At 47.2% G+C, this 102,363-nt stretch overlaps 1 protein-coding gene and 1 non-coding gene across 3 annotated transcripts; both read left to right on the top strand.

Moving 5' to 3' along the window:
- The first annotated feature begins 24,279 nt into the window (after positions 1-24,279).
- On the top strand, positions 24,280-96,041 carry LOC119968899 (suppressor of tumorigenicity 14 protein homolog). 2 transcript variants are annotated; one of them, XM_038801869.1, is made up of 12 exons: positions 24,280-24,830; positions 25,356-25,500; positions 26,526-26,692; positions 30,275-30,345; positions 46,814-46,989; positions 48,641-48,676; positions 49,789-50,014; positions 58,798-58,931; positions 65,966-66,063; positions 73,153-73,262; positions 87,230-87,348; positions 94,653-96,041. In XM_038801869.1, exons 1-12 carry the CDS (start codon positions 24,738-24,740, stop codon positions 94,676-94,678), a joined length of 1,401 nt encoding a protein of 466 aa, XP_038657797.1. In that variant the 5' UTR covers positions 24,280-24,737; the 3' UTR covers positions 94,679-96,041. The 2 variants fall into 2 exon arrangements, with proteins under 2 accessions (XP_038657797.1, XP_038657796.1); XM_038801868.1 differs by having other exon boundaries at positions 24,281-24,866.
- trnay-gua lies at positions 29,334-29,421 on the top strand. Its single transcript is given in 2 exon segments — positions 29,334-29,370; positions 29,386-29,421. It is a non-coding gene; the product is annotated as a tRNA-Tyr (tRNA).
- Positions 96,042-102,363: the final 6,322 nt, after the last annotated feature.

Raw genomic sequence — 102,363 nt, 5'->3', positions numbered from 1 at the left:
CAGGACTGAAAAACTGGCGTCACACCTGGACCAATTCAGCTAGCACCAGCGCCATGTGGAACACAATCAATTCCAATAAGAAACAGCATGGGATTCGCTGGGTCCATGATTCACACTCATGAGGCTGACAAGCTGCAGCCACATATACACACTGCACTCCCCGCACACACTCATCCCAGCCAACAAGATGGCACTGGTTGCACTGGAGCACGCCCACCCCGCTGATGGGTCAGCTGGGGCCAGACGGCACCCAGGGGGGTGTCATGGAGAGACACACGTACGACCTGTGGCCTTAAGGACACAGTGAGCAGTCAGCGGCGTGCACAGTCGCATGGTTACCTTTTAGGCTGCAGTAATGGACCACCGTGCCCGTCCACCCCGACCCCACAGCCCACCTCCTGGCCGGCCCCCGCCATGGCAGAAGCCCCCTGCCAGCGGCTTTACTGTCAGCAAACTATGATGTTGTTGGACACTTTCCGTACCCCCTTGCCCCCCCGCAGCCACGCCGCTGGTTTCACAAGTGAACCTAGCCGTTAGGATTTCACCCCAGTAGAGGCGGAGAATCGCGGAGGCCCCAGAGAATACTCTGTCAGGCCCGCTAATGATATACCAACGTCGTTTACTACATGCACAGAGTGGAATGCATTGATGCCGCTGTCAAGGCACCGGAGAATTACAATTTGTCTTGCAACCAGCGTCAAAACCGATTCTCCGCCCAATCGCGTTTCCCGATTCCGGTGCCAGAGAACCCGCCCCTTGGTTGAGCCCAAACAACTACAGTCACACAGGTTTGTAACTTTAAAACACAAGTAACCTTTTAATATGTGCATTATTATAATTAAAAGAATGTAAAATGTAACTGACTGCTACCCCTTTCCCACCCCTTCCCCTTGTAACTCATTCTACACTCTCTCTCTCTGTATATATATGAATAATATATATACACAGACAGAGAAACATCACAGAGGGGAAAGTGTGGTGGAAAGGGAAAGAAAATAATCACAGAAATAAAAGGAAAAGGATCTTTTTAAAATTCTCTTTATTCTCATTTTCAACATTTTCATCAAATAAACAAAAGAAAAAATAAACAAAAAACAAATACAGTAGCAATCCCCCAAACAAAAACAGCACCCCACTCAATATACAGACCTCCACCCCAACAGGACCTGCCTCCGGGCAATCAACGAGGCGAAGGCTAAAATATCTGCCCCCGAACCCGCCTGCAGTCCTGGCTGATCCGACACCCCGAAAATGGCTTCTAGGGGCCCTGGTTCCAAGTTCACATGCACTCCCCCAGATGACACTGAAAACCTCCCTCCAATACGTCTCCAGCTCAGACAGGACCAAAACAAATGTACAAGGTTTGTGGGGCCCTTCCCACAACGTTCACATACGTCCTCCACTCGCTCAAAGAGTCGGCTCATCCTCGCCCTTATGAAGTGCGCCCTATACACGACCTTCAGCTGTATCAGCTCCAACCTCGCGCATGATGTTCACCCTCCGGAGCACCTCACACCACAAACTGTCTTCCATAACCTCCAGCGACTCTTCCTCCCACTTGATTTTGATCCGCTCCATAGACTTTCCATCCTCCCCCAAAATCCTCCCATAGATCACCAACAACACTGGCTTCTCCATTCCCCCTGCCGTCAATACCTCTTCCAACAACGAGGGGGTCGGCGCTTTAGGGAAGCTCTGAACCTCCTTCCTTGCAAAGTCTCGGAGCTGCAGGTACCTAAACGTTTCCCCTTGCTCCAGTCTGTATTTCTCCCCCAACTCTTCCAATCTCGCAAAATGTCCCCCCAGGAACAGGTCTTTTAATTCCCTGACCCTCCCTCTCCTCCCATCTTCGAAACCTTCCGTCCAGCTTCCCTGGCTCAAACTATGATTCCACCTAATCGGTATCTACCCTGACCCACCCCCCAATTAAACTGCTGCCTCAACGGCCTCCAAATCCTCAGTGTCGCCACCACCACCGGTCTCCCAGAGTACTTACCTGGAGCCACCTGGAGCGGTGCCATTGCCAGCGACCTCAACCCCGACCGCCTACACAGACCATTCTAACCCACCGGGACTCCCCCCCATCCCACCTCCAACCCAACTCCTCACCTTTTTGCTATTCGCCACCCAATAGTAATATAATAAATTTGTGAGTACCAACCTCCCCCACCCCCCGCCTGCTGCCCTCTCTGCATGACCACCTTCCTGGCTACCTTCCACCCCAGATGAATGAAATGACAGACTCGTCCACTTCCTTAAAGAACGCCTTCGGCAAAAAGACCGGCAGGCACTGAAATAAAAACATAAATCGCGGCAGCACATTCATTTTAATCGCCTGCAGCCGACCTGCCAGTGACAGAGGGAGACACTGCCATCTTGCCAAATCCACTTTCACCCTCCCCACCAACTAGTAGAATTGGAGCACCCCGCAGTCCCGCGACACCTGCACCCCCAAATACCTGAAGTGGGTTGCTGCCCAGTGAAATGTCAGCCCCCCACTCCTGCCCCCACTCCCAGCCGGGTCACCACAAAATATTCACTCGTTTCCAGGTTCAATTTATATCTGAGGAAGACCCAAATGTTCAAAGACGTTCCATTATGTTCCCCACCGACGTACTCGGCTCTGATATATATAACAATAAATCGTCTGCGTACAGAGATACCCTATGTTCCCTCTCAAGTACTGCCATCGAATACCCCCATTTTACTCGATCAGATGCCTTTTCCATGTCCAGCGCAACCACCACCTCCGTCTCCTTTCCCTCAGCCGGCATCATTATTATATTTAGTAACCTCGTAATATTTGAAAATAGCTGCCTTCCTTTCACGAACCCTGCCTGGTCCGCCCCATCACCTTCGGGAGGCACCCCTCCACCCTAGCCACCAGTACCTTCGCCAGTATCTTGGCGTCAACATTCAGTAACGATATAGGCCTGTACGACCCACACTCCTTTGCTTCCTTATCTTTCTTTAACAGCAGGGAGATTGTGGCCTGCCTCAGTGTTTCTGGGAGCAGCCCATTCGCTATCGCCTCCTCAAACATCCCCACCATCAGCGTCACAAATTTGTCTTTAAATTTATTGTAATACTCCACTGGGAACCCATCTGGCCCTGCCCCCAACCCCGTTTGCTTCCTCCCAATTGCCTCCTTCACCTCCTGTTCCTTCACTGACCTCTCCAGTATGGCCCTGTCTTCTTCCTCCAGCCTTGAGTACTCCAATCCATCCAGGAATTCTCGCATCCCCTGATCCTCCCCCGGCAGCTCCGACCTGTACAAATTTCATAGAACTCCTCAAGCACCTTATTAATCTGGTTCGGGGCCACCACCAATTTCCCCGTCCTATCCCGCAACTGAACTATTTCCCTCGCCGCCGCCTCCCTCCAAAGTTGGTCTGCCAGCATGCGCCTTCTCCCCATATTCGTAAATCGCTCCCCTCACCCGCCTCGGTTGGTGTACCCCCTTCCCCATGGACAACTGATTAAAGTTAGCCTGTAGCTCCCGCCTTCTGTCCAAATGTACTGGATCTGCATCCCCCACGTACCTCCTGTCCACCTCCAACATCTCATCTATCAGCCTTTGATGCTCTTCCCTCTCCTCTTTATCCATGTTGGCTTTAAATGATATCACCTCCCCCCTCACTTCTGCCTTCAGTGCCTCCCATACCACCACTTACGTTACTTCCCCCCTGCAGTTAAAGCCCACGTACTGCTCAATCACCTTCCCAATCATCTCACAGAAACTTTGGTCTGCCAGTAACCCCAAGTCCATTCTCCATCCCAATCTCTGCACAGTCCCTTTCTCCAGGAGCATGTCCACTCAATGCGGCGCGCAATCTGAGATCGCAATCGCCGAATACTCTGATCCCCTAACCCCGCCAGCAATGCCTTCCCTGCTACAAAGAGGTCTATCCTCAAATAAACCTTGTCAACCGAAGAGATAAACGAACACTCCCACTCCCTCGGTTGCAAGAACCTCCACAGGTACACCCCTCCCATCTCCCTCATATCCCAGTCAGTGCCTCCCCCCCCCCCCCCCCCCCCCCCCCCCCCCATTCCTCCCCCTCCCCCAACTGGGCAAGCGAGCGCGACTGTGACCTATTCATCCTTGGCTGTTGCACCAGATTTCAATCCCCACCCCCACTATTAGCTCACGCAAACCCAAGTCCAGGGTTTTTTCAATATATAAAAGGTAAGAGAGAGGCAAAAATAGACATTGGACCACTGGAAAATGGGGCTGGAGAAGTAATAATAGGAAACAAAGAAATGGCAGAGGAACTGAATAGTTACTTTTGGGCCTAGTTTAGTACAGTGGGCTAAACAGCTGGCTTGTAATGCAGAACAATGCCAGCAGCTTGGGTTCAATTCCCGTACCAGCCTCTCCGAACAGGCGCCGGAATGTGGCGACTAGGGGCTTTTCACTGTAACTTCATTTGAAGCCTACTTGTGACAATAACCGGTTTTCATTTCATTTCACTTTACATCAGTCTTCACGGTGGAAAACACCAGTGGGATGGCAGAACTCCAGGAAAATCAGGGGCAGAGGTGAGTGTAGTGGCCATCACTAAGGAGAAGGTTCTGGGGAAACTGAAAGGTATAAAGGTGGATAAATCTCCTGGACTTGATGGACTATACCCTAGGGTTCTAAAAGAGATAGCTGAGGAGATTGTGGAGGCATTGGTGAATATCTTTCAGGAATCACTGGAGGCTCAGAAGACTGGAAAGTGGCTGATATAACACTGCTGTTTAAGAAGGGAGGGAGGCAGAAAGTGGGAAATTATAGACCGGTTAGCCTGACTTCGGTCATTGGTAAGATTTTAGAGTCCATTATTAAAAGATGAGATTGCGGAGTACTTGGAAGTGCATGATAAAATAGGACTGAGTCAGCACGGCTTCGTCAAGGGGAAGTCATGTCTGACAAATCAGCTAGAGTTCTTTGAGGAGGTAACAAGGAAGTTAGACAAAGGGGAACCAGTGGATGTGACTTATTTAGATTTCCAGAAGGCCTTTGACAGGGTGCTGCATAGGAGACTGTTAAATAAGTTAAGAGCTCACGGTGTTGAGGGTATGATCCTGGCATGGATAGAGGATTGGCTGACTGGCAGAAGGCAGAGAGTGGGGATAAAGGGGTCTTTTTCAGGATGGCAGCCGGTCACTAATGGTGTGCCTCAAGGGCTCTGTGCTGGGACCACAACTTTCCACAATATACATTAATGATCTGGAAGAAGGAACTGAAGGCACTGTTGCTAAGTTTGCAGATTCAAACATCTGTAGAGGGGTAGGTGGTATTGAGGAAGCAGGGGGGCTGCAGAAGGACTTGGACAGGCTAGGAGAGTGGGCAAAGAAGTGGCAGATGGAATACAATGTGGGAAAGTGTGAGGTTATGCATTTTGGAAGGAGACATGAAGGCATAGACTATTTTCTAAATGGGGAAATGCTTAGGAAATCTGAAGCACAAAGGGACTAGGGAGTCCTTGTTCACGATTCTCTTAAGGTTAATCTGCAGGTTCAGTCGGCAGTTAAGAAGGCAAATGCAATGTTAGCATTCGTGTCGAGAGGACTAGAATACAAGACCAGGGATGTACTTCTGAGGCTCTGTAAGGCTCTGGTCAGACCCCATTAGGAGTATTGTGAGCAGTTTTGGGCCCCGTATCTAAGGAAGGATGTGCTGGCCTTGGAAAGGGTCCAGAGGAGGTTCACAAGAATGATCTCTGGAATGAAGAACTTGTTGTATGAGGAATGTTTGAGGACTCTGGGTCTGTACTCGTTGGAGTTGAGAAGGATGAGGAGTGATCTTATTGAAACTTACAGGATACTGCGAGGCCTGGATAGAGTGGATGTGGAGAGGATGTTTCCACTTGTAGGAAAAACTAGAACCACAGGACACAATCTCAGACTAAAGGGACGATCCTTTAAAAGCAGAGATGAGGAGGAATTTCTTCAGCCAGAGGGTGGTAAATCTGTGGATCGCTTTGCCGCAGAAGGCTGTGGAGGCCAAATCACTGAGTGTCTTTAAGACAGAGATAGATAAGTTTTTGATTGATAAGGGAATCAGGGGTCATGGAGAGAAGGCAAGAGAATGGGGATGAGAAAAATATCAGCCATGATTGAATGGGGGAGCAGACACGATGGGCCGAGTGGCCTAATTCTGCTCCTATGTCTTATGGTCTTAATAGGAACGCAGTTACAGGAATAGGCTATTCAGCCCCTTGAACATGCTCCACCACCATTCAATGAGATCATGGCTGATCTGTGGCCTAACTCCATATGCCTGCCTTTGGCCATTATCCCTTAATATCTTTTCTTAACAAAAATCTATCTATGTCAGATTTATAATTAACAACTGATCAAGCATCAATTGCCGTTTGTTGGGGAATTCCAAACCTCTATCATATTTTGTGTGTGGAAGTGCTTCCTAACATATCTCCTGAATGGTCTGGCCCTGATTTTTAGACTATGCCTCCTAATTCTAGAGTTTCTAACCAGTGGAAATAGTTTTTCTTTATCTACCCTGTTTTTTCCTGTTAATATCTTGAAGACTTTGATCAGATCACCCCTTAACAGACAAAATTCCAGAGAAAACAGTCCTAATTGGTGTAATCTTTCCTCATAACTTAACCCCTAAAATCCATCTATCATTCTGGTGAACCTAAGAGAATCAGGGGTTATGGGGAGAAGGCAGGAGAATAGGGATGAGAAAAATATCAGCCATGATTGAATGGCAGAGCAGACTCGATGGTCCGAGTGGCCTAATTCTGCTCCTATGACTTATGGTCTTATGGTTTTATGGAATGGCCCCAAGCACCTTCTTCACAAAGCCTGCATCATCCCAGTTAGGGTCATACATACTTGCCAAAGGCACCAACCTCTCTTACAATGCCCCTGTTACCATCACGTAACTATCCCCCTGGTCCGCCACCACCTTCCCCATCGGGAACCTCACTCTCCTCCACACCAAAACCGCTACTCCCCATGCCCCACTTTCGACCTCCGAATGAAATACCTGGCTCACCCCCCCTCCTCCTCCCCCCCCCCCCCTCCTCCTCCCCCCCCCCCCCCCCCCCCCCCCCCCCCCCGGCCCTTCGTATCTGCTGCTTTTAAGTTGCCACGAATGGTGTTTTCTGCTCAGACAGTGAATTTTGGACTAAACAAGTGACTCATAACAGACTGTCAAAACAACTGTGAAAGGTCCCGGGTTAAAATCTAGGACTGGCAACTCATAACCTTATGACGCTATGTAATCACACGCTCAACATATTGATTGGATGAATGTAACATACTGTGTAAAGAATTGAATAACTATATATGGAATGAACTGCGATACTAAGAGAATTGATTGGCTGTATGTAAATGAGAATGCGAACTAATTCTGCTTTTGAAAGTGTATATGAACCCAGTATAAGCCACAGTTCAGTGGGAAAGTGTGCCGACAATACCGTGGGGTCTAGGATCTTTCTCCCAGAGCTCTGCAAAAATTAATTGCTTTTTTTGCTCACGTTAAGGTCTACTTGTGAATATTTTCACCCATCCCCACTCCCCCTCAGTCCAAGACCAGTCCTCAGTCCCATTTCTCACTTCTGCCCCAGTCTTTCTGCCTTCACAAATGCCTCTGCCGCATCCACCATCTCAAAGCAAAAGTCTTTGGAGTTGTAAGTCACCCTCAACTTAGCTGGATACACTATGCCGAACCGCACACCACTATTATGCAGTGCCGTCTTCCCTTGGCCGAAGGCTGCCTGCGACCTTACTAACTTCGCAGTTAAGCCCTGGTAACTACGTATACCAGCTCCGGTAGCTTTTGCTTCGCTCAACTTAGGACATTCTCCTTTACATGGTACCAATGGAAATAAATAATCACTGCTCTTGGCTGCTCACTCTCCTTTGGTTTAGGCCTCAACGACCAAAGAGCCCGATCCAGTTCATACCGGGAGGGATCTTCCCCCTCCACCAACAACTCTGCCAAAATCTTGGCAAAGTACTCAGTCAGCCTCAAGCCCTCCACCCCTTCGGGCAGGAGCACGGTCCTCAGATTTTGCCACCTAGATCTGTTTTCCAGATCCTCCACCTTTGCTCGCAGATCTGTTGGCCTCCACCACCCTCTGAAGTTCCTCACCCATTGAGGTGAGCTGATCGCTGTGTTGCGACAAGGCTTCCTCTACCCCTTTCAGTGTCTCACCCTGCTCCCACCCCTCGACTGATGTCTTCGATACCGCCGCCTTCACCGGGGCAATCGCTTCCTCCATCAGCACCTTCATTGCCACCATAATCTCCTTCCTTATCACCTCCATTTGCTTTGCAAACTGCTTTTCAAACTCCACAACTATCACCTCGGGCATCTTTTCTACCGTGAGCAGTACAGTCCCACCCAGCGACCCAGCCTCCGCCATCTTTCCAGTTGCTGAGCTGATCCTTTCGCTCGACGGCGAACCTTCACTCGCCTCCTTCTTCACGGTGGTTTTCTTTCAGTTTTTGGACACCCCCCTCCTTCCTTATGTCTTCCTGCACTTATTGCCCCTGGGACCGGGCATTCAATTCTAAAACATCAAGCCTCAAGCAGGAGCTACCTTCTACATGCTGTCTAGGAAGTCTAAGAAAAGGATCCTTTTTTTAAAATTTAGAATACCCAAATAATTTTTCCAATTAAGGGACAATTTATCCTGGCCAATCCACCTACCCTGCACATCTTTGGGTTGTGGGGGCAAAACCCACGCAAACACAGGAGAATGTGCAAACTCCACACGGACTGTGACCCAGAGTCAGGATCGAACCTGAGACCTTGACACTGTGAGGCAGCAGGGCTAACCCACTGCGCCATCGTGCAGCCCTGGAAGAAAAGGATCTTTGATGAACTGGGATGACTTTCAGTCAGTGCCTTTCTGAAGTTCAGACTTTCGTTTTGGTACTTCTTCCTTCTAACCTTCAGCTGGTTTTCTCTGGCAAGGTCATCTACTTTCTCTTCGGTCTCAGCATCGTTTCAGGTTTACAGCAAAGGATGGGCTGGGCACTCACTACTTTCAGAGCAACAGAGCAGTACTTTCTCTTCAGCAAGCAGGAGACAGAGTGTTCCTTTCACTTCCTAGGTCTAAACACTTCTGCTAATTTCTCTCAGAAAGCATCACACAGGAACCAATCACTGACTGTTGTCAGGCACAACATTATCCCTGGCCAACCCACCGATTGCCGGTTAACCAATTGAACCAACTCCCTCCAAACCTGGTTCCTAAGATTCACTTGGTGCCGAAGAGTCTGGCTTCTCCTTTCCAAAATACAAGACTGCGAACACAATGTCCTGGCAAGCAGGCTGTATCAGCTTTCAATCTTGTGCTTAAAGACACATCTGATTATTGGGTCCACAAACCAAAATAATAAAAAGAAAAGAAATGGGAACAAATGAAATAAGCATGAAGGACTACTCTGACAGTATAAATTGCAGAAAGATCTGGAGAACCTTAGCAACAAAGCAGATGAAACAAAGATGATATTTAATATTGCACACATTACTGGGCAGCACGGTAGTATTGTGGATAGCACAAATGCTTCACAGCTCCAGGATTCCAGGTTCGATTCCGGCTTGGGTCACTGTCTGTGTGGAGTCTGCACATCCTCCCCGTGTGTGCGTGGGTTTCCTCCGGGTGCTCCGGTTTCCTCCCACAGTCCAAAGATGTGCAGGTTAGGTGGATTGGCCATGATAAATTGCCCTTAGTATCCAAAATTGCCCTTAGTGTTGGGTGGGGTTACTGGGTTATGGGGATAGGATGGAGGTGTTGACCTTGGGTAGGGCGCTCTTTCCAAGAGCCGGTGCAGACTCGATGGGCTGAATGGCCTCCTTCTGCACTGTAAATTCTATAATTACACACGCAGCTTTCTTTCACAAAAGGATCCTGTAACTGAAGCAGGTTTTGGTGTTCAATTGCTGAAATGTTTCACATGGCCTGACAATCTGCAGCTTCTGCTAGACTGTTCCCTTTGGTTTAAATATGCACAACTCGGGGTCAGCGGAGATTTATTGCTAAAGAAGCATTTTGGGTCTGGAATGCGCTGCCTAAGAGTGTGGTAGAGGCAGGTTCGGTCAGGTCATTCAAAATTATTGGCCGGGATTCTCCAAAATTGCGGCAAAGTGTTGACGCCGATGTAAACACCGGAGTGTTTCATGCCAGCGTCAATGGGCCTCTTAGCCCAGCGATTCTGCAACCCACAGGGGGCCAGGACGGCGCTGGAGTGCTTCACGCAGCTCTGGCTGCCAATACAGGGGGCCAGCACCTCCGGACACGGGTCCACGCATGCGGAAGGAGATAGACTGCCCCCCCCCCCCCCAGATCGTGCGCGCCCGCTGAACGGTGGCCCCCCGATCGCAGGCCTGCCCGTCATGGAGGCCCCCCCAGGAGGCTGATCCCCCTGTCCCCCACCAGGACGGCCACCGCAGCCGTGACACCGAGTGCTCACGCCGGGTGAAACCATGTTGGAACCACGCCGGTGGAACTCGGCGGGAACTCGGCCACTCGACCGCAGAGAATCACCATGGAGGACTGTTTCAACGGCCCCCGACTGCTGCCATGTTGACTGCATGCGCGGGACTGGCGCCGATTCTCCGGCCGCCAGAGATTCACGGCTCGACGTCGGACTCGATCGCGGGTATTTTCCACCCCCGTCCATTATTTGAAAATGAGAAACATGGAGGGCTACTTGGGAAAAGTTGGGGGAGTGGGACTGCAATTGCTGCCGCATGGGGCCAACACAAACATGATGGGCTGAGTGGCCTCCTTGTGTGCTGGAAGCATTCTATGATTCTAGAATGCTTTAGCAGATTGGCAACCGTTTATGAGATTTTGACTTTTTACAAGACGGAATCCAAATTATCAAGGTCTTAAAAATGGCCAGGAAGCAATTAACTTTCTTTTTTAGCATCTTTGGTATGTGATACCAATACTGGGAACAAGATATTTATTTGTCTAAAAAGATTATATCTAGGTTATATCTAGATACAGCATTGGTTAATCATTGATCACCAGTGTATAGCAGCTGTTTCAAAAGCAAATTTGGGTAGAAGGTCAAACACAGAAAACAGACCTCAGACAATAATCGAGATACATTGTGAAGCATTAGTGAACAAATGCATGTGGCGATGTTGGCTTTGTGTGCTTACAACCAAATAGGTCCATTGCATTCTGCAAAATATTGGAGCAATAAAGATGCAGTGAATAATATGCTTTTATTAATTGCTCACACCACTGAGTTAGCACTGCTGCTGCAAAGCGCCAGGGTCACGGATTCAATTCCCACTTGGGTCACTGTCTGTGCGGAGTCTGCATGTTCTCCCCATGTCTGCGCGGGTTTCCTCCGAGCACTCCAGTTTCCTCCCACAAGTCCCAAAAGACATGCTTTTAGGTGAACTGGACATTCTGAATTCTCCCTCAGTGTACCCGAACAGGCGTCTGAGCGTGGCGACTCGGGGATTTTCACAGTAAATTCATTGCAGTGTTCTTGTAAACCTAGAGTCATAGATGTTTACAGCATGGAAACAGGCCCTTCGGCCCAGCTTGTCCATGCCGCCCAGTTTCTATCACTAAGCTAGTCCATCTTGCCCGCATTTGGCCCATATCCTTCCATACTCACCCTGCCCATTTAACGGTCTAACTGCTTTTTAAAGGACACTGCCGCTGGCAACCCTTTCCAGATGCTCACCACCCTCCGTGTGAAGAGATTTCCCCTCTGGTCTCTTTTGTATCTCTCCCCTCTGGTCTCTTTTACATCTCTCCCCTCTCACCTTAAACCTTGGCCCTCTGGTCTCTTTTGTATCTCTCCCCTCTCACCTTAAACCTTGGCCCTCTGGTCTCTTTTGTATCTCTCCCCTCTCACCTTAAACCTTGGCCCTCTGGTCTCTTTTGTATCTCTTCCCTCTCACCTTAAACCTTGGCCCTTTAGTTCTAGATTCCTCTACCTTTGGGAAAAGATGTCGACTATCTATCTTATCTATGCTCCTTAAAATCAAGTTGGCTCTGCCTGATTTCCTTGAACTTACCCAAGTACTCTGCTTTAACTTGAATAATAGCTTCCAAAATGTTCCCTACGGCAAATGTTAAGCTAATTGGCTTAATGTCGCCACTTTCTGTCTCCCTCCCTTTTTGAATAAAGGAGTTACATTTGCTATCTTCCAATCTAATGGGACCTTCCCCGAATCTAGGGAGTGTTGGAAAATTAAAAACAATGCATCAAATATCTCACTAGCCACTTCTTTTAAGGCCTTAGGATGAAGTTTATTGGGACCCAATAACTTGTCAGCCTGCAACTCCAACAATTTATTCAGTACCACGTCTCTAGATTGTAATTTTCCTCAGTTCCTCCCTCTCTTCTATGTCCTGATTTCGAACTATTTCACAGATGTTACTTATATTCCCTCCAGTGAAGGCTGATGAAAACTGTCTGTTCAGTTAATCTGCCATCTCTTTGCTTTCAATTATCAATTCTTCAGACTTGCTTTCTATAGGACCAAGGCTCACTTTGTTAACTTGTTTCTTTTTAAAGTATTTATAGAAACTCTTACTGTCTGTTTTGATATTTCTGGCAGGCATTTTCCCATACTCTGGGTGCGATCGAATGGCCTCGCCCGACTCGGTGACACGACAAGACCGTTAAGTCTCGCGAGAGGCCTCTCAATGGTTAGGATCCAGATTTACATATTTAAATGAGCAGTTAGGCTCACTTAAATATGTTGGCACCCGATGCTCCCGAGGCCTGGGAATGAACACCAATGCCTGGGTAGCGCGTCCTGGTGCTGTATAGCACTGCTCCACACAAATGTGGACCAGGCATAATGGCATGTGGGAGGGGTCTCCCAGGCTATCGGAGGCCCCCCGGTGGTCGGGCTCTGGTAGGGTGGTACGCTGGCACTCCTGCTACCACCTGGGCACATTGGCACTGCCATCTAGACACCCTGGCACTGTCATGGTGTCCAGATGGCACTTCCAGGCATTGTCTGGGTGCCAGACTGGCAGTGACAAGATGCCTGGGTGCCAAGTTGCCCATGGGATTGGGCCCAGGGATGCCATGCCCTTACGAGGTGGGGTGAGGGGGATCTCGGGACAACCCTAACAGGTAGGCTGGGGCTTGGGTGGTCTGGAGGCGACGGTGGGGGTCGAGAGGTCAGGGCGGTATTTCAAAATGAGCTCATCAGTGCAGGAAGTGAGATAAGTGCAGCCTTGGTGGGGCATCCCTCGACGAGGCCAAAGTAAATTAGTCCCGTTTGATATGGGGTCATTATCTGGGCTGCAGACGGTGAGAAACACCCGGCTATTTGCACGTAGGTCGTCGGATGGTCGGGCCCCTGGGGCTTTTTCTTACTTGTTGGAATGTATCTATTCTGTGCATTCTGAAATAATCTCTTAAGTGTTTGCCACTGCATCTCTATTGAACTATCCCTCAGCTTATTTCGCCAACTCAGCCTTCATGCCCTCATGATTGCCATTAAGTTTGAAAACATATGGCCTGAATTCTCCACCATTGGGATTCTCTTTTCCTGCTGGCAGCGCACCCCAACCTGGGGGTTTCCCGACGGCATGGAATTACTTCAATAAGACATCCCACTGACAAGCAGCAGGAAGAGAGAATCCCGCCGCCAGCGAACGGCGCACTGCCGAGAAACCCGTGGCTGGGGGACCAGAGAATCCTGCCCATATTCCCAGAATAACTCCTCTCTCCCTAAAACGCAATGTAAAATTCAATCATATTATGGTCACAGCTACATAAGGATGCCTTCACTACGAGATTATTAATTAATCACATCCCGTTGCACAATACTAGGTCTAGTATAGCTGGCCCCCTGGTTGACTCCAGAACATTCTGTTCCAAGAGGCTATCTCAAAGACATTCTTAAACTCCTCCGATGGAATTCTCCTTTCCTGAGATAAATGTTGGCGTCGGGACAGGATTTGTGAACTTCTACGACAACAAAACTCGACCAATTCAATGACCGTTAAGGGGCTAGCTCCGGCACCATGTTCAGGATTGACACACAGGAGGCTGACAAGCTGCAGTCGCATATACACACTCAGTGGCGGACTGGCCAGCGTGTCAGCTTGCCCGATGGCAAGTGGGCCCCTGATGAAGTGGGCCCCCTATATCAAATAAAAATGCAATAAAGAAACAAACACAGACAACTGTTTTAGTAATAAAAAGGAATAAGAACAAAAAGAGAACAGGACACAAATAAGCAGTGCATGAGAAGGAACGAAGCAGGGGAGATAGTGGAAGGATGTGGAATAGGGGGGCCCGGGTCCGGCATAATTAAGGAAATTCCATGTTTTCAGCAAGAGTGTGTGAATTTAAAGATAAGGTTACAATTCGTGATTTGAGATGGTCGGCAACTTCAAAGGATATCAAGCAGTAGTCTTGGTTCAGCCGGTACATCGGTCCGGGGCCCGGAGAGCCAAGAAGGGGCCCGTGAATCTCTGAAGGGCCCTTAAAATTATAATTAATTAGATAAATAAATCTCCAACTTCTTTCCTGAGATTTGTATTCTAACTTAATAAAATATAATTGTTTTAAAAAAGAGCAATACCAAATAAAAATGCAATAAAGAAACAAACAAGTAATCACTCAGTATATGAAGGAACAATGCAGTGTTAAACGGATGTGAAAAGGAGTGGGGGGGGGGGGGGGGGGGGGGGGGGAGGGCGGGGGCTGGTTCACCCGGGTCAGACATAGTTGGAAATCCACGTTTTCAGCAAGAGTGTGTGAATTTAAAGATAAAGTTACAGTTCGTGATTTGAGATGGTCGGCAACTTGAAAGGATATCAAGCAGTACATAGGGTCGTGAGGTCACCGAAAAGGAGAAGCGGTACCTTTGACCGTGAATCATGAGGCCAAAGATATTGAAGTGATAAGCCATGATCGGTAAACTCAAAGGTTTGCGACTTGTAACACTACACTGGTATCAAACTGGACATGTTAACTTTGGTCGTGGGACCATTCTTAATGTCTTACTATAGTTTCAACAGTTGTCTCAGTTGCTTGCTGGTGTGAACACAGGACAGTGGATTGTCTCCTCTTCTGAAGCTGCATAGGCCACAGTAGTATTGACTAATGAACATAGCCTATTGAAGTGTTAGTAAGTTATTTTATATTTTTTATCAAGTAGGGGTTTATCTGGCGTTCCTTCAAGTTATTCTTGCAATCATCAATATTCATTTTTCCCAATGTGGGCTATTTTTTATTACGTTTTTATTTCAGGAATATTACCCCTACCAGCATGGAAAAGAAAAAGCATAAATCTGGGTCACTAAAATGCAAAGAACAAAAAGAAGCAGAAAGGAAGGAATCAGCCAAACGATGCAGGCCTATTACAGAGTTTATAATACCACAAGCACAATCCACATCAATATCCAGTTCTGCAACAAATAATCAAGAAGCAAGAAACAATGGTCATGGTGATGATGCAATGACATGCCAGTTACAAGAACAGAGAAGAGCTACTTTGAATGTAGAGACAAATACAAGTGCATCCATTACTAATCAACCCAGGCCCAATATTTCTTCTGGCTTCCTTGTTCCGGTATCTGTACTGCCTGTAGTTGCAACATCTGAACACATAGCTTCAACTAGTGACAGGGAATCAGATATTTCTTCAAGCATAAATGACTTGGTTTCTGAAGCACATCCTGTAAATGAACCTACGCAAGAAAATGAAAGATAAATTACTGGAATCTTCCAATATCCATCACGAGCAAAGCTAAAACAGTTTTTTGCTGAACATCCACTTCAGCCACTTGATGATCTGCCATTTGATGCTCGTTTGTATGAGAGGAAAATTATCAATGACTCAGTTCCAAGAAAATGGCTAACATATAACAAAGAAAATAGATGCCTGTATTGTTCATACTGCTTAGCCTTTGAGTTTCCCAACACTTGTAATCCATCACCCTTTGTACGTGGCTTTAGTGACTACAGGCGTATTAGCCAGAGCTTGACTTTACATGAATCGACAACAATACATGTCAGAAATGCTCAGCAATATATCAGTGTGGTTAATGATGGCACCTTAGATAAATTTTTTGCAGCATCACTAATTAAAAGAAAAGAAGAAGTATTGAAGCAGAGAGGTATTGTCATGAGGATTATAGACATCATAAAGATGTTAGGCAAGCAAGCACTTCCTTTTCGAGGTCACAGAAATGAATCGGCCTACACTCTAGATAATGAGGTTCTGAATCATGGCAATTTTTTAGCTACAGTGCAGTTGAGGGCAAAATATGACCCCAATCACCCCATTATGGCTGCTCATGTTTCTGCAGTGCAAAACAAGTCTAAACAAAGAATCAAACGATTAGAGCAACAAGGAAAGGCTCAAAGTAAAGGCCGTGGTGGACTTGTTACATACCTGAGTAAAACAACTATAAACATGTTAATCAAAATTATGAAGAATATGATACAAGAAAGAACTAGTCATGAAGTTTCTCAAGCAAAATATTATTCTATTCAGGTTGATTCAACACAAGATAATTCATCCATCGACCAGTTTAGCATTATTATTCGGTATGTGCTTAAAGGTATTATCTGTGAGCGACTACTTTCAGTTGTGCCAAGTAATGATGGTACAGGACAGGGATTTTTTGATCTATTGATTGAAACATTACAGCATCTTAAAATTGACCCCCAAAAATGTTTATCTGATAGCACAGATGGCGCTGCAAGCTACCATGGCCAGTATAATGGTTTACAAAGTAAAATTGCTGATGTGGATGATCAACATGTTCATATATGGTGCTATGCCCATGTCTTGAATTTGGTGATAACTGAAACAACAAAATGTTGTGTGCCTGCAGTTTCTTTTTTCAATTTGCTCCAGAATATAGCAACTTTTGTGAAAGCATCATACAAGAAAATGGCTGTATGGATAGAAGTTGTTGGAAAACATCTAGGACAAGAAAAAATGAAACGATTAAAGCTAATTGGTGAGACCAGATGGTCAGGAAAATCCAATGCAGCAACAACTATATTTGGATGTTTTGATGATGCCGCTGCCAGTACTTTTGTAAATCTATTGACATGCTTATCAATGATACAAGATTCAGAAAAGTTTGATGCAAAAACAAAACATGAAGCAAATGTTTTACTTCAAAGTCTTCTAAAGTTTGAAACCATATTGACAGCATTTACTTACTTGTATATATTTGAAACGACAACCCCGTTATCAAGTTATCTACAGACAAGTGGTTTAGATATGTTTACTGCATGGAGTTTGGTAGATTCAGCTACAACAAAGTTGAAGGAACAGACAAGAACATTTGATAACGTTCACAGCAAGGCCTTGGAATTTGTAAATAAATGTAATGACAGGATTTCACAGATGAATATGAATGAAAATCAAACATTGGAAATTGATGCGTTGGAAACAGCATTGCGAGTTACGAGGCAGAGGAAGACGAAAAGAATGGCAGATGAGCTTCTTGATGATGAAAGAAATTCCTCAGATTCTCTAGCTGATTTTCGAGTAAATGTGTTTAACCTAATAATGGATCGCATTGTCCAGTCACTAGAATCACACTTTGTACAACACAAACAGTTGTATAAAGATTTGTCCTGCTCGGACCCAGCAAAGTTTAAAACTATTGCAGAGAAGGGCCTTGAAGATGAAGCATTGGAAGGTATTATTAAGCTGTTTCCACAAATCAGCAAAGATCAAGTAATATTGGAATTGTTTTCTTTTGCTTCAAACTTTGATGTATTAAAGCTTTGCTTAATGATGGTGAGAATATGGATTCCAGTTGCAACAATTGTAAAATTTGCAGCACTTGTCCATCGTGTGTACTAAAAATTCTGGCATCCAACAGACTTCATGACAAGCCATATGATAACCTTTATGAACTTTATAAAGTCATCTGCACACTATCAGTTACTCAAGTCCAATATGAGAGGACATTTTCAAAGCTAAAGATCATAAAGACAAGGTTAAGAAATTCGCTGTCTGAGGAGAATTTGGAATCATACATGTTGCTATCCATTGAAAAGGAATTGTTAGATTAATTGGATGCAGAAGCAATTATTGGCAGATTTGCACAATCATCTAGCGAACACAAATGATTGCTCTTAATATAGTGGACTGCATGCAATGCTCTATTGTGCTTTTGAACTATCTGTTAATGTGTAAATTGTGCAGTAAACTATTTAAAAATATCAACCAATTACTTAAAATTAAAAATAAATAAATTAAAAATTCAATTATAACATTCTGTATTTACATTTGGTATCTACTGCCAGTAATATGTGCAGTACATGTACACTGTAATTACTAAGAAATACACATTTTTTCCACAAAATTTTAATTGTACCCTTTTATCCATATGTATTTTTTGAAAATTTTATTTATTCGTTATGAAAATTAAATGATAGCATTGTAGTTGTGAGTGGGCCCCCTTTGTCTCCTGGCAACCAATATTTTTATACCCAGTCCGCCACTGTACACACTGCACACCCCACACACACCATCCCAGCAACAAGATAGCATCGAGGAGAGCGGCACCCCATTTACAGACGCTGAGCTCGAGACCATGTTGGACGCCATGGAGGAGAGACGGGTGACTCAGTACCCCGACCCGGGAAGGAGGCTGCCTGCCATTTGCCGTATCTGGGCGCAGCTGCCAGAGGCAGTCAGCCCCGTTCAGCAACACCGTTCAGACCGGCCGGCAGTGCCGTAAAAAACAGCACAACCTCCTCAGGGCGACCAGGGTGAGCAGGCAGAACTGTGCCCTTGGCACCAATCCCTGTCCTACACACCCGTAACTCACCCCAACCTCCTCCAAGCCCCAGAAAGGTGACTGAACCCCCACACTGCACCACATGTCAGCACCAATACTGGCCTTCTGGGCAGGGTGCCCTGGCTACTGAAGCCATCAGCTACCTACCCCCTTGGCTGCGTGCGTTGGACTGTCTCATACTGTGCGTTTTCCGTTTCTCTCTCCCCCCCCCCCCCCCCCCCCCCCAGGAGAAGGCCACCCATAACTGCCGGGAGCGGGAGACGACTGGTGGGGGACCGCCGGACCTGCGACCCCTCACCCGGGCAGTGCAGAGGGCCCTGGACGTGGTTGGAAGGCCCGAGGAAAGGGCAGTCACCGGGATGGAGGTTGGCATTGGGCAAGGAAGTGAGACGCTGTTGAGTTGCAGTTCCCCGTGGTACGTGTGTCCCCCCCCATATCACCCTCACCCCCAAACCACCCCCACATAACATTCACTCCCACACCACCCCTGCTCCACCACCATCCCTACTCCCCCTCACAAACACAACCCCCTCCCCAACACACACACACACACCCAGCCCCCGGCCTGCAATGCAATCATGTTGGGGGGGGGGGGCGGTCAGGTCCCATTGGGGGGTAAGACTTCAAGGTTGACATTGATGGAGGTAGTTAGGTGTCTGGTGTCAGGTTTCAAAGGGGTTGAGTCGGGCCTTGGGCAGGACAGGTATCAGAAATATGTTCAGGTTGTGGGGTGGGCAAGTCGGATCGGGTTGGTTCTTTGTGGGAGGGCAGAGGGCAGGTGTTCGAGGCAGGTCGGGTGAGGTCAGGCTTCTGCGGCATGAGGCTGAGTGTCGGGCTGGGGGGGGGGGGGTCGGCATGGTGCTGTTCTGTGGTGGGATTATCAAGGGAGAACCCTGGGGTATCAAGGGGTGGGGGTGTCCCATGGAGGGGTTGCAGAGTGTACACTGGGGATTTGTAGGGATGGGGAAGTCCTGGGGCGGGGTACAGACAATGTGGGTCTGTGCATTGGTTACCCAGAAGTTAAAAGAAGTTTTAATTTTTCTAATTTTTTCTGGGTAAATATTGGTACAATCCAATCAGAACCACCTGAAGTTAGCAATTTAAATTGCATTTCGGGTAGTTCCCAGTACAGGTCAGTTGCCCGGGGAAGTTTGTACTTTTGGGCAATTGCCATGCAAATCTTACTGAGAATGTCTGGAAGGGATTCCCTAGTCCAACTTTGGGGTACCCTCCCCAACACGATGCTGGTGAGCTCAGAGGTTGCGGATTATCATTCAAGCTATAGATGACTGGAAGCATACAATTACTGTTTCACAGGAAATAAGAGAATGAATGGTCTGTGATAGGGTTGAGGCCAGAAGAGATTCCACAACAATACGGGTGGGATTTACTGGCTGTTCATACTGACGGGAAATTCCGGTCCCATGCACATCCTCCATAACTGGGTCCCTCCATATCCATGGAGGCGATGAGAGGAGCAGTCACAAGGAAATCCCGTTGACAACAGCAGGGTCGGTAGATCCCACTAGCGGGCCGCCTCTGCTGCCAAATACACACGGCGGAGCGGTCGGTAAATCCCACCCAGGTTTCAAACTACAAAATTCAAAGTGGACAGTAATGGATATATTAAAGGGTCGGTGCAAACTCAATGGGCCGAATGGCCTCCTTCTGCACTGTAGGAATTCTGTGGATTCTATGGAAATGAAGGGTCATCGGCTTGATACAAAATATTGGTCCATAACTTGCTTGGAATGACAATTAACCCCAAATTGCCACTTCAGACTGACTTGAGCTTAAATTGTTAAGCGCCTGTCTTGTCCCAGCTTCCTGACTCAGGCTAGGTGAGCATGACCTGGCTCCAATGGTGAAGTGCAGAAGGAGTAGAGTGGAGGTGGGCAAGCCACCCCCCCCCCCCCCCCCATTCCTACGGCTGCCGCAATACAGGTGAGTTTAACAGTCGTATTGAGAGGAAGAAGGTGAGTTTCTAAGGTAAGCAAATGGGACTTGGATGGGGGACACAGATATGGAGGGTGGGGTGGGGGGGGGGGGGAGATCCCAGTCATGGGGGGGAGTTGGAGTTGGACATAGATATGTTCATAGATTGGTTCAGCTATCAGGGTGGTGGGGGAATTTTACACCGGGGGGTTGGGGATTTGAACATTGGTTGGTGGGAGGTTTCAAACTTTTGGAGGATGGAGAGATGGACACCGATGGGAGTGAGTGCTGTTGGGGTCAGGTTGAGGGGTGTTGTTCGGGTTGGGTTGAGGGGTGTTGTTGGGGTCGGGTTGAGGGGTGTTGTTGGGGTCGGGTTGAGGGGTGTTGTTGGGGTCGGGTTGAGAGGTGTTGTTGGGGTCGGGTTGAAGGGTGTTGTTCGGGTCGGGTTGAGGGGTGTTGTTGGGGGTCGGGTTGAGGGGTGTTGTTGGGGTCGGGTTGAGGGGTGCTGTTGGGGTCGGGTTGAGGGGTGTTGTTGGGGTCGGGTTGAGGGGTGTTGTTGGGGTCGGTTTGAGGGGTGTTGTTGGGGTCGGGTTGAGGGGTGTTGTTGGGGTCTGGTTGAGGGGTGCTGTTGGGGTCGGGTTGAGGGGTGTTGTTGGGGTCATGTTGAGGGGTGTTGTTGGGGTCGGATTGAGGGGTGTTGTTGGAGTCGCGTTGAGGGGTGTTGTTGGGGTCGGGTTGAGGGGTGTTGTTGGAGTCGGGTTGAAGGGTGTTGTTCGGGTTGGGTTAAGGGGTGTTGTTGGGGTCAGGTTGAGGGGTGTTGTTGGGGTCGGGTTGAGGGGTGTTGTTGGGATCAGATTGAGGGGTGTTGTTGGGGTCGGGTTGAGGGGTGTTGGGGTCGGGTTGAGGGGTGTTGTTGGGGTCGCGTTGAGTGGTGTTGTTAGGGTCAGGTTGAGGGGTGTTGTTGGGGTCGGGTTGAGGGGTGTTGTTAGGTCGGATTGAGGTGTGTTGTTGGGGTCGGGTTGAGGGGTGTTGTTGGGGTCGGGTTGAGGGGTGTTGTTGGGGTCGCGTTGAGGGGTGTTGTTGGGGCCGGGTTGAGGGTGTTGTTCCGGTCGGGTTGAGGGGTGTTGTTGGGGTCGGGTTGAGGGGTGTTGTTGGGGTCGGGTTGAGGGGTGTTGTTGGGGTCGGGTTGAGGGGTGTTGTTGGGGTCGGGTTGAGGGGTGTTGTTGGGGTCGCGTTGAGGGGTGTTGTTAGGGTCAGGTTGAGGGGTGTTGTTGGGGTCGGGTTGAGGGGTGTTGTTGGGGTCAGATTGAGGGGTGTTGATGGGGTCGGGTTGAGGGGTGTTGTTGGGGTCGGGTTGAGGGGTGTTGTTGGGGTCGGGTTGAGGGGTGTTGTTGGGGTCGCGTTGAGGGGTGTTGTTGGGGCCGGGTTGAGGGTGTTGTTCCGGTCGGGTTGAGGGGTGTTGTTGGGGTCGGGTTGAGGGGTGCTGTTGGGGTCGGGTTGAGGGGTGTTGTTGGGGTCGGGTTGAGGGGTGTTGTTGGGGTCGGGTTGAGGGGTGTTGTTGGGGTCGCGTTGAGGGGTGTTGTTAGGGTCAGGTTGAGGGGTGTTGTTGGGGTCGGGTTGAGGGGTGTTGTTGGGGTCAGATTGAGGGGTGTTGATGGGGTCGGGTTGAGGGGTGTTGTTGGGGTCGGGTTGAGGGGTGTTGTTGGGGGTCGGGTTGAGGGGTGTTGTTGGGGTCGGGTTGAGGGGTGTTGTTGGGGTCGGGTTGAGGGGTGTTGTTGGGGTCGCGTTGAGGGGTGTTGTTAGGGTCAGGTTGAGGGGTGTTGTTGGGGTCGGGTTGAGGGGTGTTGTTGGGGTCAGATTGAGGGGTGTTGATGGGGTCGGGTTGAGGGGTGTTGTTGGGGTCGGGTTGAGGGGTGCTGTTGGGGTCGGGTTGAGGGGTGTTGTTGGGGTCGGGTTGAGGGGTGTTGTTGGGGTCGGGTTGAGGGGTGTTGTTGGGGTCGCGTTGAGGGGTGTTGTTGGGGTTGTGTTGAGGGGTGTTGTTCAGGTCAGATGGGGTGGTTTGGTTGGGGGGTGCAGTCAGGCCGGTGTGGAGTTGGGGCCGGTTGTGTGGGGGTCAGGCCAGGGGAGGGGGAGTGGGATACTCCTTTGCAGATGGGGAATGCCGCTGTGGGGTGAGGTGTTTAGTGGGGGTGGTGCAGTAGCTTCGGGGGGTGTAGAGGTATCCGTGCAGGGCTGGATCTGGGTGTGTAAATAGTTACTCTGAAGGGAGAAGTTCGGTTTTTCCTTCTTACCCTTTCGGAGTAACTATCAGAGTCAAACTGTCAGAACCATCCAAAGTTCACAATTTCAATCGCTTCTGTCGGATGGTTCCCAGTCCGGCGCAATTGTCCAGAGGAAGTTAGCACTTCTGGGCAATTGCTGGGTAAACGCTTCGGTGGGAACGTCCGAGAGGGATTCCCCAGGGTACCCCGAGATGCAACTCTGGGAAAGCTGGAAATTATGGGCCAATGCTGAGTGTTTCCTACATTTTCAGTTTTTATGTTACTTATCCAGGGCCAGGGTTTCAATCTTACACTGCTGGGAAATTTAAATTGAATTAATTAAATCTCAAATAAAAAGCTAGTATCAGTAATGGTTACTGTGAAACCATGTACTGTTGTAAAAATTATTTTGGCTTGTCTATGTCCTCCTGTTCCTATCTGGTCGAGTCTCCATGTGGCTTCAATCTCACAATAATGTTCCTGATTCTTAAATGTCTTCTTAAATGGTCCAGACAGGCATTCAGTTCAATTCAAGAAGGTGGCTCCTTACCATCTTTTCAAGGACAATTAGGGATGTGCAATGAATGCTGGCCTTCCCAACGAAGTCTACATCCAGTGAATGAATAAATAAAATATCAGTTTTATACTGTGGTGAAATTTGAAATGAAGGCGGTTACTGTAATTTTGAAACATTAACTCAGTTTCTATCTCTAAAATGCTATCTGATCCACTGAGCATTTTCTGTACTTAGATTTTAGATCTCCAATATCCGCGGTGTTTTGCATTATGTTCTTGTAATTACAGCCAGCAATTACATTGTCAATTGTATGATCCTTGTCTTTGTAGAAGTTGTAAAATAAAATAGCTGTTATCAAGTTGTCTTGTCCAGTCCTTTATATATCCGGACGGCAAAGAGTTGTAAGCTTTTTCTCTTGTACATTTTAAAGTAAGAATCGATCAAGACTCCATAATTGGTTTAGAAGCTCAGCGGGTCTGGCAGCATCAGCTAAACTCGAAAACCCTGGTATCCCAAAACCGACTATTCAACTGCTGAAGTCAGCACCGCTGGAATCACAAATCGCAATGGCAACCCTTCACAATCCACTCTTCACAGAGAGGTGAAATATTGATCTGTACATATTTTTCAACTTACTTTTGGACTCAATCATTTCTAACCTGTGTAAATGTACGTGCGTGTATTTGATTATTTTTCTTGTGATTCGTAAATAGTAAAGTCACTCTATAACTAAAGAAAGCCTGGTTAAATTGGCTCCCTTTTTAAAACATCAATCTGCACCCGGGAGTAGAACAAGTTGGAGATTGCCGAGGGATCTCATCCAGGGTAACAGATTTGGAGACCCTCGCCTGTTGTAACAGAATATGATTTCAATTCACCCAGCCTCTGGATTGCCCCCCTTCCAGTGAGTAAACGGGCAAGTTCCAGTTGATCTCCGCCAAGAGGTGTGACTCGCATCAACTCATTCCTGGAAACCACCTCACCCAGGAATCGGAGGGGGAGAGAGCAAGACCCACCCTTCCTACAACACGGAGCAATTCAAGGGCGATTATCTGGGTGCTAATCATTCTTTGCTCATCAGAACTCGCTTTAACTTCTGTGTTTTCCGTTGGGGGTGTTGTTGCGAAACTTTTTTTCTCCAAGTTTTAGGCTGGACTTCACCTGAAGCCCGGACTTCCGGGTTTTTGAAGTCAGCCAACAAACGCTCTGGGAAACTTTAATATTGAAAAGTGAAACCAAGTGGCGCTTCGTCTTTCCTACCAAGGAGAAGGTTGGAAGATGGCAGATTCGGAATCGATACCCATGAACGAGCGTCGGGGCAGCTCAGATCAAACACAGGGGCACAGCCTGCTTTCGGAGTCGTGCTGCCCGGTGAGCTGGGGACACTTTGGGAACTCTTCCAGAGAGGTAACACTCCCGCTCACTCACTCGTCTCACATCGGGGGGCGGTTTCCCGTGGAGGTTTTATTCTGGCCGAAACATCTCCTTTCTCTTCTCTCCTGGTGTCACTAGCGAAGTGAACTGGATACTCTCATGGTCCTGCACTGGGGCAGCCAGTGGCCGGTTAGGACTGTGTTAAATTGGTGTAAATCTGAAAGGAACTCCTCAAGTCCCCAAACAACTTCTCAACCAGGAATGATCCTGTGTGTGTGTGTGGGGAGGGGTTGTCGTTATACAGGCTGATCCGTGAGCTCGAAATGCGCACAGCAAGGTCACAAATGGTAATGAGGGGTGGTGGGGGGTTAGACAGAGGACCAGGGAGAGGTCTTTAGAGCAGGAAGTAGAAGGGTCAATCGCGTAGGGGCTCAGATATGTATTACTTGTGGTTGGGGGGGGGGGGGGGGTGATCTAGAAATTGTTTAATCATCTGGTTTCCTATTGTAATTCTTTCTGCAGATTGTAAGGAACAGTCGACATTCCAGATATACGCAGATTCAGAATTTCTGCAATAAAGTACTCTGCTGGAGGTTTAAAGTGTGGATGCTTATTCTACTGCCTATTGTAATATTAATAACCATAATCATTGTAATTTTTGGCATAAGTAAGTGGAATCTTTGTATCATTATTAAATTAAACTTGCATCTTTTTATTGTATAAATTTCATTACTGATGCTGCAATTCACTGATGCTTGAAAATTTGTCCTTGATTATTTTTTGTTGGTCGGATTTGCCCCTCACACTTTGTCTTTACTTCTATTAAAATTGCACTTAAAGCCACGATTATTTTGAGGATGTTATAAAGGGACTGACAGTCTGCTCTCCTGAGGATTTTAGTCAACCTTTTGTTTTTTTCCCTCCTCACCCAGCTGAGGGCATTCCCAGGGGGGCCGGCCAACTCAGTTTTATCCCTATTCCACCACAGGCATCTAAATCTCAGAGAACACGCCTCCTGATTTTGAAACGGTCAGAAACAGAGACCCTGGCCAATCTTGTCTTTGTTACCCACAATGAGATGCACCAACGGATGACATTTCCAGGCACAGGTTTAGATAGATCTGCCGGTGGAAGTGTGCAGAATCAAAATACCTGTTTTATAAACTAATTAAAGTCTGCTCTGCCTTTGGCCTCAGATCTGGCATGTCTCTCTTGTGGGGACCATGAATTGGAATCAATTTGAATTTGAGTTGGTTTTTGGAGCAGGCAAGGAGCTGGATGAGGGGTTTGCCCCTGTCCACACTCTGAGCCCTGGATTTGTAACTCAAAAAAAGGTAAAGTCTGCAATTTTCATTCTTACATCTCCAAGAACTTACAATGATCCAAGGAACATGGATGGGACACGTAATAACTTTCTAGTGAAAGTCTTTGCACTTTAAAAGAAAATGGAGAGGAAAAAGAGCCATACAGCTGGTTGTCATTTGGTAATCATGTTATTGCACACAAATGACTCCAGTATTGTTGCCAGGCAGCATCAGATTTGTTGTAGCATGCACCACTGAACAAGCATTTGGTAACTGATTGCTTTTTGGGTTTATAACTTGTCGCTTTAATCTTCGACACGAGTAAACCTCTTAAATGCACATTCTGGGCTGATATTTGATAACATGTTTTCCTCCTGTTTTTTTTAAGGAGCTACTCCATTTGATGATGACTTTATTGATCCAAAGCTCAAAATTTATGGAATTCCTCGATATTATGTTGGAAGTATGAAAATATCCAAACATTCATTTACACCTGAACTAATGATACCTCAGTCTAAAAACTATTTATACTTATCAAAAGTGTTGAAGATGATGGTAAGTAATTCAGAAATACGAAAGCTATATAATCTAGATTTTTGATTACAATTTGAATATTTAATTTAGCAAAACTGCAGATTATCTTTAATAATCTGAAATGCTTTGTTATAATAATTTTAAAAGAAATTAATTATTTGTTGTGTTAAAAACCATTATTGCTCTCTCCACTGTTTAATCCCATTAAATTTACCTAACTCGTTCAGAACCTTTCTGCAAACTGGCCCAACTGATCAATTAAAATGCCATACATAAACCCTTTCTGTAATACTTTCCTTGCTGTCCGATGTGTAGTGCTGTCAAGTGGTGTAAAATGCTGTAGCTCACACCAGATCAGCTACTTTGAACACAGCTGAAATGAAACAATTCTGCTGGTCCACTCAACCCCAGACTGCCTAACATTTTCCTTCCCTCAATGCTTGCCAGTATTGACAATAGCTCACTTTACACACATACCATTCTGCTTTCCTTCAAACCTATAAACATGACTTCCAGTGGCAGCCATGAGCAGATCGGTTGCACACAAGGTGGCTCCTGCTTGGAGAGTTTGGCCCTTTCTAACCGGTTAATGGCCGCTTTGCTTGTAAAAAGTGAGAAATAAGTGGAGGGAGTTGATTTCTCCCCCAAAAGTGGAATGTCGGCAGGCTACAACATTTGGCAAAAGTCGAGTAAAGTCTTGGTTCAAGAGGTGGAGGATCCGCGTGGCGCAGCAACTGAAAGATGGCGCAGTTGGTGCATCGTCATCGCCTACCCCACTGCCTGGAGAGCAGTTGATAAATTTTATCAAGGGACATTTTCGGCATTATTGGAAAGAGATGCAAAGAATCGGTCCAGGTGACAGAATCAAAGAATTGTAGGGCTGGCGAAGGGGTGAGGGATTGAGTGCCATGGACTACATCTTCAGGATGTTCGCGAAGCTAGTCGAGAAGGGGGTCTTCGATAAGGCCCCGGAGGTGGATCGTGCCCACTGGTCACTACAACAGAGGCCGAGAGCTGGTGAGCCACCCCGGGTGGTAATCATCTGGATGCATACGTTTCAGGAAAAGGAGAGGATTCTGAGATGAGCAAAGTCGACATGAGACTGTAGCTGGGAGGGGAGTCTTATTCGGATTTACCAGGACATGGGGCCGGCCTGGTCAAACAGCGGATGGATTTTATCAAGGCCAAGGCAGCATCTTTCGGAGTAAGGTCCAGTTTAGGGTGTGGTACCCAGCCAAACTCTGGGTGACTTTTAAGGACAAGGAACATTACGATGCCGGAGAAGGCAAATGACTTTGTAAAGGAACATGGTTTGGGGAAGAGCTAATGGTGAGAACTTTTCTTGTTTCTATCTCGATATGTTTTGTAATTGTTATGATATCTTTTTGCACATGCTGGTCTTGCTTTTGTTTGGTCGATGGGGGGATGGCTCCGAGTTTCGGGGATCTTTCTCCTGCTGGGGAGTGCAGAGGCTTTCCAAAGGATGAAAGTGGGTGAAGCAGAGTGGGGAGGGATAGTTTGGGCGGTTTGGGTGGGGTTATTTGTGTAGATCTCTAAGTGCAAGTTGCCATGCTGGCAGAAGATGCTAGTAAATGAAAGCAGTGTGGGAGAGGGAGCTTCGGGGTGTAGCCAGAGATGGGGTGGAGTAGTTAGGTGCGAGGGGAGAGTTGGGAGTGGGTTTGAGGGGTGGTGTTAAAGGGGAGAGGAGGAGGGGTTTGGGGGGATGGGATGGGGAAGGGGAATGTGCTGGTGATGATAGGGACTTTGTGGTTGGATGCAGAAGAGGATGAAGGGGACGGATATTTTGGGTGGGCCCGGACTTGAGGGGAGCTTGGAGGCAGGGAGAGTTTTGATTTAGGTGAAGCTGTTGGCTGAGGTGCTAGCGAGGCGGCTGAAGGTGTGTGTGCCAGAGGTGGTTTCTGAGGATCAGACAGGTTTCGTTAAGGGGTGGCAGTTATTGTGCAAATTCAGGAGACTGCCGAATGTGGTAATGACTCCGTTTGGGATAAAGTGCTGGAAGTTATTATATTAATGGACATGGAGAAGGCTTTTGACCAAGTAGAGTGAAGGTATTGTTTGAGATTCTGGGGCGGTTTGGGTTTGGGCCAACCTTTATTTCGTAGGTGCGCTGGCTGTATGCTGCCCCCACGGTAAGCATGAGGATGAACACGAGGAGGTTGGGATATTTTAGATTGCACAGGGGCATGAGACAGGGATGCCCACTGTCCCCAGTGTTGCTTGCATTGGTTATTGAACCTTTGGATATTGCACTCTGGGCAACAAGAGAGTGAAAGGGCATTGAAAGGGAAGGTAGGGAGCATAGGTAGCACAAGTGGCTAGCACTGTGGCTTCACGGCGCCAGAGTCCCAGGTTCGATTCCCCGTTGGGTCAATGTCTGTGCGGAGTCTGCACGTTCTTCGTGTCTGCGTGGGTTTCTTCCGGGTGCTCCGGTTTCCTCCCACAGTCTGAAGACGTGCAGGTTAGGTGGATTGGCCATGGTAAATTGCCTCTTAGTGTACAAAAAGGTTAGGAGGGGTTATTGGGTTGCGGGTATAGGGTGGAAGTGAGGGCTTAAGTGGGTCGGTGCAGACGCCATGGGCAGAACTGGGTATTCAGGTGGCCCATGAGTGGGCCACAATGCATAAGTGGAATTTGGGTCTCTCCTTCGATAGCTCAGCTGGTAGAGTGGAGGACTGTAGATGATTAAACCTGACATCCTTAGGTCGCTGGTTCAATTCCAGCTCGAAGGAAGCCCCCCTTATAAGTGGAATTTCGCCAGTTTGGTAGAGAGGGTAAAAGAGAATTTAAAGAGATGGGATGCCCTTGGTGGTGAGGGTCTAGACTATCAAAATTAACATTTTGCCAAGATTTTTATTTATTTTCCAGTCCCTTCCGATATTCCTTCCAAAGACGTTTTTTCAGAGGAGAGGGGGGGAGGAATGGTTGCAGGTGTGAGAGGCCTCCTGTGTGGGGGTGCGCTTAAGGACCTTGGCAACGGCACCCTCTCCTGTTCTCCCCAGTTAGGTATACCAACAGCCCCATGGTGGTGTCGGCCCTTAATAATAATAATAATAATAATATTTATTGTCACAAGTAGTCTTACATTAACACTGCAATGAAGTTACTGTGAAAAGCCCCTGGTCACCACATTCCGGCGCCTGTTTGGGTACACGGAGGGAGAATTCAGAATGTCCAAATTACCTAACAGCATGTCGGGAGGTAAACCTTTTAGCACTGAGGTGAGGAGAAATTTCTTCATCCAGAGAGTCGTGAATCTATGGAATTCACCACCACAGAAAGTAGTTGAGGCCAAATGTGTAATTTCAAGAAGAACTTAGATATAGCTCTTGGGCTGTTAAAGGGATCGAGGGATTATAGGGGAGGAAGGCTGGATCATGGTGTTGAACTTGACGATCAGCCATGATCATAATGAATGGAGCAGGCTTGAAGGGCCGAATGGTCTCCTCCTGCTTTTATTTTCTATGTGTGTTTCTATGTATGATTCCTTTATCTTGTAGTATTGTAAAAACTGCATTCTTAAGTTTTGCTATTTCCATTTGGATTTGTGACTGGCAATGCTCAATAACAATTTTCTTCTTCCAGCTGTGCCAACTATATAACAAATCACCAGCTCTTGGATATTATTTTGTGGATAGTGACGTATTCTCATTTAGGTAAGGCAGAATATTTAACATTAATGGCTTGTAGTCGGTGATGTTTCCTAATTGCCTGCAAATATATGTGTGCATAATCCTGGAAACTAGAAGTAGACAACCAGCTATCCATTTTTGTATCCGTATTTGTGTGATTATAACATTGTAATGTTTTCAATGAGGTAATGGTCAGTCCTGATTTACTTCTGATGATGACAGTGAAAAGGACAACTGGCATAAGCATTCCTAAAAAGCCTTGTGTGTGTGGATGACGGAGTGTTTTAGGCTGGAGCATGTTACGATGTTTCCTTGATAGTGAGGGAGATTGGAATCCTAACCAATTTTGGTAAACTGAGATATTGGTAAATCTATGAATATTGCACAGGTCTATTTCAAGGACTGCGGCTTCACAAGTGGTACCAGCCGCCAATACCTTAGGGCAATGGCTATTTATCAGCGATGAACCTGGAAACTCACTGTCAGTGAGCCATACAATATATGGGACAGCAAACCAGAATCAAATCCTGCCTACCCAACCAACCACGTACATAAAAAGAATTCCCAAATACATGCTTTCAACAGGGTCACTGCCTGGCAATCAGAGGCAGAAACCTTTGCTTTTTATTATGATTAGAGCTTCTGAGAATACGACATCATAAGAACTCCAAATCATTCTGATTAAGAGTGGCTGGCTCAGCACTACTCACTATTGTAGAAAGCAACATACTATGTTTGCTGGAAATCTAAGTTAAAAACAAAAAATTCTGGAAATATGCAGCAGATCAGGTAGCATCTGTGGAGGGTGAAAGAGAGTAAATGTTTCAGGTCGGTGACCTTTCATCGGAACTGACAAACTGGTTCTGCCGAAAATTCATCAACCCAAAAAGTTAATGCTCTCTCTACAGGTGCAGCCTGACTGCTGCAGATTTTCACCAATTTTAATTTTGATTTCAGCACAGACAACTGCTGGAACTTGTGACACTTTTGGCCCCAGTGGATGGAATTCTCCCATTCCCCCACCGGTAAGTTTGAAGTTTGATGGCAGGTGTGGTGGTGGTGGGGGGGGGGGGGGGGGGGGGGGTGGAATTATGGCAGGAAACCCAAACATTCATTTTATGCGGCATTAATTTCACCCCCCCCCCCCCAGTGCCAGACATGGCAGGTCGCTGGTAGCTGGCATAAAACTGATTTGCATCCTGCTGGTGGGATGCAGATGAAGGTCCAAGTAGAATCTTGCCCCTACGCCTCATTCTCATGATGCCAGCAGGAAAACACACCTGTCCAGAACATGTCTGGAACAATGTGGCTTGCATACCTTGAGATTTACTTGAAGATTGCCTGGGACTGCCTCCGGAGTTCGGGATGAAGACCAGTGACCCAGGACCCTGGAACGCCACAGCAGTGGGTGGGGCAACATCAATCAGGTGGATCTTTCAGCTTCAATGTCATCAAGGAGTTCCATCTTCCAGCCTCAGAGAGTTCCTGGGGATCCACCGTCTTTCTTCAGGAAGTCCACTTTCTTTCTTCACTGGTGCGTCAGTGATGTTGGGCACCTTTTGAATATGGTACCCAGATATGATGGAGGAACACAGACAATCAAGCCCGCCCCACCACAGAATATGGCGTTAAACCCATAGACGCATAATTAATTAGGTTGATGTTGGAACATATGGCATGTTTTCCCCATCAGCCTTCCTAGCGGGAAACACTCCCTATCTCCAATCCTGCCTCCGCCATGGGACTTAGCCCCAGATGGGAGTATCCCAACCTATAGGTGGAATTTAACAGCGATCCCACCGACAGCGCACGGGTTTCCCAGCGACGAGGGGTGCAGTCAACGGGAAATCCCCTCGACAATGGCGGGATCAGAAAATCCCACTGGTGGGCTGCTTCTGCTGCTGAAAACACATGGCGGATTGGTTGGTAAATTCCGCCCTATGTCTGTGCACCTTCCTATTCTCTGCATTCAGGCGAACGGGAAATCTGAGAACATGCTTCGCAATGGTAAAAGGAAGTTAAATTCTTGTAAGCTGATGAGTATGCTGTTCAAGAAAAAGGGAAAATCTTTTTGACTGCTACGTATTCAGGCTTACGAGACAGTATTTAAGCAGAGTCAGCAAACTTTCATTTAAATTTTTTGTTCTCAGTCAACCAGAAAACAATCATTCTAAAAATATTTCAATGCAGAACTATTGAAAGTTAAATACTGTAAAGTCATCTAGCCACAAAATGTGACTGTCTTAAAAATATGTAACCATCTCCCAAACTTTGTCAGAACATAAAAGGCATACAAATTAGTTGTATTAAAAAAGCATTATTCAGGTTTATATTGAAAATGATGGAGCCATCCTTTCTAATGCTGATGCTAGGCTTTCAATAGGAAAAATACAGTTTGGGCCAGTATTTTGATATCCCAGTTTTACTCTTTGTTACTTCTGGCAGCAAAACAGGCATTTTTCAGTGATGATTCTGGAGACAATGACAGAGGGGGTTTGTGTGTGTGTGTGTAGGGGGTTGGGGGGGGGGGGGGCTGCTGCTGCCATCTTTACTGGGTACCAGTGAATCATCAGTACTCAGCAAATACTGGGCTAAAAAAACAATTTTACACTAGCTCGTTTGCATAAATCTTCCACAGCTGGCAAGCCGAGAAAAGTTTGTGGTTGTAACTCTCAAACTGTTGTTTATGCCATAGTTTCTCTGTTGGTGCAACTGTGCAGAATCCAACCCACAGCTTCAAAGAATTGAGTTTCATGTTATCGGTGTTTCAGATTATGTTACATCACAAAATCATAGAAAATAGGAGCAGAAGGCCTTCCCCACCATTCATTAAGATTATGGCTGACCACATAAGTTGAACATAATGTCACCATACAGAATGAAGAAGTAAAAGGCAAAAGGAAACTTGTGGAATGCATAATAACAGCAATGGCAACAAAACTTGGCTCAGATTTTTCAGTCTCCAGATCTTCAGAGACCGAACATAATGCTCTGGAAGTGCTGCGGGACTTTGCGGAAGTCCCAATGCACTGACTCTGTGGGAATGTCTGGGATGTTTGAATTTCCAATTGGGAATTCCTCTGCTTTCTGAGAGCTTCTGAAGAAGTCTCTGACTCTGAGTTAATGCCAGAGACTTTTGACAGTTCTTATCTACTTACATAGATAGTTACCCAGGAAATGTTAGACAAATAGCTCCTAGTCTAACATCTGGGTAACTATACAGCTGACCCCCTCCCAACTCCCTCCTTGATCTGACAACCCCAGAACTCCCGACACCCCATCTCAATCAGACCTGGCTAGAACCTGACATCCCACCTTTGCCCAACTGTCTCCCACCCACCTCACCAGCTTCTATCACCTGAATACTTCCCAAATCTCCTGCCCTGAACTATTCCCATCTCCTGGCTCCCCCTTGACACTTCCTGACTCGACCTGACTAGCCCCCACTACCTCACATCCCCACCATCCCCAAGTTGATATCACTATCTCCCACCACCCGACTCCTCCAACCCTATAACTGCCCTGACTTAATCTGAGTAGCCTACAGCACCAAAGTACCCGCACCCTGTACTGACAACCCTGCCGATCAGCCCAAACTACACCAGGTGGTGAGGTGGCTGTCCACTTCGCCACCTCACCCACCTGCCACCCTACCACCTCACCCCTCATCTCACCCATCTGCTACCCTACAACACAGCCAACTGCCATCTTACCCACTTAACTCACCCACCCTATCCGCATTTACGCTTACCTCATCCTAGAACCCTGCCCACTCACTCATTCATGAACATTCGCCTATCACCCATCACTAACATTCACAGTGAACATTTAAATTTACATTTCGCCAGATAGTGTCATAAAACTGTGAGAATAGATACTCTTTGCTGCCCTCTGTGAGGATTCCTGTGCTGAGCAACTTTTCATGTATCGTGGATTGGAAGACGGATCCTTTTCAATCGATCCACGTAAATGGGTAGCTTTCTGTCTGATCAGCGTTGGACACAGGGTGTTCTGATTCTGATCGCAGTTTTTGGGGCACTATTAAATGGAAGATAGTGTTAAACTAAATTAACAAACGATATGGAAAATGGGTTAAATTAAACTGAGAAAGGATATTTTTTTCATATACAAAAAATTGAGTCCTCAGTGGTCTGTATGTACGCTCCCCACCATCTTCATGGTTGAATAATTTGCAGTACATAATATGGTTAAGAGAAACACATCCCAGATTGCTTTTTGGGAGATGTAGACAAAAGAAATAAATGAATGGACAGTCAATCATGCTTGGACAGTGGGAGAGTGACCAAAAACCTTGTTTAGAACCTGAGTTTTGGGAAGGTTTCTAAACGTGTGGACTGAGGTAGAGAAGCAGAGGGATAAGAAGCAGTAGTGAGAAAGAAATCCCGTCATCTCTTCACATTTGGCACTGGAGATGGGGGAAAGAAGGGCTGTGGAAAAGGGGTATGAAATAAACTTTCTCCTCCAATTTGCAAGCTCATTCAGCCATAGGTTCCCCCATCCCCACTTCTTTGGTCCTCCCAAGTCATGCCCCTGACCTTCAGGCTAATTGTTGGAGTAAGAGGAAGGTTTTACTGAGGAGCGGGAGACACTGGGGTGCAGAGGGGAAAGAGGAGAGGGACTAGAGGAGAGGGATTAGAGAAGAGGGGCGAGAAGGGAAAGAAAATGGAAGAGCCACCTATGTTGGCAGCAACTCTGTTCTGAGCTCCATCTCTAGCCATTCCTTTTTGCCTTGATAGTCTCTCCTTCAATTTCCTTTCCTGGTGCTCTCTGGCTCCTTTCTGACACAGCTCAGTACAATTTAACATTTTACCCAAGTGCAAGTTCACTGCTTTCCTGAATTCATTGCGCAAACTACACTTTCACTCTTTTGGATTACTTGGTCCACCAGACCTGACCCATTTCCAATCCCTGACCATGCCAGCTCTGCCGGGAGATCTGCCCCAGTTCCGACTCCTTCATTTTCAGCTGTTCCAGCCTCCCTCTGCTGCTTCCCTACCTCAAAACGTTCACAGCACTTTTCACCTTGAAACATTTTTCTGCCTAATTTTAGAGCAGCCCTTTGTCGCAGGATTCCAGATTAATCTGCCATGTAGATCTTCCCCCTGCTGGGAAAGATTGCTCCCAATTTGAATAATGGATGGTGGCCCTGCGATTTTTCCTGTTTTTTATTTAACCTATGGTCAAACATGTCGCAAATTTCAGTTCTTCATATGTCTCTGGAGAAATGTTTACTTCTTGATGATAGGTTATTTAAATGTTGCTAGTTAACAGCGAATAAACTTGAAGCAGGAAACAGCCAAAACCACATGCCAGGAGCAACATCAGGCATATCGAAAAATGAGGTGTCGACCTCGTGAAGCTACAACACAGGACTACTTGTGTGCCAAACAGCAGAAGCAGCAAGTTATAGACAGAGCTAAGTGAGTCCACACAAACACATCAGATCTAAGCTCTGTAATCCTGCCACATCCAGCCGTGAATGGTAGTGGAGAATTAAACAACTCAATGGAGGAGGAGACTCCACAAATACTCCCACCCTCAATGATGGAGGAGCCCAGCATGTATGTGCAAAAGACGAGGCTGAGGCATTCGCAACAATCTTCAGCCAAAAGTGCCAAGTCGATGATCCATCTCGGTCTCCTCCAGAGGTCTTCAGCGTCACAAATGTCAGTCTTACGATTCACTCCACGTGATAGTAAGAAAAGGCTGAAGGCACTGGATACTGCAATGGCTAAGGTGCCTTACAGTATCCCAACAATAGTACTTAAGACTTGTTCTCCAGAACTTGCACCCCTAGCCAAGCTGTTCCAGTACAGCTACAACACTGGCATCTACCTGGAGTTGCCCAAGTGTGTCCTGTAAACAAGAAATAGGACAGAGCCAACCGCACCAGTTACCACCCTATCAGTCTACTCTCCATCATCAGCAAAGTGATGAAGGGAGGCATCAACAGTGCTATCAAGCGGCACTTACTCAGCAATAACTTGCTCACAGACACTCAGTTTGGGTTCCGCCAGGGTCACTCAGCTCCTGATCTCATTACAGCCTTGGTTCAAACATGGACAAAATAGTTGAATGCCAGAGGTGAGGTGAGAGTGACTGCCCTTGACACAAAGGCAGCATTTGACCCAGTAAAGCATCAAGGAACCCTAGCTAAACGAGGGTCAATGGGAGTCATATCTGGCACAAGTATGACTCTATACTTGTCCTGGAGTTGTAGTGGTTGGAGGTCAATCATCTTAACTCCAGGACATCACTGCAGGAGTTCCTCAGGGTAGTGCCCTAGGCCCAACCATCTTCAGCTGCTTCATCAATGAGCTCCCTTCAATCATAAGGTCAGAAGTGGAGATGTTTGCGGATGACTGTGCAATGTTCAGCCCTGTTCGTGACTCATCAGAAATGAAGCAGACCATGTCCAAAATCAGCAAGGCCTGGACAATATCCAGGCATGGGCTGTCAAGTGGCAAGTTACGTTCACGCCACACAAGTGCTAGGCAATGACCATCTTCTACAAGAGAGGATTTAACCATTGGTCCTTGACATTTAATGGCAATACCATCGCTGAGTCCCCCACCATCAACATCCTGGGGGTTACCATTGATCAGAATCTGAATTAGATTAGCCACATTAATACTGTGGCTACCAGGGCAGGTCAAAGACTAGGAATCCTATGGTGGAAAACTCACCTCCTGACCTCCCAAAGCCTACCCACCATCTACAAGGCGCAAGTCAGGGGTGTAATGGAATACTCTCCACTTTCCTGGATGAGTGCAGCTCCAACAACACTCAAGAAGCACGACACTATCCAGGACAAAGCAGCCCGCTTGATTGCTCCCTCTTCCACAATCATTCAAACCCTCCATCATCGCCGAACAATGGCAGTGTGTGTACCATCTACAAGATGCACTGCAGCAACTCACCAAGGTTCCTTTGACAACAACTTCTAAACCCACAACCCTACCACCTAGAAGGTGCAGCAGAAACCTGGGAACCCCACCACCTGGAGGTTCCCTTCCAAGTCACTCACCATCCTGACTTGGAAATAATCGCCGTTCCTTCACTGTCGTTGGGGAAACATCCTGGAACTCCCTCCCTAACAGCACAGTGGGTGTACCTACACCTCAAGGACTGCAGCGGGTCAAGAAGGCAACTCACCAACACCTTCTGCTGGGCAACTAGGGATGGGCAATAAATACTGGCCTAACCATCGACGCCCACATCCCGTAAACGAAAAAAAAAACATAGTTCAATTTAAACAAGCCTAGATTTTCTGTCATTGGCCATCTGCTGTATTGGATGGTTAGAAGCAGAATATAAGTGAAAGTTCCATCCTGTCAGAACCTCCCCACCTCCCTCCCTTTGTACATTGGGAAATGTTGCTGCAATGTACAACGTGCAAAGCAATTGCTTCCAGCAGGTGGAATTACAATTACACATTTGGGGATGGGGATATCCTGAATGGCACTTCCTGATGTTTGGAGGTGAAGACTTTTATTTCTTAAATACACCAATGTGAAATGGACATTTAGAATTGCTGGAAAATCAGCTGTGGTAACAGCTGATTTGAATGTCACAGGTCAGTGCAGTGGAACAATGCAAACTCAAGTTAATCATTATTCCTTCCCTTGTAATTTGTTTCCCTGGGAAGAAAGGGAAGAGAATCCACGAAGGTGTTGCTTGTTAGGTTAGGCTGTGCAATGAGATTTTTTTGATGACCTAACAGCTGCATCTGTCGAAGCAGCCAGAAATTAGTTGGCAGGTAATTAGTGGATATGGAGGCTCCCCATCCCAAAAAACAAGGACAACAAATCTGATGGCTCAGTTATAATATGTAAATGACCATAATGTTGGCTACTGTGGTGTAATCCCAATTGGTGTGTGTCATGCATTAAATTCTGTGCAACATGTTGTACTCTGGTCATTTGCACCCACCAAGATGACATGAATCACATCTATGACCCCTGGCACAACTATGTGACCATTACAGTGGAAAACAATCTGCACTGGGTGAAGTTAACAGGAAACTAAACGGGCAGCTGTGCCACCGCGAAAAAGATACTTGCCGCTCCCTTGCGACATAGGATTCGCAGTCTCAGTAAACTGTGGGCTGAAATTTGCTGGAATTTCTGGCAGAATATTGACCTATTGGGAGCTGTGGTGTGGAACAGCAGAGAGGGCCATCATCCTCACTATTGTCTCATGCACCATCTATTCTATTTGAGGAGTCATCACACAAGGGTTGCTGGTAGGGCGGGACGCCCATGTGGAGAGTTCAGTGTGAGGATTGGGCCAATGAATTTGATTAAATCTGCCAGTTGACATTTGGGCATAAACTGTGCCAAGGACAGAAAGTCCAGGCCACAGTATCAGCGGCAAAAAACTGTCTGCAATTGTTACACACTCGTCTAAAAATATATTGCCAGAGTCGAGAAAATAGAGCAGATCAAAGTCTGTGTGCTGATCATTATCATCAGCAGTTCATTCTGTTTGTTCACTAGGGTGTTAGCTTTCTCCATTTCTGGATGACAATTATAAGCTTATGTCGCACTTTGTCTAAAGTTTCATGAAACACACAATTGTAATTTTTTTTGTATAAACATTTTATTGAGGTATTTATTGGCATTGTAACAGCAGCAATATAAACAATGTACATGAAAATATAAACATAGTGCAAATACCACCTCCCTCCCCAACAGGTCCCACCATTAATTAACCCTCTACAATTGTAATATTTTTTATGTGAGTAAGGCAGGACTCGTCAGTAAAAATGTGTCCGTGGCTATTGTAGTGTTGGGCAGCCAGACCTTTCTCCAGCAAACTCTCTGGGAGTGGCTATGGTGAGTCACCGGCAGTAGTCATCCCCTTCGCTCCTCAGTCATCATCTTATCCTGGTTGAATTAACCGGCCTTGATGTACATGGTCACATTCAATTATAATAACATTATATTGTTCTTTTGATTCAGAGACTATGGTCCAAAATTCGGGTCATGGGCCAGGCATTTGTATTGCTTGGGCAGGCGGCTTCAATCTGGAACCATGTAAAATCGTACACCAAGATGTCAGGCGCGTGTCCAGACGGCATCACGCACTTGCATGATATTTCAGTCGGTGAGCACTCAGCCAACTCCTGCTTGTGCCGCTGCCAATGAAGCCGCCAGTTAATGGTATTAAAAGACCAATGGACTGGAATTTTATATTACCCCAGCAAAGTTTAGGTCGACGCATGGGCAGGTGACCATCCTTTGTTTTCACTCTTCTCGTCCAAGGGCCAGATAAAAGAGGCCAGAGCACTGGCTGTGTGAATTGTTAGGTGTTCAGGTGAAAGTTTGCTGTGGGGTTACTGTTGAAATTTCAGACCTTTTCCTCTGTTTTCTTGTGAGTTATTTGTATTGGTAACCTTGTTTACATAGAGTTTACATAGAATTTACAGTGCAGAAGGAGGCCATTCGGCCCATCGAGTCTGCACCAACCCACTTAAGCCCTCACTTCCACCCTATCCCTGTAACCCAATAACCCTTCCTAACCTTTTTGGTTACTAAGGGCAATTTTATCATGGCCAATCCACCTAACCTGCATGTCTTTGGACTGTGGGAGAAAACCAGAGCACCCGGAGGAAACCCACGCAGACACGGGCAGAACTCCGCACAGTGACCCAGCGGGGAATCAAACCTGGGACCCTGGTGCTGTGAAGCCACAGTGCTATCCACTTGTGCTACCATGCTGCTCAATGTCATTGCTTTTACTGAGACATGGTTGAGAGGGGGGGCGGGGGCGGGGGGGAGGGGGGCAGGATTGGCATCTCAATATTCCAGGATACGGGATCTTCAGGCGAGATAGGGAAGGAAGTAAAAGAGGGGGTGTTGCAAAGTTAATCAGGAAATCAATTATTTTTTTTATTTTTTATTTTTTTAAATCTTTTTTTTTTAAATTTAGAGTACCCAATTATTTTTTCCAATTAAGGGGCAATTTAGCATGGCCAATCCACCTACTCTGCACATTTTTGGGTTGTGGGGGCGAAACCCACGCAGACACGGGGAGAATATGCAAACTCCACACGGACAGTGACCCAGAGCCGGGATCGAACCTGGGACCTCAGCGTCGTGAGGCGGTTGTGCTAACCACTAGGCCACCGTGCTGCCCCAGGAAATCAATTATAGCAGTAAGGAATGGTGACATCTTAGAAGGCTCTTTAACTGAAGCTATATGGGTAGAACTTAAAAACCAAAAAAGAGCAATCACATTGCTGGCAGTGTTCTATCGGCCCCTAACAGTCTGAGAGAAATAGACGAGCAGACATGGAGGCAATTTTCAGAGAAGTATAAAAGTAATAGGGTAGTGATAGTGGTGGTTTTCAACTTCCCCAGCACTAAATGGGGTAGCCATAGTATGAAAGGTTTAAAGGGAGCGGAATTCTAAAAATGCATCTAGGAGAACCTTTTAAGCCAGTATGCAGAAGGTCCAACAAGAGAGGGGACGGTCCTGGATTTAATTTTAGGTAATGAAGCTGGGCAAGTGGTTGAAGTATCAGTGTGGGGAGCATTTTGCAGACAGTGATCATAACTCCATTAGATTGAAGATGGTTATGGAAAAGGACAAGGTTGGGCCTGAAATCAAAGTTCTAATCTGGGGGAAGGCCAATTTTAATAATTCTCCGACCCCCAGCAGGGTCAGAGATTCGCCTGGGGGCACCTAAAATCCCGCCCCCGCCGTGGCAGAGATTCTCCGCCACCTGGCAAGTGGCGGCGGCAGGAATCTCGCCACTCCGATCGGAGAGACCCCTGCGGTGATTCCTGCCGCTGGGAGGCCTCTCCCGCCGCCGAGGTTTAAACCACCTCTGGAACGGCGGGCTCAGCGGCGCGAGCAGGCCCCCGGGGTCCTGGGGGCGATCGAACCCAGGGGGTGCCCCCACGGTGGCCTGGCCCGCGATCGGGGCCCCCCGCTCAGACTCCGGGCCAGTACCCTGGCTGCACTATTTTCCTCCGCGCCCGCCACGGCCTTCGCCATGGCGGAAGCGGAAGAGAACCCCACATCGCGCATGCGCCGGCAGTGACGTCAGCGTCCAGCTTCCGCTGACGTCACTGCCGGCGCATGCGGCGACCGGCGAAAGCCTTTCGGCCAGCCCCACTGCCGGGGGCGCTGGTTTTTTGCGCCGGTGTTCTGGTGGCAACCGCTCCGGCACGGGGCTGGCCCCCAAAGGTGGGGAGAATTCCCCACCTTTGGGGAGGCGGGACCCCTGAGTGGTTGGCGCCACTCCCCTACTCCGGGACCCTCCGTCACGCCGGGTAGGGGAGAATGCCGCCCCAGATATGATTTGGCCCGAGTGGACTGGGACACTTTTAGATAAATCTGTGATAGAACAGTGGGGCGCATTCAAGAAGGAAATAGGGAGCATGCGGGGCCAACATAGTCCAATCAAGAAAAAGGGTGGACCAATAAATCCACTGAAACCTGGATATCGAGGGACGTACAGCATTGGATAAGGAGGGAAAGGGAGGCTTACGGCAGATATTGAGGCTTAAAACAGCAGAAGCTCGAGAGGCATATAGAATGTGCAAGTGGGAATTTTAAAAAGGAAATTAGGAGAGCAAAAAGGGGACATAAAAGGATACTGGCAGGTAAAATAAAGGAACATCCTAGTTGTTTTACAAGTACATTCAGGATAAAAGGATAACTAGGCAAAGTGTAGGGCCCATTAAGGGTCAGAGTGATAATTAATGTCTGGGGCCCTAGGTTGTAGGTAGGGTTCTAAATGAATACCTTGTGTTGGTGTTCACTCGCGAGAGGGACAGTGTGGGCGTAGAAATCAGAGAGAAGGACTGCGATAAAAATAAATTAATTAACAGACAGAGACGATGTTCTGAGTGGTCATGCAGGCTTGAAAGTAGACAAATCTCCAGAGCCAGGTGAAATGTATCCCAGGCTGCTGAGTGAGGCAAGGGAGGAAATGGGCAGCACAGTGATTATCACAGTTCCTTCACAGCTCCAGGGTTCCAGGTTCGATTCCTGGCTTGGGTCACTGTCTGTGCAGAGTCTGCATGTTTTCCCCGTGTGTGCGTGGGTTTCCTCCCACAGTCCAAAGATGTGCAGGTTAGGTGGATTGGCCATGATAAATTGCCCTTAGTGTCCAAAAAGGTTAGGCGGGGTTACTGGGTTACAGAGATAGTGCGGAGGCATGGGCTTAAGTAGGGTGCTCTTTCCAAGAGCTGGTGCAGACTCGATGGGCCGAATGGCCTCCTTCTGCACTGTAAATTCTATTAAAAAAAGAAATAGCAGGGGAAATGGCAATAATTTTCAATTCCTCTCTAGCCACAGGCGAGGTGCCGGAGGACTGGAGGATAGCAAATGTGGTACCATTATTCAAGAAGGGAGGAAGGTATAAACCAGGAATCTACAGGCCAGTCAGTCTAACTTCAGAGGTGGGTAAACTATTGGAAGCAATTCTGGGAGACAAAATTAACCTGCATTTGGAGAGGCAGGGATTAATTGAGAACTTCAGCATGGTTTTGTAATGGGTAGGTCATGTCTGACCAACTTTATTGAATTTTTTGAAGAGGTGACCAGGTGTACAGATGAGGGAAATGCATCTGACATAGTCTACTTGGACTTCAGCAAGGCTCCACATGGGAGACTGATAGCGAAGGTAAGATTCCATGGGATCCAGGGGAATTTGGCAAATTGGATCCAAAATTGGCTGATTAGCAAGAAGCAGAGGGTGATGGTCGAGGGGTGTTTTTTTATCTATAAATGTTTTTTATTGGGTTTTTGAACAAGGGTATAATTACCGTTATGTACACGGAATAAGAAACATATATATATATATATATTTAGAAGAGAAGAGGGGTGTTTTTTTGACTGGAAGTCCGTGTCCAGTGAGGTCCCGCAGGGGTCAGTGTTGGGGCCTTTGCTGTTTGTGGTTTATATAAATAATTTAGATATGAATGTAGGAGGGTTAATCAGTAAGTTCGCGGATGATACGAAAATTGGTGGGGTGGTAAATAGTGAGGAAGATTACCTTAGATTACAGGAGGATATAGACAGGCTGATCAGAGGGGCTGATCAGTGGCAAATGTAATTTAATCCAGATAAGTGTGAGGTGATGCACTTGGACAGGACACACAAGGCAAGGGAATACATGATAAACAGCAGGACCCTGGGACGCACTGAGGATCAGAGGAACATTGGTGTGCATCTACACTGGTCCTTTAAGGTAGCAGATCAGGTGGATATGGTGATTAAGAAGGCATATGGTATACTTGCCTTCATTAGCCAAAGCATAGAGGTTAAGAGCAGGGAAGTTATGCTCGAACTGAATAACATGATGCGTAATGTGTGCAGTTCTGGAATCCACATTATAGGAAAAAGGTGATAGCACTGGAAAAAGTGCAGAGGAGATTTACCATGATGTTGCCTGGGTCGCAAAGGTTTAGCTATGAAGAGAGATTGGATAAACTGGGATGTTTTCCGTGGAGCAGAGGAGAATGAGGGGGGGAAATGATTGAGATGCTTAAAATTATGAAGGCAAAGGTAGAGTAGACAGGAAGAAACTTTTCCCCTTGGTGAATGACTAGTGGTCATAGATTTAAAGTTAAGAGGTAGGTGGTTTAGAGGGGATGTGAGGAGAAACATTTTCCTCAGAGGGTGGTAGAAGTTTGGAACTCACTGCCTGAAAGGGTAGTGGAGGCAGAAACCCTCATAACATTTCATAAATATTTAGATGTGCACTTGCAATGCCAAGGCATACAAGGTTATGGGAAAAGTGCTGTAAAATGGGATTAGCTGGTTGTTTTTGACGGGCACTGATGTGATGGGCTGAAAAGCCTTTTCTGTGCTGTCGACCTTTATGATTCGATGACACCAGCTGCACATCATGCAAATCTGCACCCGATACCAAGGCAATGTGCACGATGCATGCCAACTAGCTGTTGGCATGCGTGTGCAAGGCTCCTGGCCAAAGAGGACAAAACAGGTGCTGGGGTTTGGTGGAGGGTGGGATGTAAGGGAGATGCAGGCAGATGGGTTTTGGTTGGCCTCTCGGGGATTCAGGGGATGATGTGAGGAGTGAGGGACAGGAGCGATGCCTGGGGCACAGAGGTGGTGACTCACCCTAACTGCCCGAAGGAGGTCGTTCATCTTCTTCCTGCATTGCGAGTGCCGGGAAACTTATGGCTAAACGCGCTCGTGAGGGCTCTTTGTTCCCTATTGGCAAAATCGTGCCCTTAGTCTCCCAAATGGAGAATCCCGGGCAGTGCGCAGCATCCAGCATCAGGATCCTTGCACCTGTTTTCAGGGACTATCATTTTAAGTCCTCTAAAGCTACTAATAAACAGCAATGATACCGTTTACTAGTTTGACTTCTAGCATTATTTCTTTCTTAATTTTACAACTTTACTCTTCATATTTTTCTGCCCTGTGGTTTAAGTTTTATGTTAAAACTTGAACATTTTCTACACTAACTACTTTAACATTCCTACTTAATAAGCATTTGTGACTAATCCAAGATGAACAATTCTGTCACATGTCAATCAATTTGATCTGCATATGTCGATAACTATAACCGCCAGATTATATTAGTTTTATGATTTTCAGGATTCCAGTTAGGTGCCAGATTTCTTGGACGGGATTCTCCGACCCCGCGGCGGGTCAGAGAATTGGCGGGGGGCCGCACAAATTGTGCCACACCGCCCCGACGCCAGGACGCGATTCTCCGCAGAGTGGAGAATCGGCGTCATTGGGACCGGCGTGGTCGGCGCGGCGCTGGGAGCGCGCTCTGTGATTCTCCGGCCTGGATGGGCCAAGCGGCCGTAGAAAAAAAACCCAAGTCTCACCGCCGCTGTTCTGACCTGCACTTAGCCAGCGGGACCTCAGCGTTGAAGTGTCCGGGGGCAGCCTGTGGGGGGGGGGTTGGTGGTCAGACTCCGGGGGGGCCTCCGATGTGGCCTGGCCCGTGATCGGGACCCACCGATCGGCTGGCCGGCCTCTCTGTCTCCCGGCCTCCTTTCTTCCACGCCGACGCCTGATCTCCTGCGCCATGTTGGGTCGGGGCCGACGCAGACAAGGGAGACATCGCGCATGCGTGGAAATCGCGTTGGTGGGACTGCGCTTGCGCGGGTTCGCGTCAGACCCACTGCGCATGCGTGCATCCCCCGGCGCCCATTCCATGGCCGGATCAGCAGCTGGAGTGGCATGAACTGCTCCAGCACCCTGCTGGCCCCCTGTGGGGCCAGAATTGCTGATCCTGAGGCCTTGTTGACGTCGTTGAGAAACGCAACGGCGTTTCCGATGGTGTCAACACTTAGCCTCAGGATCACAGAATCCCGCCCCTTGTTTTTGCTAGTATTCATGTCATGGATTGGAGGGTGGGGCTTCAACTAATAATGATTAACTTATTTTCCCTAGTTCCAGCATACAGGTAATATTAGCCCTTTGTTCAACAATCTGTCTAAAGCATATGTTTTATAATTGCTAATTTTCCTACAATTCCCTTCATTAAGTTCTTAACTTCACCCTGACCATTCATTTCCTAAGTCAATGATACCTGTTATAAACTAATTTTAACATTTCTAATATCATGCCAATGTAGTAGCCACTTTTTCTGGCTCTTAAGGTTAACAAATCTTTCTCCTTTCCTTCTTCTCCTAAGCCATTCATTGCTCGGGCACAGTTCCATTGAGCAAATTCCCGACAATATCTTTCCCAAGTAACCATTATCTGTGTGCTTACTTAGCTGGTTTAGCACAGGGCTAAATAGCTGGTTTTGAAAGCAGACCAAGGCAGGCCAGCAGCACAGTTCAATTCCCATACCAGCCTCCCCGAACAGGCGCCGGAATGTGACGACTAGGGGCTTTTCACAGTAACTTCATTTGAAGCCCACTTGTGACAATAAGCGATTTTCATTTCATTTGATAGTCTCTGTAGACTATTTTTCCATGGGGACATCACAGTTGAGTCTGACCTGGTGTACAAGTGTGTGCACTATCAGTTAGGAACTGTTGCTGGCAATTTGAAGCAGGAAACCTGTTTTTTCAAAAGCGTTTTTCAACTAAGGGGTCATTTAGCGTGGCCAATCCACCTACTCTGCACATCTTTAGGTTGTGGGGGTGACAATGTGCAAACTCCTCACAGACAGTGAACCGTGGCCGAACTAGGGTCCTCAGTGCCGTGAGGCAGCAGTACTAATCACTGCGCCTTCGTGCCACTCAGCAGGAACTCTGATTAATATTTCCATTTAAACTAAGGACAGCCCCTCCTATTGCTCGAGCTGAAATCAACTGTCCCAGACCAGAGGTTCGAGCGGAGACCTGTCCCTACGATTCAGGTATTTACGTTGCAAATTGATGGGGTAGGGGAATGCTGATAGTCATTAGTCTGTCACATATTTTCACTACTAACTACTTTTTTAAGGCTTGCAATATTTTGATGAATGGAGGGGAACTTAAATTTTTTTTTATGATATTGGTATTTTTATTTACAGCCATGGTAGTGTGACTGCCTATTTCTGGTTGCAATTTGCAATGCCAGAAGAACATGATCTTCTGGTCAAATATACACTAAGTGTGGAAATGTTGTCAAATGCATTACGACAACAACTTTATACAGATGGAATGGCAAAAAATATGGAAGTGGAACCATCGTCTATCACACTACAGCGTAAGGACTTAATTTATATACTGCATAAATCCAGCCTAAGTTAACAGAAGATTAGTTAGCACCTAAACCAAGCTGGTGAAATTTGCCATAAGGTTGTGGTTTTGTTGTTAACGTTTATCTTTGTACTGTAGGAATAAATGCTGCTAAAAGTTTATAACTTTACATGTCCCTTTAAGGTGTAGTAATGTGCATTGCTCAGGTAAATTTGTAGTCATACCTTTGGATGCTGTAAGGAGATGGTAAGGTCTTTCTGGATAAATTTTAAAAAAATAAATTTAGATTACCCAATTATTTTTTCCAATTAAGGGGAAATTTAGCGTGACCAATCCACCTACTCTGCACATCTTTGAGTTGTGGGGGTGAAACCCACGCAAACACGGGGAGAATGTGCAAATTCCACACGGACAGTGACCCAGAGCTGGGATCGAACCTGGGACCTCAGCACCGTGAGGCAGTTGTGCTAACCACTAGGCCACCGTGCTGCCCGTCTTTCTGGATAAATGAGATAAGACAAATAATCTTCACCATCTTGGGAAGTAAGGTCTTGCAAATTAAAAGAAGAAATTATCCGAGCCAAGTATAGCCTGTGTTTGCTATCCTTCACAGATAAAAGTAAGAATGGGCAATAATCAAACTACATCAGTTCAAGCATTTTTTGTAATAATGAACCACAAAGTAAATTTGCCACAATCATGGCAAATTATTTAACTTAACTTTTGTAATTTACGCATGTTTTTATTTTGTTATTGGTTTTCCTGTTTAACCATACAGTCCTTTTCTTGGTCTCTTCATAGAGATGGAAACAAGGGGGTGATATAGATAATGCGCGCAATCCAACAGCCATGCTGCGCCCGAAAAGCAGCTCACTGGGGCACAGCGTGGCCGATAAAAGCCGGGAGACTATGCTCCCGGGATCTACCCGGCTGGCAACATCTCGTGAGATCTAACACGATCTCGCGAGATGTTGCGATGCAAATCCCGCCCATTTTAGCAAATCTGTATATTAGAGCGAGACAGTTTCTCGGGGTACCCGAGGCGTGGGATCAATCTCTCTTGCCTTGGAGACCATGGTGAGCGCCGTTCAGCAATGGTCTCCAGAACTGGTGATCAGACGGAATGGCACACACGAGGGTCTCCTAGGGGATCAGAGGCTCCCAGGAAGGGTGGTACCCTGGCACTGTAATTGCCACGTGGAGACCCTGGCAGTGCCACCTGCGTACAGCCAAGGTGACCGAATTACACTGCCAGTGGTCAGGGCTGGTGCCAGGTTGGCAGTGCCAAGCTGGCACTGTTTGTGTGCTGGTATTGCTGGAGGTGTCCTGCATGGGGACCCTCCCATAGTGCGTTGGAGATTGGGGGTCATGTCGGGGGTCTCGGAGATTGGGACGCCAATCTCTCGCTACACTGAGGAGTTCAGGTGGGTGGGGCTATGTGCAGCCTCAGCTGACCGTTCCCTGCTTAGGCCCCTTATTTAATGCGGGTGGCGTTTTATAGCTACGTGTTTCTTGGCACTGCGAGCGCCAGGAAACACGTGGCTAATCACGCTCGCTATGGACTTTGTTCCCTTTTAGTTGAATCGTGCCCAATGATTCAAAGTGAAAGTGCCCTTTCTTTTAACTTATTGATTGAGTTTATTTTGGTTCTTTTACAGTTGCTAAAGAAGGATATGTTCAAAGCTTGAAAACTGGTAAGTAGCCCAATTGTAGAGGAAGCAAACCAGTATTTAGAGGAGGAATCATCAGAATGTAAATTTGGGTGTAACAGAATACGTTAGTTTAAAGTAATATTTGTATTATATCACATGTATCATTTTAAAATGGCTTAAAGCATATTGAATTATTGTTTTTGAAGTGAAGTGAAGTGATTGTTATGTCGGAAGTTTCTTCATAGAATTAAAGTAACTGGTTAAAGAAAAGGTCTGGGGAAGATTAGAATTTTCTGTGCAGTGAGTTACTATAATGTAAACTCATTGTCTAAATAGATAGTGGAAGGTGATTCATTCATAACGTTCAATGACAATTGAATATTTACTCGGATAGGAAAAGTTTTCAGCTCTGTGAGGAAGGCAGAAAATTGGAGCTAAGAAGAAAGAGCACAGACATGGTGGGTTAATGGCCTCCACTGTACCATAAGATTTTATTGGAGGAACTTTGAAATAGAGAATTGTTTGGGTGCAAGCATGGGGGGGAGGGGATTGAAACCAATAAAAGTGTCAACACATTGGAAAGCGGGCTTTAAATCGCTGACTTCCACGTTTAACCAGGGTGCTTACATGCACATGAAGAACCAGGGTTTTCGATTAGCCTGTTAGTTACTTAATTAAATACATATTTCAACTAATTTTGTAATTTAATGGGACATCACGGTTTCCCAGGCTTCCTGAGCCTCACCAGTGAAAGCAAGGCGAGGACACAATGGTGCTGAATGCAAATATTGGAATGCGTACTTAGTACTCACAGCTACAAATGGCAAAGAGTTTGTTCATAAAATTCTCACTCAGAGCTTACTTTCTTCTTCAGGGCAACTTCTTTGTCTTTGTTAAAGGCATTATGCAAATGCAAGTTTTGTCAATTTTGTTAAGCAACTTAGGCCAAGGATTTTTGAAGGACTGTTCTTGCTCTGCTCCAGCAACTTTGCTGGAATCAGAAACCACATTAATGTGCATAGTGCAGCTCTGGGGAAATGTTATTCCTTAGTCCGGCATTTAAAGTACCCAGCAGGGGAGATCCAGTTAACTCACATACTAAAATAAATGACCCAAGTATCCTAATTCCTTTGGATTTGTTTGTGTTTTTTTAGGTCAGTGTGTGTTTCGAGTTCTGTTATTGAGCAAAGAACAGACATTTAATTCACTGAGATTAGTGAACTGCAACAAAAACAGCAGTAACTATTGGCTGGTGCAGGGAAAGAATAATCACTCCATCAAAACTATCATTTCTACTGAAGGTGAAGGATCTGTCTGCACTGACGTGAATGTGACAATGTACAATACTTGGGTTCCAGGCTCTCAGCAAATTGTTAGTAAGTACGTGTCATTCAGAGAAACATTGCAATAGATCAGTTTGAAAATAGATTTGGATTTCTTTTGCTTTGCTTTACACACTATATTTACCCCAGATATCACGGTTGTCTGTTTTAATAAGCACCATGGCTTAAATTATAAGACTAAAAGAAATAGAAGCAGGAGTAGGCCATTCGACCCTACGAGTCTGCCAAGCCATTAAGTAAGTTCAAGGCTGATCTGCGCGCGGCCATAACACCACTTTCCTTCCTGCCCCCCCCCCACACCACACCCACCTGCCCCCTCACGCAGTCCCGCCAACCCGATCCGGCTCATAACTCCCATGCCGATCAAAAATCTGTCCAGCTCAGGAGAGTAGATTACAGTTAGACATCGCAGAAGCATTAATATCCTCACTAAGAACATACTCACACTTTTAAGTAGCATCACTAACTTTCTGTGGTTAACTTAGTTGGTAGTAAACACTCAAGCGCAGCAATTCCATGAAACTCACAGGGCGGCTGAGGGTGAGCTGTTGGTTTTGCAAGGGTAACGTCAGATTGATGAGTGCAATTGGTTGTGTTTTTAGAGCTTTCCCTGGCTTCGCTAAAGCTTCAATTTTTAAAATTCTTTCATGGGACATGAATGTCGCTGGCTCAGCCAGCATTTATTGCCCATCCCTAATTGCCCTTTGGAATGTGGTGGTGCACTATAGTCCATGTGATGCAGGTACATCCACAGTTCTGTTAGGAAGGGATTTTCAGGATTTTGAACCTGCGTCAGCAACAGATATATATTTCCAAGTCAGGATATTATTTGGAGGGGAACCTATAGGTACTGGTATCTCCATGCATCTGCTGTCCTTGTGTAGATGTTCGAGCCCTTGGGTTTGGAAGGTGTTGTTGAAGGAGACTTGGTGGGTTTCTGCAGTGTATTTTGTAGATGGTACACGCCACTGCCACTGTACGTCAGTGGTGGAGGAAGTGAATGTTGAAGGTAGTGGATAGGGTCCATTCAAGGAGGCTGCTTTGTCCTGGATGGTGTTGAGCTTCTTGAGTGTTCTTGGAGCTGCACTCATCCAGGCAAGTGGAGAATATTCTACCACACTACTGACCTGTGGCTTGTAGATGGTGAAAAGGTTTTGGGGAGTCCGAAGGTGAGTTACTTGCCACAGGATTTCCAACCGCGAACCTGCTTTTGTAACCACAGTATTTATAAGGCTGGTCCATTTCAGTTCCATGTCTTGCTGCATCTGGGCATGCACTGCTTCAGAATCTGAGGAAGCACGAATGGTGCTGAGCATTCTGAACTCATTAGCAAACATTCCCACATCTGAACTTATGATGGAGGGAAGGTCATGGTGAAGTAACTGAAGGTGGTTGGGCCTAGGACAGTACACTGAGGAACTCCTGCAGTCGTATCCTAGAATTAAGATGATTGACCTCCAACAACCACAACCACCTTCCTTTGTGCTAGGTATGACGCCAACCAGTGGAGAGTTTTCCCCGATTCCCATTGACTCCAGTTTTGCGAGGGCTCCTCGATGCCACACTTGGTGAAATGCTGCCTTGATGCTAAGGGGCAATCCTCTCAGGGAATCCTCTCACTTCACCTCTGGAGTTAAGGGGCGTGATTCTCCGAAATGGAGACAAAGTCCCGATGCCGAAGTGAAAACCGGAGTGTTTCACTCCGGTGTCGGAGCCCGCTCCCAGCCCCCTATTCTCCCGCCCCCGGGAGGCTAGGAGCGGCATCGCGTATTGTCGTCCTCCCCGAGGCCGCCCCGCAAGAAGATGGCAGATGGATCTTGCGGGGCGGCGGAAGAAAGGAGGTCCTCCTTTAGAGAGGTCGGCCCGCCGATCGGTGGGCCCCGATCACGGGCCAGACCCCATCGGAGGCCCCCTCTGGTGAAGGAACCCCCCTCCCTCCCTGCCACAGGCCACTCCCCCAGCATTCCCGCACAGTTCCCGCTGGCAGCGACCAGGTGTGGACAGCGCCGGCGGGAAACTGTCGGGTCGGAGCGGCCGCTCGGCCTATCCGGGACGGAGGATGGCGGGGATACCGGAGAATTGCCATTGTGAGTGTCTCGGGCGATTCTCCGGCTGGCGTGGCGCAGAACTCGACGGGGCCGTTCTCGCTGGTTGGGAGAATGGCGGGACGGCGTCGCACCAGCGTCGCACGATAAGATGGCGCGGCTGGTGATTCTCCCAACCGGCGCGGCCTTGGAGAATCGCGCCCAAGATCTTTTGGCCTTGTTTGAGCCAAGGCTGCAATGAGGTCAGGAGCTAAGTGACCATGCGGAATCCAAACTGAGCGTCAGTGAGAAGGCTCTCCCAATCAATCCCCTCCTTCACAATCACAAAATCTACTCCCAATTACCCCCTCTCCTGATCACCTTCCTTCATCCCAGGACCAACCAAACTTAAAATCCAATGTTGACTCACCAGAGAGCTGTCTGGGAACTCCAAGCATGCATATAGCATGCAAAGCAGTCACATTTAAATGATGTCTGAGGCCCAGCCTCTGTCCCAGCCAGATAACAGAAACCAATTTCTGGTCCAGTAACATTTATCAATTTTATCCTTAGTTAGTAGAACAAAAGTGTCGCATTTTGGAGAAAATGTAAACCTTTAGGTGAACGCTATCATTTTTCCATTTCTTTTCCTCATTTTGCTAAACTCTGTGAAAAGTTAATCCAATGTCTTTTACATTTAGTTAACAGTTTTGTAAATGTAGGGGGAACTTCTTGTAATACATTAACTGCTCCAGAGATGAATTGTGGCCTTTGAACTTGGAGTGATTTCAATTTGCTTGCTCATTCATCAAAATGTGGAAAACAATTAATGTAAACATCAAACAGAAATTCTTTTTGTTCACTGTGACGTGTTTACAAAAGATTACTAACATACAATTGCCTTGTTAGTAGGCAACTGTTGAGGGGGTAATAATTATGAATAATTTTACTGAAAATACTTAATTAATACCACAGGCTAGATACTAGAGTGATTGCTGTAGGAAATGCGAGTTGATTTGTAGCCTGGAATTTTTGGAAGTTTTCTGCCTCACTTGAAGTCCAGCCACCATTGTTTCATTTTAAGTTGCTCACTATGAGTGCATTTCCTATATTTCAACAGAAGAAACAGAAACAAACCTCATAAGTTGAACTCTATGAACTTTCCATGACCCTAGTTGTAGCTGACTCTCAGTGAGTATTTCTAGTCAAGGAAACATTTCAACAGTTCATCTGATTATGTGATATTGCTTGACAGCTGGGAGTGATGGATCACAGTGAAATCCCCTGCTGCTTCAGCTAATAAAACATTTGTGACTGACTGGAACAATAGGAGGGAGCGTTTTTTTTTGTATTAGTTCATGGGATGTGAGCGTACTTCCTTAAAAGTGCCCTTGAGTGGGTGGTGAGTGTCCACAGTGCTGCTGGGAAGGGATGCCAGAGACAGTGAAGGAATGAATGGTGGTGTCGTTTTTAAAAAGAAGTTACGAGGTGTGGGCGTCGCTGGCTAAGCCAACACTTGTTGTCCATCCCTAGTTGCCCTTCAGAAGATGGTGGTGTGCTGTCTTGAACTGCTGCAGCCCCTGAGGTGTAGGTACACCTGCAGTGTGTACATCTACAAGATGTACTGCATAAACTCACAGAGGCTCTTTGGGCAGCGTCTTCCAAACCCACGGTTGCTACCATCTAGAAGGACAAGGGCGGTAAACATGTGGAAATACAACCATCTGACTTGGAAATATATCTCTGTTCCTTCACTGTCACTGGGTCAAAATCCTGGAACTGTGCCTTCCCAGCAGAACTGTGGGGCGTGATTCTCCGCTCCAAATGCGGCGTGGGAGAATCACGGGAGGGCCCCCCAACAAAATTCACGCCCCCCTGGCGATCCCCCACGATTCCCCCCCCCCCACCGGCTCGGAAGAATCGCCGTTTGCCGTGTATCACGGCGAACGGTGATTCTCTGACCCGGATTGGCCGAGCGGCCTGCCGTTCATGACCGTTTCACGATGGCGGCAACCACACCTGGTCGCTGCCGTCGTGAAACGGGTGAGATATGCCCGTTTGGGGCTTGTGGGGGGAGTACAGGGGAAAGAGCACCATGACTGTGCTCGGGAGGGGAGAGGCCTGCGATCGGTGCCCACCGAATGTCGGGCCGGTGTCTCAATCGGACGCACTATTTCCCCTCCGCCGCCCCGCAAGATCGAGCCGCCATGTCTTGCAGGGCGGCTGAGGGGAAAGACGGCCACCGCATATGCGTGGGTTCGAGCTGTCAGCGTCGTGACGTCAGCCGTGCATGCGCGGGTTGGAGCCGGCCAACCTGTGCATGCGCGGCTGACATCATTAGGCACACCGGCCGCATCATTCTCGGCGCGACGCCCCTGTGGCCGAGATTTACGGAGCGCCGCTCCTAGCCCCGCTGTGAGGGGAGAATAGGGGGCGAGGAGCGGCCTCCGAGGCCGTTGTGAAACTTGGCCGAGTTCACGACGGCCCTCCCGATTTTTCCCCAGAGCGGAGAATTCCGCCCGTGGGGTATCTACACCACATGGACTACAACGGTTCAAGAAGGCAGTTCACCCCCACCTTCTCAAGGGCAATTAGGGATGGGTAATAAATGCTGGCCTAACCAGCAACACCCACATTCCATGAATGCATTTTTAAAAAAAAATTTTTTTATTCAGATTCTCACAAAATATCAGTAACAGAAAATATTAAAATATTGAAATTTTAACAACTAAGAAAACAAAAAAGAGCAAAAGCTCCCCCCCCCCCCCCCCCCCCCCGGAAATACAAAAAGGAAGAAATAGATTAACGCCCGTCATAAACAAAGAACACATATACACGTCCCTTCAACCCAACCCACAGAAATGACCCACCCCCTCGGGTTGCTGCTGCTGCTGGCCTTTTTCCCTACCGTTCTGCCAGAAATCTAGGAAAGGCTGCCACCGCCTGAAAAACCCCTGTACTGATCCCCTCAGGGCAAATTTCACCCTCTCCAATTTAATAAACCCCGCCATATCGTTGACCCAGGCTTCCACGCTTGGGGGGCCTCGCATCCTTCCACTGAAGAAGAATCCTCCGCCGGGCTACTAGGGACGCAAAGGCCAGAACACCGACCTCTCTCGCCTCCTGCACTCCTGGCACCACTGCAACCCCAAATATTAAGAGTCCCTAGCCTGGATTGACCCTGGATCCCACCACCCTCGACACCGTGCTTGCTACACCCTTCCAAAATTCCCCCAGCGCTGGGCATGCCCAGAACATATGGGCGTGGTTCGCTGGGCTCCCCGAGCACCTAGTACACCTGTCCTCGCCCCCAAAGAACCTACTCATCCTCGTCCCAGTCATATGAGCCCTATGTAGCCCTTGAACTGTATGAGGCTAAGCCTCGCACAAGAAGAGGAGGAGTTTACTCTTTCCAGAGCATCCGCCCACGTCCCCTCCTCAATCTCCTCACCCAGCTCCTCTTCCCATTTACCCTTCAGCTCCTCCACCGATGCCTCGTCTACCTCCAGCATCACTTGGTACATGTCCAAAATCCTCCCCTCTCCAACCCACACCCCCGAGAGCACCCTGTCCTGGACCCCACGTAGGGACAACAGAGGGAACTCCACCACCTGCCGTCTGGTAAACGCCCTTACCTGCATGTGCCTAAAAATGTTCCCCGGGGGATCCCGAACTGCCCCTCTAACTCACCCAGGCTCGCAAACTTCCCGTCTACAAACAGGTCCCTCAACCTCCTAACACCTGCCCTGTGCCAACTCAGGAACCCGCCATCAATTCTCCCTGGAATAAACCGGTGGTTCCCCCATATCGGGGACCCCATCGAGACACCCACCTCCCCCCTGTGCCGTCTCAATTGCCCCAAATTTTGAGGGTAGCCGCCACCACCGGGCTCGTAGTATACCTCATTGGAGGGAGCGGCAGCGGCGCCGTTACCAGCGCCTCCAGGCTCGTGCCCACACAGGACGCCATCTCCATCCTCTTCCATGCTGCCCCTTCCCCGTCCATTACCCATTTACGCACCATCGCTGCGTTGGCAGCCCAATAGTACCCACAGAGGTTGGGCAGTGCCAGCCCCCCCCCATCCCTGCCCCGCTCCAAAAACACCCTTCTCACCCTCGGGGTCCCATGCGCCCACACAAACCTCGTAATGCTCCTTTTGACCCTCCTAAAAAAGGCCTTCAGGATAAGGATGGGGAGGCACTGGAACAGGAACAAAAGCCTCGGGAGCACCGTCATCTTGACTGACTGCACCCTGCCCGCCAGCGACAGCGGCAACATGTCCCATCTTTTAAACTCCTCCTCCATTTGCTCCACCAGCCTTGTACGGTTAAGTTTGTGTAGGGCCCCCAGCTCCTGGCCACCTGGACTCCCAGGTACCTAAAGCTCCACTCTGCCCTTTTTAGTGGGAGCCTACCAATCCCCTCCTCCTGATCTCCCGGGTGGACGACGAACAGCTCACTCTTCCCCAGGTTGAGCTTGTACCCTGAGAAGTTCCCAAATTCTCTGAGAATCTTCATCACCTCTGGCATTCCCCCCACTGGGTCCGCCACATATAACAATAAGTCAATTGCATAAAGCGACACTCGGTGCTCCTCCCCACCCTGCACCAGTCCCCTCCAGTTCCTCGACTCCCTCAACGCCATGGCCAGGGGTTCGATTGCCAACGCAAAGAGCAGGGGGGACAAGGGACACCCCTGTCTCGTCCCTCGGTATAACCGAAAGTACTCCGATCTCCTCCTATCCGTGGCCAGGCTCGCCATCGGGGCCTCATATAACAACCTCACCCATCTGACAAACCTCTCCCCAAACCCAAACCTTTCCAGCACCTCCCACAAGTACCCCCACTCAACCCTATCAAAGGCCTTCTCCGCGTCTAGCGCCACCACTATCTCCGCTTCCCCCGCTACTGCCGGCATCATTAGAACATTCAAGAGCCTCCGTATGTTGGTGTTCAGCTGCCTTCCCTTCACAAACCCTGTCTGATCCTCGTGGATGACCTGCGGCACACAGACCTCTATCCTTGTGGCCAAGATCTTCGCCAACAGCTTGGCGTCTACATTTAACAGCGAGATCGGCCTGTATGATCCACATTGCAGGGGGCCCTTGTCCTGCTTAAGGATCAAGGAAATCAGCGCCCGGGTCATAGTCGGGGGCAAAGTCCCCCCCTCCCTTGCCTCGTTGAAGGTCCTAACCAACAGGGGACCCAGCAGGTCTGCATACATTTTATAGAATTCAACCAGGAACCCATCCGGCCCCGGCATCTTCCCCGACTGCATGCTCCCTATCCCTTTGACCAGCTCCTCCAGCCCAATCGGCGCCCCCAGTCCCTCCACCTGCCCCTCCTCCACCCTCGGGAATCTCAGCTGGTCCAAGAAACGCCCCATTTCCCCCCATCCACTGGGGGTTCAGACCGATACAATTCCCCGTAAAAGTCCCTGAAGACCCCATTGATGCCTACCCCCCTTCGCACCACATTCCCTCCCCTATCCTTAACTCCACCAATCTCCCTGGCCGCATCCCGCTTACTCCGCACCTTTAGGGGCCAAGCCCTCACATTGAGGGGCTAGGCCCACGCCGGAGTGGTTCCCGCTCCGCCGGCTGGCGTGAACGGCCTTTGGCTCCATGCCAGCCGGGGCCGAAAGGACTTCGCCGGCCGGCATAAATCCGCGCATGCTCCGGAGTGTCAGCGGCTGCTGACGTCATACCGGCGCATGCACAGGGGAGGGGGGTCTCTTCCACCTCCGCCATGGTGAAGACCATGGCAAAGGTGGAAGAAAAAGAGTGCCCCCATGGCACAGGCCCACCCGCCGATCGGTGGGCCCTGATCGCGGGCCAGGCTACCATGGGGGCACCCCCCGGGGTCAGATCCTCCCTCCGCCCCCCCCCCCCCCAGGACCCCGGCGCCTGCCCGCGCCGCCAATCCCGCCGGTAAGGTAGGTGGCTTAATCGACACCGGTGGGAGAGGCTTGTCAGCGATGGGACTTCGGCCCCTCGCAGGCCAGAGAATCGCCGCGGGGGGCCCGCCGAACGGCGCGGCGCGATTCCCGCCCCCGCCGAATCTCGGGTGGCGGAGAATTCGGGATACGGCGGGGCGGGATTGACTCGGGCCCGGGCGATTCTCCGACATGGCGGGGGGGTTGGAGAATCCCGCCCCAAGTGGCCCAAGTGGGAGGGGGGAACAATGGTGAGGGGAAAATTAATCAATGGAAAAAATGAAAGGAAATGAATAGAAATAAAAATAATGTGAAGGTGGAGGAGAGAGTTCACAGTCTGAAGTTTGGGCATCAGTGTTAAATCCGGAAGGTTGCAACGTGCCTAATCGAAAGATGAGGTGCTGTTCCTCCAGTTTGTGCTGGGCCTCACTGGAACATTGAAGCAGGCCAAGGATGGACATGTGCACATGAGAGCAGGCGGTGAGTTGAAATGATAAATGACAGGAAGGTCTGGGTCCTGCTTGCAGACAGCCCAAGGTGTTCTGCAAAGTGGCCACCCAGTCTGCGTTTAGTTCTCCAACGTAGAGCAGACTGCATTTGGAGCTGATGTTATTTGTACCTCTGATGCTGCGGAATCCAGAAAGTGACCTAAATCCAGCCCTTCTGAAATGCTCCTGCCAATGATACACTGATAGGCCTATGGACTTCCAATCCCATCAACTGGGAAATCTCACTGACTTATTCCCACATCATTAATTTACAATGTCTGGAAAGTTCAAAAAGCTTTTTATTTTATTTTCTGAGTCTAAAAGTTACTGTTTAGAAAAATTACCTCAAAGGTAACAAACTGTTTCTACTTGTAGGTTCAACCAAACTGGTCTGCCCATTGATCATGAGGTTATTATTCCTGGGAATATGTTGTTAGTGACCTTTAGCCGACCGGGAGAATGTGATCTTTCACAATTTTCAATTACATTCCTTCAGATACTAATGGCAGGTAAGGAAAGTAAAAGTTTGCTTTCTTTCTATAGAAAATTAATTTGTGGTTTTCGAATCATTGGTTTTACAGTGCATTGCAAAAATATTCCTTCAAAAATTCTTAGAATGGTTGTTGAACAGTTTTTAGTCATTCATGTTAATTGTCTGCCATGACAAAACACCCTTTATCTACAAACATTTATTTCAACAGGACTGATAAGTTTAACAATGATCAGCTGATGATTAAAACTGCATTAATGTGTAACAATGGAAAATTATCAAAGGCAGAATTCGCACCGTTTGAAGGGTGCATCCTATCACATGGTCATAATTAAGTCCCAAAATTGGTCTCCCTAATCAATTAAAATTATCAGGCTACCAGCACTATCTGCACTGCTTATTGATGACTCGCCTGATATGCCATCAACATTGCACAGTGCTATTTGAAGCCTGCACCTCTGCCTTGCCTGGCAAATATGACAGGAGATTGTGGACAAAGGCAGCCACAGGACGAGCTGTAAGAACCACCATTTTTCTAACACTGCACTAAAGGTGAATGGAGGTCGGCAGGGAAGGACACCTTCTATGCAGCAAAAGATATCCAGGCAAACTATGCAACATGAGTGGACGGAGATGGCAAAGTGCTGTGTGCAAGGTAACCCCCCACCCACAGCCCCCTTCCGAGAAAAGCTAAATGGTCTCACAATTAAGGTTGGCTATGGCAAGCCTCCAGACTTGTATCTGTCATTGGACTTTGCCGCGCCTTGCATTAACAGCTGCCACTTATTCACAACCCTTCCCTTGCCTGATGACCTGCACGCACCTGCATTCGCTGCAGCACACCTCAACTCCATTATATTCTTCACCTGAGTAATTTTCACCTGTTACAACTCCTCACACTTACTTCCTGCACCTCCTCACACCTCTGCCATTTTTCATATAGTCTATCCTGGTGTGTGTTGTGCAGATTTCTCACTATTGACACGTGCAGGAAAGGCTTGTGCACAGTAAAGTAACAGTAAGAAGTCTTACAACACCAGGTTAAAGTCCAACAGATTTGTTTCAAGTCACTAGCTTTCAGAGCACTGCTCCTTCCTCAGGTGAATAAAGAGGTATGTTCCAGAAACATATATATAGACAAATTCAAAGATGCCAGATAATGCTTAGAATGCGAGCATTTGCAGATAATCAAGTCTTTACAGATCCAGAGATAGGGGTAACCCCAGGTTTAAGAGGTGTGAATTGTCTCAAGCCAGGACAGTTGGTAGAATTTCGCAAGCCCAGCAGATGGTGGGGGATGAATGTAATGGGACATGAATCCCAAGTCCCGGTTGAGGCCGCACTCATGTGTGCGGAACTTGGCTATAAGTTTCTGCTCGGTGATTCTGCGTTGTCACGCGTCCTGAAGGCCGCCTTGGAGAACGCTTATCCGGAGATCAGAGGCTGAATGCCTTTGACTGCTGAAGTGTTTCCCGACTGGAAGGGAACATTCCTGCCTGGTGATTGTCGCACAATGTCCGTTCATTCATTGTCGCAGCGTCTGCATGGTCTCGCCAATGTACCACGCTTCGGGACATCCTTTCCTGCAGCATATGAGGTAGACAACGTTGGCTGAGTCGCACGAGTATGTACCGTGTACTGGTGGGTGGTGTTCTCACATGTAATGGTGGTATCCATGTCGATGATCTGGCATGTCTTGCAGAGATTGCCATGGCAGGGTTGTGTGGTGTCGTGGTCGCTGTTCTGAAGGCTGGGTAGTTTGCTGCAAACAATGGTTTGTTTGAGATTGCGCGGTTGTTTGAAGGCAAGTAGTGGGGGTGTGGGGATGACCTTTGCAAGATGTTCATCTTCAGGGCTGCCTGCCCAACTGGCATTGTAAATATCAATCACATTGCTGTGGGTCTGGAGTCACGTGTGGGGCAGACTGGGTAAGGATAGCAGATTTTGTTCCTTAAAGGACGTTAGTGAACCAGAAGGGTTTATTACGACAATCGACAATAGTTTCAGGGTCATTAGATTTTTAATTCCAGATCATTATCAATTCAAATTTCACCATCTGCCATGGTAGGATTCAAACCTTAGCCTCCAGGGAATTACCCTGGTTCGCTGGATTACTAGCCCAGTGAAAATACCACTACACCACTGGCTCCCCAAAAGAAGCAAATGTGGGGAGGAATTTTCCTGTATTTTGTTCAGGGTCCAGCTGCACAGTTGAGCGTTTAGACCAGATTTTTGGCACTGTTGGTGGGGGGGACGAGGACAAGGACAATCATCCGTCTGGTGCAGCGAGACCTGACTGTGCCGACAAGACTGGTTCTACGGAGATCAGGGCTCCCTGATCAGTACAGAACGTAACGTAAATGATGACCCCCCCCCAAGCATCGGGCCACACCATAGCACAAGCAACGGAACTCTTGCCCCCCCCCACCCCCAAACTCCACAGTGCACCAGCAACAGGACTCTTTTTCCAACCCCCTCCCCACCCCACCACAATGCCATCATTGGCTGCACCTCCCCACCACCACCGCAGCCTCGGGGGCACACATTCACGCCCCCTCTCAATCTACCCCATCCCCACCACCGCAGTATGGGAGGCATTCTTTCCCTCTCTTTCTCCACCCCTACACCCACACACACCTCCTCCTCCCAAATGGGACCCAGCTCCTCCTCCCACCTAGCCTTGACCTCCTCCACTAAGACCTGCCCCATCCCCATGATCCAAATGATCCCGTGATTCTGCATGAGTGCTTGAGCGGCTCATTTGTGCTGGAAGCCCCTAAGACAGTGGGCAGGATTCTCTGATCCTGAGGCTAAGTGTAAACGGTGTCGTAAATGGTGCTGTGTTTTACGACGGCGTCAACAGGCCCCAAGGAGCAGCGATCCTGCGCCGCACAGGGGGCCAGCACGGCACTGGAGAGCCTCACGCTGCTCCAGCTGCCGATACCGGCATCAGAATGTGCGCCGTGGGTCCACACATGCGCGCTACGGCCAGTGCGAGTTCGCGCATGCGCGCCATGGCCGCCGCGAGTTTGCGCATGTGCACTACAGCCAGCACGAGTTCACGCATGCACGCTAGTTGCCTCATCCTCACCCCGGTGCTACATGGCGGAGAGCTACCGGGGCCCGGCGCGGAGGAACATAGGCCCCACCAGGATAAGCCCGCCCACTGATCGGCAGGCCCCGATCACGGGCCAGGCCACTGTGGAGGCCCCCACCGGGGTCGGATCCCCCACCAGGCCCCCCTGCAACATGAATGGCGAGGTCCCGCTGGGTAGGACCACACGTGAACGGCACCGGCAGGACTCGGCGGGCACTCGCCCATCGTGCATGGAGAATTGCCAGGGGAGACTCGGTGTTGGGGCAGCGTCACGTGAATCGCGCCCCACCCCCCAGCAATTCCCGCCCCGTACCTATGAAAACGCAAACTGCTGCCATCTTAACTCGGGGATTTATCATCTCCTGTGTATAAAGGCTGAAGGAGAGTGTGGAGACAGGCATTGAGAGCCTTGCAGCACACCTATGCTGTCTTCTCACACAGAGCATTTGCTGTGCTGAGGCTCTGAGAGCAGCATTGTCTCTCAGGGTGACAGCATGCCTGATTCCTCACCAGCCACTCCAGCAGTCACCTTGTTACTAGGGCAGTACGGTAGCACAGTGGTTAAAACTATGGCTTCACAGCGCCAGGGTCCCAAGTTCGATTCCCGGCTTGGGTCACTGTCTGTGCTCCCCGTTTCTGGGTGGGTTTCCTCTGGGTGCTCCGGTTTCCTCCCACAAGTCCTGAAAGACGTGCTGTTAGGTCATTTGGACATTCTGAATTCTCCCTCAGTGTACCCAAGCAGGCGCCGCAATATGGTGACTAGGGGCTTTTCACAGTAACTTCATTGCAGTGTTAATGTAAGCCTACTTGTGACAATAAAGATTATTATTGTTATTGCCAGAGCTAGTCTGCTCTGGTCATAGCCAAACCCAGCAGTCTGCAACTGGATACTAAATACTGAGAGCTGGTTGCAATCGCAAATCACAGCTATTTCAGAAGTCTTCAGTGAGTGTTCATTAACTTTGCAGTTTCCAAGCTGTAGTCACCGGAAATCACTTCATAGGATCACTAGAATACTTAAACAAACACAAGACAGGCAATAAGGGTTTTGCAAGAGTTACTTGTAGGTCAGCATCAGTACAATAACCATTTGTCAAATCAAGACTTCAGTCTTTTGGAGATGTGAAGTAATATGGTTTGGTTTTAATAAAGCTGCTAATTTCATAATATTAGTAAAGTTACGGGAACACCCATGAAGTTGCACACTTGAGGGCATTGTTGGTGCCAAGACAGGGACAGATGAAAGAAGGGAACATTGATGCCCTGGGAAGGAGAAGGAAAGCTCAGGAGAATCTATTCCCAATAATATGCTGCGTTACAACTGACTGCTTGCTGGTCCGTACATCCTCCAGCTTGTTGTTCCCTTCTTCACTGTCTTACCGTTCTCAGGAAGCATCATGGCAACTCCTCATTGTATCATAGAATCAACACAGAGGAAGGCCAATCAGCCCATCTCTATGAAACAGCTACCTGATTAGACCCACTTCCCTGATCTTCCCCCATAGTCTAATAATTATCAAAACACCAATACCTTGGTCTTGGCTCCTCCCTCTGCAACTGCATCCTCGACTTCCTGACCCATAGACCAAAATCAGTAAGGATAAACAACAAAACCTTCACCATGATAATCCTCAATACCGGGGCCCGCAAGGCTCTCTGTACTTAGCCCCCACTATACTCCCTATACACACACAATTGTTTGGCAAAATTTGGCTCCAATTCCATCTACAAGTTTGCTGATGACACAACTGTAGTGAGTCAAATCTCGAACAACGATGAATCCCGGAGGGAGATAGAGAACCTAGTGGTGTGGTGAAATGACAACAATCTCTCCCTCAACGTCAGCAAAACTAAGGAGCTGGTCATTGACTTCAGGAAGCAAAGTATCGTACACACCGTTGGCCTTAATTGCAAGGGGATGGAAAAAAGTACAGAAGTCTTGCTACAGCTGGAGGGTGATGCTCAGACCACACCATACTGAATGCAGTTTTTGACTCCATATCTAAGGAGGGACAAACATGCTTTAAAGACAGTTCAGAGAAGATTTACTAATTGCTAATTGCTTGGATCAAGGGACTATCTTATGCAGAGGGGCTGGGCCTATACCCACTTGACTTCAGGAAATGAGAGGTGATCTTATTGAGAAATCCAAGATTCGGAGGAGCTTGACAAATTATGCTGAGAGAATGTTTCCCATCACAAAAGGCAAGCTCAAACAAGGAGGAATAGTTTCAGAATAAGGGGCACCCATTTAACATGGAGATGAGGATGAATTTCTCCTCTTTGGAATCCAATGATATGTGGAGGCTGAATCGACGAATACATTGAAAGCTGAGTTAGACTGATTCTTGATCTAAAGGTAAGTCGAGGGTTGTGGGAACACACAAGAAAGTGAAGTTGAGACCAAGATCAGATCAGCAATTATCTTATTGTATGCTGGAGAAAGATCAAGGAAATATATGATGTGCTCTTGTTCTAATTTCTTATGTTTTTTTTTGTTCTTGCATCCCTTTTAAAACTTACCTCTCCTCGGTTTCTTCCAAGATTGTGGAACATGTAGCACATTACTATGAATCTTGACATTTGCTCTGAACTGTACTGCGTTACTCCTCCACAGTTGCTCAGATAGATGAACTGTTCTTTCAGGTTGGTCTGGTTGAAGCAATGCAGAGAGTGAGAAGTGGCACAAAATAAAAGTGTCACGACCAGGAGATTGAGTGCAGACCTACATAACTCACTGCTGCCTGTGGCCATATACAAGTTGCATAATGAGTGAATGGAAGCATTTCCTGTTGTGAAACGATGCTCATCTGTAATGGTCAGCCCACACCCATGGATATGTGGTCTATGAAGTACCAAACAATTGCCATTCATTTTAGGTGTAAGTCGGATTTCTTCCTCTTTGGATTGTACCATTCCATTCAGTGGGACTTGAAATCTAGCACCAAATTTACATGTGAGGATAAATGCATATTGTTGGAGACAAGATGAACGCCAGGCTTGAATGGTCTCCAACCAGCCATTCTGCTCCTGAATCAGGATTCTTTTATTTTTGTTAAACTGTTGATTGCTTGCTTGAAACATCACCTCTACATCCCACCCAGCAAATAGAGGCAGAGACATTTATCAAAAACAGCAGTGAAAGAGATTGGCAGCTCCATTAAAGTGATCTCTAACTAATTATTTCAGGCTGCTCGTATACTTCTGGGACCGGAACCGTTTTGCATGCCTTGTCTGTGAAGTACTTATGCAAAGTGAACTTCTTGGCAAGCCGGAACTGCTTCATGGTATTTGTATTCTCTCAGTTGTTGAACATGAGAATGCTATTGTGCTCACCTTTTGAGGCTCTCAAATTGGAGCAGCAGCAAGGATCTGCACCGGACTGGAAAAAATGGCCAAGAAAGCAGGAGGCATTCCAACATGCAAGTATTCACAAATAGAATATCGTACCAGAATTTGATGGAGCAGTAGCATTTAAGGCAGTTTTGTTTCAGCAGGGAGCCATTCACATTCACAGGGCATGCACTGAACTGCTTGTGGTAACGAAGGTAATGGTGACTTAAACCTTTATGCCTCTGGCTGCTTCCAGATAGCTACTGGTGACGTGAGCAACATCAGTTAGTTTACTGGTCACAAGGCAATGTAGCAGATTGGTGGTGCACCATTGCAAGCTGACAACAATTAACTTGCTTCCCTAAACAGGAAGAAAGCACTGCTACTTCTCACATGGCTGGATTTCTGCAAATGTCAGGAATCATCTTAGGTGGGAGCTGTAGAAGTCCAGAAACCCTGCTACCTACATTTACATCCGACTTTGAAGAAACTACTTCAACTACTATTGGAACTGCTGAAAGCCGAGTGTTTTTAGAAACAGGGCCTCCTGCCATTTGTACAGGGTTTAAATGATTGGAATAACATGCCTGCTGATATAAGTATCTGTTTCCTTCCTTTATTAGAATGTGGTGGTGTCCTTGATGGAACAAATGGAAGCTTCACATCACCCGGTTACCCTAACGCCCATCAAGAAAAAATCAACTGTACATGGAATTTGAAGGTAGCAATTGGGGACACATGCTTCTAAACGTTTTGAAAAACAAAGCTCAATTGTAGATTTCTGTTGTTCCTGTAGACACAAAATGTGATTGAACATATAGGCCAGGGTTTTCCGGGCCGCCCGCGAGCTGCAGGATTTGTGATGGTCCACTGAATCCCCCATCGGGCCAAAATCGGGATTCGCGCCAGGTATCAAACTAGTCACAAATCTCCCGGCTCGTCCCACCGACCATAACAGATTTCCCGACATCCCAGCCGAGCTTCCCGCCTCGACCTGGTGGGACCATGCAAATAGCTCATTAGAGTTGTTTAGCATGTCATTGATTGGCAGGATGCCCAATTCGCCTGCCGCCTAGGATGCTCCAGCTCCCCCAGCTGATAGCTCCACTGGCGTGAATTGGTGTAAGTCTTGAGGAACGTGGACCTGGTGGCTTGCAGTCTGAAGGGTAGCAATAGGGTATAATCCCTATAATTGCCTCTAGGGTATTCTTTCTTGGGAGGTGGGGGGTTCAGGGGGCTTGAGCTAGGCTTAAGGGGCTCAGGTCAGGGGTCTTTCTGGGAGGGGCTGCTCTACTCATTGGCAGCCTTTAAACAGTCAGTCAGCATGTAAAAAATTAAGTTTTCTCATAATAAAGTGAAAGAGATCCCATCTGTACCCATAATCTATCAAACAGTCACTTGGTATCTCAGAAATAATAAAGTGAAAGTGATCCCCCAAACCCTTCAAAAAGTATGTCAGTGTGCCAAGTTTAAGGGGCAGTGAAATGAAGGGAAAAGTAATCACTTTAAGGCAGTGGAAACCTTTGAGTGTTTTTTACACAGTCAATGTCATTGCCCTTTAAAGTAGAGAAGCACAAAGCTTTGAACTGCAATGTTCACATTCAATTTCATATCCCATTGCCTGCTAAAAGCTTTTAGATTGACAGGTCGAGGCAGTTCCAAAGGGGAAATTCAGATTGTTTATATAGCTCTGCAGGGATCCATCAACTCAAGGGAACCAGTGTTTTCCTAACCATAGTTTCCTTTATAAGGCTGCCTCTTTGTTCTCAAGTGCTTCCTAAAAAGAGCAGTTGTGGGGGCAGCCCCCTTGCTACCTATCGGACTAAGAGGTGCTAGGTTGGCGTTGCCAAAGGGTGGGGCCTGAAGGGGAGGGACTGGGGCGTGCTGAAGGGTGCTCTAAGGGGGGAGGGCCCTTTCCAGAAATTAGGGTGGGATGGGTGCCCTGCTGGAAATCTCGGGGTTGAGGGGTGGGGGGAGGTGGCTGCAACAGCTTTTTGGGATCAGAGCGCCCTTCCAATCTCCGGTGCGGGACTGGTCAGAGAGATTAGGTCTCGCCCCTCTCAATTCCAGCACAGATCCTGGTGTGCTATGGAATGGCATGGAAAACCCAATTCAGGTTAAAACAATTCCAAATGCATTGCATGGCATCTCAATGTCTCACCTAGCGCCAGTGGGAATCACTCTAGCCGTGGATCGGGATAATCGCGGCCACAGTCTGTCCCATCAAGCAAGGAAGAAAGAAATCAGTTTTTATGATTCTGTGTTGAATATGAATTCACGTACTGGAATGCTGAAAGCAAACCCATGCTCTATCCTTCACAGAAAAAAAGTATTTGTCTAAAAATGTTCATGTTGTGACTTTTTTCCTTTTGTATATTTGTTCAGGACAAAAGAACTGTTATTTTTATAATGTCTAATGGTCTCATGATGTCTAAAAGTATCTCTCAGCCAGCATTGCCTCTCCAGTTTCAGTCAAGATGAAGTTGCACAGCAATTGAAAAATGCTGTACTGGGGACATATAAGCCACACATAGGCAACAATCCATTTTTAAATGTGTGCATCAAGGTTGCACATCAGTTAAAGGGACTGCTCAATGCAACAATTCGTAAAATGTATTTTATGCAATGTGGGTATTGCTAGCTGGGTCCACATTTAGTTCCCATTCCTAATTGCCCTTGAGAAGGTGGAGGTGGGCTGGCAGTCAATGTGGAGTAGTTACATCCACAGTGCTTTTAGGGAGGGAGTTCCAGGCTTTAGTCCAGCAAAAGTGAAGGAACATCGATATAGTTCCAAGTCTGGATGGTGGTGTGTGACTTGGAGGGGAACTTGCAGGTAGGGGGTGTTCCCATGCACCTGCTGCCCTTGCCCTTCGAAGTGGTTTGGAAGGTGCAGTTGAAGGAGGCTTGGTGAGTTGCTGCATTGCACATTGTCGGTGGTATACACTGCTGCCACTGTGTGTTGGTGGTGAAGGAGTAAATGTTGAAGATGGTGAATGGGATGCCAATCAAGTGGACTGCTTTGTCCCACTTCTTGGTGTCAAGCTCCTGGAGTGTTGTTGGAGCTACACTTAACCAGGCAAGTGGAGAGTGTTCCATCGAGCTTGTGCCTTATAGTTGGTGAACGGGCTTTGGGGATTCAGGAGGTGAGTTGCTCTCAACAGAATTCATAGGCCCGGACCTGCTCTGGTAGCCACAGTATTCATGTGGCTGGTCCAATTCAGTCGAGAGATTTCAGAGCATACTAGAATCTCTGCTAGCCTGTGGTCTGCATCGGACAAAAGTTTGCCTACTGTCTGATTTATCTAAGTGGTTTGAAACTCCTTAGCTTACATGGGGCAGCTATGCAGATATTTCAGTAGTGATGCCATGTCACTGAGGAAAACACTGTGTCGGCGATGTTTCTCCTCCAGTAGTTTTTGGATGATTGTGAGAGGGAGGACCAAAGGCCTCTAGTGCAGTGGAGTATACTATACCCACGAAGGCTGCCTAGCCAGCTGCAATGTAGTTTGTTGTACACAGGTGACTCTTGAGTTTCTCCTAAGAGACTCATAGAACATAGAACATAGAACAGTACAGCACAGAACAGGCCCTTCGGCCCTCGATGTTGTGCCGAGCAATGATCACCCTACTCAAACCCATGTATCCACCCTATACCCGTAACCCAACAACTCCCCCCCCTTAACCTTACTATTAGGACACTACGGGCAATTTAGCATGGCCAATCCACCTAACCCGCACATCTTTGGACTGTGGGAGGAAACCGGAGCACCCGGAGGAAACCCACGCACACATGGGGAGGACGTGCAGACTCCACACAGACAGTGACCCAGCCGGGAATCGAACCTGGGACCCTGGAGCTGTGAAGCATTTATGCTAACCACCATGCTACCGTGCTGCCCCTCCTTCAAGACTACCTATTTAAGCTGTAAGATATTGAGATGCTTCTTGGCCTTCACGCCCTGGGGGCATCTATGATGATAGGTCTTGAAGTTTAGCCTTGAAATGATAAGACAACAGTCAGTCCAGCCGTCAGCACTGCACATGGCTTTTGTTAAACGAACATCCTGCCTGGTGACGAGTTGATTTGAAAGCAATGGTGGTGCATCCAAGATGTCTCATTGTGATTAGGGAGCCAGAAAACAATTGATGATTATGAGCTCATACTCCACACACATCTTCAACAACAGACTATTGCTATTACAGCTGCCAACAACATTTTTTCCAATGCCCCTTTCCCGTGCCTGGTGATCTGCACCACCTTTTGCGTCAAAGTCACTGAGAATGATTAGCTTGTCTGATAGCGCTGCACGGTAGCAAAGTGGTTAGCACTGTTTCTTCGCAGCTCCAGGGTTCCAGGTTCGATTCCTGGCCTGGGTCACTGTCTATGTGGAGTCTGCACATTCTCCCCGTGTCTGTGTGGGTTTCCTCCTGGTGCTCCGGTTTCCTCCCACAAGTCCCGAAAGACGTGTTGTTATGTAATTTGGACATTCTGAATTCTCCCTCTGTGTACCCGAACAGGCGCCGGAATGTGGCGACTAGGGGCTTTTTACAGTAACTTCCTTGCAGTGTCAATGTAAGCCTAATTGTGACAATAAAGATTATTATTATTATTTTGCCACATTAGCAATTAAGGCCTGGAGGTCATCACAGAATTCATCTTTGACTTTATTAGGATCGTTCATGGTAAGGGCTCTGCACTGTTCCTGCGCAGGGGGAATTTAAGCACTACCTGACGATCATTAACATCTTGAGGAAGGCAAATCAATTTACTGGCAAAGGGGCTCATGACAGCAAAGACTACCAGCTTTGTGCTGTTTTTCTTTCTACGGCCAATCTAAATGAATGTGTAACCTGCATCAATTTAATCCTCTGGTAGATGCGTCTCGCTGAGGGTGATGATTTGAATGTTGTACTTAGCCAGTTCTCTGCTGCCAAGCTGATATTCTCTCGAGCCTGTTAGCTGTGGCATTGTCCATGAAGGTACATGCGTTCCATGTACCAATGTTGACCCTCTGAATTAGCTCTCCATCAAAGCCCACTTCTCTGCCCTATTCCTATAACGCCTGAACCTAACCTACAGATCCCTGGGCATTAAGGGGCAATTTAGTGTGGCCAATCCACCTACCCTGCACATCTTTGGGCTGTGGGGGTGAGACTATGCAGACATGGGGAGAATGTGCAAACTCCACACGGACAGTGACCCGGGGCTGGATCAAACTCGGCGCTGTGAGGTAGCAGTGCTAACCACTGCACCACCATGCCACCCTGCCAATCCACCTAACCTGCATATCTTTAGACTGTGGAATGAAACCGGAGCACCCAGAGGAAACCGACGCAGACACAGGGTGAATGTGCAAACTCCACGCAGTCACTCAAGGCCGGAATTGAACCTGGGTCCCTGGCGCTGTTAGGCAGCAGTGCTAATTGTTGTGTTATGTTATTGCTAGTAACATAAGCTGCCACTTGATGTAGGCTCTGCTGAAAGATGCTCCAGACTCGGAGATAAGTTTAACGTTCTTATTGAACGATTAACAATGCTCTTAAATGAGTTCGCCACTCTACCAATCTGCCTCTAGTAACTCAGTCTATTCTGCTAACTATACAAGCTTGCTCTCGACCCTTCGCTCGGGTGTGATGCTGCTGATAATCAACCCTGTCTTGCTCTCATGGTTTCTGCCAGTGGAAGAGGCAGAGCCTGTGTGCCTTGTCCTTTTTATATGGGTCATGTAGTGCCCCCTTGTGGTTATGCCACCTCTGGGTGTCCTGATTGCCCATTGGTTGTGTCCTGTTCTAATGACCCATTGGTTGCGTGACTGCATGTCATGGCATCTCTGGTGCTCCCTCTAGTGGTTAATTAGTTTTAGTGTATTTACATTAACCCCTTGTGTATATAGTGATGCGTATCACTACACTAACCACTGTGCCACCAAGCCACCCACTCTTGAAGTGATTTACTGGGACCATCATCACATGTTAACAACTATTTAGAGCTAGAGGTATGAGCTGGGCGAAGGTGAGAACAATATCGGATGAACCATTCCAAAGAATGAGATGAGCCTGCCTGTACGATGTGCTACCTCGCCCTTACACCCGCAACTTGATATGTAGCAACCAACTTGTCTACATTAAATCTCACAAACTGGATGAATAAATTGGTCCTAGCCAATAATTTATTTTTGAGTCACTATCCAATATTGACTGATTTTTGAGTCACTGTTATAAGGAAAACCTGCGGATCACTCCATAATCCTGGGACTCCAGTGCATGTCTTTCTGTCAGCAGCCATGGCCTCCCCAGTGGCACACTGAGGACTTGGCCAGCTCATGGCTCTCTCAGGGAATTAGCTAATGCCTCTCTCGCAAACAACAACAGAAAGATAATAATTGAGCAGTCATCTTATTGCCATTTATGCACTTATATTTGTGTAAAATTACTGCTCCATTTATACACATAACAATAGTAATTGGGTGGGATTCTCCATTTCAGAAACTAAGTGTTGATGGCGGGACTGAATCGGTGGACTTCTCCGACAACTAAACTGCCACCGGTCCCGGGCAATTTAACATCCGTTAATGGGCTAGCACCAGGGTAATGTGGAACACTATTGATTTCAGTGAAAACCGGTGTTGGATTTGCCGTGGTTGGGATTGGCACTCGAGAGGCTGACAAGCTGTAGCCGCATATTAGCACTCCACTCCCCACACACACTCACATTCCAGCCAACAAAATAGCACTGGTTGCGCTGGACCACGCCCATCCCATGGATGAGTTGGCTGGGGCCAGAGGGTACCTAGCGGGGTGGCCTGAGAGGACAACCATACGACCCGTGGCAGGAAGTTCACAGTGGGCAGTTAGCACTGTACGCAGCCGTGTGGCTGCCTTGCAGGCTGCGGCAATGGTGTTCCATACCCATCCACCCTGCGCCCACGCCCTGGCAGAAGCCCCCCCTCCCCCCGGCCAGTGGTACAACAGTCAGCACATTATAGCAATGTTGCAAACTTTCTGTGCCCCCTCTCTCCCTCAGCAGCCATGGTGCCTGTTTCCCGATTTTTGAAACCACAAGTGAAACTTCACCATCGGTAATTTCTCCTGGTGGAGGCGGAGCTTTGCGGGTGCCCCAGAGAATACCGGGTCAGGCCCACTAATATGCAAACGGTGTTTACCGTATGTGTGGAGTAGAATGCCCTGACGCCGCTGTCGAGGCTCTGGAGCATGGCATTCTGTCAGGCGCCCGGCGCCGGCCACAAACTCCACCTCACACGCAATTCTCCGCCCAATCGCGTTTCCTGATTCCGGCATCGGCTGACAGAGAATCCTGCCCATTGTATTTCAAATCAGTTGATTATACATTGCGCGAAATTTCTGTGAGGTGATTTAGGTAATGCAAGCCTTTATTTCTATCTTTCATAAATGTTTATTTTCTCTCATTTGGCCATTGTCACATCTGTGAACAAGGATTTGTTTATGTCGTGCATATCTCCACTTGGGGTGAAATCAATGCCAATCAATTTTTCTTGGGAGTTGTGCCATATTGGGTTGGGTTCTCTGGTCTGCCAACTGCGTGTTTCTTGGCGGTGGGAGGCAGCGCCCCAGTCACTGTCGGCGGGATTCTCTGTTCCCACTATTCTCAGTTAGATTTCCCATTGAAGACACCCCCGCGCCTGGAAACCCACGGGTGGGTACAGAGAATCCTGCTGCCAGCGAATGCCTGGAGAACTCAGGCCATTGTTTCACTTAGTCAGTTTACTATTATTGAAAAATGGTGGACAAGGCAGAATACAATCCCTGGTGTTTTTTTTTAATATCGCAGGTTCAAGAACATTTTCGAGCCATCATTCTTTTCAGGGAATTCAAGCTTGGAGGCTCTCCAACATCTGGAGGATCATGTGAGTCAGATTATCTGGAGATTGACGGTCAAAGGTGAGCAGAACATATAACTGTATTGCTCATTTAGTTGTGCAATTTCTTTCAAATGTATTATTGCAATCCAGATTGAAGATGGCAGTAACAAAAAAATCTTGTGCAACATAAAGACACTGATTAACACAACTCAAAGTATCATTTTGTATAGTCTAAGCATACAACCAAACCATTGTCAAAATAACAATGAAGCTAATGGTTAGGGGCTATGTATAAATGGTACTGCAGCATCAAGTGAGGAGCAGATGTACAGTTAATGCAAATATTCAAAAGTTTCTGAGTTTTGCCACTCCACACTCAGCTTCACTAAAGCAGCATCTCTCCTCACTGCTAACATGGACTGAATGTTATGAAGTTGCTCCATTTGCTCATTAGATACAACCAAGCCCATTGCAGACTTTTAGAGATAGTAATTAGTACTCTTTTAACAAGATTATAGTTGGTAATGGTGGCCAATCAACCTAATTGAAAATTAACTTTTACCAGTAGAATTTGTTTGTGTTTTTAATTTTTCAATGAAAAGTTAAAAGGTCAAATGTTAAAGTAAACATTGTATTTTATGTTTTCTTTATTCTCTCTCTCTCTCTTAATCAAACATTTATTTAATTCTCTTAATTTCCCTTTCTGTACCTGATTTGACATTTAATCTACTCAATTTGATTCCGTAATTCATGTGTTTATTTACTAATCCTTAAATCTAATTTGTTAAGCAGATAACCTTTGGTTTCCCTGGTCACCTCGGTCCACAGGGCCTCCTTTCCCTCACTGTACTGTTATCAGCTCATACTTTCAACAACATTGGGGGCAAAATGCTTTTCAGTAGAAGTGCACAGGAGCACTTTTAACTAATGGTGGACAACTGCCCTCTTTCATAAACTTAAAAATTACAAGGAATTATTTCTAATTAGAGCAGGGCAGTTCTCCCAGTGTCTTGACTGGCATTTATCCCTCAACCAACTCCCAAAACAAATTTCATTGCTGTTTGTGCAAGTTTGCTTTGCCATTTTGGCTGTTATGCATTACAATAGTAACTATATTTCCAAAGTATTTTGGGTGTTGAGTGCTTTTTGACAATCTGGGGTCTTGAACAGTGCTATATGTGGTGAATGTCACTTAGTAATTCACACTGTATTTACCAATACTATTGTAAGTGCAGTAGCGTTATCCAACCACGAGGGGGAGTAGCTCTGGGAATGCTCAGGAGTTTGTACAGGGCTCCACCCTTGGCTCCGCCCATGACACCTCCCCCTAGACCTCCTCCCCCTGTATAAATAACCGTGTCCAGAGCCAGCCTGAGTTCATCGAGAGTCAACGGGTAACAGGCTGGCTCTGAAGTAAGTAGATTAAAACCACTGTCCATATCTGAAAGCACGTGTCTCGTGAATTGATGGTTCCATCAATTTAATCTACTTAAGAACAGTCAGGATCGATCATAGAATCAGCCCTCAAGCCTGGAAGCCTAGGACTCGACCCACAGGATGCAGAGGAAAAAGAAATCTTCTCCCACTGGCTGCGGTGCTTTAATGCCTACCTGGCAGAAGCGAGCACAGTCGAAACAACAGAGGAACAGAAGTTAAGTCTACTGCACGCGAGGGTGAGCCACAGAATCTCTACGCAACTAAACTCGGCTGGTTCATATACTGCAGTCGTGATACTTGATAAGATGTATGTAAGGCCCATTAACAGAGTTTACGCACGCCATGTGTTCACGACTCGCCGTCAGCGGCCTACAGAATCACTCACCGAATTTCTAAGAGAACTCAGTAACTTATCAAATGACTGTAACTATCAAGCGGTTACCGAGGCTGAACACAGAGAACTTGCTGTACGCGATGTTTTTGTAGCGGGCCTCAGGTCTAATTATGTGCGCCAAAGACTGTTGGAAAAGGGGGCCCAAGACTTAGAAACAACTGCGGAAATTGCTACCACGATGAAGGTCTCTTTCCGCAGCCTCACCTCATTCCCCGTGGACCCCGCGACCCAATCATGGGCCCCCGACCAGCGACTCCCCCAGGTCTGTGCCACGTGGGCGCCCAGCCACCATGCTGCCCCAGCCAGCCACTATGCTGCCCCAGCCAGCCACTATGCTGCCCCAGCCAGCCACTATGCTGCCCCAGCCAGCCACTATGCTGCTCCAGCCAGCCACTATGCTGCCCCAGCCTGCCATTTCTGCGGCCAGAATCAGCACCCGCGGCAGCACTGCCCAGCCCGCAACGCGACCTGCAGCAACTGCGGGCGGAAAGGCCATTACGCGAGAGTGTGCCTCGCAAAAAGGGCCCCAGCTTCCAACTCCCCAGCGGCACAAAGTAATCGCTCCCCACACCCGCAGGCCCGCGGGGCCCGAAACGCTGCCGCCTATGCTCCGACCCCACCCCCTCCCGCCACGTGCGATCCTTGGGGGCCGCCATCTTGGAAAACCTCCACCTCCACCACGCGGCCAGCCACGTGCGATTCATGGGGGCCGCCATCTTGGACACCATCTTCCTCGCAGCCCGCCACGTGCGATCCACGGGCCCGACCTGCATCTCCACGCTCGGACAACTTATCGGAAGAGTACGACTACGAACTCAGAGGACAGTCATCACGGGGCCACTCCAGCACAGCTGATCGACTACCCGCAACTCAGCGCAGTCATCCTGGACCAATCGCGCCCGAAGCATCTGAGAAACTCGATGGCAGAGGTCTAAATCAACGGTACAGCACGCTATGCCTTTTCGACTCCGGGAGTACTGAGAGCTTCATACACCCAGATCTGGTAAGACGCTATTCGCTCCCCGTTTTCCCCAGGCGGCAAACTATCTCTCTTGCTTCAGGCTTCCACTCTGTCCAGATCCAGGGGCGCACCGCTGCGACACTCACAATCCGAGGTGCTAGCTATGCAAAATTTCAACTCTACGTCTTGCCCGAACTCTGCGCGCCACTCTTATTAGGCCTAGATTTTCAATGTAACCTTAAGAGCCTCACCCTCAGCTTCGGTGGGCCCCTGCCCCCACTCACTATCTGCAGCCTCGCTAGGCTGTGAATCTCTCCACCCCCCCTCCCTCTCTTCGCCTATCTCATAAAGGACTGTAAACCCGTAGCCACTCGTAGCGGGCGATACAGCCTGCAGGATAGGGTATTTATCAGATTAGAGGTCCGAAGGCAACTCAGTGAGGGGATTATAGAGGCCAGCAATAGTCCCTGGAGAGCTCAGGTGGTGGTCGTTAAGACCGGGGACAAATTCCGCATGGTTGCCGACTATAGTCAGACCATAAATAGATTTATGCTCCTCGACGCGTATCCCCTCCCCAGGATTGCAGACGTGGTAAATCAGATCGTCCAGTATCGGCTCTTTTCCACGGTGGATCTGAAGTCTGCATACCACCAGCTCCCAATCCGTCCGGAGGACCGCCACTACACGGCATTCGAGGCCGATGGCCGCCTCTTCCATTTCCTCCGGGTTCCTTTCAGCATCACCAATGGGGTCTCGGTGTTCCAACGAGCAATGGACCGAATGGTGGACCAGTACGGGCTGCGGGCCATGTTTCTGTACTTGGACAATGTCACCATCTACGGCTATGAGCAGCAGGACCATGACGCCAACCTCCACCGTTTTTTCCAGACGGCACAGAAATTAAACATCACCTACAACAAAGAGAAATGCATTTTCTGCACAAACAGACTGGCCATCCTCGGCTACGTCGTGGAAAACGGAGTCCTGGGCCCAGACCCGGACCGTATGCGCCCCCTCTTAGAACTCCCCCTCCCCCATTGCCCCAAGGCCCTCAAACGGTGCTTGGGTTTCTTTTCCTACTACGCCCAGTGGGTCCCTCAATATGCGGACAAAGCCCGCCCACTCTTTAAGGCCACACGATTTCCCCTGTCAGCTGAGGCATGCCAGGCCTTCAACTACATCAAGGAGGACATCGCCAAAGCGGCCATGCGGGCGGTGGATGAATCCACTCCATTCCAGGTTGAGAGCGACGCCTCAGAGGTAGCTCTAGCAGCCACACTAAATCAGGCAGGGAGACCAGTCGCATTTTTCTCCCGTACCCTCTCCGCTTCAGAACTCCGACACTCCTCAGTCGAGAAAGAAGCACAAGCCATTGTGGAGGCTATTCGTTACTGAAGGCACTACCTCGCAGGTAGGAGGTTCACCCTCATCACCGACCAACGATCGGTTGCCTTTATGTTTGATAACTCGCAAAGGGGCAAAATAAAAAATGATAAAATTCTTCGGTGGAGGATCGAACTCTCCACCTATAATTACGATATTAAGTATCGACCCGGGAAGCTCAACGAGCCCCCAGATGCCCTATCCCGTGGGACATGCACCAGCGCGCAGATTGACCGACTGAAAGTCATCCACAACGACCTCTGCCACCCGAGGGTCACCCGGCTCGCCCACTACATCAGAGCCCAAAACCTGCCTTTCTCCAACGAGGAGGCAAAAGCGGTCACCAGGGACTGCCCGATCTGTGCGGAGTGCAAACCGCACTTCTATAGACCAGACAGGGCCCACCTGGTCAAGACTTCTAGGCCCTTTGAACGCCTTGCGATCGATTTCAAAGGGCCACTCCCCTCAACTAACAAGAACGTTTACTTTCTTTATTTAAAATTTTTAAAAAATGTTTTAATAAATTTAGATTACCCAATTATTTTTTCCAATTAAGGGGCAATTTAGCATGGCCAATCCACCTACTCTGCACATTTTTGGGTTGTGGGGGCGAAACCCACGCAGACACGGGGAGAATATGCAAACTCCACACGGACAGTGACCCAGAGCTGGGATCGAACCTGGGACCTCAGCGCTGTGAGGCAGTTGTGCTAACCACTAGGCCACCGTGCTGCCCTAGAATGTTTACTTCCTAAACGTCGTAGACGAGTTCTCCCGTTTCCCATTTGCTATCCCGTGCCCCGACATGACCTCCCACACAGTCATTAGGGCCCTGCATAGTATCTTCACCCTGTTTGGTTTCCCCAGCTACGTACACAGCGACTGGGGTTCGTTCTTCATGAGCGACGAGCTGCATCAGTACCTGCTCGACAAGGGCATTTCCTCGAGCAGGACTACCAGCTACAATCCCAGGGGCAACGGGCAGGTGGAGAGGGAGACCGAGACGGTCTGGAAGACCGTCCTACTAACCCTCCGGTCTAGAAAGCTCCAAGTCTCCCAGTGGCAGGAAGTCCTCCCAGACGCGCTCCACGCTATTAGATCCCTCCTATGTACAGCGACCAATCAGACCCCTCACTAGAGGCTCTTCATTTTTTCCAGGGGCACTACCACGGAGGTCTCACTTCCGGCATGGCTGAGGATACCGGGCCCGGTACTCCTGAGGAAACACGTCAGGGCACACAAAACCGACCCCCTTGTTGAGAAGGTGCGCCTGCTCCACTCCAACCCCCAGTACGCATTCGTCGAGTTCCCTGACGGCCACCAGGACACAGATCCCTCTGGGATCTGGCACCCGCCGGATCCAGCACCCCCTCTATCCCCACAGAAGGACCCCTCACCCTACACCCCATGCTGCCACCCCCTCGCGCTCCCGAGGCCACGAGCTCGCTCCACCATTTCCGTGCACCCGCGCCGGCCAGCCCCCAGCGCCCCCAGTCCCCGGTCGAACCAGAAGAGTATGAAGCTCGGATACAACTCTCCCTGGAGTCCGCCATTGTACCCCAGCACACAACACCCATATCCAGCCACTGCAAGAGGCTGCAACCCCGGTGCTCCGCAGATCACAGCGGACAGTTCGACCACCGGACAGACTTACTTGGTAGACCACCACTCCCGCCGGACTTGATTTTTTTGCAGGGGGTGAATGTGGTGAATGTTACTTAGTAATTCACACTGTATTTATCAATACTATTGTAAGTGCAGTAGCGTTATCCGACCACTAGGGGGAGTAGCTCTGGGAATGCTCAGGAGTTTGTACAGGGCTCCACCCTTGGCTCCGCCCACGACTCCTCCCCCTAGACTGCTGTATAAATAACCATGTCCAGAGCCAGCCTGAGTTAATCGAGAGTTCAACGGGTAACAGGCTGGCTCTGAAGTAAGTCAATTAAAACCACTGTTCATATCTGAAAGCACGTGTCTCGTGAATTGATGGTTCCATCACTATAGAAATGCAAATCTGTCTTTATTAGCAGAAACCTGACCAGTCAGCAATTTGTAAGCAACAGCTCAGATAGTTAATTGGATTTCTGGGAATAGAGAATTGTAGGTTATTAAACACAGCAGCAAATCTGGTTTCACTGGTTCAGCTTTTTAGAAATAGACAAACAAGTTGAAGTGATAGAACCAAAGTGTTCAAATGTGTAATTGACCTCTGAACTTTGAAATTGGATTAAATTGTGTGCTCATTGTCTACTTGGTGTGGTTATTTTAAATAATTTTAAAATTAATTTCTCCAATTTCATTGGATCTTCTCTGCACTTGTAACGCTTTACTCAAACTTAGGGGCCTCACGGTAGCATGGTGGTTAGCATCAATGCTTCACAGCTCCAGGGTCCCAGGTTCGATTCCCAGCTGGGTCACTGTCTGTGTGGAGTCTGCATGTCCTCCCTGTGTGTGCGTGGGTTTCCTCCGGGTGCTCCGGTTTCCTCCCACAGTCCAAAGATGTGCGGGTTAGGTGGATTGGCCATGCTAAATTGCCCGTAGTGTAAGGTTAATGGGGGGATTGTTGGGATACGGGTTACGTGGGTTTAAGTAGGGTGATCATTGCTCGGCACAACATCGAGGGCCGAAGGGCCTGTTCTGTGCTGTAATGTTCTATGTTCTATGTTCTAAACATCCAAGCTGTGAAATGTTCAACTTCCCATGAGAGAGAATGAAATATACAGCTGAGTAGCACATTGGGATTTTACTGCCTATGTGTTAAACTGCCTTGTATGTAGGGTTGTTCAGCTGTTTTGAATTGCTAATGAATACAACATATTTAAAAGCCCAATGGCATTCGCTCGGGTAGATGCTTAATCTCGAATAGATCCTGGCTGTCGATCTGATTTTCGCCAATGCAATACTGATTCAACTAACGTGACAATTGTAATAGAACCCATATTTAGCTGACGTCACCATTGAATTAACACTAATTCAATGGGTAACCATAGTCCTCCCAGATTATTTGAATTTTCCCATCAGAAGTGCAGGAACACTATTCATAACCCTACTTAAAGGTCTGAATAAACATCACTATTTTTTCCATCAAGGAATGAATTACGGATTTCATTCTCATTTTTGGGATGGTAAAACACAGAACAGAACTTTAAAATACACTTCTCCTTCAATAACCCCCAATTTTCAATTTGTTTTAATGAACATCTCATTTGTCATTAAATAATAGCAAAAGACATCTCACGAAAGTATCTCGTACTTGTTGAAGGCTAAAACTGGGGCAAATTATTTTCATTGTTAGCAAATTGCAGGATAGTTATAGGTGAAAAGTATAAAATTATAGGTAGTTTCAGAGAGCACTTCATTTGGTGGGAGAAAAATCAATTTCTGATTACTAAACAGATAGAAAATACTCATTTGACTTGTATTGTCTAACATGGGAGTCACTGGTCCACATCCGTCTACCTTGGCTTCACCTCTGCACGTCATGACTACGTTGTACCTTTCTGCCAATATTGGGGAACATGAGGCTGAGGCAGGTCCTGAGCTTCCAGCCTATCAACTGTGCCGCCGGTGCCACGTCGTGGCATGTGGCATGGTCCGATAGCTAAACACAAAAACTGCTAGTGCGTCTCCATGGACCCCGTGGTCTGTTTTTCCATCCCTCTCTTAAAGGTTCGCACAGCATGCTCGGCCAGCCCATTCGAGGAAGGGTGCTACGCGGCCGTGCAGATGTGCTGCACCCCGTTTGTTATCGTAAACCTCTTGAACCTGTCGGCGGTGAAGGGGGTGCCATTGTCTGTGACCAGTACCTCCGGAATGCCATGGGTGCTAAAGGAGTACCGTAGCTTCTTAACCATAGCCTTCGCCATGATGGATGACAACCGATGAACTTCCAGCCACTTGAAACAGTCCTACAAAGAGTAAAAATATAGACCCTTGGAAAGGTCTGGCAAAATCGGCGTGTAGGCAAAATAAAGGCCGGCCTGGCCATTCCCATTGTTGTAGTGGGGCAGCTGGTGGGAGCTTCTGTTACTCCTGGCATGTGGTGCGTTGGGCCAGTCGTTCGATTGCACCATCCAAGCCTGGCCACCACACAAAGATGCGGGCCAGCATTTTCATTTTTAATACCCCTGGGTGTCCGTTGTACAGATCGTGAAGGTGGCGTCTGTGCCCTGGTTTGGGACCACGGCACAAATCCCGCACTGAAGGATGCTTCCATGCTGAGCTCCTGCGTTTTGGCTCCAAAGAGCCATAGTTCTTCAGGCAGCTTCTCTTTCTGGCTCCTGTGTAAGACTATGTGGCGCACTTTCGCCAATACGGAGTCTTTTTGCATCCAGTCACGTATCTGAGCGCCGGTGACCGGCAAGGTGTCCATAAAGTTGTTTAAACGACTTTAGCTCTCGCTGAGGATGGGGGGGGGGGGGATGTCGGCAACGAGTCCCTGTTCAATGCATCCGCAATTTGAGTGCCTGGGCGATGCTGTACTCGTACACTGCTAGCTGAATTCGGCCGGGCGATATTGGTGGAATTCCTTATCCTCTTTAAAAAGCTCTAGCAACGGCTTGTGGTCTGTCAGAATGGTGAACTGACGCCAATACATGTACTGATGAAATCTCTTCATGATGAAGGCCAGCTCTTGTTTCTCTATCTAGGCATAATTGCGCTCCACAGCGGCCTAAGTCCTTGACGCAAATGCTATCAGCCTTTCTCTTCCATCAGCCGTGCGGGGGATAACAGAGCTCCAAGTCTGTAAGGCAGTGCTGCACGCCACCAAAAGAGGCTTGGATCTAGGCCAGGAATAAATTCCCCATAGTAGTTGATAAGACCTAAGAATGACTGTGACTCTGTTGCATTTTCCAGAGTGGGGGCTTGCCTAATCGTCCGCACATTCTCCTCCTCTAACTGGTGTAGTCCGTCCCAATCCACACGATACCATAGTATGTAACTTCCTTGGCATAGAAAAGACACTTTCCCCTCTTAACGCACATGTCCATCTCGTAAAACCGGTGGAGGACTTCCTCCAGGTTGCTCAAGTGCTCCCTTTCCCTGGCTCCAGTGACCAAGATGCCATCCAAGTTTACCGTCACTCATGGTAGCCCTCTTATGATGTTCTCCATTGCGAAAGCCAGGGACACTTTAAAATTTAAAATAAATAAATAAATTTAGGGTATCCAATTCTTTTTTTTCTTTCCAATTAAGGGGAAATTTAGCATGGCCAATTCACCTACCCTACCCATCTTTTTGGGTTGTGAGGGTGAGACCCACGCAGACACGGGGAGAATGTGCAAACTCCACACGGGCAGTGACCCGGGGCCAGGGCTGAACCCGGGTCTTCAGCGCCGTGCGACAGCAATGCTAGTCACCACACCACCGTGCCACCCACATCCAGTTACACTCCAAACAGCAGGCCCGTGTATTCGTAGAGGCCCTTGTGTCGCGCTTTGAAAAGGGATGACCCCCAGATAACGTGGAGTATAGGTCTTCTAGGCATTGGGTACCTGTCCAGACAGGAGGTCTCGTTGATGGTCAACTTTTAATCACCGCACAGGCAGACGATCTTGTTAGGTTTCGGAACCGGGACTACAGGCGCTGTCCAAATCTGCAAACTACCGATTGGATGATATCAAGGCCTTCCAGTTTGCTGGGTCTGTCCTCTACTTTCGCCAGCAGTGTATAGGGGACTGGGCAGGCTCGGAAATACTTAGGCTGGGCCTCAGGGTGCACCTATATTTTGCTCATGATCCCTAGTCCAGCCAGAGATGTTGTAACCAGTCACGACCCAGGAGACTTGGCCCTTCGCTATTATAAACAGCAGGCTAATGGATTGCTTTCCATAAGTAACGGGGGTCATCACCGTGCCTGTTAAGGCTAGCGGATCCCTCATATAGGTCGCAAGCCTTGTCTCTGTGTCCCACAAACCAACCGTTGAACCCCAGTCCTGATTCTCTCAAAGGTCTGCCTCCCTATTACCAAAACTGTGGTTGGCTGTTCACCTAGACAGTAATCTTAGTGGGAGCAATTCATGATGCAGCAATGCAATTCAATTGCATACACCCCTCGTCATCTGGTTATTCTAGTGCAGGGTCTGTGCTCTGGGTTGACATCTTCCTCTGGTTGAACGGCGGGTTTGCTGACTGAGCTGTGGTTTCCTATCCCTGTGATTTTTCCAGCCATAGAGGCACCACCTTATGCCATCCTCCATTGATTTTTAGGTTGGTGCCCCACATGGTTGTAGCTGCCCTTAGCCAACGGCCTGGTCCCAGCCGTGTTTGGGCCAGAGCGAGTTTCTGGGGCCCCCAATTTTAGGGGTCACTTTGTGCCAGAATTGGGGGCCCTACACCGTTTACCTCCATCCATGACATCCCCTGGAATTCCTGGATTCCCTTCTCTGCACTCTCCCGTGAGAGTGACGCAGAAAATGGGGCCCCTCCACAGGCGATCAGAAGAACTACCATCTGGCGATCATCCCCAACGATAGCGTTCACCTTGGAGAAAATAGCGTATGCACTCTGCATGGCTGAGTTCAGTACTCCATACTCTCATCGAATGCATAGAGTCTGCCAAAGAGCAGCGTTTTCAAAGGGTCAAAACGTATTCCTTTATGCAGAGGGGTGGCAGTGTTCCAAATGGTCTGCTGACTGTAGTTCCGTTTTATCCTCCTTGACTATTAAATTGTCGGTTCTATCTGCAGCACGGCTCCTACCTGGGCAGGCTTTTAAGGAACTGAGTTAACTAGTCCGCTGATGGGCCTCTGCCCCCCTCCCCCCAAGCAGCGGAGCTCATACACCACCAGGCTCATGGGGAGATTAATTGTGCTATTACAGGAGGCAAGCTAACATATCATAAAAACTCCAGTGACAGTTGGATAGTGTCTTTCATCATACTGGTCTTTCTTCTGAGAAAGTTTTATCTGTTTCCAAACTTCCTCCTGTAGTGTGTCAATGGTTTACGTGGATTTCTGCATTATTAGCTGGTATTTTTCTGTGTAATCATTCTGTTGAATTTCTGGATCCAATTAGTGACTTTATGGTAGCTTCAGGGTTGAGGGAATTGCTTCCCAGAAATCATGTGCTGATTATGTAAGAATTGCTGGTTGATGTTCAGCTGATCCTGCAATCAGTGAGCGCTGTGCTCTTTGAACAGCAGCACTGAGCTGCTGGTGGGCTGGGCTGCTGTCACAATATCCAAGTGTGCACTTCCTTTCACAATGAGGTGGCCTGAGAGAAGAGGCACATCTGTGCTTCACAGCATGCTGCCAAATGTGTCAGGGGAAAACTTGACCAGAAATTACGTGGCTGAGTGAAAATCACAAGATTTGCTGTGGGATGTCAACTTGCAACAAATCATGCACTAGTTATATTGAAATGAAATGAAATGAAAATCGCTTATTGTTACGAGTAGGCTTCAATGAAGTTACTGTGAAAAGCCCCTAGTCGCCACCTGTCCGGGGAGGCTGGTACAGGAATCGAACCGTGCTGCTGGCCTGCTTGGTCTGCTTTAAAAGCCAGCGATTTAGCTCAGTGAACTCAACCAGCCCCTGGTTGGGATACCATATAAATAAAGGTTATTCAAGATGGCCCCTCGCCTGAGGTGCAGTGATCCTCAGGTTAAATTACCGCCAGTTAACTCTTCCCCCCTCAAAGGGGAAAGTGGCCCATGGACATCTGGGATTTGGTAACTTTACCTTTTGCCATATAAATAAAATATATGAAAATTATTGCCAGCTGTTCTATTTGTTTGATATTCTGAGTTTATTGTACTGTAAGGTTAAAGAACTGGGATTAGATAATAAAGTCTGCTTCCCCCTCTTTTGTTACATTCTACACTACATGATTTACTGCCCGCTGAATTGACTTAACAAGCAAAAATTACACTATTACCACTGGCGTACCCTAAGGATGAACCATCAACTCCTACTTTTTCATCCATATGATGTTAGGTACTTCTTACCAGGTCTTCAATCTCCCCCGGCACTATTTGTGCTGCCAGAATGAGTGTGAACAGTAAGTCACAACTTACTGTGTAAATTTAAGTGGAGATGTACAATGCGAGAAATTTTCATATTTTTAATTTGCATTCAGTATTTTAGCTGTGATTACCAAGGGAGAGAATCATTGATTTTTTTTTTGTTCAGGGGCAATGTCATCTTTTTTAAGAAGGCACCAGAACGTGATGTGCTTTTGGATTGCGGGTGGTATGGTTAATGGGAGGGGCCAGGTTTGTCAGTTGCTTCTGAACACCAAGCTGGACAGCTGTGGTTGAGTTTGCTCTTAAAGGACTCTCTGTACAAAAGGCTTTGTACCTATATAGGTTCTGCTTAATTGGGATGTAGAGGCAGATTTCAGGAAGCAAGTTCAGATTTTGTCATTATTAACTGTAAAGCCATTTCTGTGTTGCGAATGTGATTAATTCTGTGTTTGAATTGAAGTTTGTTTTACCATAAAAGCTGTCTGCTGGTCAGTGTTATCGCCCCTGTGGTGCAGTGGCATTTCCCCACGGATTTTTACCCAATGCAAATTGTGGGTTCTAGTCTGGATCTTAACGAAAGATTGGGGTTCTGGTCCAGACTCATAACCATAAACCATTTTAGTATTACGCATTTGCTGAGAAGAATCGGGAGATTGAAGGTGGTGGATGTAAAGCGAGGTGTGTGTAATGGGAAGTGAGGAAGGAGTTCTAGGAGTTGCTGATTGTGTATGTGCTAGGATGTGAGAAGAGAATGATGTCTGTATTTAATGTGAAGAGAACAAAGGAAGAAGGTGTTTGCAATAAAGAGAGGTGTTGCAGTGAGTTCTTGTAATTGGTGAATGATGTTGATGGAAGAGACAGAATTATTGAGAAAGGTGGATGAGGGAGTGAAAGGGATGTTGAATGAAATGCAGTGATGAAGAATTGTACTCAATCTGGCTCCTCTTATAAGCTTAATTAGCATTTTTCTACACTGAAGCTAGGACCTAGGGGTGATGGTACTTGCACTGGCCCTCTGAGCCACTGTTGTACACACCTACCAGATAGTCATTCTGCTTGTGCTCCTCTGTGGGCTGGAGAACTAAGGCTTCCATGAACCTGATTGCAGCCCCGCAACTTACTACTTCCAAACTAACTAGCCCACCTTGCTCCAATTAAGTCTTTCAGAATAAAATGCTACTTTGTTGTAAGAAATGCATTCCTGTTTTAAGTGGGAATCAAAAGTCCTGCTTAAAATTGCGTAGAGAAAATGGGCAGATTCCCCATTGCCTGATGTGATCAGGTGGGAAATCTGTCAATCATTAAAATGAAGGGCAAGAGTTAAAATCAAACTGGGCAGTACATTGGGAATATCATGTGGGGATTGTTGCTCGACTGGCCCACTCAATTCCTGCCGTAGGTTAAATTCAGGACTTATTGCAATAGTGATAAGCTGTTCTTTATGTTTACAGAAAGTAATTCTTGTAATATTGGTGTCTAGATAGCCTCCTGATACATGAACTGAAATTTCATCTGCATTTGAAATTGAGCTGAAGGTTCCCAAATTTGAGTTTTCTCCACCTTACCTTTGTTTTTGATACAAACTTTTTAACTTCAAATTTTAACTTGTAAGAAGTATATTTGATTTCAAAGCATTTTAAAATATTTGATCATACTTAATCATCTGTGTTTAGATGCTAAGTAGCATGGTGACAGCTGTGACTACTGCTTTTCCTGCACAATGGAATAAGTAAAAATAACTTTTTTCAAAATACATGTATTAAAATCAAATTTAAATACAAGGAAAAAATACTTAATGTACTTATTATCAGTGTTGTTCTGAAATCACTGGCTTTCAGGAATATCAGTAAGATATCCAAACTGTTTAACAGACTTAACGGTATTCATCTTCTGATTTCTTCTGTAGGTTCTGTGGAGACCACAAGCCATTTTCCTTCTACAGTAATAGCTCTAGTTTACAAATAACATTTCATTCCAGTAAAAAATACATGCAAAGTTTTGCTGCTGACTACATAATCACTGATGGTAAGAATCAAGTTTTGAATCTTTTCATTCGTTAAATTCATCATCTAACACAGAGTCAAATGTAAATACATAATATACTTAAATTTTTGCAATTGCTGATCTTAAATAGAGAAAATGTTTTCCAGAATGTGCTACTGATTTTGTGTTTAGTGCTGGAACAGTTGGGGTACAAAAATGGAATAGGAATGCATCCTGTTGCACATCTACCATTTTAATGTCTGCTGGATTTCTAGCTGGAAGTGATGGATGGCATTTATGCATCAGTCACATACAGGTGATCTATTCAACTAATAATCAAAGGTTGGAAATATGTCATTCAGTGTATTTCCTATCATTTGAGCTTCAACAAGCTTTTTAAAAAAATACATTTTTCCTATTTAAAAAATAAAGTCAGACAACAGACCTGACAGACAACAGACCAACAGACTACAGTGACACCGGGACAAAGGGGTGGGATATAGTGGTTGAGAAAGAAGAAGTATGGTTTTCTGGAAATTTTACTTAAAAAAAATGTATTTTATTACAAAAATGTGTACAAAGAACAGTAACATACACAACAACACACTCAACCTCATAATCCATAGTTTGTACAATTTTGACCCTCACACCACAGACCCACTGGGGCTGGTTTAGCACACTGGGCTAAATCGCTGGTTTTGAAAGCAGACCAAGGCAGGCCAGCAGCACGGTTCAATTCCCGTACCAGCCTTCCCGAACAGGTGCTGGAATGTGGCGACTAGGGGCTTTTCACAGTAACTTCATTTGAAGCCTACTTGTGACAATAAGCAAATTTCGTTTTCAGACCCCAAACTATTGCCCCTGCTCCCCCAACCCCCATATATATCTCCAATCCTATCTTCTCCCAACTCGTTCGGGAGCCGCAATTGTTCCAACACGGTACACCCCGAGAACCTGGGAAACGTCCGCCATTACTTTGTTGCAAAGTCCCAAACCTGCATATATCTGAATTCACTCCCCCCTCGGTAACTCAAACCTCGCTCGCAACCCATCCAATCCCGCAAACTGCCATTCCAGATACAAATCCCTCTCCATCTCCCCGAGCTTAAACTTATGGTTTCTGTACAGTGGTGTCAACACTGATATCCCTTCCAATTTAAATTGCCTCCTCAGCTGATTCCACATCTTGACTATTGACTGTACCACCGGACCCCCGGACTTACCCGGGCCAATGGCAGTGGAGCCGTCGCAAAGGCCCTCAAGCTGGATCCCCTACATGTCACCTGGAGGTTTTACTTTTATTAAACATGTAGGGCATGATAAACCCGAATGGGAACAGAATCCTTCAGTGTGTGTGATTAGCTGGGTGATCGCTGGCACTCATGGTGGAGGACATTAGTACCATCCCAATAGTAACAGGTAATGCAGAGTAATAGAAAGGGTGGAACTTAGAGCAATCATCATCAATAGGGAAAAAGTAGAAACAAACAATTGGGATCAAAGGCAGACAAGCCCCTAGGGCATCAGGCCTACATCGTGGGGTCTTAAAGAAAGTGGCAGCAGAGATGGTGGATCCATTGTTTCTAATGTTCCAAAATTCCCATGATGTGTGAAAGGTTCCAGTGGATTGGAACAATGCTAATGCTTAATTATTATCACCCTTATTCAGAAAGGGAGGGAGGCAGTAAGTAGGAAACTGTAGTCCAGTTCTTTTAACATATGTCGTTGGGAAATTGTTCAAATCCATCAATAAGGAAGTAATAGCAGGACATTTGGAAAGTCAGAACGCAATCCACCAGAGTAAATTGTGTTTGACTAATTTGCTAGAGTTCTTCCAAGATGTAACAAGCAAAGTGGATAATGGACATCCTGTAGATGTAGTATATCTGGACTTCCAGAAGACATTTGGTAAGGTACCGCACAAAAGGTTAATACACAAAGTAAGATCACATGGTGTTGGGAGTCAATTATTAGCTTGGATAGAGGATTGGCTAACTGATAGAGGTAGGGAGTCAGGATAAATGTATATTTTTATGTTTTGCAAGATGTAACAAGTGGGGTACCACAGGGTTTGGTCCTCAGGTCCCAACTATTTACAATCTATGTTAAAGACTTGGATGCAAGGATAAAATGTATTATAGCTAAATTTGCAGATGACATTAAAATAGGTGGGGTTTGAAGTTACAATGAGAAAATAACATAGGAACAGGAATAGGCCATTCAATCCCTTGAACCTATCCTACCATTTATCAGATCACGGCCGATCTGTGGCCTGACTCCGTGTACCTGCTGTTGGCCCATATCCCTTACTATCTTTACTTAACAAAAATCTATCTACCTCTGATTTAAAATTAACAACTGTTTGAGCTTCAATTGCTGTTTGTGGGAAAGAGTTCCAAAGCTGTACCACCCTTTGAGTGAAGAAGTGCTTCCCAAACCTCTCCTGAATGGCATAGCCTTAATTTTTTGAATAAGTCCCCTAGTTTTAGAATCTCCAACCAGTGGAAGTAGTGTATCTTTATCTACCCCATTAATATCTTAAATACCTCGATCAGATCATTCCTTAACCGTCTAAATTCGAGTGAAAACAGGCCTAATTTCAGTGATCTCTTAACTTAACCCTCATGGTCCACGTATCATTTTAGTACACCTACGTTGCACTCCCAAGGCCAAAATATCCTTCCTAATGTGTGGTGCCCAGAACTGCTCATAGTACTCAAGTGGGGTCTAACCAGGGTTTTGTAGCTGTGAGTGCTATACAAGAGATTGGAGTGTCTTTATTCTCCAATCCTCAAAATACAAATACTAGCATTCCGTTAGCCTTTTTGGCTATTTTCTGCACTTGTTGTGGCATTTTAAGGATCTATGCTCCTGAATCCCCAAGTCCCTTTGGAAATTCACTGTACCCTAACCTCTTTCCATTTAAATAATAATAATAACCGTTTATTGTCACAAGTATGAAGTTACTGTGAAAAGCGCCTAGTCGCCACATTCCGGCGCCTGTTCGGGTAAGCTGGTACGGGAATTGAACCCGCGCTGCTGGTCTTGTTCTGCATCACAAACTAGCTGTCTAGCCCACTGAGCTAAACCAGCCACTAAAGTAGGATGTAGTCTGTTCTATTCTTTTTTTGTCCAAAATGGATAACCTCACACTTGCTTACATTGAATTCCATCTGCCGCAAATTTGCCCATTCACCTAGTCTGTTAGCATGAAATTGCAAGGATGTATTATCACCTAGGCTGTTCTACAATGCCACCTAACTTTGTATCATCAGTAAATTGGATATATGACTTTCTGCGCCATAGTCCAAGTCATTAATGAACAATTGACGTCCCAACACAGATCCCTGTTATTATATTACCATTCATGGTAATATGTTGTGTTATTTGTCTTTTCTTCCAGAATGATACAATGTGTTGTTGATAAAGAATCTACCAATCAAAAGATTGAAACAAAACTAATTTACTATGAAACTATTAATTAAATGAAGTTTACACTCTCTACTGAGCTACAGTTAATAATTAAGTAATATTGAATCTGTCTAGCAGTACTCAATAATCTAAATAGTCACTAACTACACTATGATCTAACCTTGTGTTAATTCTTTCTAATCTAATCTTCTCCTAATGCCGGACCAGAATTCCCTCAGGGTCTGACTTAAATACAGAGAAGCAGTGGCGCCCTCTAGTTTTTGACTTGCACAGAGATATAATAATTAACCCTTCACGATCTTTACCATATACATATGATTACACCTGTGGTACACAACTAGTCACTTCCTACCAATTAGTGTTTTTGCCCATTATCCCCACTCTGTCGCCTGCCACTCAACAAATTTCCTAATGTTGTCAATAACTTGCCCTCAACTCCTGGGGCTTCCACCATAGTTGACAGTCTCTTATGTGGGACGTTACCAAATGCCTTCTGGAAGTCTATATAAATAACATCCATAGACATTGCCCTGTCCACGATCTTATTCATCTCTTTACAAAATTCAATAAGATTAGTCAGGCATGACCCTCCCTTCACAAATCCATGCTGGTTCCGCCTGATCAACCAAATGTTTCGAGGTGTTCAGTTACCACCATCCCAGCAATTTTCCCACCACAGATATTGGGCTAACCGGTCCGTAGTAAAGACATTTACATATGGATAAGTTAGGTGAGTGGGCCAAATTTTGGCAGATGGAGTTACATGTGAATAAGTGTGAGGTTCTCTATTTTGTTGAGAAAAATAGAAAGGGAACTTATTATCTAAATGGAGAGCAATTTCAGAATACTTTGGTGCAGAGGAATCTGGGTGTCCCTTTGCATGAATCGCAGAAAACTAGCATGCAGGTAATGAGGAAGGCAAATGGAATTTTGGCCTTTCTAGCTTTTCACAGTAACTTCATTGTAGTGTTGATTTAAGCCTACTTGTGACACTAATGAAGATTATTATTATTACTAATGTAATATAGTATAAGGAAGTGTTGTAACCATTGGTGGAATCGCACCTGGAGTACTGTGTACGGTTCCCTTACTTGAGGAGTAATGCAGTTGCACTGGAGGCAGTTCAGAAGAGGTTCACTAGATTGATTCCAGAGACAAGGAGTTTGTCTTTTGAAGAAAGATTGTGTGGGTTAGGCCTATAATTCCTTGAGTTTAGATGAATGAGAGGCAATCTAGTTGAGATGTATCAGATGACAAAAGATATTGACAAAGTAGACGTAGACTGGATGGCCTTGTGGGGCAATCTAGAGAGATCATAGTTTTCAGAAAAGTGGTAGCAGATTTAAAACAGAAAAATACTTCTCTTAAAGGGTTGTGAATCTGTGGGATTCACTACCCCAGAGTGTGGTGGATGCTGGGACATGAGTAAATTCATTGAGGAGATGGACAGATTTTTAATTAGTAAAGGGTTGAGGGAGTCCGCTGGATGCTGTATTTGGGGTGTCAGACCGGCCGAAACTGCAGTCAGGAGCAGAGGCAGAAGTTTTAGCATTTACCTCATTGAGTGCTTGCAGGCGGGTTCTGTTAGGGTGGAGGTCAGCTTCTCCCCAAGTGCCTTTATGTGGCTGTGGGACTTAATGGGAATTCCTGTATTTGGAGAAGGTGAAAGTTGCTTTGAGAGGGGCAGATGAGGGGTTCCACCAGAGATGGGGGGCTTGTTTGTTTTACATTTTGGCGACCTGGTTGCTGTCGAGGAGTAAGGGGGGGTGGAGTGTTTGGGTGGGGGGAACGAGGGGCGGGTTTGTGCATTATTGTAAAAATGTTGAACAAAAATATATTTTTAAAAAAGTAATGGGTTGGAGGGTTATGGAGAAAGGGCAGAGATGCCGAGGCCAACTTGAGATAAGCCATGATCATATTGAATGGTAAAGCAGGCGCGAGGTGCTAAATTGCCTAATCCTGCTCCTAGTTCTTGTGTTCTTATCCAACGGGATTTCCCAAGGGTCATTGCTGGGACCCTTTTTCTGATGCATATTAGTGACCTAGATCTGGGTATACAGGGCACAATTTCAAAATTTGTCTGACTGAAAACTTGGAAGTATTGTGAATGATGAGCTTCAAAATGACATGGACAGGCTGGTGAAATGAACAGTCGTGTGGCAGATAAATGTGGAATGATACATTTTGGTAAGAAGTATGAAGACAGGCAATATAGAATTAAGATTACAATTCTAAAAGGGCTGGAGAAGCAGAAGGACTTGGGAGTATATGTGCACAAATCATTGAAGGTGGCAGAAGAGGTTGAGAAAGAGGTTAAGAAAGCATTCAGGATCCTGGGCTTTATCAGTAGGTGCACAGACAGCCAAAGTAAAAGTTTTGATAAATCCCTCTGCAAATCATTGGTTTTCTCTCAACTGGAATCCAGGTCTGGGCAACATAGTTTACAGAATCATTATGGTGCAGATGGCGACAATACAGCCCATTGTGTCTGCATTGGCTCTGCAAATGACCATGACTTAGTGGCATTCTCCTGCCTTTTCCCCATATCTTTGCACATTGCTTCTTTTCAAACAATCATCTAACACCCTCTTGAATGTTTCCATTAAATCTGCCTCCCAGGCAGTACATTCCCGAACCAAACCACTCCCTGTGTAGAACAATTTTTCTTACAATACATTTGCATATTTTGCAAATCATTTTAAATCTCATTCTCGATCCTTTTAGATAGGGAGCAAGAACCAGAGGGCACCCATTTAAGGTGAACATAAAAAGCAGCAACACAACATGAGGAAACACTTATTTTTTTATGCAGTCAGTGATCAGGATGTGGAATGCACCGCCTGAGTGTGGTGAAAGTTGAGTCAGTGGTGGCTTTCAAAGAGAAATGGACAATTGTCTGAAGAGGAAAAGAATTGCACAGATACAGGGAATAATGTGAGGAAGTGAAGCCCTGTGTCTTGTTTTGGTTTACCAGACCCACAGCTCGACGTGAGGCTACTGGAAACTGTAATGCTAGCTAGTGTTTCTGAGTCCCAGAAGAATTTTGATGCCATTCCACTGGATTTCAGCTGAGAGCCAAATAAAACAGGTTTATCTATTCAGCAAAATTGATATTCGTATCTTATTTTAGATAATAATAATAATCGTTATTATTGTCACAAGTAGGCTTACATTAACACTGCAATGAAGCTACTGTGACAATCCCCTCGTCACCACACACCGGTACCTGTTTGGGTACAGCGAGAGAGAATTCAGAACATCCAATTCACCTAATAGTGGTCACCTTCGGGACTTTTGGGAGGAAACCGGAGCACCTGGAGGAAACCAACTCAGACAGCGGGAGAGCGTGCAGACTCCGCACAGACAGTGAGCCAAGCAGGAATTGAACCCGGGACCCTGGAGCTGTGAAACAACAGTGCTTACCACTGTGCTACCGCATGTTAAACTAAAGCTTATCTACTTGTTAAGATTTGCGTGAAAAATCTCTAACATTATTTGTGGAATAGTAAGGAGTTCTCTTAAAATCCTGGCTGATATTTTTCCTTAAAACACATCACCAATATCAGATTTAATAATCCAATTGCAATTTGTATGAACTTGGTGTGCATCAATTGACTGTCACAATGGCCTACATAACAAGTGGTTCAAAAGTGGTACTTTGAGACATCAATAGCATATAGTCAACTACCAGATAACCGCAAGCTCTTCCTTACTTGGATGGAATGTGCCAAGGTAGTAGAACATTGACGAGCACGAATTTCAGCACTCAAATCACTATACACTATCATTTTCACCATAATCATACAAATTCAAAGCCAACTGAAACACCATTTTTTATTTTTGTATAGATCTATTAAATACAAGGGGAATAATGATCTGTAATCTTAAAATCTGTTTGATTATTTTTCCGACAGGTAACTCCACCAAGTCTCATTCATAAACCTAATGGAGTAGGAAGATTCTGCACATAAATATAGTCTTTACCACATGAATAATGTTGTCACAGATCTACGTGCAAGTTTCAAAGCATTTCTACTTGCAATACCAGATGTTTTGAGTGTGTACCCTGCAGAAGCGAATGTTTCCATCTTCATTGGTACCCCAGCATAATTTTCTACAAACGTTGCTCCTCACATCCACAGGGGGGCTGTCATCTGATGCGTGATCTTTTACAGTTGTTCTGTTGTTAAGTTAACAAGTATATCAATGAAAATAAGATTTTTAAGATCAGTGAAGGTTACAAATGATTATCCTGGTTTTGGATACTCTATAATCAATGCCATTCCTGAGCCAGTATATGTTGTTAAGCACAACTCACTTGACGCTGGTTTTGGATACTCTATAATCAATGCCATTCCTGAGCCAGTATATGTTGTTAAGCACAACTCACTTGACGCTAATGAATGTTCAAGATTCCAACTCCTGTATTTAGCTTCTGGGGTATTCTTCAGGTTCTCTCTCGGCTCTGACACCTTAGGACCTCAAACCACTCACCCAACTCTATAAAGAAGCATCACACCCACTCCTTGAGTCAACTTTTCTTTTTCTAGGAGTGCCTGTAGCAGTTACTATATGTAATCTCGTAACAAAATAAGAAAGGTGCATTTCAACAGCACCTTTCATTCATTACCTTGGGTCATCCCAAAATGCTTTGGAAGTGCAGTCACTCATGTAATGTAGGAAATATAGCATAGTCCCTTCTTCCACCACCTTTCGCCCTTGAAATATTCCACAGGATCGTCAGTAATAAATATTAAGGCCTTGAAATTCCTGCCCCATTGTGCTTGGATTTTGGATACACTGCTGTGGGATGAATGGAATTTTGAAATGCATGATCCTTCCCCTTTTCAGCAATTCAGAATTCCTGTACTTCTGAGCAGTATAGCGTGATGGCTTAAATAGAGATGATAAGCCATGTGGCGTATCTTCCTCATTTATACCCTCAATGACACTGGCACTGAGTATTGGTTGAGCTGTTAGTGTGGGAATTTAAAACCCAAGCCTGGAGACTATGCTGTCAATTGCTTCCTGGAGTATGGACTGACTACCTTTAATTGATTCTTCTTGTACAAGATATCTTCTTTTGTCACAAAAGGAAAATACTACTTATGTAATGTTTATATTATAAACAAAAGTCTATTTGCTGTTTTTAATCATTTGTATAATGTGATTTTTATAGATCTAATATTTTTTCACTTTGGACTGACTTGTGGTTTTGGAGCTTGTTAATTTTTTTGTATTTTTCTGTGGTAATCTTATTTTGGAATTTCATTCAAAAATATATATTTATCAAATATTCTGAATTGAAATGTCAGTATTTTTTCATTAGATGCTGCTTTATTTGCACTGTATTGCTTTAGCTAACGGGTACTTATAACATCACTGAAGGCAGGGCAGGCATACCCATTTCCATAATACACCTCTTGACCAATGAACCCCAAGGTTCAGCATCTGTCTCCAGCTGAGCTGACCTTGAGGGTCCAGTGCCTGTCCCTGCCTCCAGTTCCTGCTCACCTGTGATGTATCAACCCAGCTATCTGCCTTGAGGGCTCCACTGCAGACTCTGGGCACGAGCAATGTGATGGTGCTTCCTCAGAGTATGTGGCTTCCTCAGAGTGTGTGACTTCCACTGAAGACTCACCCTCCTCCTGCATCAGCCCCTTTGTTGTGCTTGAAGGACCTGTGGGGGATGAAAGACATGAATTAGAATTGACCAGGGAAAGGATTCAAAGTTACTGGTGACTCCAGATGTGCATGAATCATTTCTATGCATTACACTGTGATATCTAATTCGGTGACCAGAAATTTCCAATGGCCAGGGCATCTGATAGTCTGCTGATTTCTAGTGTGTGATCCTCCACTGTTGTTGGGGTGGTAATTACTGGAAGGTCATCCCTACTTCCCTATATATCCTCAATGTTCTGGACCCTCTAAGGACTGAAAGCAACAAATTATGAATGAAAAATGGATTGTGATGAGGGAACAACATTTACGGAGGTTGACTGTGGGATGTATGTCAGGATGGCAATAAGATGAGGATGAGTTCAGCTGTAGCTGTAAGGAGGTGCCTCAAGTTCCACTTGGGCAGCATGGTACCACAGTTGCTTCACAGCTAAGGGTGCCAGGTTCAATTTCCGGCTTGGATCATTGTCTGTGTGGAGCCTGCACGTTCTCCCCGTGTCTGCGTGGGTTTCCTCTGGGTGCTCTAGTTTTCTCCCACAGTCCAAAGATGTGCAGATTAGGTAAATTGGCCTTGACAAATTGCCCTTAGTGTCCAAAAAGGTTAGGTGGAGTTTTGTTTTTGAAATATTTTTATTCTCCTTTTTCACAATTTTTCTCCTGAATTTACACCCCCCAACAACAAACAATAATCAACAACAAATATATCAAACCCCATAACAATAACAACGATCCCATCCTCCCACCAACCCCCCCAAACATCAGCCCGCATGTTAACATAAACAAATGACAAAAAAGGAATCGGGGATTACCCATAGCAATCTTTCACATACATAGGCCCCCTCCCTGCCCAACCCACCCACCCATTCCCCCCCAACTAATGTTCAATGTTATCCAGTTCTTGAAAGTGCATAATAAATAGTGCCCATGACTTGTAGAACTCCTCCGAGTCTCCCCTTAGTTCGAACTTAACCTTCTCAAGGGTCAAGTATTCCAACAGGTACCCCGCCATGCCAGGGCACAGGGTGGAGAGGCTGCTCTCCATCCCAGCAGGATCCGCCTTCGGGCGATCAACGAGGCGAAGGCTATGATATCTGCCTCCGCACCTGTTTCCAACCCTGGCTGGTCCGACACCCCGAATATGGCCTCCCGGGGACCCGGTTCTAGTTTCACGTGCACCACCTTGGAAATTACCCTAAACACCTCCTTCCAGAACTCCCCTAGCTTTGGACAGGACCAAAACATATGAACGTGATTAGCGGGGCCCCCCCCAAGGTTAGGTGGAGTTATTGGGTTGAGGGGATAGGGTGGAGGTATGGGCTTGGGTGCTCTTTCCAAGAGCCGGTGCAGATTCCATGCATACTCTGTACTGTAAATTCTATGCTAAGGAGTGCTGTGCAATAGAAGGCTAGTGAAGTCAAAGAGGGGGTTGGCACTTGAATGTGACATGCCACTCACCATTTCTGCTCTCACAGTGAATTAACTTTTAGCACTGTATCCATGAGTAAGGGTCTACACTCCTGCTCACTTCTCACCTGTTCCTTTCACACTTGCTTCACTTCAGAAGTTAGCCTCTTATTCCCAACTGCTGGGAAGAATATCTCTCTTCAGGGGCGAAATTCTCCGACCCCCGCAGGGTCGGAGAATCGCCTGGGTCCGCCGGAAACCCCGCCCCCGCCAATTCCCGGGTGGCGGAGAATTTGTGCCACAGTGGAGGCGGGATTTCCGGTGGCCCCGAGCCCCCTACGGCGATTCTCCGGCCCGCGATGGGCTGAAGTCCCACCGCTGGGAGGCCTCTCCCGCCGCCGTGGTTTGAACCACCTCTGGTGGCGGCGGGGTCGGCGGTGCGAGCGGGCCCCCGGGTCCTGGGGAGGGCGCGGGGCGATCGGACCCCGGGGGGCCAGGCCCACGATCGGGGCCCACCGATCGGCGGGCGGGCCAGTGCCGTGGGGGCACTCTTTTTCTTCCGCCGCCGCCACGGCCTCCACCATGGCGGAGGCGGAAGAGAATCACCCGGCACGTATGCGCCGGTGGTGACGTCAGCGGTAGCTGACGCACCGGTGCATGCGCGAACCAGCGAAGGCCTTTCGGCCAGCCCCGACACCGGCCGGCGGGCGTCAAAGGCCGTTGTGCCGGTTTTGGCGCCAGTCGGCGTGGTGCCAATCGCTCCGGCGCGGGCCTAGCCCCTCAATGTGAGGGCTTGGCCCTTAAAGGTGCGGAGAATTCTGCACCTTTAGGGAGGCCAGACGCCGGAGTCGTTGGCGCCACTCCACTACGCCGGGACCCCCCGCCCTGCCGGGTAGGGGAGAATCCCATCCCAGGTTTTTATGGTCCTTACAGTAAAACCTCCAGGTATGCCCAAGAGAACTAGCGGACAGCCTTCCCACATGAAGACTCCATCACTGATGCTGCAGACCTGTGACACAACACAATAACACAGCCCAGAATGAGAACTTGGTTACTGATCCCACGTTGGAAATCCCAGGCTTTGACCTGTGTAGTGAATGGGTAAAGCTGAACATGTTTCACATTGGAGTCGGGCCCTGCCGCAGCAACCTCTTCTGTTGGGGACCTGTGTACAACTGTGGCGTCGTGTAAACAATGGTACATGTAATTGACAAGTACCTCAACATGTGCTTCAGCATCAGTTTCCCTGCCCTCCTACACCAGGCTGAGGAGGAGGCTGTCAACTGGCTGGCTGAAGAATTTCAAATTTGACATCTAGTTGTTCATTAGCAAACGATACTAGTAGTATTGAAGTTTCTGTCTCTGACCTGACAGTTTAAGTAAGGATCCATTCTGTCCCCTGCCAGGGTTCCCTTAAATTCTGAGGCTTGAAGAGTCCCATGTGATTCATGGTCACACCCTCCTCTGATTAGAAAACCCAAACGTGGGATGCTAATACCGTGATTAATGGCAATGTCAGTTCCAATAACATGCAGGTTCACGACCAGGAACCGGCCTCATCCACTGCAAGTGGGTTCATCAGTTAAAATTCTGCCTGTTGTCTCAATTTCATGCAATCTCCGACCACTTTTGTATCCATCATCATTTATGTCCTCTTCCAACCCACCCACTATATTCTACATTGGTCCCTGAAAACAACTCTTTTTAGGTTACTCTTTACGTTGGGTCTGATGAAAATCAGATGACATTATAGTTGAGAACTTGCAACATTTTGATTAAAGAATGGTCAGTTTTAATGTAAATGAACTTAATGCATCCGTGGTGTGGTGGCACAGTGGTAGCACTGCTGCCTCACAGCACCAGGGACTGGGTTTGATTTCGGCCTTGGGTGACTCTGTATTTAAAGGAAGATGTCACGCACTATGTAGAAAATTGCCTTATCTGTGCCCAAAACAATCCAGACAGATATGCGAAGAAAGCTCAGCTTAGCCACATCCGCCCTGTTAATGGCCCCTGGACTAACCTCCAGATTGATTTCATAGGACCATTGCCTCCTTGCAGGAATGGTTACAAGTATGTGTTAGTTGTCAGAGGTACGTTTATGAAATGGGTTGAAGCATTCCCATCTAGGACAAATACAGCTAAGACCACAGCTAAGATTTTAACCCACCACATCTTTATGAGATGGGGACTCCCCCGCAGCATTGAATCCGACTAAGGCTCCCATTTTACGGGACGTGTAATGAAGAACATCCTCACGATATTTGGCATTACCCAAAAATTCCACATAGCATACCACCCCCAGTCAAGTGGTATCGTGGAACGAATGAATCGGACCCTAAAAGCAACCCTCAGGAAAATGGTCCAACAAAACAACACCACTTGGGATTCAGTCCTCCCCTTTGCATTGATGTTTTTCGTAACACCGTTTCAACTTCCACAGGTTACACCCCACACACTCTCATGACCGGACGCCCCATGAAAGGCACAGAATTTTTATTAGGACTTGACTTGACCAGCCCCGAAGTGACGGTCCTCACCCACGAAAATGCAGTGAAACAGTTAGTAGACAATGTAAAAACGGCTCAGCTAGCAGCCGCAGTAAAATTAGGCACACGGAAGCAACAGAGCAAGGCCTGTTTCGACAAGACAGTGCATGTGACCGAGTTTGATGTAGGACAGCAGGTCATGCTATCCCTGCACAACCCCAGCACATTCTTGTCACCCAAGTATATAGGTCCGTACTCGATTGCAGACAAAGTAAGCCCCTCAGTTTATAAAATAAAGTACCCCAACGGGAAGACCGCGTGGTTTCATATAAACCAGCTCAAGGCATATGGCTCGCAGTCTAACCACGCACACCATGTCATGCTCGACGCAGCAGACCACGCCCTGCCCACAGCCAACGTACCCCTGGCCTCCCCCAACACGTCCAGCCCATCCACGGACTCGACCTCGACTCCTCCCCCTAACTCCAGACTCCACCCCGGAACGCCCACAAGCAGCAGCAGCAGAGACAGCAACTGTGACACAGACTTCAGCCACAGCACTCCTCCCTACTATCCAACAGGCCCCACACCCGATTAATCTGAACACAACTTGAGTGATCCCTTCCTGATCACATTCCTTAACAGCCCTCACCCAAGACCACCGACCTACGATGACGACCCCGACTCCGTCCCCACAGAACTAGACACGAATATTTGGCACCGTGACACTTGGTACAGGCTCGTCTGGAACGACGTGATGGACCCTAAGTCACATCACGCAGCTTTGGCAACCTTTATCCATACAAGAGTATGGCATCCGGGAGAAGCGGATGACATTGAGTCTGACTCCCAACACGAGAATCCCTTTGCGACCCTGTTCGCGACAGATAACTGAGGTGTCCAGATGATATTTTAAAAAGGAACCGCTTGCGAGAGAAACAGTGTCCTTTCTGATGGAGCCTGCACGATGTTCATTACATGATTGTTTGTTTTGTGTTTGTATGTGTTCTTTGTTTCAGTTTCATCAGCTCCTACGGCCACACGCCCCATTTGTCCACGGATACCTACGGGAACTTGCCCGTAGGGTGGTGGAGTAGTGGGCCTAGGTAGATTGCTCTTTAGGAGGGTCGGTGTACACTCAATGGGCTGAATGGCCTTCTGCTGCACTGTGGGGATTCTCTGTTGAAACATGGATCAGTAAATATATACACAATGAAGAGTTCCTGTGGGATTACATTACACTACTCCCTTACATTGAGACTGCCATGAATATTTGATCAGTGCCTACTTTAGTAGGAATGTTGATAGATTTATACATATTTATATATATTCCCTCCACTTTCTGTTTTTAATTGTACATTTTCCAACATTTAAAAAATATATTTTTATTCTCCTTTTTCACATTTTCATCAAATTGACACCCACCAACAAATAATCAACAATAACAAATACAATGGTAATTCCCTGGTCAAGAATCCCTTTATCCCACCCACCCCCAAAGAGCCCCCAACATTTTAAATACAAAACACGAAAGAAACAGAAGCAAGAATCCACCATCATCCCATACATAATCACCAATAACCTATACATTCCAACCCCCCCCCATATTGTTCGATGTCATCCAATTCTTGAAAACGTATGATAAACAAAGCCCATGAATTGTAGAACCCTTCCATCCTTCCCCTCAACACGAACTTCACTTTCGCGAGCGTTAAAAACTCCAAAAGATCCCCACCGCCACACGAGGGAACAGGGCGAAGAAGCTGACTTCCACCCCAACAGGACCCGCCTTCGGGCAATCAGCGAGGCGAAGGCTAAGACATCTGCCTCTGCACCCGCCTTCAACCCCGGCCGTTCCGACACCCCGAATATGGCTTCCAGGGCACATGGTCCGAGCCTCATGTGCACCACCTTCGAGATTACCCTGAAAACCTCCCTCAATACCCCTCCAGTTTTGGACAGGACCAAAACATATGAGCATGGTTTGTGGGTCTCCACCCACAGCACTCACAAACATCCTCTACCCCCTCAAACAGTCGGCTCATCATCG

This window comes from Scyliorhinus canicula, chromosome 7, assembly GCF_902713615.1.
Source record: "Scyliorhinus canicula chromosome 7, sScyCan1.1, whole genome shotgun sequence".
NCBI classification, from domain to species: Eukaryota; Metazoa; Chordata; class Chondrichthyes; order Carcharhiniformes; family Scyliorhinidae; genus Scyliorhinus; species Scyliorhinus canicula.
This window is presented reverse-complemented; position numbering and strand designations above follow the sequence as displayed.

What these genes read in the sequence shown, in the direction of transcription:
- LOC119968899 (XM_038801868.1), top strand. Translation starts at nt 24,738, where the DNA reads ATGGCAGATTCGGAATCGATACCCATGAACGAGCGTCGGGGCAGCTCA. An exon ending in CATTGTAATTTTTGGCATAA is followed by an intron (nt 25,501 to 26,525) that starts GTAAGTGGAATC and finishes GTTTTTTTTAAG; the next exon opens with GAGCTACTCCATTTGATGAT. An exon ending in CAAAAGTGTTGAAGATGATG is followed by an intron (nt 26,693 to 30,274) that starts GTAAGTAATTCA and finishes TTCTTCTTCCAG; the next exon opens with CTGTGCCAACTATATAACAA.